Source organism: Rhinichthys klamathensis, unplaced genomic scaffold, assembly GCF_029890125.1.
Source record: "Rhinichthys klamathensis goyatoka isolate OS25496 unplaced genomic scaffold, OSU_Roscu_1.1 h1tg000738l_1, whole genome shotgun sequence".
In the NCBI taxonomy this organism is placed as follows: domain Eukaryota; kingdom Metazoa; phylum Chordata; class Actinopteri; order Cypriniformes; family Leuciscidae; genus Rhinichthys; species Rhinichthys klamathensis.
The window spans coordinates 1-144,179 of NW_026607150.1; the positions used below are offsets into that span (position 1 = coordinate 1).

Consider the following 144,179-nt stretch of genomic DNA (forward strand, 5'->3'; position numbering starts at 1 on the left):
ACACAAAATCAAACTATACATATAACAAATATCAGTTTTTTTTTTTTTTTTTTTTTTTTTTTTATCTGTTCCACTTCTCAAAACAGTTTATCTAAATCTACTCCTAAACTACTCCTAAACGATCTACACTATTCAAACTACTCTCAAAATCTACTCAAACTAGCAATAATATCTCTCTCTATATATATAACGTATATATGTCTCTCTTTATCTACTCCGTAAATCTCCTGCCTTTCAATTTCGCGTCTTTGCTCAGTTGGCTCCTCCTCCATTCCGTAAAATGTGCAGCCTGAAGAGCAGAGTCAGCAGATTCACACGCTTTTCTCCGTTTTGTTTTATGACAAAAATCGACAAAGTTATTAGAATAAATGCAACGTCTGTCACATCCCATCTTGCGTTCTTTTACGAACGCGTCAATATACACGTCAATTTTTTTATATAAAGTTTAAATGATCATATCTCCGTTTTTACGTGGTCTATCAACACAAAACAAAAAGTAAAATAGAATTTCAAGCCAGCACTTTCGACAGAAGTGGACGGCAGCGCTCAACGTGACTTTGTTTTTATGCTTCGACGTCTTAAACTGGGCATGTGATTTGATCACGCCGGCGTGATCAGCGACCCCGAAGAGTTAACCTATCTTTGTAAGGCGATCTTGGGTGTTATAAAAGTACAAATTATTATTATAATGAATACCTGAGTGTGTGTCCCTGATCCTCCAGAAAGACTCCATAGTCCTTGGATATCTGGTGGCTGAGGTCAGAAAGGAGAGGGATTTTCATTGGTCCGAGACCTCCTTGCTTCCTGGGTGTGTTGATCCTGAAAAAGAAGAGCTGCAATGAGTCCTCACATATATAACATGTCATATATACACAATTCTATCCCTTTAAAGGTGGGGTATGTGATTTTCTTTTTTGACCATTTTTTCAAAATCACTTGAAATCCTATTCCTCCTAACCCACTTACAGCCACTGAGTTAGAAGCACTGAAATAAAAATTAAGGAATTTAATCATCTGTGGAACGGGCAGGACTCGAAAAACTCCAGCCAATCATTTCCAAGACCACCTAGAATCATTGGACAGTCAGTGCATCAATCAAACGGTCGTACCATACCCCTCCCCCATCCCCCTTCGTGCGCATACTCAAAGCTCGTGACCCAGTCACAGTAAGTGCAAGTCACCCCGGTACAGAGACAGAAAGTAAGTGCAATCTCGCGCATCTGAGTTTTGCAGATGCATGATTGCACGTCCATGTTCTTCGAATGGGTGGAGTCAGGGCCAGTGTTGGAGGAAAGAAGGTAGGAGCTTTTGAGTTGTGCATTTTCAAAATCTGCCGGCCGTTTTTTCAATCCCATACCCTACCTTTAAAGTCCATGTTAAAACACATATGTAGACCCAGAGAGTGTGTGTGTGGTCTAACCAAGCCAGGTGAGTAAACTGCGAGTCCACCGAACAAGCGACCACCTCTGCGTTGATGTCCCGAAACTCGTGCACGCGATCACTGAAGGCGATGATCTCAGTAGGACACACAAACGTGCTGTGGATCAATAATACAACAATCAGATTCATGAGAAATCCACCAGGAGTTTGAAAGTCTCTTCTGCTCACCAAGGCTGCATTTATTTAGTAAAAAATACAGTAAAACAGTTATATTGCAAAACATTATTACGCTTTCAAAAACTACAATTTATTTCTGTGATCAAAGCTGAATTTTCAGCATCATTACTCCAGTCTTCAGTGTCACATGATCCTTCAGATATCACTCTAATGATGATTTGATGCTCAAAAAAATTTCTTTTATTATCAATGTTGGAAAACAGTTTTGTGGAAACCGTGATACAAAACAATTTTAAATTTTGGGGGGTAAGAAGGTTTTTAACAAAAAAAGATAAATCAATGCTTTTATTCAGCAAGAATTCGTTAAATTGACCAAAAGAGACAAAGACATGTGCACATTTACAATATTGCAAAAGATTTCTAGTTTAAATTAAATGCTGTTCTTTCGAACTTTTTATTTTTCCGGATCAAAGAATCCCGAAAGAAAATTAATTTTGGCTTCCACAAAATTATTAGGCAGCAAATCATCATATTAGAGTGATTTCTGAAGGATCATGTGACACTGAAGACTGGAGTAATGATGCTGAAAATACAGCTTAGATCACAGGAACAAATTATATTTTAACAGATATTCACATTGAAAATATTCATTTTAAATTGTAATAATATTTCACAAAATAACAGTTTTAATTGTAATTTTGATCAAAATAATGCAGCCTTGGTGAGCAGCAAAGACTTGTTTTAAATGCATAAAAAAATCTTAATGATTCCCAGTTTTTGACAGTGTACATTGTGTAGTCAAAGCATGCTCACAAGTCCAGCGGGTAGAAGAAGAAAACCAGGTATTTTCCTCTGTAATCTGACAGTTTCAGCTCCTTAAACTCTCCATTGATCACAGCTGTTCCCTCCCAGTGTGGAGCTGGTTTAGAGACTAAAAAGAAAGCAAAACAGAAAGTTTAGTACATTATTAATGCAGATCTTTCAGCTTGTGTAGATGCATGCATGAGTTACTGTGTCTTTAAGAGATTCAACAGTCTTCTTAATGCATGCTGAAAAAATTGTCTTGGATCCAAGTCTTAAACCATGACGTGTCGTTAAAAGATTAATCAAAACACACAAACCGAGTTAGAAAGAGCCGATCTGCACAAACAAACAGCGCATATATTAATACCTCAAACGCTGATGTGAACTGGGCATGCAGACAAAATATTGAATTTATGCAACTTTTGTTCTCTCAAAATAAGTTCTATAGCAATTAAACAGACGTTCATTTGAAATCACTCCACCTATGTATCAAATACAAGAAAATGCTAACAGGCTAATTATTAGTAAATGTTGACAGCTGTTAGAGACACATGTAAAATAACATTGGTTTCAGTTAATAGATTCGTAATAAAAAAATTCGTAAGCACAATTTTTCATGTAAACTTATACATTGAGAATGCATGTGGTTTTAAAACGCATAAATGCTCGAAACACACTTTTGGCTTTGCTCAGGTGTAAGGAATGATCAGAGACGGGAGCGCGGAAAGTCTCTCCGGGATAAACGTGTCCACCGGCATAATTATAACACTCCTGCTCCTTCCTCCCGTTTGCACCGTCACACACAACCGATTCGGTGATTAAAAGCAGTGTGCACGCCACGCCGAGCCATTCTGTAGGCGTTTTAACGTAGCGACGGACATCCATTGCTGCGTCTTGCAGGAAGCACGTCTCTCCTAGTTTGATTATTATTCCTCTATCTGGCGCCGCGCACGGAGACGTCACCAATCTGTATGATAAACGGATTGACTACATCCGCATTCAATTGAGCGGGTCTCACGTGATAATTTGATGTAGAGATCTCCATCAGTCATGCACAAATGAAGAATTATTTTGTTATTTATTAATAAATGACTATTTAATAATACCCGTTTTTAAAAATATTTTTAATTAGTTTTATCGAACTGAACAATGAACATGAGTTTTAAAATGTCTTAGTATTTGGTTCGTCTGTGCTTTAATAAAGATCGATTTCACAAATTTAGTGCTTTTTAATGTTTATTTTTAATTTGATAGCATAACTTGCATTTTTTTTACTCTGATTAATGATTATACGATTTGACAAAAAAGCTTTATTTGTGTGTACTCAAAATTTACTACAAGTTTTTACATTATCTGTTGACTTGGTAGATTTTTTAAAACTGACCAATTTTGCTAACAGCCCCGGTTTTATCGGCAAGATATTAATAATTTAAAGATTATCGGTCTCACCAATACATCTATTTTGAATTTCCTTGTAAAATGTACATTTTTCAAGGAAAAAAAAAGTGTCTATTTTGTCCAAAACTATATTCACGTTAATGAAGAAAGAAATACACCTTTCCAAGGCCATTGTTCAGTAGTGCTGCGGTCATCCAGTCACACCGTGGCGCTGTAGTTCCGTTGTATATGATCGTCACTTCCGCTGCTGTAGTTCAGGACGGTCGTGCGCTGGCGGGAGTTCACCTATGAGTTCACCAGATTAAAGCCTTTTAAACCTAGTTATTGGTTAGTATTGGACATAAAACTATTATTGTGTGTCTTTCCACCAATTTTTTAACAGTGACTTAAAGTTATACGTAACACTTTTGTCCAAGTTTGTCTGAACGTGTCCCTCTTTGTTGCGGTTAGCGACTTTTTCCTTAGCAGCTACGTTAACTCGACGGAGCCGGTATGAATACGTGCCATTTGTTCTTAATCCGTGATTATACTGTGTATAATCGCGTTACATGTTCTTTGCGTATCTAAAATGTTCGATAATTCACTATACACTGGTTTTTCTGGTTAAGTTGATGGTTGGTTTATCGGGACACGAGCTGGACGCGCGCGCATGGCGCTGGCTATTGTGTGCGTAGTCTGTGTATTAACGTACTGATATGGCTGTGTATTCATAGTTATATCTTTAATTTTATACACGGTGCTCTCTGTATCTGCACACAAGCTATTACAAAAAAAGAATAGGATGTGTCAAGTCAGTGTTTTAAAACGATAGTTCACAAAAATGAAATTGTCATTTTCTCTTCCTCAAGTTCCAAACCTGTATGAGTTTCTTTCTTCTCCTGAACACAAAATGTATTTTAAAAAATGTGGTAAACCAAACAGTTGACTTGAATAGTTGGACCCCATTGACTTGAATAGTATGGGAGGAAAATACTATGTTAGTAAATTATGACATTTTTCAAAAATCTTTCGTGTTCTGCAGAATCAAGAAATTCATATAGATTTGAAACAACTTGAGGGTGAGTAGATGACAATTAATTTTTGGTTGAACTATCCCTTTAAGAGAAATGTAGGATTTGGAATTTTGATGACACATTGTGATTTATGCATTGTGAAGTCGAGTAGATACAATCTGTCAATAATAAACATTCATCTCCTCTCTGTTGTGTATCACAGCAAACCTCTGATACTCGTCCTTATTTAAACACCATGGGCGACAGCGATGACGAGTACGACCGCAGACGCAGAGACAAATTCCGCAGAGAGAGGAGCGACTATGACCGTTCCCGGGAGAGAGAGGACCGGCGGAGAGATGACTGGAATGACAGGTGAGGAAGAGGGAATTAACCTGCATAAGGGAATTACATTCACATTTATGTATTTGGCGGACGCTTTTATCCAAAGCGACTTGCATTGCATTTCAAGGCACACATTTACATTCTAATCAGTTCTGAATTAAATGGCAACAGTATATAGAACTAAATATATAGACACGCATTTAGACTTTAATTTGTCAAAACTGTGCAACACCACATTTTACACACTTTAAACTCAGAATTAATACATTCTTACTTTTTCAACCAGTCGGTTGCAAAGTATTACTGTATGCACAACTAACTGTGATTTGTAACATGCTGGTATTTATAATTCAGGTCTTCCATTTGAATTTCTTGGGGTATGATATTAGTCAAAAGGCTTGTATGTTTGCACATTTTTATATGTATTTCTTGTGGTTGTCGTTTACTGGCGGCCCTCGGCTAGAGAGTGGGACCGGGGCCGTGAGCGGCGCAGTCGAGGAGAGTACCGGGACTACGAGCGAGGCAGACGAGAGAGATTCTCACCTCCGCGTCATGACATGAGCCCCCAGCAGAAGCGCATGAGGAGAGACTGGTAAGAAGAAGAGTAACTTTCAGTGCTGCGTTGATGTATTTTTGTTGCCTGGTCCCACCAGACTCTCATGCATTTGATTTGTACAGAGAGTCTGGCCTCGCTCCATTGACAAGCGCTAACTTCCTTGTAGGCGGGTCCTCTGTTGAAGTCTAAAACTATTGGATCTGCCCAGAGTCACTCTGGATCTGCAATTACCAATCGCTAACGTTTGGTCGTGACGCATGACGACTCAAACTAGCGCACGACATCAACGACATCGTTCTCAGCCACTCCCTCTGTTCGCAGATTGGACCGGTACAAAATTTACTGGAGAAAACCAAAGAATATACAGCAAACCAGGAAAATGAAAATTGAGCCGAAGTACGTAGGAGGGCGGAGCCAAGCTAGTATTTTTGTAGGCCAGCCTGGAAATTAGCATCACCCTCGTTTCCTTGGTTAAAATCAATATGATTGTTCTATTGGCTTTTGAATTATAGTAGATATAAGCTCCGTGACCATCAAAAGGTTATATTTCTTAAATGTTTTGTTAATGGTAATCTTCACAAATGAAAACAACTTTAATGAATTTGGAATCTTAAGCAGAAGTGAAACAAATAAACATAGGCTATAAACTTAATACACCACGCTCGCATTACATGGTAAGTAACACTTTACAATAAGGTTCATTAGTTAATGTATTAACTAACAATGAGCAACACATTTGTTCCAGTATTTTTAAATCTTTGGTCATAAAAATCCAGCTGTTCATGTTAGTTCACAGTGCATTAACTAATGTTAACAAATACAACCTTTGATTTTAATAACGTATTAGTAAATATTGAAATTAATATGAACTAAGATTAATAAATGCTGAAGAAGTATTGTTCATTCTTAGTTCGCTAACTAAGGTAGTGAACTAATGTTAGCTAATGAACCTTACTGTAAAGCGTTTCCCACTACATCAATGACTACGTTTACAAGCAGCCAATAACCCGTTCAAAACCGGAATATTAGCAATAACCCGGTCGCGCACGGCCATGTAAACACCGGCAAAAACCCGAATATGACCCCTGGGTTACCCCTTTTCTAACCCGAATATTTGGTCATGTAAACGCGTATCGCCATATCCCCATCAAAAGGAACATTGATTTGTGTTCTGCGCATGTTTTATTCGCAAGGAATCTTGGTCTTGAGTAAAGGAACTTCTTTTGATACTTTTGATACTTCTTGTATGCGCCGTCTGGCAAAATAGTTGGCAAGAGTGTGATTTATAAATGCAACAAGGCTGTGAAAGTGAACTAGTGAGTAGATGAGTTCGGCATGATGACGTTAAATGTCCCTGACAACCTCTGTAGTCCCATTTAAACACTTATACCATATACTGTTTTCAAGACAAGTAAAAGCTTTACACTTGTGTATTTATACCCTTAATGTATTCCATGTCTTAGAATAAAAGGTGAAAATATCTTGAGCTTGTTCACCACAGACTTGTTTCAAGCATTTAACCAACAAAGAATCCCAGTTGACTTCAGGATGGTGGAAGGCAGGTTTTGAAAATGTGTAATCCCTGCATACCCTCTATTGTAGACTGATTATTTGCTTGGGGAAAACAATTAGAGCACCTTAGACTAAAACCTCATTCTGCATTTCTTCCTCTCTCTCATTTGTTTTCTCAGGGATGACCATGGAGGCGACCCGTACCATGGTGGCTATGATCTTGGTTATGGAGGCGGTGGAGGACCCAGCTATGCCCCCCCGCAGCCCTGGGGTCACCCTGACATGCACCTCATGCAGCCTCACCATGGGATCCCCATTCAGGCCAGGTGAGAGAGACGATAACGAGCAGCTGGAAAGTCCATCTCTAGGGCTGCCCTCGACTAAAAAAAAATGTTTTGGTTGACTAGTAGTCGTTTATTTAAGCCATTAGTCGACTTATCACGCGTTTATATTAATAAGCCATAAATCATAAGTAATGCGCCTTTAATTCTATATAAAATTGATAGCCTAATCAGCGCTCAAATGCACACATAAAGCTTGCCACAGCGCACCGGCAAATGTAATGATTATGAATGATAATTTTTTCCAAACAAAATTATTACATTTATCTTGCCTAAATGTTTGCGCTCATTGCATTTTTACAATGGGGTAATATTGTTAAGCATTTACACATCACAAGGAAGCTTGATTTAAATTGTTTAATTAAATTGAAAAAAGTAGCACAAATAAATACAATAGAATAAAAATACAAACAAAAGACAAAGAGAAAAGTTTTTGAATAGGTCTAACACTAGCATTCATATACAGAAACTGAATAAAGTAATCAAATGGAAAATAACACTGGGTAGTATTTTAGTCCTGAATAAATTAAATACATATGCTATTAATCCTGATTCCTTTAAACCCTCTGGGGTCCTTCATTTCAGAGTCACACTCAGGACCTTCGGGTCCAAATGGGCCGGAAGGGTGGGATTAATATTTATAAAAAAATCATCTTTTTTTTTTTTACTTGTTTTTTATAATATTTTTTCTTTTCTTTTTTGGTGTTTTGAGATAATTTCAATAAATAAAATGATTTATAATTTATATTAATGCAATAATTATGACCCATTTTTTTCCCCATTGAATATAATAGAATTTTTTTTATATTTTTTTTCTTTAAATTTTTTTAAAGCTGTATTTCATTTTAGAGTCAAGCCTAGCCCTCATGAAAGCAATTTTTGAAATGAGATGGATGCCATCTGGTGGACAAACTGAGCATTTTAAAAATTCAAAACCCATATGTAATCTGAATTTATTAGTGTGTATGTGTATAAAAGTGTTTTTGTGTGTGTGTGTGTGGATGTGTCTGTTTTGTACTCTTGATGTTTTATAGATTCACCCCTTCACTGTTGTGTGCTTTTTTTTCTGGATCGTGGCTGATTTGTAGATTGTACGCACAAAAAAACTCTATTTTCACATTTTTGCCAATTTCCCATTCATTTCCTATGCGGGTCCATTTGGACCCAAAGGTCCTGAGTGTGACTATTTTTTTTTACAACCACTTAGACTATTCAAATCCTGTCCCCAATTTTTTTGGTTGGGTGTTAATATACCAAGTACCAACAAAGTCACCAAATTTCGGACCATTCCGATAAAGCTATGATTTAAAAAAAAAAATTTATTTAAATGCTTCGGGTCCATTTGGGCCGAAGGACCCCAGAGGGTTAACTTGAAGCTATATTTTGTTGTTTTGACAACAAAATTAATGCCAGACACATATGGCTGCCATCACTTTAAGAGCTAGTGCACAGATCCTGTGTTTATTATACTGGCATGCGTTTTATGCTTATTAAAGACCAAACCGACTATGTTTAGAGTATACTCACGAAGACCGAAATTGACAATTTTGCGTGTTAAAGCAATATAATCCGCAAAAAATAACTTTTGTTACTGGCCAGCTGTATTTGAGGTGGATTCTCCATGAATGCGAATAGAAAATCATCCCAGAGAGCGCGCGAGCACTGATTAGTTTAAAATCGCTTGAATGTTTAAACTGGGAAGACTTAAAAAGACGTGCAAATGGTAAACTTCAGTCACGATGCACTGCTGGCCCGATTGTGCAAGTGAATATTGCGTCATGTCCTGACTCCTAAACGCGGGTGTGTATTATCGCCGCAGCGCTTGATGCTTGCCTTACACAACACATTATGAGAGAAGAGATGGAAGACGCGGCACCGCTGAACACTCACGCTGTTTGTGAAATTGCGTCTGGTAGAGAGTTGTTAAAAGAATGATTTGATTTTATAATCTGTGTGGATTACGATTGCGGGAAGTTCCCGCATTATAAATGGGAGACCTGCGGGAATGATTAGAATTATGCGCAATGCCCGCAATCCCGCGCCGAAATTCGAGCCCTGCAATCAGTAAAATATCATCTAATTCTTATGAACAAAACTTTGAAAATATCAAGATATAGTCAATATTGCGCACCCCAATGTACGGTATTAATTTTGATTTCTTCAGGTCTTAAAACGCCTTAAATTTGACGGTGCAGCACCCTGTTATGTTAACAATGCTGACTCTACATCTCCGCAGTAGTGGACGCCTATATGCATGTTTCATAATGTAGACATTTCAACCTTTCTATAGATATATTTCTCATGTCTGTGAGGCAAGTATACGCTGAGTTTCGGTTCATTAATGTGATGCGCTCAAGTTCACTGAGACCGAATAGACGGAAAGCACCATTATTTTTCAAAAGCACAACATTTTGTTGTTATTGTGAGTTTAAGAAAATTAAAGTAGACCTTTCCTTTCGTTAACGATCTGTCCGTTACAGCCTGCCTAATTTCGCTACTACTTGTTGAGTTTTTTTTTTTCTGCGACTAACCGACTAATAAATCTTAGTCGACTAACGGTTACTCGACTATTGGGGGCAGCTCTAATAATTTGCTTGTATTTAATCTGTGTTAAACATTTGTTCTTCTCTCTGGTCTTTCTCCAGGCTGGGAAACATCCACGACATGGATCTTGGTCCTCCCCCTCCTGTGATGAAGACGTTTAAGGAGTTCCTGCTGTCTCTGGATGACTCTGTGGATGAGACGGAGTCGGTCAAACGCTACAATGAGTACAAGATCGATTTTAGGCGTCAGCAGATGCAGGACTTCTTCCTGGCCCATAAAGATGAAGAGTGGTACGACAACAGTTGCTGTTTTTGCCCTAGTGTTTTGTTTAGGTGATGTTTGTGCATTAAGCTAGTGATCGCAAGAGAGTGGCGAAACAAGTCCTGCATCTCAACAAAGAAGAGGCTGATTTCTGCATCCTCCTGCATCTCTGAACATTTGACTGATCCGTTTATAACTACATTGACCTCTAGTTAGAATAGTTTTATTGTTAAACAGGCTTTTGCCTAGACAGTTTAGTCTTTTTGTACTAACGAGTACGACTTTGTACTAGTCAAATATACAAGTGATGCACCAAATTTACTGAAATTGATTTTTTTGTTGCTAAAAACAAATTGTATTTATACATACCTTCTGATGTTCATGTTTGTTTTGTGCTATAACTATTAGTAAAGAAGAGATTATCAGTTCACCTGCGCTACACACTGGCGCTTGAACTGATACAGCTACAGCTTTAATAGTCACTGACAGTCAAAACGCACCATCAGAGGAGCGCTAATTAAACAATAATTCATTTTTAACCAAATATTTTTGGTTGCTGAAACTTTGGTGCATCATATAGTTATACACTTTAATGCATAGTTAACTTATTACCACAGTCAATTGTGTTTTGAGTCTTGTTAACATTGAAATTTTCATCATTTGCCATAAGAATGATAGTCTATTTTGACATCAGTTTGTCTCTACAGAAACTGAATTGGTCTCGTCATTGATTTGATGCAGATGTTTTAAACATTCATTTCTTTTCAGGTTTTTGGATATTGTTTTTTTGGTTTACAAATTAACAAACCCTTCCTCCCTCCATCATCACAAGGTATTGGAAGATGAGAAAAGCGCTTGGACCCGTCGCAGGAGTCGCTGTTAGTTAGTCAGGGTTTGCACTGCGCACAATGCAGCTGCCATTAGAATCAAAGTACCAGGGCTCTTAGTTAGACAGTCGAACACTCACAATCCAAACCTGCCGCCGCGTTCACGGAAAGATTTTTTTTCTTTTCTGTAGTGTGTGATGCCTTTCTTCCCCTTTCTTTTTCATTTTTGATATTTGGATCAATCAAAACCCCCCCAAATGTACACACTCCTCTGAGAAGACCGCTCTCAGTGTAAATGTGTTGTAATGCGGGGAGTACATCAGGTAAATTTAGTGCACACAATGGAAAATGTTTCACCCAACTGTTTGACTTTCATTTCTTGATAATGCATCAGTTTTTATTGTTTTTCATTTTTCTTCTTTGGTGGTGAGTGTTACTGTATTACACACACACACTTAAACACACAAGTTCTTTTTATAGTATATTAACACTGACAAGTGCACTTAACTTTAGCCAACAAATTGTCATATGCTCTATTCAGAAACTAGTGTGCTGTCTACTGACTAATTATACAGCTACCTTCAAAGACAGCATTTTAACTAGAATAAAACGTCAGAAATGGGATGGTTTGCAATGCTCTACATATACAGTTTGGCAATAACATGTTGCTAAATATCTATATTCATAATTTCTTGTCTTATTTTGGAAGGAGACACGCAATGCTGTCTTTGAATCTAGCCAAAAGAACAAATCTTATAAGGCAACAGCTCAGTAGTTTTGGAATAGAGCTACTATATCATATGACAAAGTGGGACAGCTATGTGGCATACTAAGGTTGTTAGATATAATTGTTTAGTTTAATAATTGGTGGTTTACATTTAAATTTATCAAAGCATTTATAGATGTATTTAGAAGGCAGGTTAGGACTAGGTTAAAGATTGCATGACTAGGAAAATAGTTACTAACGTATTGATTTCTTCCCCAAACACCCCATTTGTCCCTCTTTCTCCTCTGTCCGCCTGTCAGGTTTCGTTCAAAGTACCACCCGGATGAGGCTGGGAGGCGCAAAGCAGAATCCCACAGTGCCCTACAGAACCGGCTGAACGTCTACATGTATCTCATGGACACTAGCTGGTTCGAATCCGTCACTTTGGACATAGAGCGTGCTCCCCAAATCACCAAGATTTTAGATGCAGGTTTGGAGAAGTGCTTTTCTTTTGCGTGCTAATTTTAATCATCTGAAAATTTGTTGATGCACCAAAATTCAATTAATTTGACTATTTTGAACGGAACAGTAACATTTTGATTAGTGTTTCTCCAATGGCATGGAGAACTCTAGAATTCAACTCTAGAGGACCATTTTTCTAAATATACACTAGCCTATATTACATCTTTATTGTTTAATGCGTGTTTGAATAAATCTGTTGTGAAAACAAGTTTTTATTGCATACACCATTTAAATGTTTATTTAAACAAGGAATAACTGCCTTATTAAAATGTAGCAACTGTTATTATTTGTTGATTATTTGTCATTTGATTACATTTTCTCGGTTTTGTTTTTTGGCTAAACGAAAGCTTGAATTGTGGTGCATCACTGATGTGATTTTTGCGAGTTACTATGATTGTTGTTGACCAGCGTGCCATTAAGGACAGATGTCTGCAAGTAAAAACATGAATGCACTGAAGAGTTTCTTTATAGTAGAAACTGAAGTTGTAATTCTAATTGAAAGAGACACTGACACTGTTTTTTCATGTTTAAAGCTGTTTGCTTTTAAACAATCTTATTGTATAAAGTGCTCTATAAATAAATTGCGTAACTTTACCGGCGTGCCGAATTGAACAGCTTGTGCAGACATTCATATCGCTAGGATCAGATGCTTTAACTACTGTTTTCTCACTGCCGTCATTTTTTTATTTTGCATTTGAAAGAAAAGCACACAGCACATATTTAAATTTTAATGTACATATAAATGCTCTCTCAGCAGTGTGTGTGGCGTTGGGATGTTCGCTAAAAGTATACTGCTGGTGACATATTTCAAACTACTTTTGACCCCAAGTTGAAGAACAAAAAAGTTTGCCGTGAGTTTGAGTAGAAATGTGCCTGAAGCCTAAATCCGAATTTGGAAAAGCACTGAAAATGAGTAACGCATTCTATGGAGTCTGATCATGTTTATTTTGGGCTACTAGTAGTAAAGAGGAAGAGATGACCAATTCACAAAGGGGACATGGTTAAGCTTGCTGTGGTAGTCGGTTACATTACAGTACATCAGATTTCACTTATGTGAAGATTGTAAGGGGAGATGACTGACAGGACGATGTCGGAGGATTTTGTGTGCAACAGATCCTGAGCGCCATTGACAAATATCTTGTAAAATGTGTGGTCAGTAACGGCTCTCCCTATAAACACACACCGAGTGAGCGTGAATTTGAAAGTGAAAAGCGATCTCTTTAGGGGCTGTGTAGAGTGTTTCATTTCCTTTCCAAAGATTATATTCGGCTTCGCACATCCCTAATATCGAGGTCTTTACTGTATATGGTCAAACCAAAATTTATTCAGACACCTTCAACATTTAAGCTGTTGCTATAGTTTAGAAAATGGTAGTAAAATGTGACAAGAACTGTTATCAAATCAGTTGATATTTCACTGGTTTTATCCATCGTTCAGTTAGACTGTCTCTCAAATTAATTAGGTTGAATATCTGTCAGCTGTTAAAGTACACAATTAGATGATACCAATTTAGGTCAATAAATTACCAAGCAATGCTTAATTTTGTTCAGTCTGTGGTGTAAAAAGGTGCATTAGCAATTAAAGAAAAAACACTTAAAGGTGCTGTATGTAACTTTTTCACTCTACTAAAGCATAAAAATACCATAATATATTTGCATATATTGAGGAAACATGCTAATACCCGTTTCTCTGAAAAACACTTCTACAGCCAGTTATTTTACTTTGAAACTGACTCAAACTGGCAACCCGCCTGAGCGTCATCCAGGAGCAGGTGGCGGGAGAAACAACGATCTCCGATATTTTGAATTCGACTGCGGTACCCATTTCGACCACTAGTTGTCATTCTTACAGATTGCACCTTTAAGCAAAACATGGTCAGGTCAAAGTGTCTGAATAATTTTTGATCCCAATTTTTAAAAAAAATCAATTTTACTTTTACTAGAATTTGTGTATAATGTCACAGTTTACTTTTTTTCTCTCCTCACTTACATAAATTACTTAGTGTCCTGTACCCACTAGTAAAAAAATATCTAATTAAATCTGATGTCTGAATAATTTTTGTTTTGACTGTTTCCTCAAAGCAAGTGTTTTGTTTGTTTTCGTTAGCTGTGATAAAGATGGAAGGAGGAGGGGAAAATGACCTGCGTATCCTGGAACAGCCCAACGAGGAAGAAGAGGAGCGAGAGAGACTCTCATCTGGTGGACCTGGTTCTGATCCTCCCAAACGGGACGAGCCCCGGCCTGTGGATGTTGAGCGCAAACCCTCTATTGAAAAAGACAAGATTGTGAGTGAATGTTGCATAATGGAGCAAAGCATCATGCAGTATTGTGAGGAACGATGATGTTTAATGTTGTACGTCAATAGGGAGAGGGTGATGAGGAGACTGAGAAAGAGGCAGCCGCTTCTGCAGGAGGGAGTGAAGGAGAGAAGACTGAGAAAGAAGCTCCTGCCGAACCAATCCCAGAACCCAAGAAGGTTAGTTAGCCAAGTTCTGCTGCTTTGGGTAGTTGACGTGGCATTTATAGGGCCAGACTGTTTTGTAAATGTGTATTATCTTTATTAGATCTTAGTAGGGCTGGGCGATATGGGCAAAAAAAATTATCACGATAATGTTTTTATATCAGTCGATATCGATAATTATCACGATAAATGTCAAATCTTTATTTCTTTTAAGTTAAAAGGCAGATTTTTGCTCCTAAGTGAAATTTGTAGAAACCAGAGCGTTAATTGTGGTTTTAAACTACTTTGTCAGAACATATCATGACAAACACTTGCCAAACACAAGAACATTTGCCAAATCTGAGTTAGAACATTCAAACATGTGTCATTTTTCCTTAACAAAATAAATATCTTGATAGAAAAAAATATTTCTTAGTTTCTGCATGTGCTAATGTTTATTTGGTAAAAATGTAATATTCTGACTGTTTGAGTTTTATTAAAATTAACCATTGGTCATCCAGCATCATGCATTTAGATCATGATAACCACAGATAAAACCAGGCATAGCAGTGTTTCCAGGCCCATTTCGCCAGGGGGAGGGGGGCGTGGCCAATTAGTGATATTCCCATTGGCCACGCCCCCTTATCCCAGGTGTTTAAACCTCCCCTAAGCATCATAACATGAAAGGCGCCAATAAGAGCGGCAAAGCGATTATGCGCATACCGTGCGCAGAATGATGCGCTTGAAGCAACGCGAAGTCACAGCGTGCAGCGCTTCGCATTGAAAAGTTCAAAGCACAAAGCGAAGAGATTATATCTATCTATGCTTAATGTATTATATCTATGCAACAGTTTATTGAGCCTTTTCTTTTAACAGTTTTAAATTTCAGTTTCATGGTTCATGGTGCCCTCTACTCTAGTGCTGTAGTAACAGACACCCGGGAGAAAGGAATATGATTTAGAAAGCGCTATAAACTCCAGCAAGATAAAGTAATTTTATGCAAACTATACACCTTTATCTACGAATCATCTAGAATAACAATGGGAACATTGATCTTGAAGAGAGTGTCATCGTGTTACTGTCGTAACCGAACGCGACGTGCTGTTTGAATGCTGAATGGAGAATGACTAAGGAGAGATGAGTTTCCATTAACTTTAACTTAACGACTTAAATATACATTTTTACCTCACATTATGCTATTGAATGACTTAAGAAGTCTTGGAATATAGTGCGAAAACTTTATGGTGCTTTACAATGTTTTGTATGCCTTTAGTGGGGCTTAACAATAACACATACAATATCGGACCGAGAAGCTGCAGCCGTGGCGGGATGATTTTAGGTGTGGCGGCCCGCCACGGCAGAATAAATGTAGCGGAAACACTGCATAGCCTATAACTTAGCACCTCACTATCATGGCAAAATGTTATTTTATGGTTTCTATGGTATTTGTATGAAAAATTGTAGCCTAAATATATTAAGTAATGTTATTATATTCCATTAGTCCTTACATTGTCTACATTAATAATGTAATACAATTCGATATGTATATCCCACATTTCATAGTGCAGTTAATATTAGTAGGCTAACGTTACAGTAAATCCGTGGTAAATGATGGGAATTTGTAGACGGAAAATCTTTCTGACTGTATCACAGTGTTTCTCCTGTTTGTCAGCGCTGTTTCCTCTGCCTTTACTGGTTTAAATCACAGAGACATTAGTGTTCTGCGCTGAACTCAAGCGCTTCTCACTGGATCTCGTGAGCGAGGACGATCAGAGTAAACACGTCTGCTCCAGTGAGCTCGCGCTGCGCTGCCGTTTGGACTTTGAGCCGAGCGGATAAACAGTCGTGAGGCGCGCGCGGTTCAAATGAGTTTCGTTCCGCTTTTGGCACATAAACATTATCCAACATTTATCGAACTCTTGATATCGTTTTAGCGAGAAATTATATCGCGATAATTATCGTTATCCTTTTATCACCCAGCCCTAGATCTTAGCATGTCTACTTGCATTCAATGCAATCCAGTGTATTGGCATTCCAGTATTTCCTATTAATTACCTACACTGTGGCGGCCCGACAATAGTCTAATCTGTCCTGCCACAGTTTCATAATGAATCGAAAATATAAAATATCTCTATCATTGTGTTTTGAGCCATCTAACAATCCGGGACATGTTCACTAGAGAACCTCTAATGATTTTTGTAGCATCTCAGTTCACAAACTCAATTTTTGAGTGCTTTTGGGAATGCAATATGCATCAGTCACATTATTTTTATTCGCATTATTTCCCAAATTTTTGCGGACAGATGTAATAAAGCATTTGTATACACGTTTGTCATAGAAATGTAAAGGTCTCCCAGCAATTTGATGCCAAAATAAAAGCTCAAGGCTTTAACTTCTTGCAAGTAAAGGAATTAAGACATAAGTATTGTCAATTTACTACTGTCGTGTAAATAAAATAAAGCAGACTTTCCCTCCACATTAGACCTTCCTCTTCCGTTTCCATGTTTAAATCCTCTTTGTATTCTTTGTTTTAACCGAGGGTGTAAATTCTTCATTTGTCCCTTTTTTTTATTCTGAATTTAATTCTGATTTATATTTCTTGTACAGCATTTTGGTTTCAACATGTTTTAAAATGTGCTTCATAAATCAAACTAAACTGAAATGATAGGCTATACTTATATTATTTTTTTTGTTTTACATACTATCACAACTAAGAGGTTTGAGTCCCAGTACAAGTCAACGCAAATACTTTTTTTTTCTTTTCTCTGTTCAATTTGGAGCTCTTAATTTAGCTCTCAAAGTGAACCAGAATGATGCATTTAACGTTTAAAATGTAAACTCCTATGGAAAACACTGCATTCTCTGTCTCTCGCTAGCTGACTAAGAAGAGGAAGAGGAAGCACAGTGGAGACAGTGAAGATGAAGCCAGTGCATCTGAGAGCGAATCCGATTCTGACTCCGACTCGAACTCTCACTGCTCTGAGAAACCCTCAGAGAAAGAGAGAGAACCGGACGAGGGAGAGGATAAGGAGGAAGAGGAAGAAGAGGAGGGGGAAGGTCAGTGTCAAGGTTTCTGGCAATGAATCAGCAGTGTTAAAGGATTAGTCCACCCAAAAATGAAAATTACCCCATGATTTACTCCCCCTCAAGCCATCCTAGGTGTATATGACTTCCTTCTTTCAGACGAATTCAATCGGAGTTATTAAAAAATGTCCTGGCTCTTCCAAGCTTTATAATGGCAGTGAATGGCCATCAAAGAGCATCATATCCATGATAAAAGTGCTCCACACGGCTCTGGGTTAATAAAGGCCTTCTGAAGTGAAGCAATGTTTGTGTAAGAAAAATATCCATATTTAAAACTTTATCGACTAAAATAACTAGCTTCCGGCAGACGGCCGTACGCATCGATTTACAGTGAAAGAGTAACCTTAGACATGACGCATTGATGAACGCGGAAGCGCAGAGAATAGAGTAAAACACAACACCAGTCATGAATTAGAAGTCTAAAATGACAATATTTAAAGAGAAATGTGGGAGAAACTTGAGTTTGTTGCCTAGCCCTGTTTGTTTGAACCGTGAGAGACGTCAAAGCTTACGCTACTCCTACATCCTACGTCATACATGCGTCACGGGTTACTCTTGTGGCGTCAGTCGGCTTGCATAGCATGCGTACGGTCATATACCGGAAGCTAGTTATTTTAGTCGATAAAGTTTTAAATATGAATATTTTTCTTACTCGTTCGCTTCACACGGCCTTTATTAACCCCCGCAGAGCCGTTTCGAGCACTTTTATCATGGATGGATGCACTTTTATCATGGATGGATGCACTTTTATCATGGATGGAAGCACTTTTATCATGGATGGAAGCACTTTTATCATGGATGGAAGCACTTTTATGGACTTCAAAACAGAAACTGCCGTTATAAAGCTTGGAAGAGCCAGGACTTTTTTTATGTAACTCTGATTGTATTCGTCTGAACGAAAGTCATATACACCTAGGATGGCTTGAGGGTGAGTACATAATGGGGTAATTTTAATTTTTGGGTGAACTATCTCTTTAAAGTTTCATGGTTGTGACAAACATGTTTCTGGTCTTTTAAAGCCACTGATGTAAAGGAGCGGACGGAGGAGCAGAAGGAAAGAGAGAAAGAAAAGGAGAAGAAGCCGAAGGACGATCAGCCTCCACGACCTCGACCTCTTCACAGGACCTGCTCTCTCTTCATGAGGAGCATCGCTCCAACCATATCTAAAGCGGAGATCGTCGCTGTGAGTGTTTACACAAAACACTGCTGAGTTTCGCTGTTATTGCCCATGTTGTTGTTGAATGCTGATGACTAAAGACTTGGCACTTTCTCGGCAGCTGTGTCGACGTTATCCAGGATTTATGCGCGTTTGTTTGTCAGAACCGCAGCCAGAGCGCAGGTAAGTTTAATTCAATTTCAACACACTTTAGGTCAAGCGGTATAGCTGAAATTGAGGATATTTTACTGGGATTTGCATTGCATTTTCTGTTAATCTGCTTTGAAGTATGTATTCAAATCCCTGCAGGTCCTTCATATCATAAATTCAGTTTTATCAAATTTAAGGATCATAGCTCTAATCTTTATTTTTCCCCCAAACTTTTTACTAAATTAATATTTATATGTGCCTCTCTCTCTCTCTCTATATATATATATATATATATATATATATATATATATATAATTAAAAAAAATGTAGTGAAGCATTTTATACTCTATTTTAAAGTTCCCACATCTCCTTTCACGTATTAACCCTTTACAACCTGGAGCTAAAATAGGTGTTTTTCCCATTTTTTTTTTTTTTTTTTTTTTTTTTTTTACTAAAATTCTAAAACAATGTGCTATCTTCATGTGCAAGGTGTCATCTTTTTTAGAAAAAGATTAACTTTCAACAAATTAGTTATTGACCATTATTATGTGTGGTGAGTTTGTAAATAGAATTTAAATAGACAAAAATAAAAGTAAACGAGAATACATTTTCTGATTTTTATTTAGAAAAAAAAAAAGAAAAATCTCAAACGAAAGAAACTAACACTTTAAAGTTGAAAAATGAAGTATAATACATCTATACAAGTCTTTTTTGTGACATTGGGTTGCACAGTTTTCATTTAGGACACTTTTTTCATACACGCACACATACAAATGCGTCCATTCATAGGCACATACACATGCATATACCACATGCTAAGATAAGTGAAAGAGTAACGGCCATCCGCCTCGACAAGTTTCATTAAAAATCATCCCAATCCCCTCTTCTGCTGTCTACCACTTCTTTCGCCATGTATTTGTTAGTTTCTTTTATTATTTTATGCAATCCAAAACACTCTAACCTGCCGCGCTTCGTATCTCTCTGTTCAAATCGTTCCTTCCCGCTCTCAGAAAGCTGCTGTCATTTGCTGACGGAAAGCATGGAATTACCGTAATAAGCCGTATAACGCCGAAAATGGTTTTGATAGTGCAAACGGTTGAAGAGTTACAGTACAATGAATACAGCTTGCTGGTCTGTGTCGGCAACGACACAGCCGGTTCTAAAGGGTTAAAATGAAGTACATTTCTCATCTCTGTGTGGCCCAGGTTTTTTAGGCGTTGCTGGGTGACCTTCGACAGAGGTGTGAACATCAAAGAAATCTGCTGGAACCTGCAGAACATCCGGGTGAGTTCTAGAACCATCAGCCTGACGAACCATCATGCATTGCAAACGTCTCGCTCATCCTCTCCTCCTGTTCCTCTTTGTCCAGCTGCGGGACTGTGAGTTGGCTCCCGGAGTCAACCGAGATTTGGCGCGTCGTGTGCGTAACGTGAACGGAATGACTCAGCACAAGCAGGTTCTCCGTAATGACATCAAGATGGCTGCTAAACTGATCCATGCACTGGATGACCGAGAGAGACTCTGGAGCCACAAACCCAGAGAAGAGACGGCCCCTCTAGAGGTAATCTCACTTGCACAACCTCGGACTCGAATTTCGGTTGAAACTGCAATTTTCGCTTTTGGCTGAAATTGTTTTGCAGGGCTGAATCAGTGATGTTTGAATTATGTGTTTTGACTGTCAGCTTGTATTTCATGCACACAATGTGGATTAGGGCTGTCAAAATGGCTGAAAAGCTCAATTTGAATTTCTTTCTGCAATATTAGCAAATTCGAATTCTAAAGGCAATACTCCACCGTTTTTCCATATTAAACTGTTATTCCCTTAACTAAGACGAGTTGATGCATACCTCTCTCGTCTCAGTGCGTGCACTAAATCGCTCTGTCTTGCGGCGACACTTTGTTAGCACTGAGCTTAGCCAGTGGTGGAATGTAACGAAGTACAAATACTTCGTTACTTTACTTAAGTAAATTTTTCACGTATCTGTACTTTACTTAAGTAGAATCAATAGTGCATACTTTTTACTTTTACTTCGTTACATTTTGCAGCAATTATTATACTTTCTACTCCACTACATTTCTACAATGTTCTGTTACATTTTCGTTAAATTTTCTGATCAGTTTTTCCCCTGCCAAAACGTCATCCTGACCGTCCGTTCATCGCACGTTTCTGTCTCACCAGTGAAGGTTGGTTGCCTAGATATAATAACCCGGTCACACTAAATGCGTCTCTATAGCACGCAGTGTGTTTATCGTGCAATTTATACGCGAAAATTAGTTTTTACATGCATAGGAAACGCATTGGTAGGTTTAGTAGTGATGTGGGGTGCGTGTGTATTATACGTTTGGTTAGGATTAGTATGGCAAGCCAAGAGGTTCAGAATTACGCCATAAATGAATCGCGTTTACAGCCAAACGCCGTCATATACGGCGTTTTAACATATGTGTGTTTATATATATATATATATATATATATATATATATATATACCGTATATAGTAAGGGTATATAGTAAGCTTGATGTGTATATTGCCTAATTGCAAGCTTGTTCAGAAATGGTGACAAAAACTTAAAATATAACTGCTTTTCCATCATATTGAACATCATTATATGAGTATTAGGTTGAATGAGTTAGAATTAACTGTTTTATTAATCATTAGAATATAGACATTAAGAGAATAAATTGTTATGCAAGTACTTTTACTTTTAATACTTAAAGTACATTTAAAATCAGGTACTTTTTACTTAAGTAGGGTTGTCATTGTGGTACTTCTACTTTCACTAAAGTAAATATGTCTCTGGTTATTTGTACTTTTACTTAAGTACTGAGATTCAGTACTTCCTCCACCACTGAGCTTAGCCCAGTTCATTCATTAGGATCCAAGCAGAGAAGCGACAAAACACCTCCACGTTTTTCCTTTTTAAATACAGTTACACGAGTATTAATTCAATTAGTGTTTCAACTGCGGAAAGATGTCAGTAAAATAGCTTGTAAACAATGTCAAGTAACGTTACGTTTACCTCAGGAATTAACTCTCTGTAGCTTGTCAAATAAAAACATTGGAGTTGGAATTATATTAGAATTAATATAAAAAATGCTTTATGTGAAGTTTAAATGTTTGTCCAGTCAAACCAAAAAATATTCAGACACCAGATAAATATTTTTATATTTTCTTACTATTGGGTGCAGGAAACTATAGTTAATTTATGTAAGTGAGGATAGCATGGTGTCTGAATACATTTTGGTTTGACTGTAAATGTATAGTTTTGATTATTAAATCAATTTGATTGATGATTGAACTAATTTTGGTTTGAGTTTTCAAGTAAATTACGAATTTAATGTTGGTTTTGGTAGTCATTTTTGGTAACATCTTGACTGAGCTTTTATCTAAAACATTTTTTTAAATGTTTTCCCTCCACTTTTCTGAAGATCCCTGCTCAGAACCCCATCCTGAAAAACATCACTGATTACCTCATAGAGGAAGTGAGCGCAGAGGAGGAAGAGCTTCTGGGAAGTGCCGGAGGAGCCGACTCCGAGGAGGGATCCAAAGAGGGAAACCCCACCGAGATTACTGTGGAGAGAGATGAGAAACTTGTCAAGGTCTGAAAGATGCTTTAAATGTCACACTAATTTCACACTAATAATAAGAAAACTAAGCCTATTTTTTAGGACCATTCCAGGTTTATAAATGATTCTCATTATTGTCATAAGCGGAATTCTTGTGCTAAAATTTCATCCTGTAATATGTTTTGGTTTTCTCCCAGGTGTTGGATCGTCTCCTCTTCTATCTGCGTATCGTACACTCTATTGATTATTACAACACCTGTGAGTACCCGAGTGAGGATGAGATGCCGAACCGCTGTGGCATTATCCACGTGCGAGGGCCGATTCCCCCCAACCGCATTACTCACAGAGAAGGTGAGCGCTGCTTTCTCTAAGAAATGACTAGTGTAGAAGTGTGTCGTTTATTCAGCTTTAAAATACTTTCTCTTAGAGCTGGGTATGATGATGATGATGAGGGTATCGTTACACCCCTACATATCATCATGTCACGATTTGATGCATATCACGATAATGAACTCGCGATACTCCCAAGACATTTGGTAAACGGTTAACAAAAAATGTACTGTTGATTTAAAAATGCTAAATTTGGTATTTCATTGGGGGTGGAAGTGAATAAGCTTGTAACCTAATACACCGGACAATGGTGACACCAGAATAATAATTGAGAAAAATCATGATTCTGAAGCTGAAAATTCAGAATTATTTTAGAAAAATATTTGCTTGTACTGACTAGATCAGTGGTTCTCAACTCCAGTCCTCGGGACCCACTGCTCTGCATATTGTGTATGTCTCCCTTATTTAACACACCTGATTCAGATCCTCAGCTCGTTAGGATAGACTCTATGAACTGAACTGAGTGTGTCAGATAAGAGAGACATACTAGCCCAGATCTGATTTTTTCAAATCAGATTTAGACCACATACATATGTGGTCCTGAATCAGACCCAGATCTGATTTTTTTCAATGCGGCCGCAGTGTGAACAATCAAGGCGGATTTGATGCCATTTGTCGCCATTTGTCACAATTATGCGCCGGCGAAGCCCTAGACACAACAGACACAGACAGTAGCCTAACATTAAAAACTTGACTAGATATGGAGAACAGCGATGAAGCGAGTCAATGAGAGTGAGGTGTTAGATCTAAGTAGTATATGGGGAGATACTTCAATTCAAGCTAGAAGGACCTACCGTAACCGCTCCGTTTTTGAAAAAATTGCTCACGAAATGGAAGAACGGGGACACAGGAGAACAGCGTCTCAGTGAAACTATTCACGTCATATTTCCACCACTCCTGGCTTCGTCTACGCATCCACACAGATCTCTGTAGTGAATTTGCAACTATAAACCCGCAAAAGTTTCCATTACACAAACATTATGAAATAAATGCGAATATGCTTACTTCCTCCATAACCTCCCGAACTTTAGTGCAACCGTGTGGTGCGTCTGATGTCATTGTAATTGTTCTTTTGCGCATGCCGGTTAGTTTGAAACCTCAAACAGTTCACACTGCAATCAGATATAGGTCACATTTTAAAAGGTTATGTGAACAGCCAATCAAAAAATCGGATCTGAGCAAAAAATCAGAATTGAGCATTAGGACTTGCGGTGTGAACGGGGCCGATTTGAGTGTTCACATTACCTCTGAAGAAATCTGACCCGGTCACTTGACCCCAAAAAAAATCAGATTTGGGCCACTTTTGCCTGCAGTGTGAACGGGGCCTATATGCAGAGCAGTGGGTCCCGAGGACTGGAGTTGAGAACCACTGGACTAGATACAGTATATTTTAAATTATGTTGGCCACTTTTTACTGGTAACATCAGACATTTGGCATTATCAGAACCCACAAATATTCCCCATTACATTATATTAAACATGATATATAGTAGTTTAATGTAGTGCTGACACTAAAATTAAACTTACTTTTTTTTCCCTCACAGGAATTTTCATTGTGGGTGAACTATACACAATATATATTGCCACTATACACACGATATACATATAATTGCATTTTTGTATTGCGATATATTGTTACACCTCTAATGATATGTATTGTGGTGATTATTGTGGTATTAATTGTCTAAAGAGATTTTGCTGTGTTGTGGGTATGTTTAGTTGTAAAGTGCATGTCTGCTTAAATTTGTTGAAGCGGATGATTGAGAAAATAAAGCACATGATGTGCTTGACATTTAAAAAGAATTAAGCAACTTCTGACGCAACCAATTCCCAAAAGTTTAGGACAGGATGAGCTGTTTGTTTGACGCAACAAATTTCAAAGAAATGTAACTGAAAAAAATCTCACTGCTTTTTCGACCATCTTGTAGTGTCTGACTGGCAAAAGACATTTGAAGAGAAGCTGGGACACTTGTTCAGCGTGAAGGAAAGCCTGTCTGAAGATGAGGCGGCGAAGATGGGCCGCAAAGATCCAGAACAGGAAGTTGAAAAGTTTGTGTTGGCCAACACACAGGAACTGGGCAAAGACAAGTGGCTTTGTCCTCTAAGTGGCAAAAAGTTTAAGGTGTGTGTGATTTAAAAAATCGTGATCCTTTGTTCATTTAGTAGTTCATCTGGTAGCCGTGAGGAGGATGTTTGTTTTTTACTAAATCAATCAAAAATCAATCAATCTCTCTCAAGGGCCCAGAGTTTGTGAGGAAGCACATCCTAAACAAACATGGTGACAAGATTGAGGAGGTAAAGAAAGAGGTGGTGTTTTTCAACAACTTCCTGATGGATGCGAAAAGACCCTCCATCCCAGAAATGAAGCCGCCACCTCCTCCAGGTCCAGGACAAGGTACAGCAAGCTGAGAAAAAAAAAAGTTTTTTGAAGTTGTAAATGAAGATTATTGGAGTAAGTTTTACAAGAAAATACCATTTCAGTTTTTCTACTTCAATTTCACATTTAATTTAAATGTTACCTGCTGTTTCTTTGTAATTTTACTAGAAATTTTAAAAGTTTCTGCTCCAATTTTTATCAGTGCGTCTGTCGATCTTGTTGATTTGGTACTGAAATAAATTGTGTTATCAGAAGTTGGAGATGATATGAACGTTTTCTTTCTCTCTTTAGGAGTGCTTTCCCCCGGAGGTCTTCCATTCCCACCTCAGGCTCCTCAAGGTCTCATGGGCTTCGGCCAGCCCAGACCTCCAGTTATGGGTTATGGAGGTGTGTGTTCTGTTTATTAAAGAAGTATAGCTACAGTGAGTGGTTGTTAGCAAGGGTGGGAATCATTTGGCATCTTCTGGGAGGCGTGATGCAATTGCAAATCAATTTTTAATGCCATCTCAGTTTTTTATCTCTGGTCAACAATTATGGTACAACTAGCTTTTCCTTTTAAAAGTATGTGGAAGCTTTAATGCTTGCTCAGGTTCTCTGTACAGAATTTACTAGAGATATTAATTAACTAGAGAATTTATGAAATGAAAATTTTGGTCTATACGATAATTCTTTAAATGTGAAAGAAGATATCCGATATATTGGCCGATAAATCTAAATCCAAATTTTTTTTATAATTTGAGAGCCTGATTGCAAAAACAAGTCTCACCATTAAAGTCATGTCCCAAGCACACCATTATAATGTTCTCGTTATAATGTTATGTAGACTATATGACAGACTTGTGTTGCACGTAACTGTATTTTCCTTTTTGAAGTGATTCCAATCATATTTCAAGCAATTCAAAACCATCATGTTGAATAGTCTCATCTGAAGTGGCTCAGCTGAAGGAAATTATACATTTATCAGCTTATATATATATATTAGTGCTGTCAAACGATTAAAATATTTAATCGCGATTAATCGCATTAATGTCATAGTTAACTCGCGATTAATCGCACATTTTTATCTATTCTAAATGTCTCTTGATTTCTTTTTGTCCCATTATTTTTTTCTCATTTTAATGCTCTTATCAACATGGAAAAGTGGATCGCGTTGCTTTGTGCAAATGTTTTTAATTGAAAACAACATCAGCATATACTGTTCAATTTCACACTAACATTCTCACTTGGAGCAAATAATCTCTCACACAATGTAACACTGTCCATCAATAAAAGGGTGAAAGAAATACTGACGAGGTCCTGATATTGACGAGGGGGTGGAGAATTCGCATCAGCTGTGTGTGTGTGTGTGTGTGTGTGTGCGTGCTTGGCCATCATCAAGTGGTGTTTTATTGGCGTCCATTTCGGCGTCTCGCGCTCGTCATCCACTCAAAACTTAACGTTAACCTACTATTTTGTGCGCGTCGTGCCTGTTGTTTTGTTTCCGGTCTAGCTAGATCCGCTTGCACTTTAGTCGACGAAGCAACAAAACGTCCTCGCGCGGCGCAAGCCATTGAAATGAATGGGGTTCATAGCGCAGGGCCGCGCATGCCGTTCTGTTGCAAAAGCATGTGAAAAAAAACGACAAAGTTTGCTAGGCCAAAAAGACCGTTAATCGTGCGATTAAAAAATGTACGCCGTTAAAATAGGTTTGCGTTAACGCCGTTAATAACGCGTTTAACTGACAGCCCTAATATATATATATATATATATATATATATATATATATATATATATATATATATATATATATATATATATATATATATATATATATATATATATATATAGGCCAACTTTTCTTATCGGGCCGATAAAGATAACATTAAAAAATTTATATATATCTGCTGATATATCGCGCATCCCGAGAATTTACAACATGGCAGGGTTTTTAAAATTATGTTTTCCATAATCAATATGCAGTGTTAATTAATTTGTGCATTTAACAGGCCATTTCAATCCAGTGCATCAGTAAATCTAAAAAAAATTTTTTATCTAAACCCGGTCACCTTTTTCAATGTTGAATTATGCCATATTGAGGTGTTTCTCCAATCTTTAACAGGCGGTCCTCCTTACCCACCGAACCAGTATGGAGGCGGCGGCAGGGGCAACTACGACAACTTCCGCGGGCAAGGCGGGTACCCCGGAAAACCTAGAAACAATCGGTGAGTTGATTTGTATTTCAGTTTTGATTTGAGTGCAGTGAGGACACAGGAGTGATATTGAATTAAGCTCTTAATAGATGAGCTTTAATAAAATGTCCTTTTCGTCTGTCTTTTCCAGAATGATGCGTGGGGATCCTCGCAATATCATTGAATATCGTGATTTAGACGCTCCAGATGATGTGGACTTCTTTTAGAGCTCCAGTTTTATTCTCTCCATTTTAATCCTTTTTTTTTTTTTTTTTTTTTTTTTTTTTTTTTATACAGTTGTCTCTGCTTTTTTCTTGTTTTTGCATTCATTCCAGAAGCAGAAGTCTCTTTCTGTTCACTCGCATGAATTACAGAAGCGCTCCACCTGAAATGAACGCACGTCCTTTACGTACTCAGTGTTATAGAATGAGCTTGTGCTTGTGGCCTTTTCTTCCAATAAAACTTTGGTTTGGATTCTTTTTGTGTACTGTATTGGTTTTTAATTAAAATTTATTGTAATTAAATCATGTATAATTTACATTTTATATCAAATTACAATATTTCACATCTTTTTTTTTAAAGGTACACACAATTCAAGAAAAGGCTGCAGGAAAAAAATGGGACGCTTGTATTTTTTGTGAATTTAAAAAGCAATTATTTGATCTGTAATATTTTAAGTCTTTTTTGAGGTGAGACTCCTTTTCTGTGTGGATGGTAAACCATTCCTCTCTGGTTCACACATTTGTATTGCATGCATTATGAAAGTATTTTCCACAGTGTTTTGTGGTCATGACATGGAAGTCGAACGACTTGATGTACAACGAAGGTCATTAAACAAATTAGTGTCACTATCTCCTGAGAGCATGTATAATGGATACGTTTTTAGCTGTACTTTTGAGTGTATTTGAATGGTTTATTTCATGGCCCTGTACACTTCCAGTTTTTCTAACTCTAGGAATGAGGTCAAATACCCACAAATGTGGCGTTAAACTTATATTTACTTTACATAATTCCTTATCAGTAAAAGGAGTGATTGTATGATTGATGATTAGTATTTTCATGTATCTGTATTAAAAGTAAGATACAGGATTATTCAGGGCAGACTGAAACGTTATGCTCCTAATAGCATCTTATTGCTTCTGTTTATTTGTACATTCTGTCTTTATTTGCCCAGCAGCTCGATATTAAATTATCCTTAGAACAGTTACAGATCAAGTTTTACGTATGAATTGCTCTCGCTTCCCTAATTCAGGATATTTTTACGTTTGAAAGTCCAAGCTCAGCACAAATGCAGTGTTTTGCTCCCTCAGCTAAATGATTTCAATAGAAGAGCTATTTTAAATGCTAGAAAGAAAAATTCCCCACAGCCTTCAGAAAGAATTAAGACGTTTGCAGAGGCGCACAAGTAAAAAGACCAAATAGCAAGTTAAAAGAGACGAATGCTGCTGCGTCCCAATTCGCGTACTATCCGTCCTATATAGTATTCGAAAATAGATTTAGCACGTCCCAAATCGTAGTATGTTGAAATGAGTGTTTCGATACCCGGATGGTCTATTATTCCCGGTCAGAATCCGAAGTAGATCGATGCACAGATTGCACACTCTAACGGCTAATATGGGCTCTATGCACGGCGGTATTTCCGGTAAAGGTCTAAGGATGCTGGATTACTTCCGCCGATCGTAGAGTCCAATGCTATACCGAGAATTTATATTGGTTTTTATACTCTTGCTATACTAAAGAAACGTTAGTCACAAAAACAGACACCCCTCATTTTGTTTATGCTTCTTTGTTTATTATATTAAATAAGCATAACTATATATAAAATTACATCTAAAGGTATTAAAGTTTCGTTTCAAAGACGAGAGGACTGTAAATTTTGAAGACTCTGCCATAATCCCGTTTTCCTCGGTTTTCCTCCGCTTTAAATCTCCCCAACCGGAAACGCAAGAGCATCCTTGCATCAAACGCGGAAGTTATGCGTGCATATAGCCCATTGCCCACAACCCATCGCGCGTTGGACGAGGATTCGGTTAGAACTACAAACACGAATGAAAAGTGTTCAAAAACTACAGACATGGAGGACGCGCGAGTCCGACTGTTATGTAGAGAGGTGTAGATAAAGGGGTTTGAGTGATTAATTTAATTATCAGTATCTAACCTGACGAAAAAGTATTTATTCAATGTTGTCCACATTATATTGCATCTGTAGCAGCATTGTGAACTTTTGCAAAGATACGTTTAGCCATTAACTTTTAAATGCATTGTCAAATTCCAAACACATGAGGAGAGTCTCGGCATGAAAGACCCACGACTGGCAGATGAACGTGCTACAACATTTCTTTCCGAAATGGTAAGAAATTATATTAGATTGAATGGAGGATTTTCATTGTGGTGATGATTGACAGGGCAGTTTACGGTGACAGATCTGTCCGTTTAAGATGACGAAGTAGGATGTCCCAAAGCTTGCCTACTCCTTTACTACACACTCAAAAGTATGTACTTTTCTTCACAAAAAGAGTACATACTTTTAGGGCGTAGTATAAGTAGGCGAATTGGAACGCAGCAGAAATGAAAAACTAGATCCATGGAATGGGACACTTTCTTTTGGGTGGGGAGAAAGGGGAAGTCTTGTAAAACTACAGTCTTATTAAAAAAATACCAATAAATTGCATGTTGGCAAATCAACTAATTGCATGATTTAAAGTAGACATGACAAGAAGAAAATGTACATGCAATTTTAAAAAAAAAAATCTTAAGCATTAAATGTTTTCCTGTGTGTGTCTGGGTAACAGAATAAAGAGAATCTTCCTAGCCTGAATACCCTAAATATCAGTTCCTCAGAATGTGGAAGTGACTCTTTTTTTTTAAGGGACATGATAAATTATTCATATATAGGAGGTGGTGTTTTTAATTTCAACTATAAGAAGCAAGTGACTGTTAAATTTGCTCACATTTTTTGGTCCCTTTTTATAGAAAATGGATTGTTCTGAACAATACGTTAGAATGGACATGGACTGTGAACCAAAGAAATCATTTTGGAGAGGTTTGGAAGATTTACAATATCACAATCAGTTGGAGAAATCTTAAAGCATTAATTTAGGCTTTTACAGCATTAGTGAAATGGAAAATGTTTCGCAATTACATTTATTTTAATGACAGACTTTTTTAATCATTATTTCAAAAGCAACTTTTATATTTAAAATGTAATTGGAATTGTGAATGTTTCTTCCTCAGGGGAAGTTGGTACATACTGGATTTCATCTCTTTTAACCAGTGAGCTTCAACAATTAATCATGTTCATGCTAATTATGGATATATATATATATATTTTTTTATTTATTTATTTTTTTTACAGAGTTGCACAAGTAGAAAGACCAAATAGCAAGTTAAATAAGACAAATTGAAAAACTTTTTTCTTTTTTTTTTATTGCTGGTTATATGATGATTGAAACAAACTTCTAAGTATAAACTTGGGTATGTCACTTGTTCCGGCACCATTTTGCTACAGTCATGAATGATGTCTTAAAATGTGAGGACAAATGAATTAAAACATGGCATTGCAAAATTAAATTATTACATGTCGACATTGTATATGTGATATTACCAATATAAATGAATCAAGGATTGTGTCTGTTTTCTGCAGGTCGCTCATGTAACAGACAAACTGGCATCATTGTGCTTCTAGGAACAGTTTGCATGATTATTTTCCTCATCATGACTTCTGTCATCTGTGAGTGGATTAAAGGAAAGACTCTTTAGTGTATTGCTACTAAACTGCTTTAATTGTGATATGAACTGAACTGCTTTGCTCTGAGCTTTAATACACTATTTGAATTAGCATATGAATATTAAAAATAGTTTGTTTGTTTGTTTGTTTATTTTGGTTTGAAGTTTCACATCAAGAAAGAAAGTTCTCAATGCTGGAGAGTTGGATGAGCAGCCACACTTCTGATCTCACCTCAGTCAAATCTGATTTCCAGATCACAGGTGAGAACTTCATCATCATCATCATCATCATCATCATCACAGATCAGTTTCGGTAATGGACTTTTAATAACAACTGTTTTTTTTGTTTGTTTGTTTTTGGCAGGTGACTTAGAAAAGAAGGTTTCTGAGCTGCAGAACTTAGTGTCCAGTCTGAGTTCATCTGTGAACACGTCTGGATCAAGTAACACAATGGCCAACGGTTAGTGTCTTGACTACTTTAACACTGATGTTTTATTTTGTTTTATTAGGCCATTTATGGATACATTTTTTTAAAAAACTGAAGTATCAGGAGGATGATAATTCATGATCTTTTGTAATCTTTTTAGGACAAAGTTTAAACATAAATGTCCTCCATGAAAAATGTGACAACTAATGTCTGTTTGGGGTCAAATCATTAATGCAATGAATGTTTGCATGATTTAAAGGGTTAGTTCACCCAAAAATGAAAATGATGTCATTAATAACTCTCCCTCATGTCGCTCCAAGCCCGTAAGACCTCCGTTCATCTTCAGAACACAGTTTAAGATATTTTAGATTTAGTCCGAGAGCTTTCTGTCCCTCCATTGTAAATGTATGTACGGTATACTGTCCTTGTCCAGAAAGGAGATAAAGACATCATCAAAGTAGTCCATGTGACATCAGTGGGTTAGTTAGAGTGTGTTGAAGCATCGAAAATACAGTTTGGTCCAAAAATAACAAAAATTAGGCCTTTATTCAGCATTGTATTGTCTTCCGGTTCTGTTGTGGATCCGCGTTCAGTGCCGCCGCTGACGTAAGACGCTGCTGACGTGTGTCTGGTGTGTGTGTGTGTGTGTGTGTGTATTCTGGTTCTGTTGTGGATCCGCGTTCAGTGACGCTGCTGACGTAAGACGCTGCTGACGTGTGTCTGGTGTGTGTGTGTGTGTGTGTGTGTGTATTCTGGTTCTGTTGTGGATCCGCGTTCAGTGCCGCCGCTGACGTAAGACGCTGCTGACGTGTGTCTGGTGTGTGTGTGTGTGTGTGTGTGTATTCTGGTTCTGTTGTGGATCCGCGTTCAGTGACGCTGCTGACGTAAGACGCTGCTGACGTGTGTCTGGTGTGTGTGTGTGTGTGTGTGTGTGTATTCTGGTTCTGTTGTGGATCCGCGTTCAGTGACGCCGCTGACGTAAGACGCTGCTGACGTGTGTCTGGTGTGTGTGTGTGTGTGTGTGTGTATTCTGGTTCTGTTGTGGATCCGCGTTCAGTGCCGCTGCTGACGTAAGACGCTGCTGACGTGTGTCTGGTGTGTGTGTGTGTGTGTATTCTGGTTCTGTTGTGGAACATGCGTTCAGTGCCGCTGCTGACGTGTGTCTGGTGTGTGTGTGTGTGTGTGTGTGTGTATTCTGGTTCTGTTGTGGATCCGCGTTCAGTGCCGCTGCTGACGTAAGACGCTGCTGACGTGTGTCTGGTGTGTGTGTGTGTGTGTATTCTGGTTCTGTTGTGGAACATGCGTTCAGTGCCGCTGCTGACGTAAGACGCTGCTGACGTGTCATTAATGACATCATTTTCATTTTTGGGTGAACTAACCCTTTAAGTTTCTCAGCAGGGCATGATTGTTAAAAATCTCTTCTCTTTGAAACTGCAAATACTCTAAGATTTGATAAGTGCATAAGAATATTGATTATTTACTTATCATTTGTCCCTCTTACTCTCCATAAGAAATGCATAAAAAGAAGTTGTCTAATATTGAGACCTTGATGACTGATCTCGGCTCTTCACTGAGTTCACTCGCATCAAAACAAGAGGACAACCAACAGATGCTGGGTGAGTGCTGGACGTACATTCAGCTTTGAATAATCCTCATATTTAAGAAGCTGTATATTTCTATTTCTTTCTCCTACAGAGCACCAAAAGGATCTGATGGACAAGTTGGACACTGCGGTAATATCTCTTAGGTTTCAACTACTCAACCGGGACAGGGTTAGGTCTCCTCTGATTTTTCAACATACACAAAGTAATTAAAAAAATTCTAACTGTATTCATGCAATATCATGTTCTTCAGAATTGTGCTTTTCTTATATTGGAGGTAATCAGGCTGATATATTGTTCTGTTTGGCTTTTGTCTCCGGCTGAAGTGGACATGTCAAGCTCACTGAAGGACGTGAAGAATACAGTGGAGGAACTGAGATCATTAGTTCAATCTTTGTCTTATAAACTATCATTAACCAGTGAGTAAACTCTAAATTAAAGGTGCAATATTGTGCAGTTTCTGTTTTAATGCTTTTATTTTGTTGGCAACAAACTCTAAATCTGTAATGGTCCAAAGAAATAATATACAATAATCACAGACATTCTGAGCAGGATTAAATTACGTTAATTTGCATAAAATGAAAAACAGTAAGTGATTTGCTGTGAGGTTGGGTGAGGAAAAACTCGGATGTGTTTGATTCAGACGGTATTAAAATCATAGAACATTAATACAGCGAAATATTAATTAAACTTCCCTACAGAGATCACTTGTCATGCCCAGGGTTTATATGGAGATTTAAAATGAAAATTTGCAATGCAAATGGTGTTGTGTCGTAAAACCCTTGATTGAGTCACAAGAGGAGTTGACTAACTAGTGTCTCAGAGAGAGGTGGAGTAAATGATGACAGAATGTTTTGTCTGGGAAATAAAGTGTTAATTTAGTCTTGTCCTCTTATAGACGCACTTACATCCGGCTGTACTGGAACTGAGTGGATCCAGTTCAGCAACAGCTGTTACCTGTTCTCTAGTCACTCCATGAACTGGACCCAAGCAAAAGATTACTGCGAAGAGCAGGGCGCGTTACTCTTAAAAATAGAAGAAGGCTCTAAGAAGGAGTGGGTGAGTAACAGAAACACACACACACACACACACACACTTTTCCTTAACCCTTTCAGGCGTAGTCACTGTGAGAAACCACCTATTTTTTTATTACCTCTCATATTGCTTTATAATTTAAAGTAGGAATGTTTCCATTTTTAGGGTGTTTTAAGTAGCGGATAGGAGGTAATGTTTTCGCTGTGAGTGTTATGGAAGGAAACTGGTATGTTGCAAAATGCTGATTTATATATATATATTTTTTAAAGATTAGCTACTACAACTAGGGATGTTTATTGGGGGTTTTCCCTAACCGACAATCGAAGCTCATTAACTGATCATTAACCGACAAGATTTTTAAATCTGAATTACATTTTAAATAAAATGGATTAGTGTCTGTGACCCATTAAAATTACTAACATTTGTTTTTTAGGGCTTTAGTTTTGCATGTGCAAATAACAGCACGTCACATCATGCAGTAGCGCTTCAATCAACAAAAAACTGAATAAAATTATATATAAATACGTGAAATATATTTCACTGTAGGTGCATTGTGTAAAATAGGATCTGTTGACAGAAATGCAATATCATATACACTACCGTTCAAAAGTTTGGGGTCGGTACGATTTTAAATACTTTTAAAAGAATTCTCTTCTGCTAACCATGGCTGCGCTTATTTGATTAAAAATACAACAAAAATCAGTTATAGTATTAAATATTATTCCAGTGTAAATCAGCTGTTTTCTGTGTGAATATATAGTAAAGTGTAATTTATTCCTGTGATCAAAGCTGAATTTTCAGCATCACCAGTGTCAGTGTCTTCAGTGTCAAATGATCCTTCACAAATCAGTATAATAAGAGGATTTGATGCTCAAGAAACATTTATTATTATTATCAATGTTGAAACAGTTGTTGGTCTGTCAGTTGTACAGTTTTTTTTTTTTTTTTTGGATTCTTTGATGAATAGGAAGTTCAAAAGAACAGCATTTGTTTGAAATAGAATCTTTTGTAACATTATAAATGTCTTTACTGTCCTTGATAAATAAAAGTATTGATTTCTTTCCTCCAAAAAATAAAAATAAAATTCTCACTGACCACAAACTTTTGAACGGTAGTGTGCTTAACTATGTTTTCAGTGGTGTAAAGACCTTAAAGACCAACCATTCATTGCGACGACATAATTTCCTGTCGGCCACCTTAACTTCTGTTGGTTGTAATTCGCAAACTGACCACTTGAAGCCGCTAAAGATTACAAACTGCACATTTAATGCACTGTCTATGCTTCAATGTCCTAAAATTTACAACCTGTCCCACTGTGGTGTTATTATGCCACGCACATTTCTGAGCATGTGAAGGATGATGTTTTGCGTGGATATTTGAACGCGTGTGAAGTACAAAGCCTAGTTTATAAAATAAGTTCAGCATCCAAATACATCGCAAATATGGAAACATCGTGCCAAATGAGAGAGTCAGGCTACGTTGGCCCAACGCAGGTTTCTGTTTTCGCTTTAAATGCTTTTGTTTTGTCTTGACGTTTATAAAGCTACTTTTATTTTTCATTCTTGTTCCGTTCTGAATATTGTAACATTTAAAGGATTTGTTGTGGCGTTAGGGGAACTAAAATAGCCTATAGCTATGTCAGGGTATATGCAGGAATCTTGAAGTAATTTTAATACCTTTTCAAGACCTTCTCAATATTTTTTAATACCTCACCGCCACTTCAAGCTGTAACCATTTACATCAGTGATACTTTTAACTTAACAGTTTTAGTTTGTGATAAAGACTATAGACCACTCTAATACAAAAAAAAAACAAATAGGCTGGGATAGTAAATCAAAGCAAAGTTTATTAAAAAACTTCCCCATTCTTTTTTTTGCGTTCATCAACCTTCTCTTAACGGCACACTATGCAGGAATTCCGTTTTTTGTCAAGCAGCGACCCCTAGAGTCGCTGTGGAGTACTTGTATTTAACGTTACTGTCTAAATACCACTCACCAGAGCGTCTCTGCACTCACGGCCTGACACCCCTTTGAAGCTGTTATATTAAGGTACAAATCTTGCATAGTGTGCCTTTAAATATGAGATCTAGGGGTTGTTTATGGGTAGGCCTACTATGATATTAGACTACATAGCCTATAATAAAAGATAATGAATTTCAAACCTGAACCCAAATTTTTTTTTTCAAAGATCAACAGTCTGTCATTAGTCTTTAGTCTGCCACTAAAAAACGGCGTGTTGTGGTTCCGGTACACCAGCCATGTCAACGAAACGAATGAATGAAAATTTGCTTATCAATGTATATCTAAATTCACGCCTACATCTTTGTAGAACTTAAAAAAAAAAGAAACAGAAAAGATTCTGCAGCCAATGAGCCGCCGGCGGGGGCCGACTCAACCTCCACGGACAGTTTTTAATATTTTATCAGACAATAACTACTCAAGATTTTGCTTTAGTATAATTTTCGGGACAATTAGGGCCGGATTCGGGACAACAGCTTAGATTTCGGGACTGTCACGAATTTTTCGGGACGTCTGGTCCCCCTATGTGGCGGCGCGCGCGCAGTCTTCACTCGGACGCGCTCTTCAATCTATCGCCGTTGCGGACTCTCTCTATTCATTCCGGTGAAATCACAAAATAAAATGCACACAAACTTAGAAATATTTACTTACTATTCCATCAACAAGATCGCCAGGTCAGCATCACTGTTGTATCCAGTGCTGCTTTTTAGCTCGCGCCAACGAGTGAAAAGCCCCATCTATGGAAAAGCCTGACCGAGTGGGACTCTTGTCTGGTTCCTCACGCGGTCAAGTGTCTCCATGTTTCATATGTTGTTGTTGATGTGTGTGGCGTCGTAGCCGTAAACCATGTCGTGATTCTCGCGGGATTTGTCGGGGGCGCTCCTCTCAAACTTGCATTGCTGGTTTTTCCAGCGGCGTCTCCCCCAAGCTTTACTACCAGGATGATTCGCCCTACTATGAGTTTGTTTACCACCGAAATTACTTTGAAGCTGTTATATTAAGGTACAATTCTTGCATAGTGTGCCTTTAAAACATTTCGGTGCGTTGTAATACGCACTGGGAACGGCAGAGCTTACATTGTGCTTTTGAACTTCCGCCCGCTCTGGTTTTCTCAGAGGGAATTTACGAACGCCCCCACAACAGCCTAGTTTTTTATGTACCTGTTCGTTTTTTTAATAAAAATGACTAAATTTACACACTTTTACGATGTTTTTGGGACTCAAACTGTTGGACAACTAATTCAGAAAAAATACTTTCAGAATTTAAGACTTTATAAAGCCGTGATAAGACTTTTTTTAATACTTTTTAAGGGTCTTAATTTTCCCAAAATTGATTTATCACCTTTTAATCCTTTTCAAGACCCCGCGGATACCCTGCATGTTTATAGTGTTTCTTTTTGAGATTTCGCTTTATTTACCGGTATTTTACTTTAATGTTACAATAAAATGTAACTTATACGCAACCTGTTTTTCTCTTAAAAGCAAAATTTTATATGTTTAACGTTTTCAAAATGTCTTGAAAAATTACTTTTAAAATTACTTGCATTACCTACTTTTTAAACCGTTTAACTGATGTATTAACCGTCAAAATTCTTGCTCTTGGTTAACCAGTTAATTATGAGCATCCCTATAGCTACAACTATAATATAACAATTTTATAAGGAAAACTTAGGAGGTTTTCACTGTAACCACTATGCCTACAGGAAAACGAGGTTGTTACGTAAACCATTGTGTGTATACAGGAAATACCACTGGGTATCTGTGCATGAAAAGGGTTAATACCTTTTATTCTGCCTTTCAGTATTTTTTTATCCCTCCTCCTAGGAATTTGTTACCCATTTGGCCAAACCATTTGAATACTGGATCGGTCTAACAGATCAGATCACAGGCCAGTGGAGATGGGCGGATGACACTAATTGCACCATGGACAAAGTGTGAGTTGAATTATGCAGTCACAGTTTTCCATATCAAATTCATTTTCCATTATTTCCTTTGTAAACGAAAGTAGGATAGGAAGCAATCAATTCAAGATAATGATTGTTAAGTACATGCAACTTGATTAAACAACCTTTCAGCCATTTAAATAGTTGTTGTTGGTCATGGACATGGGATACATTACAAAAATAAGTTTTCTATAAGCATTTTTTGGCTTTGGTTACAGACACTGGGGACCTGGGCAGCCGGATGACTGGCAAGGACATCCGCACGAGGGAGGAGAGGACTGTGCACATATAACAAAATTTGCAAATATTAATGACAACCACTGCTCCACCAAAATGAAATTTATATGTAAAGGACCTAAGGATTCTTAATAGCAACCTGTGTGTGTGTTCTTCAAGAGATCTACCATACATTTGTTGTGTTTTATTTTTTCTTTATTCATTTATAATCCTTTAATCATAATCGTTTAATCATTCCATTTAATCTTATAATCGTTTATTAATTTTCTTCACATTACTTATTTTCCTTGCTCTCGGAATGCTTGCTGTTGTTGTTTAATCTTATGATTGTGTGGTTTCAAGAGATATTTGTGTTCACAAGTTAAGAGATTTTTAGTGTCACAGGACAATGCTGTGAAGCAGTAATCTTCCATTGCTCTTGCTTCGGGATAATGACACTTGTTGCATGTGTGCTGATCAAACGGAGTACAGGACGAAGACCAAAGTAGGGATGAAGTTCAGAAGAAGTTTTTAAAATCCATCCTACAAGATTAAAATCCACCCCCAAGTTCTTTAATGAGTTTCTCAACTAAAATATATGGCTGAATGGTGTTGAAAGCAGATGAAAAATCAATAAAAAGTAATTTAACAAATGTTTTCGGCTTATCTAATAGCTAAGTAAATGTAATAGAGTTGCTATCCTCTACACCTCGTTTAGCCCTGTTCGCAAATTGAAGAGGATCCCGAGATCTCTGAGTCCTTCGCATAATTTCTCTCTTAAAGGTTCTCTAAGCAATGTCGGGTGACGTCACTTCTTGTTGACGTTAAAGTATTGTCAAACAAAACGGAGGCTAGCTCGACCTTCCCTCCTCCTCATCCGCGCACTAACCCCCCAAACCCCGCCCCCAAGTCCTTCTTGGCGGTGATTGGCTGGAACAGTTTGTCATGTTTCGTGGAGCGGGTTAGCCCAGTTTGTTTTTGTTGCTGTTTGTGGAGCCTGGGCTGTCTACAGAGATCGCGTTTCTTTACAGTGTGTTCAGGGGACAGGCAGCCAGCGGATAGTGAGGAGATGTTTGCTGTATGTGACAAAAAATGTTTTGGCCTAAAAAACGCGTGACATCGCTTAGAGCACCTTTAACTAATTTTTCAAAACATTTCATAACTAAGGATGTGAGCACCACAGGTCTAAAGTCATCTAATATCTGTACATTCTGCTTTTATGGCACTGGAATCACTATAGACTGCTTCCTATAGACTATAGACTGCTTTAGACAGAGCAAAAATTTCATAAAATATTGGTCCTACAGACAGTGGCGGAGCCAGGATTTTTTCATAGGGGTGGCCAGCCAGGGGCCAGCAAACAGTCTGGGGTGGCACATAAATCTTATTTTTTTTTAACATAATAATTAGTTTAAATAATGTATTGGACTATAATAATGTATTCCTACACAACTGAATACAGTTCAGTTGTATTCAATTGTAATTGAGAGAGTAGTGAATTAGAAATCATGGAATACTGAGTGAATTTGATTTTTTTATTTTTTTTTTATTATTAGCTACTTACCACCTCCAGGCATACTAATAAAGGGGACACACACTATAGCTGAAGTTCTTTAGTCATATAGTAAACTTGCTCAGTTAGCATGGTTCTGGTTCTCAAAACCCCCAACATTGTTGCACCTTCATGGATGAGACATGCAGATAACTACTGTAGTTCAAAGATTATACCCTTCATTGAATTTTATATAATCAATTAACTCTTCAACTTTCTATATTAGTAGTCAAAATAAAGAATCTAAACCACTTCTATCATACCTTATTATAAAGGGGGGAAACATCTCTTTTGAATCGCTATGTGCAAGAATGTGAACAAGGCGGAAGTCAACATGCACATACATGGCAGAATGTAAAATGAGTTATTTTATGGATTTAAAAATTATGCATTGTATTTTGTCCTTTACAAATTAACGCAAAATTAACGCCTATCTTCTAGTACAAATGCACAGTGCTCACATTTATTTGTACATTAAAAAACCACATAGCCTATCAGTTTGTGCCTTAAACATGGCAGAATATTGAAGTGATGCCTGTAAGCTGGTGAGCATGGCGTCCCCGGATAACTCCCCGTACAACCTCTTAAAAATTTTGTAATACAGCCTGAAATGACAGTTATACACAGGATTTAGTACGTTATATCAAGTACATTATCAACATTATCACATAATCTTTAACTTGATAATAGTGATCACATTCTTAAAATGTTCTAATTGTATGTTTTTCTTTTACTTACCTAAAACAGAAACTTAGATCTGGACAAATCGAGTGATCAGCAGCTGCAAAGACGTATGAGTCGCCCATTTCCTCCTGAAGGTCGTATTTCTGTGTATTTAAAGCAGAGGAGGGAGAGTGGCCACTTTGAAAAAGAGTCTGTAGTTTGTTGATTGTCTCTGGTGCAACATCTCGGTACCTCATAGCCTCAGCACACATAAGCAGGTGATTATGTTGATGTTTCAGGTGGATGTAAAGACATAATCCTTCTTCTATGTGTAAATCAGCAGATCTGAGGACAATAAAATGATTATTACATATATTAGGCAAGGCAAGGCAAGTTTATTTATATAGCACATTTCATACACAATGGTAATTCAAAGTGCTTTACATAGGAGAAAATAAAATAATAAAAAAAATAAGAATAATTAAAAAAGTTTGGAATAAAAAATAAAATACAGTAAAAACAGTTGGACGAACAGTGGCACAGTGCTCATTCAGTGAATGCACAGCTAAACAGAAGTGTTTTGAGTCTGGATTTGAATGTGAGTACTGTAGGAGCACATCTGATCTCTTCTGGAAGCTGGTTCCAGCTGCGGCTGGCATAATAGCTAAAAGCAGACTCTCCTTGCTTAGAGTGAACCCTTGGTATTCCTAGCTGATGTGATCCTAATGATCTGAGTGATCTGTTGGGTTTATATTCAGTGAGCATATCTGCAATATATTGAGGTCCTAGCCCATTGAATGATTTATATACCAGTAATAACACTTTAAAATCAATCCTAAATGTAAGGGAGCCAGTGTAAAGACTTGAGGACTGGTGTGATATGTTCATATTTTCTGGTTCTGCTCAGGATCCTGGCAGCAGCGTTCTGTATGAGCTGCAACTGTCTTATGGTCTTTTTGGGAAGGCCAGTGAGGAGTCCATTACAATAATCCACCCTGCTGGTGATAAAAGCATGCACAAGTTTCTCTAAGTCTTGATTGGAAACAAAGCATCTAATTCTTGCAATATTTTTCAGATGATAGTATGCTGATTTAGTTATTGATTTGACATGACTACTGAAACTAAGGTCTGACTCTAGAGACACACCAAGATTCCTGACTTGATTTTTAGTTGCTAGACCCCTAGCGTCAAGGTATGCATTCACCTTGAGAATCTGAAGGTATGCATTCACTCATCGTGTCGTCTGCATAGCTGTGGTAAGAGATTTGGTTCTTTCTCATTATTTGGCTAATTGGGAGCATGTACAGGTTGAATAGGAGTGATGCAAGAATTGAGCCTTGAGGGACTCCACATGTCATGGATGTCCACTCAGACTTATGGTCTCCTATACTCACATAACCTCTCCCTCCTAAGTATGACCTGAACCATTTTAGGACTATCCCAGAAAGCCCCACCCAGTTTTCCAGCCTGTTATTACATTATTTAGAAAACTGAGACAGAGAGTGACTTTATTTACAAAACAGCAAGCCTGTTTTTTAGGGTAGCAAATCTATTTTAATCTAAATTCTAACCTGGACTTTCTGTTCTGCGAAAAGCTTTTCCTCTTGAGAACAACATACATCACAGCAGGACAGGATGTATTTTTTTTCGAGGAAGAATGCCGTGTGTTGTGTTAGCATCTTAGGTCCACCTTCAAACACATTCAATTAAGGTTTTGGCTCAACCCTTGCAACAATAAATGAATGCACCTGCTATGGAATCACTTACTCTGTACATGTTCTTCCTTTGTCGTTCCCCAGGGTAGCTTTTGTTCACCCGCCATGTCGTTTGTGATGACTTTTGAAAGGCTTGAAGCCATCTGTGAACCTCCTCCTCAGTTTGAAGTCTTACTTTTAGAGAAATGTTGCAGTTCTTACCCTCAAGAGGCTCCAATAAACAGATATAGTGTTCATAGTCCTCAGGGAGGAGTTTCTGTCGAAGCACCAAAAACATTTAAAGAGTAGGCAAATGCATGGTGTCACCCAAATATCATTTAACATTAACACATATCCTACATTCTGTAAACTATCTCTGCCTTAAAGTTAGTGCTCCATGCATGGTAGAAGTTGCTTTCCTTTTAAATGTCAATGTTGTTTGTTTAAATTGTTTAGGTAATGCTTTTGCCTAATAGCCTCCAACTAAACTTTGCCAATGGGACCTATACATTTAAAATCCGCACAGAAGAGGTTGTTTGTCTACCCTCTGTACTACTTGAGGGGAAAAAAGGGGTTGGAACGCCAATAGAACACAATAAGATGTTGACTTAATGTCAAAGTAGTATTATTTGTTTGCTAACAGCCTAGCAATACATGGAGCCCCATTAAGATAAGGAGTTTGACATTATCCTCGCTTCAACAACACTTTTTTTGTTTTGTTTTATTTTTATCCATCTACACCTAACCTCAAGCAGCTCCATCTCCTCAAAGTTGCCAAGTGTCTGGCAAATGTTGCAAGCTTTAATAAATCCTGCCATTATGCTCACCACTTCTAGAAACAGAACAGAATGAACTCTTGAATGGAACTATCAAGACACGAATTCGCGGCGATGTGTTACGGCGAGCCAATCAGGGATGAGTTCCCCAATGAATATTAATGAGTCTTCCCCTACCGCCCTGCAAAAAAAAAATTCGCGGGGGGGAGTGCCTCCTCATCTGCGCACCAGAGCCATATAGAGATCTATATGGCTCTGCTGCGCACTAACCCCCCAAACCCCGCCCCCAAGTCCTTCTTGTCGGTGATTGGCTGGAACTGTTTGTCATGTTTCGGGGAGCAGGTTGCGGCAGTTTGTTTTTGTTGCTGTTTGTGGAGCCTGGGCCCAGTGGGCTGTCCACAGAGATCGCGTTTCTTTACAGTGTGTTCAGGGGACAGGCAGCCAGCGGATAGTGAGGAGATGTTTGCTGTATGTGACAAAAAATGTTTTGGCCTAAAAAACGCGTGACATCACTTACAGCACCTTTAAAATGAAAAAGTTCACTTTTGGTAAATGTATTGTTTAGTTCACTGTTTTGAGAGGCTTGTGGACATAGTGGCGGGTTGTTTTTACAAGTACATTTTTTGGATCATCAAAGTTAGGGGGGCAGCTGGGGGGGCAAGGCTCTAGAGTGGGGGGGGCACCTGCACCTGGTTGTTGGTGTCAGACGGGCCGGTCTGAGTATTTCACAATCTGCTCAGTTACTGGGATTTTCACGCACAACCATTTCTAGGGTTTACAAAGAATGGTGTGAAAAGGGAAAAACATCCAGTATGCGGCAGTCCTGTGGGCGAAAATGCCTTGTTGATGCTAGAGGTCAGAGGAGAATGGGCCGACTGATTCAAGCTGATAGAAGAGCAACTTTGACTGAAATAACCTCTCGTTACAACCGAGGTATGCAGCAAAGCATTTGTGAAGCCACAACACCCACAACCTTGAGGTGGATGGGCTACAACAGCAGAAGACCCCACCGGGTACCACTCATCTCCACTACAAATAGGAAAAAGAGGCTACAATTTGCAAGAGCTCACCAAAATTGGACAGTTGAAGACTGGAAAAATGTTGCCTGGTCTGATGAGTCTCGATTTCTGTTGAGACATTCAGATGGTAGAGTCAGAATTTGGCGTAAACAGAATGAGAACATGGATCCATCATGCCTTGTTACCACTGTGCAGGCTGGTGGTGGTGGTGTAATGGTGTGGGGGATGTTTTCTTGGCACTCTTTAGGCCCCTTAGTGCCAATTGGGCATCGTTTAAATGCCACGGCCTACCTGAGCATTGTTTCTGACCATGTCCATCCCTTTATGGCCACCATGTACCCATCCTCTGATGGCTACTTCCAGCAGGATAATGCACCATGTCACAAAGCTCGAATCATTTCAAATTGGTTTCTTGAACATGACAATGAGTTCACTGTACTAAAATGGCCCCCACAGTCACCAGATCTCAACCCAATAGAGCATCTTTGGGATGTGGTGGAACGGGAGCTTCGTGCCCTGGATGTGCATCCCACAAATCTCCATCAACTGCAAGATGCTATCCTATCAATATGGGCCAACATTTCTAAAGAATGCTTTCAGCACCTTGTTGAATCAATGCCACGTAGAATTAAGGCAGTTCTGAAGGCGAAAGGGGGTCAAACACAGTATTAGTATGGTGTTCCTAATAATCCTTTAGGTGAGTGTATATTTTTTATTTATATTTTTATTAAAGGAGCCGTATGTAAGATTGTGGCCAAAACTGGTACTGCAATCACTTTCAAATGACTGTAGAGCGGTGTATCCCCTCCCCCTCCCCCCTGACTCGAGGTTGCCAGATAGACTGCAGGATCCAGCAGGAACGTAGGCTGCTACAAGAAGTGGTACCTAGAGCAGAGCTGGCAACCCGGATGCAGCAACACTACTGACTTCGTGATTGGTAGATAGGTGGAGGGTGGGGCTTCAGACCATAACACAACATGACAACATCAACATCAGTTGAGGGCTGCAACTTCACTTTTTAAATGACAATATCCTGGCCGGACTACTATTGTCAGTGATATAAGTATTTGTAGTGAACATGATTTCTTAATGTCTAGTGACATATCAGGGCCATTTTATGATTAATTGAAATACATTTCTTACATACAGCTCCTTTAAGTTTTATATTTTTTCATCCGTTTTAATTTAAGCTTGTGTTATTAATTTTGTTGTATTTTTTAAATATTTTTAATTCGATTTTTTTTTTTTTTGATACTTTCAATTTTTGTACATTTATTTATAAATTATATATAAATTATAAATTTTAGTACTTAAACTTGAAATGTTGTCTTGGCTACTAACTGAAATATTTATTTCACAAAGGCTTTTTTTATATTTTATTTCATTAACGTAAATGATTTTAACAGTTTTAGTTGGTCAGATTCATGATTCAAATACTTAGTAATTGGCCATCATCCGACAAATGTGGCGTTAAACTTGTATTTACTTTACAACATTCCTTAAACTTTGAAAGAAATCATACAGCTCACAATATTAGATGCATTAAGTTAATAGCCACGCAGTACGCTTAAAAATAGTTCTGATGATCAGTATTTTAATGCATCTGTATTAAAAACATGATACAGGATTATTCAGGGCAGACTTTATGCTCCTAATAGCATCATATTGTTTCTGTTCATTTGTACATTCTGTCTTGCCAGCAGCTCGATATTAAATTATCCTTAGAACAGTTACAGATCAAGTTTTACGAATTGCTCTCTCTTCCCTAATTCAGTATATTTTTACGTTTGAAAGTCCAAGCTCAGCACAAATGCAGTGTTTTGCTCATTCAGCAAATTGATTTTATTAGAAGTGCTATTTTAAATGCTAAAAAGGAAAATTCCCCACAGCTTTCAGAAAGAATGAAGACGTGTACAGAGTCACACAAGTAGAAAGACCAAAGAGCAAGTTAAATGAGACCAATTGAAAAACTAGATCCATGGAATGGGTCACTTTTTTGGGGGGTGGGGAGAGAAGGAAGTCTTGTAAAACCATATTTACATTTTTTTTTTTTACATTTTAAATACAAAACCGTATTTAAAAATTACCAACAAATTGCATGTTGGCAAATCAACTAATTGCATGATGTAAAGTAGACATGACATGAGTGTCATTAAACCTGTCATGAAGAATATGTACATAAAAAAAAAAAAAAAAAATCTTTAGCATTAAATGTTTTCCTGTGTGTGTCTGGGTAACAGAATAAAGAGAATATTTCCAGACTGAATTTCCTAAATATCAGTTCCTCAGAATGTGGAAGTGAAATTTTTTTGAAGGAACATGATTACATAAATTATTAATATATAGGAGGTGGTGTTTTTAATTTCAACTATAAGAAGCAAGTGACTGTTAAATTTGCTCACATTTTTTGGTCCCTTTTTATAGAAAATGGATTGTTCTGAAGAATACGTTCAGATGGAGATGGAAAGTGAACCAAAGAAATCATTTCTGAGAGGTTTGGAAGATTTACAATATCACATTCAGTTGGAGAAATTTCAAAGCATTAATTTTGGCTTTTACAGCATGAGTGAAATGGAAAATGTTTCGCAATTACATTTATTTTAATGTCTTGACAGACTTTTTTAACCGTTATTTCAAAAGCAACTTTTATATTTGAAATGTAATTGGACTCGAGAATGCTGTGAATGTTTCTTCCTCAGGGGTAGTTGGTACATACTGGATATATAACCAGTGAGCTTCAACAATTAATTATGTTCATGCTAATTATGGATATATATATATATATATATATATATATATATATATATTTATTTATTTTTATTTTTATTATTATTATTTTTTTTTTTTTTTTTTACTGCTCGTATGATGATTTAAACTTCTAAGTATAAACTTGGGTATGTCACTTGTTCCGGCACCATTTTGCTACAGTCATGAATGATATCTCAAAATGTGTGGACAAATGCAAAAATAATTAAAACATGGCATTGCAAAATTAAATTATTACATGTCGACATTGTATATGTGATATTACCAATATAAATGAATCAAGGATTGTGTCTGTTTTCTGCAGGTCGCTCATGTAACAGACAAACTGGCATCATTGTGCTTCTAGGAACAGTTTGCATGATTATTTTCCTCATCATGACTTCTGTCATCTGTGAGTGGATTAAAGGAAAGACTCTTTAGTGTATTGCTACTAAACTGCTTTAATTGTGCAGTGGCTGCAATGTGTTTAAGATCAAAATGTACTAAACTGCTAATTGTGACATGAACTGAACTGCTTTGCTCTGAGCTTTAATAAACTATTTGAATTAGCATATGAATAGCCTATATCAAATATTTGCAGAGAAGCTGAAGAAGTTTGTCTGTTTATTTTGGTTTGAAGTTTCGCATCAAGAAAGAAAGTTCTCAATGCTGGAGAGTTGGATGAGCAGCCACACTTCTGATCTCACCTCAGTCAAATCTGACTTTCAAATCACAGGTGGGAACTTCTTCATCATCATCATCACAGATCAGTTTCGGTAATGGACTTTTAATAACAACTGGTGTTTTTTTTTGACAGGTAGTGACTTAGAAAAGAAGGTTTCTGAGCTGCAGAACTTAGTGTCCAGTCTGAGTTCATATTTGAACACGTCTGGATCAATAAGTAACCCAATGACCAACGCCAACGGTTAGTGTCTGACTGCCGTAACTCTGATGTTTTATTTTGTTTTATTAGTATCAGGATGACAATTTTTGTAATCTTTTTAGAACAAAGTTTAAACATAAATGTCCTCCATGAAAAATGTGACATTACTAATGTCTGTTTGGGGTCGAATCTTTAATGCAATGAATTTTTTCATGATTTACGTTTCTCAGCAGAGCATGATTGTTAACCATCTCTTCTCTTTGACACTGTAAATAAATAGCCTAAGATTTGATGTGTGCATAAAAACATTGATTATTACTTATCATTTGTCCCTCTTACTCTCCAAAAGAAGTGCATGAAAAGAAGTTGTCTAATATTGAGACCTTGATGACTGATCTCGGCTCGTCACTGACTTCACTCGCATCCATACAAGAGGAAAACCAAAAAAAATTGGGTGAGTGCTGGACGTACTTTCAGCTTTGAATAGCATATTTAAGACAAGCTGTATATTTCTATTTCTTTCTCCTACAGAGCACCAAAAGGACTTGATGGACGATTTGGACACTGCGGTAACAGCTATTAGGTTTAAACTAACCCGGGACAGTTTGATGTCATCTCTGTTTTTTCAACATAGACAAAGTACACAAAGTAATTAATTTTTTTTTAACTGTATTCATGAAATATCATGTTCTTCAGAATTGTGCTTTTCTTATATTAGAGGTAATCAGGCTGATATATTGTTCTGTTTGGCTTTTGTCTCCGGCTGAAGTGGACATGTCAAGCTCACTGAAGGACGTGAAGAATACAGTGGAGGAACTGAGATCATTAGTTCAAGCTTTGTCTTATAAACTATCATTAACCAGTGAGTAAACTCTAAATTAAAGGTGCAATATTATGCTTATGTAGTTTCTGTTTTAATTATGTTATTTTGTTGGCAACAAACTCAGTGGGCACTATCTTGCACCCAGCGCAATTGACTTTGTACACCGACACATGTATTATTCCTATTTTGCACCCGCGCAAAGCGGGCTTTTCCCTCCACAGACGCACGTAGGTAAATTAGTAAAAACTATTTTGCAGTTTGAGAAAACAATTCCGCCACTGACCAGGAAAAACCTAGTCTAAAGTCAGCGGCGCGTTGCACATTAGTCAATGCAATTTTAAGGGCGCATGCTTGGCCATTATGTAGCGTGTGAACAATGCGCATACACTTTGATTCTCTAATCTAAACAGATGCAGCAGTTTTCATTTTTGCAAATCATACATTATTACAAGGAAAAATATTAACACACGAGGGAAATCATTGTTGTGTCCATGAAGATGTGAAAAAATAGGCATAAATATAGCTTACACATTTTCCCAAATTATTATACGCCTGTTTAACCGAAGCTAATTTGGGTGGGTTTCTCCATCCCCACACAATGTCACTTCTCTGTCTTTTACGGCCCTGACGAGAACGCCGGTCTTCTCGGCTGTGAACCGCTCCTGGCGCGCGCCTGGCAAATCCGCCGTTATAATATCAATCCGCCATGGAAGAAGCGCGCCTGCTCTTAAAGGGAATGTGAGATGACGCTCTGATTGGTTTATTTCACGTTACGCCCAAACCACACCTATGAATAATGAAGCTAATTCCGACCAACCCATTTTGGATTTGCGTCGGGCGCAAGAGTCATTTATCCCGCCGGTATAATAGCAACAGTGCCCGGGATACGCCCACAAAGTTACTTGCGCTTTGCGCTTGATACTTGCGTTTCAGATCGTTAAAATAGGGCCATAAATCTGTAAATGGTGCAAAGAAATAATATACAATAATCACAGACATTAGCAGGATTAAATTACGTTAATCTGCATAAAATGAAAAACAGTAAGTGATTTGCTGGGTGAGGTTGGGTGAGGAAAAACTTGGATGTGTTTGATTCAGACGGTATTTAAATCATAGAACATTAATACAGCGAAATATTAATTAAACCTCCCTACAGAGAACACTTGAACACTCAAAATGAAAATTTGCAATGCAAATGTTGTGTCGTATAACCCTTAAAATCCCTGTAAAGTCAAAATTAAGTATGTGTTCTGAGTTTGTCACACCACAGAAAAATGTGTTATTAGCCAACCAGCCAAATTTGAATGATAAAAAAAGCTGGCAAGTACATAAAATAAGCTATCAAAATGCTGGGGACGTGTCCGCTGGGGGACGTGTCCGCTGGCTGCGCTGAAACCACGCCCACTCGCAGGAAAGCTGCCGACGGTGATATTAGTGATGCTGCTTTCGGGACGGGAGGATGCAGGCCGAGGCGGGAGATTGTCGGTTCGGCCCCATTCACCCGTAACAGCGGATTATCAGTGAATCCCAGTTGTCTCCGACGAAAGTTTATAAAACTATCCCGTGTAAAATGATCACTACAGAGGCAGGTGTTGGCGGTGATCCTCAGCTCTTTATCAAGGTTGGCCCTTCACAAAATTAATCCACCTCTTCTTTATGTGATCGTTTTTAGGAAATTTAAATAAGGACACCGATCTGTTTTGTATGTGATCGCATCCAGGTAGTAGCCTACGCATTTCCGTGTGGAAGGCATAGCAAACTGTAGGCTGTAGCAACTACTGACAGTAACTCGCGATTGAGTGGCGAACTCTGATGCGAATGAGCTCTATTGTTAGGGGAGGGGCCAGCCTCAGGGGCTCCAGTGCGTCATCAAGTAGGGGCGTGTCCACGAACTCAGAGGCTCCAGTGCATCATCGACGAGAACCCTTTTAGTCCCGCCTAAAAAATCCGTAAAATAGCAATAAAAAACTGTTTAACGGTCTAACTCCACAATTCAGTACTTCACAGTTCACAGTCTTTGTAATATGTTTTAGGAATACATTTCTAACATTTATAATGTGTTTAGAATTTTTTTTTTAATTGCCTTTATAGGGACTTTAATGACTTTCTTGATTGAGTCACAAGGGGAGTTGACTAACTAGTGTCTCAGAGAGAGGTGGAGTAAATGATGACAGAATGTTTTGTCTGGGAAATAAAGTGTTAATTTAGTCTTGTCCTCTTATAGACGCACTTACATCCGGCTGTACTGGAACTGAGTGGATCCAGTTCAGCAACAGCTGTTACCTGTTCTCTAGTCACTCCATGAACTGGACCCAAGCAAAAGATTACTGCGAAGAGCAGGGCGCGTTACTCTTAAAAATAGAAGAAGGCTCTAAGAAGGAGTGGGTGAGTAACAGAAACACACACACACACACACACACACTCACACTTTTCCTTAACCCTTTCAGGCGTAGTCACTGTGAGAAACCACCTAGTTTTTTATTACCTCTCATATTGCTTTATAATTTAAAGCAGGAATGTTTCCATTTTTTAGGGTGTTTTAAGTAGCGGATAGGAGGTAATGTTTTCGCTGTGAGTGTTATGGAAGGAAACTGGTATGTTGCAAAATGCTGATTTATATATATATATTTTTTAAAGATTAGGTACTACGACTAGGGATGTTTATTGGGGGTTTTCCCTAACCGACAACCGAAGCTCATTAACTGATCATTAACCGACAAGATTTTTAAATCAGAATTACATTTTAAATAGAATGGATTAGTGTCTGTGACCCATGTGACAGCATGAGAGGTTCAGGATCTTTAGTGTGTGCAAGTTCCCAGTAAACACCACTTCAACATTCTCTTCAGTGTGTAGGTGTGTTTAATAATTAAACAAAAGGGTTTACAACTTAAATCCCTTCAGCTCAAAAGTAACTTAATCTTCTTTGTTTCACAGAGGTATGTGTCCTTTCTCCAGCCACACACACACACACACACCCACCAATCAACAGTTTCTTCCACCCACTATTAGAGCCTGCTGCTGGTCTCATTAGCTGCAGCTGTACTCTCAGGCAGCTTGGGTTTTGTAGTCCTTAACAGACGGCCATCTTGCTCCAGCCATCTGAGGGCAATGTATCTGCCCTCTAGAACACGCCCTCTCATGATGCCACATACCCCCCTCCTCTGCTCTGAGGCTCTTGGTTGGCAGGCCACTGTGAAGAGGACATCTTTGCGAGAGAGGGCATCAGCATTTCCATGGCATCGTCCAGGCCTGTGGACAACAGAGAAGTTGAAGGCTTGCAGACTTAAAAACCATCTAGTTATTCTGCCATTGCTCTCCTTATTCCGGGCCATCCATTGCAGTGGTGCATGGTCGGTCATTAATACAAATTTCCTCCCCAATAGGTAGTACTTGAGTGCCTCTAGTGCCCATTTAATAGCAAGGCACTCTTTCTCAATTGTGGCATAATTTTTCTCGTGCTTTGCCAGTTTCCTACTGATGTAGAGCACAGGATGTTCCTCGCCTTTATGTGTTTGAGAAAGGACTGCTCCTAGACTCCTCTTTAACTGGGAGAAGGCGTCCTCTGCCTCTTCGCTCCACCTTACCATTCTGGAGTGTCTGTTAGTGGTTAGCTCTGTGATGGGTGCAACCAGACTTGAAAAGTTAGGCACAAATCTCCTATAATCATTGGCTAGGCCAAGGAAGGACTTTACCTGTCTTTTGGTTTGTGGCCTAGGCCAGTTCTGAATGGCCGCAACTTTGGCTTCTTGAGGTTGTACCACACCCCTGCCTATTGTATAGCCCAGATACTCAGTTTCGCCGTAGGCAATTTTACATTTTTTGGGGTTTGCAGTCAAGCCCGCCTCTCTGAGGGAATCCAGTACCTTCTGCACCATTCCAAGATGGCTTTCCCAGTCTGAGCTGTGGATTACCACATCATCTAAATAAGCAGCAGCATACTGCTGGTGGGGTTGAAGAACACGGTTCATGAGCCTTTGGAAAGTGGCTGGAGCCCCATGAAGGCCAAAGGGTAAGTGAGTATAATGGTATAGCCCTTCTGGTGTTGCAAAAGCAGTCTTCTCTTTGGAATCTGAAGATAAGGGAACTTGCCAGTAGCCTTTTGTTAGATCTAGTGTTGAAATGAAGCGTGCTTTACCTAGCCTGTCAATCAATTCATCAATGTGGGGCATAGGGTATGCATCAAACTTTGAGATCTCATTTAACTTCCTAAAGTCATTGCAGAACCTTACTGTGCCATCGGGCTTGGGGACCATCACTATAGGGCTCGACCATGCACTCTGCGACTCCTCTATGACTCCTAACTTAAGCATTTCCCTCACCTCTTCCTTGACGGCTTCTCGTCTGGCCTCTGGGATTCTGTAAGGCCGCTGCTGTACAATTTTCCCTGGGACAGTATGGATCTCATGCTGGATCATTTGAGTATGGCCTGGGACTGGGGAAAAATGTCTTTGTTACGATCCACTAGCTCCATCACTTCCTGTCTTTGTTGTGGGTTCAGATCTGGGCTCACATGGACTTCTTCTCGTGGTGGATCACTGGGTTTCCTTGGGGAAAGAGAGCACACCATCACGTCTCTAGGGTGCCAACGTTTTAAGAGGTTGACGTGGTATATTTGGTCAGGCTTTCTCTTGCCTGTTTGCTTAACCCTGTAATTGACCTCCCCTATCCTCTCTATGACCTCAAAGGGTCCCTGCCAGGTGGCTAGGAATTTGCACTCTACTGTTGGCAACAGCACTAACACTCGGTCTCCTGGCTGAAATTCTCTAGGCTGAGCTGGGCGGTTTTATATAGCTTGTTGTTCCTGTTGCGCTTTCCCCATATGTTCTCTTACCATAGGGTAAATGGCTGCCATTCTGTCTCTCATTTCCCCCACATGATCAATGAACGACCTATGGGGGCAAGGCTGCTCCTCCCATGCTTCCTTTGCTATATCCAGCAGACCCCTTGGCTTGTATGGGTACAAAAGTTCAAAAGGGGCGAACCCTGTAGAGGCTTGTGGTACTTCTCTAATTGAGAACAACAGATAGGGTAGGAGTTGATCCCAGTTTCTGCCATCCGTGTCAATGGTCTTACGAAGCATTTGCTTGAGGGTCTTATTAAAACGCTCCACAAGGCCGTCTGTCTGTGGATGGTACACTGATGTTCTTATTTGCTTTATCTTTAGGAGGGTGCAGAGCTCTTTCATTACACGAGACATGAATGGGGTCCCCTGGTCTGTAAGAATTTCTTTTGGGATACCCACTCTAGTACTAATCAGGAATAATTCTTTGGCAATTTGTTTTGATGTAGCTTTCCTTAACGGCACCGCTTCAGGGTAGCGGGTTGCATAGTCTACCATCACCAAAATATATTGGTGACCCCTGCCGCTCCTCGGGAGAGGCCCCACAATGTCCATCCCAATCCTCTCAAAGGGGGTTTCGATGATGGGTAAAGGAATCAAGGGACTACGAAAATGAGGTTTTGGAGCTGACTGCTAACACTCCGGGCAACTACGGCAGTAGTTCTCTACTTCCTTATGCACACCAGGCCAAAAGAACCGTTTTAACACTCTGTCTTTGGTTTTTTCCACCCCTAAATGTGCCCCAAGCAGATGAGTGTGGGCTAGTTGCAGTACTGTGGCCCTATGGGTTTGAGGCCCAAGCAACTGCTCTATAGTCTCCTCCCCCTCTTTTTTTATTTGGTAGAGCAACCCATTCTTAATTGCAAAATATGGGTACACTATTGGAAGATTACTGGGAACTATTCCATCCACAACTTTCACATTTCTGGACCGCTATCACTCCCTTGGGTTGACCCCAGCTCCTCGGGTTCCGTCTGTAACTGTACCCTGTTTTGAGTGATGGGCTGTGGTGGTGGCTCATCTGCTTGTTCTGAGGCCGACTCCGTCTCTTCCAGGTTGTCTCCTCTATACATCCGTGTCTGCACTGGAAGGCAATGGTGTGTTAGAGTTTGGACATTTTGACTTGCATGATTTATTATATTTTGTCTGATTTTACCCCTGGGCCGCTGTGGTTCTCTTGTTCTCCTTGCTTGTACGTCTTGCCACAACATGTGAAACACAGGACAATCTCGTCCAATTAATACCTGTACCGGCAGGGATCCCACCACCCCAGCTCGAATTTCATACTTCCCTCTAGTCGTGACTAGTGTTACTGCAGATGTGGGGTATGTACAGGTGTCACCATGCACACACGAAACTGGAACTGGGTTTTCTAGTGAGATTTGCTGTGGGTTGACCAAGGACTGGTGCACCAGGGTAATCATGCTTCCAGAGTCCAGTAATGCCTCTACATCTTGACTATTTACTGAAACAGGGCATGTCATAGCTTGGAACACAGAGTTGCCCAACAAGGCAGCAAAAAGGTTATTTTTCAAGCCACTTGAAGACTCAGCCGTCGGCATAGGCTCATCTGTTTGGTTGCATTGCTATAAAATGTGTCCTACTTCCCCACACTTGTAACAAGTTCTCAGTTTATACAATGTGCTTTCGACTGCCGAATCTTGCTGGCTGGACCTTTTCCCCTGTGGACTAGCCCATCTGGGAGTAGGGGCTCTAGGGACAAACTTTTGTTGGGGCTGCACACTGGTTGAGAACCGTGAGTTCAGCATTTCTGCACTGGCTTGGCATCTTTCAACTTCTTCTATCAATTCTTGGGGTGAACTTGGGTTATTCAGACAGACAAATCGTTTATCTTCAGCGGGTAGGGCTCTTACAAATCTGTCCATCACCAAGGAATCAACCACTTCTGTTGCTGAGTGCCTATCAGGCTCTAACCATTTCTTAGCCAGACGCATTAATTCGTGCATCTGTGTACGTGGTGGCTGTTCTTTCTTGAAGCACCATGCATGGAACCTCTGGGCCCTCCCGAATTCTGTAAGACCACTGCGACTTAATATTTCTTTCTTTAAGGAGTCATAACTATTGGCCAAGGTTGGGTCTAGATCTAGGAAGGCTTTCTGTGATTCTCCAGATAAAAATGGTGCCAATATTTTGGCAAATTGATCTCTTGGCCATTTTTCTCTGAAAGCAGTTGTCTCAAAGGCATGCAAGTAAGCTTCGACATCATCATTCTCTCCCATTTTAGGAATAAAGTCACTAGCCTGTATCCTGCTAACATCTTGGGCTTGTTTCATTTCCAATTCTTTAACTTTAAGGTTATTAGCCCTCTTTTGTTCCTCCAGCAAGGCAACTTGGATCTGCTGCTGCACTTTATTACTCTCTATCATTGTTTTCAGTAACTCTTCCATTTTACAATCAGTTGATTGTGTACTTAGCTTAGAAAACAGGCTTGTGAGGTCCTCCACGTCACTCTGGAACATCAGCAGTCATCCACTCGCCAGCATTCTCCACCGTATATGACAGCATGAGAGGTTCAGGATCTTTAGTGTGTGCAAGTTCCCAGTAAACACCACTTCAACAGTCTCTTCAGTGTGTAGGTGTGTTTAATAATTAAACAAAAGGGTTTACAACTTAAATCTCTTCAGCTCAAAAGTAACTTAATCTTCTTTGTTTCACAGAGGTATGTGTCCTTTCTCCAGCCACACACACACACACACCCACCAATCAACAGTTTCTTCCACCCACTATTAGAGCCTGCTGCTGGTCTCATTAGCTGCAGCTGTACTCTCAGACAGCCTGGGTTTTGTAGTCCTTAACAGACGGCCATCTTGCTCCAGCCATCTGAGGGCAATGTATCTGCCCTCTAGAACACGCCCTCTCATGATGCCACACCCATTAAAAATACCAACATTTGTTTTTTAGGGCTTTAGTTTTGCATGTGCAAATAACAGCACGTCACATCATGCAGTAGCGCTTCAATCAACAAAAAACTGAATAAAATTATATATATATATATATAAATACGTTAAATATATTTCACTGTAGGTGCATTGTGTAAAATTTTGGAGGATCTGTTGACAGAAATGCAATATCATATATGTAACCCTCTTTCTCTCTCTCCGCGCGCTCACTGGCCTCTAGCACCGCCGCTGCTGCTCTGCGTTGTGTTTATGAATGTTCGTGGGTGGTGGTAGAAAGCTGGGACTCAAACACAGAGAGGTTCAGGATCGTGGCTTGACCGTTTATTCCACTGCACGGTGTCTATAACGTTGACAACATGAACTCAGTTTAAGTTTTAAACTAGCAAAGTACATTTCAATGCACATGCAATTCAACTGCAGGCTTGTGCTGCTTATATTATCATACATAGCTTTGCATTAGCCACCATGCATTAATCACATTTAAAAGGAAAACAAAACATTTTAACTCTCTTCATTACTCTAAATTTAGGTCTTTAGCAGTTTAAAACACAAAATATCCCAGTACACTGAACTTTAGTGTAATAATAACAAATATATTTTCGTAGCTTTTTCCCACTACCATTAACATGGCTTACCTATACCGTTGACAACATGAACTGAGGAAAAAATGAAGCACTACTCACGTATCAACGCTACGGCATCTCAAGAGGCACAAACAGCGCTAAAGGCACCTGAATCGGTTTTAATATAATAGCCTTATGGGGACATCTTGTGGACAAGGCAAAACACTGCCTTACATCCGCCCCTTCTGTAATTGATGGCGTCCCAGCCATCTAATTAACCAAAACTCAAGGTGGTCTAATCCAGTGGTTTTCAAACTTTTTCAAGAGGGACCCTTTTTTTTTTTTTTTTTTTTTTTACGCGACCCATAGGCTTGTGCGCAGAATTTTTTTCTTTAACCTTTCTTTAAGCACTTTTTTTAACCACTTTACTTTTGATGATGCACGTGCACTTGCTGATTCTTGACGCGATTGCAACGCAAAGTCGATTCTGAAATAATTTGATCAAGCTATAGGCCTACATACAGGACTTTTAACCAATAAATAGCTTCTCGTTTGCTGAATGCTTAAAAAATACAAATACACAAAACATATTCCACAACAAACTCTTTAAATGTAATATTCATTATATACAGAACAGAACAAGAATAAAAAAATAATAACTAAACAAGCCAAAACGAAATCATTTAAAGGGAAAGTAAAAGGGGCATTATGCTCACGTAGCCTAACTCTCTCATTAGAATCAAAATATTTTAACATTCGCGATGTATTTGATGGTAAACTATTCTTTATTATAGGCGTTGTAGCAACTTCACTCACGTTGCAATATCGACAGGGAAAAAAAAATCATCCTTTTCACATGCGCAAAAATGTGCTTGGAAACATCACAGTTGAGCGGTGCTTACGCTGAATGGTACGAATTGACTATTTAAACAGAGCAGTGTGATTTTTATATTAGGTTGACTATTTTATTGTCATATTTTTATTTCGGCTATAATGAACAGGCTGCGATGTCAAGCCTGGAATGGTGTATTTGTGTGTGTGTGCGCGCGTGTGTTTGTGTGTGTGTGTGTGTGAGGCGCGGCACTGGAAACAAAAAATATACTCCGTCGTTCATACAGGACATCATTCAAACTGCAAAGTGTTTATTTATACTTGTGTACACTCGACACAACATTGTTAAAACACAACATTGTGGTTTTGTCAAACTGTAAACTCTTGTCAAACTTAATGTAACCCAACCAAAATCACACACAGTTTAAAAGCAAACGTATTTATAATTCAAATGAGAATAGGGCTGTCAACGAATATTCTAAATTCGAATAGGCCTATATATTCGAATAGTTTAAAAAAAACAGAATTTCGAATGTGAAAATTAATATTTGAATGTGGAAAAACACGCCCGCGGTATCAGAGGCGCGGCTGTCTGCTTTGCGCGCTGCCTGAGGGATCAGGGACAGGTCACAAGAGTCGCACTGGCACAGCTGAAAGTTTTTTCTTATTTATTGCATGAATAAGGTAGGTTAGATACAGCAGTTCCATGCATCGCAGGCTTCACTGGTTTGATTATTTACCGTTTCATGTCAAGGAAAAGTTCCATGTTTACCACAGCACAGCTCGCTCGGGGCGTTCAATGTCGGTTCTTTAAAACTTCAATTAATGTTAATATTTGTTTCAATCACTGAATGAAGCCTGCTATATTTGGGACAGGAGTCGCGACCTTAAATTGCTTGCACAAAACTCTTGATCAGCACTCAACATTTCTTTATTGTTGTTGTTGTTCATTTAAACCGTTATGCGCAGAGAGCGTGATGTGAGGGAGAGAGAGAGAGAGAAAGAGCGAGAGTGAGGTCTGCGGTCTTGGCCATTAGTTGATTTAGGCTACTTGTTTTTGTGTAGGTAATACGTTGTCAAATATGTTTAAACTTAAATAAACTACCTAAACAAGTAGTTATGTCTCTTTGTATTAATTTGACCTGTTATTGACGTAATGCGCGTCATTGACAAAATGCACAACCAGATGTTCGAATAGTTCGAATATAGCATGTGTTTTTTTAGAGGGATTTTTTAGAACGTAATTTTTGAGTAGCCTAATTTTGACAGCGCTAGGAAGGAACTACGAGTGTTAGTGTGTTGTTGCCGATGGAGCGAACGTGTGTGTGTTGCGGGTGGAGCGAACGAGTGCGTGTTTTGTGTATATTAATGAGAAGGGCCTGCTTATTCTGCATAATCTGGTCCCAAGCCGGTTCGCAGGACGAGAGGGCAACACGCATGTCAGGAGAAGCATTCAGTTTGTTTCGTTGTTTCAAAGCTATTATTATTAATATTAATTTAATTAGAAAACGGATTTTTTTTTTTTTTTTTATCACTGGCGACCCATATTTTAATTCTCGCGACCCACCCGAGGGTCGCGACCCAGGGTTTGAAAACCACTGGTCTAATCTATGACAATCAAAACAATAAATGTGTTGTAAGTGAATGTATAGCACATGATGTGTGTAATAAGCGTGGGTAGCTAACTATTGTCAGGGTACATGCAGTATGGCTCCACGTGTGCCCTGTTACTCCTCTTATTTCTGGACTTTAGCCACAACTTTCTCCCTCTTTCTATCTTTTGGTGGTCACTCTCTGGATTCACCACTTGGGTCTCGAGTGAGAGCTTATTTGGGGGATGCTGGCTCCTTCTCGGGTTTCTTCTTGGGGGGTTGGGCCCTTGAGTGGGGGTGGCATCACTACCAGTCACAAGCACTCCCTCTCCGCTACTTGTTTCTTCTGTCCACATGTCAGCCTCCTCTGTGCTCGTTTGCTCCTCCTCTTTATCTGGTGTTCCAACTAGGACTCTGTCCAGCATCTCCTCTGAACCGTCACCCCTTGTTCCCTCTTCTGCCTCTGATTCAATGCCTGTCCCACATATCTCACCATCTGACTCGCTTCCTTCTACGATCACTCCTTCGTCTCGCTCCACTGGGAGAAACATACACTGCGTCAAAAGGTTCCTATGAACCACTCTCTCCGCTCCCCCATTCTCTCGTCGCACCACGTGCACAGGCAAACCAGGTTGCTTCTTTACCACAACATATGGCCATCTCTCCCATCGATCTCCCAACTTCTGCCTCCCCTCTACATGACAGGTCTTGACTAAGACCCTATCCCCTGAACTAAAGTCTTCACCCTTAGCTGTCTTGTCATAATACTTTTTCTGCTGTCCTTTTGCCAGCTGAGATGTCCGATTAGCCAGGGTATAGGCCTGCGACAGGGAGTCATGCAGGGTCTGGACATATTCGTTGTATTCACAAGGCTGGTTTGTTGTGGGGGACCCAAAGATGAGGTCCACTGGGAGCCTGGGGTGTCTACCAAACATAAGGTAGTATGGGCTATATCCAGTGGAATCATGTTGCGAGCAGTTATATGCGTGTGTCATGGAATCCACATGCTCATGCCACCGGGTCTTCAGGTGCAGCTCTAGTGTTCCCAGCATGTTCATCAGGGTACGGTTGAATCTTTCGGTAGTCCCGTTGCCCTGGGGATGGTAGTGTGTGGTGTGGGTTTTAGTGGTGCCAATACACTTGCATAGCTCCTTCACTATTGCACTTTCAAAGTTACGCCCTTGATCTGTGTGTAATTTAGCAGGGAAACCAAAACGGCAGAAGAAATTCCTCCACAAGACCCTGGCCACTGTGCCTGCCTTTTGGTCCCTGGTGGGGTAGGCTTGTGCGAAACGAGAAAAGTTATCTGTAACAATGAGTACATTCTCCATACCACCCTTGGACTTCTCCAGCTTTAAAAAGTCCACACAAACCAGTTCCATGGGTGCACTGGTATGGATACTGACAAGGGGGGCCCTGACGTTGACCGTGGGAGTTTTTCTAAGGCAGCATCTCTCACACTGTTCGCACCACGCCTTGATCTCCTGAAACATTCTTGGCCAGTAAAATCTTTCCCTTATCATCTGTAGTGTCCTCTCAAATCCCAGATGCCCTGAGTCATTGTGAATGGCTGTTTTGACGGTTTCACGCAGCCTCTCTGGCAGTATTAGTTGATCCACCACCCCTTTATGGGAGTCTCTGAAGCTGCAATACAGGATCCCTTTTCTTACCACTAACCTCCTCCACTCTTTTAAGAGGAGACTCCCAGTGGTGCCCACTTTCATCCTCTCGCTGTGGCTCGGCTTGTGATTCCTGCTCTTAAAGTGGAGGATATGACCGATAACTGTGTCCTCCTTCTGTCCCGCTCGAAGCTCCTGTGTGGTCATAGCAGGCAGGGCCTCCATCCCCACATCCACATACGCCTCACTGGGCTCCAGGAACTGACCGCTTGTAGGCTCCTCTGTGACCGCTGTGTCCTTGCCTGAGACCTCCCCAGGCTCGTGGATGGTTTGTGCCTCCTCATGTCTCGGTGCTCCCGTCCTCACCTGCTGCGGGCATGACTGCAGGGTCTCCGCCACTTCCTGATTGGACATACGCGAGAGGGCATCCGCATTGGTGTTGTCCTGTCCCCTCCGATACTGGATGTCAAAGTCAAATATGGACAGATGAGAAACCCATAGCTGACCTGTGGCGTCGAGTTTGGCTGAGGTCATTACATATTTCAGAGGGTTGTTGTCTGTTAGAACAGCGAACTTGCGCCCATAGAGGTGGTCATGGAACTTATCCGTCACGGCCCACTTGAGAGCGAGGAACTCAAGCTTATGTGCGGGATACCTCGTTTCAGGTGGGCTCAGGCCTCTGCTCGCATACGCAATGACCCTTTCCACCCCATCTTGTACCTGCACTAGCACAGCACCAAGCCCCATCCCTGAAGCATCGGTCTGCAGCAGAAAGGGTTGACTGTAGTCTGGATAGCCAAGCACTGGCGCACTTATCAGCTTATCTTTTAAAGACTGAAAGGCCTCCTCACAGTCGGCAGTCCACAGAAATGGCAGTTCAGGGCCTAGGCATTTCTGGATCCCTCTTTTCTTTTTTCTAGGGTCACCAGAGGTAAGGCGGTATAACGGAGCAGCCAAGTTAGCATAGCCCTTAACATACCTCCTATAGTAACCCGCAAACCCCAAAAACCGTAGCACTTCCATACGATTAGTAGGCCTCTCCCAATCCTTAACCTTACTGATCTTCTCTGGGTCTGTCCTGATGCCCTCTGCAGACACCCAGTGACCTAAGTACTGCACTTCCTTCCTGACAAGCTGGCACTTGGAGGGTTTCAGTTTTAAACCATGCTTCCTAAGCCTATCAAAAGCCAGTTGAAGCCTCTCCAGATGTTCATTAAAGGACTTAGAGAAAATAATAATATCGTCAAGGTAAATAAGTAGGTGGGTGAAATTTAAGTCCCCAAAACAGGAGGTCATCAGCCTTTGAAAGGTTGAGGGTGCGTTTTGCAGCCCAAAAGGCATTCTATTGGCCTCAAACAGACCCATGGGAGTGCTGAATGCTGTCTTGTACTTGTCATGTTCTGCAACCTCTACCTGCCAGTATCCCGATGTAAGGTCAAGGGTGGAAAAGTATTTTGCCTGCCCTAACGCCTCTAGAGCCTCCTCTATCCTTGGCAGAGGGAATGCGTCCCGGGTGCTGCAGGCGTTGAGCTTCCGGTAGTCGATACACAATCGAAGTGAACCATCCTTCTTGGTCACAACCACCACGGGGGATGCATACGGACTTTTCCTGGGGCGAACAACTCCTGCTGCCCCCATCTCCATTAATAACCGCCTCACATATTGCCACTGGGAGGGAGGTATTTTGCGTTATGGCAGTCGGAAAGGCCTCGGGTCAACCAGGGGAATCTCATGCTGTACAGTTGTGGTGTGACCATAGTCCAGGGGATGCTGGGAGAACACATCTGCATTTTTGTCCAGCAGATCCTTAAGTAGAGCACGTTGGTCCTCACTTTCCACCGCGGCTTCACTTAGGTCAACCCCGCAGCTAGTCACCACTTGGTCCAGGCTGAGACATGCACCTCTGTTCCCAGCTTCACCATGCTTTTTGTCTGGGAACTCCACCACCTTGTCCACCAGAACTGCGCTGGCCAGATTTGTGTGTCGTTTGATTGTAATGACTTGCTGGGAAAGATTCATCACTCTAACTGGAGCACAACCTCTTTTCACATTTGCAAGCACTTTAGCCACCAGGATGTCCCGGGGGAGCTGTAAGGAAGGATGGCCTTCTATCAGGGCTGTATAAACCTTCCTTTGGGGGCCCTCTTTAATCCTACACATTAAATCCATCTCTTTTCTACCAGGGATGTTTATTGTGCGACCATTGTAAACCGCCGGACCTACAACGACATGCATTTTACTTTGCTCGGCACTCCCCACCTCCAGTAAAGCTGTGTACCACCCTGGATGCTTCTCTTTGACCTGGCACAGAAACTGCGGGCCATAGGCTGTTCGGAGATGGTCTCGGGAGGCTCGAATGACATTGGTTCCCACCAACAAAGGGACTGAAGAGCGATAGTTGGAATCAGGAACAACAAAGGCAGGTACGGCCTTGAGCTCTTTCTCCAGTACTTTCAGGTCGATGTGTAGAACACCATGGTAGGGCACGGTCTGACCAGCTGCACCCTCTATTGGTATTTTAGAAGGCCGTAGCTTTTTCTTCTGTAGAGCTGGGTGGCTCTGCCAGTAGCTGTGCGTAATACTGGTTATCTGTGAGCCAGAGTCAATTAGAGCCCTGCATGCCTTTCCGTTGACTTCTACATCTCCTTCGTTCCTGGGTCCGACTAGGGGTGTTTCCCCTCCTTCAGTGCAACTCCTCTCGACCGGTGGGTGGGGCCCTTGCTGTGTACCCATGGACGCCCCAGCTGCCATGGGTACTAAGCGTTTAAATGTTGAGCAGAGTGCATGTGTCCGTCAGCAGGAACCTTAGGCTGCTGGGCTCCAGCTAGGCTTGGATCCGGAAGCACTGCTCGGCATACTCTGGCCGTGTGGCCTGGCTCCCCACACCGGTAACAGACAAAGCTTGGATTCTGTCCGGTTCTTCCCTTTGCTGGTTGGACAGCTACTGGGGAGGAAAGGGGAGGAGAGGTCATTCTCAACTCTAGTTGTGACAGCTTAGCCACTTGTTCTTCCTGAACGAGGGCTAATTTCTTAACCATTTCCGTCAGCTCGGATAATTCAGATGTGTGTTTTGGCCTATCTATCTTGGTGTTTCCACTACCTGCCGATGTTACATGTACCTGAGCATACGTTTTCTTTGCTGTACTTCGCGTCTGGAACTTCTTAGTTTCTCTAGTTAGACTTCGGAGCTCTGCCTGCAGCTCTCGGAAGCTCAAGAGCCTGGGTGCCATTGGTGCGACATTTTTCACTTGATGCGTTTGCATGAAACCCCCATAGGCTGTCATAGGAAGGATCTGGTTGGCTACTGCCCGATCAGGAGGCCTGAATTGTGTCATGTGTGGGTGGGCGGCCTGGGTAGCAGATGCAGGCGGAGGGGGGACTGGAAAACGAGCATCAGCATGCATGTTGATATGGGAAGCTGGGATCAGCGTCTGTTGAGGAGACAGCTCCGTAGGAGCATCAGCGGCTGCCTGGTCTAACGCTACCTGAGGGCTGTGTAGAGTTATGTTGGGAGCCCATGCATAAGCAGATGGGGGTGACGGAGTGGCTCCACTATAGCCTGGACCTGGAGCGGGGAGAAATGTGCCCTCGGGGGAACGCACTTGAAAGGCCTGCTCAGCAGCTGCGTGCTTAACTGTAGTATTCATCACTGGTGGGCTCCGAAGACTCGACGCGGGAACAGGAGGAGGATACGGATAACTAGGGTAAACCTGGGGGCCAGGCCTAATAGGCTGGGCTGGATGGGGCGCGGCAACTGGATAGGGTTTGAGCGACTGCTGCATAACTGGCATCTCAACAAAGACATGATGTGAAGAATTTTGCCAAGTCATAGCTTCTGAGGGCCCATGTCTACTACGTTTGCGAACAGAGGCATCAACCGTCCTATCTATCTGGCCACCTGGTCTTGCATCGGGGCTGTTGTCGAAGCAAAGTGCCGGTACCTGCCCCGAGGCCCCAGGGCCTGGCAGCCTTCGTGCATGGGCTGGCGTCACATACTGGTCAGCATAGGGCAAGTTCGTAGGGGCTGGCGGGGCAATGGTGACATGCCCCACTGGCGTTAGGAGACTAGATGCACTGGTGGAGGAGCACTGTATGTCTTGTGGTGAGTTTGCATAGGTCTGTGACATCTTAAAATCCAACTGTATTTACTGTGTGCAATCAGGTCAAATGGCAGTGTAATTAGATTATGTGGAGGTGCTGAATATATGTAAAATGATACAGTCCTAGACAAATAAAAGTGTCCAAAAGTAAGCTATGCGTTTCAGTGAAATCAGCCAAATGAAAAATTTAACCCACTTATCCCAAAAACTTAACTCATTGACTCATCAACTAAAATGGCTTGTCAGTTAAAACTTAAATCTCACTGAGTATCAAGCAGATGCACAGTAATCCTAGATGAATTTCACAAATCTCAAATATATATATATATATATATATATATATATATATATATATTAGGGCTGTCAAATGATTAATCACGATTAATCACATCCAAAATAAAAGTTTTTTTTACATAATATATGTGGGTGCACTGTGTATAATTATTTTGTATATATATAAATACGCACACATGCATGTATATTTAAGAAAAAAATAGAATTTATATATAAAATATTTATATTTATATATAATATAAATTATATATAAATCTATATACAGTATATACATGAAAATATTTCTTAAATATATACAAGCATGTGTGTGTATTTATATATATAAAATAATTATACACAATGCACCCACATATATTATGTAAAAAAAACTTTTATTTTGGATGTGATTAATCACGATTAATCATTTGACAGCCCTAATATATATATATATATATATATATATATATATATATATATATATATATATATAAATATATTACAAATGTTCCATTAACCTATCAAATATGTTTTACATCACAGCTAGTTACTGAAATTAAAACAGTTCAATAACAGTTAAGATTCCCAGCAGACTGTAAAGGATATAACTGTGATGGCAGATAAAAATCCCCAAAAGCACCAGTTAGGTAAAGAATTCCAGTTTGTTCATAAAATATAGTTCAGCATTCAAACCACTGGCTGTAGAATTATCTTCCTCTTCGGTCTAGCAGTGCCACAATCCGGGTCACGGCACCAAAGATGTAACCCTCTTTCTCTCTCTCCGCGCACTCACTGGCCTCTAGCACCGCCGCTGCTGCTGTGCGTTGTGTTTATGAATGTTCGTGGGTGGTGGTAGAAAGCTGGGACTCAGACACAGAGAGGTTCGGGACCGTGGCTTGACCGTTTATTCCACAGCACGGTGTCTATAACGTTGACAACATGAACTCAGTTTAAGTTTTAAACTAGCAAAGTACATTTCAATGCACATGCAATTCAACTGCAGGCTTGTGCTGCTTATATTATCATACATAGCTTTGCATTAGCCACCATGCATTAATCACATTTAAAAGGAAAACAAAACATTTTAACTCTCTTCATTACTCTGAATTTAGGTCTTTAGCAGTTTAAAACACAAAATATCCCAGTACACTGAACTTTAGTGTGATAATAACAAATATATTTTACATAGCTTTTTCCCACTACCATTAACATGGCGTTGACAACATGAACTGAGGAAAAAATGACGCACTACTCACGTATCAACGCTACAGCATCTCAAGAGGCACAAACAGCGCTAAAGGCACCTGAATCGGTTTTAATATAATAGCGTTATGGGGACATCTTGTGGACAAGGCAATACACTGCCTTACATCTACATAACTATGTTTTCAGTGGTGTAAAGACCTTAAAGACCAACCATTCATTGCGACGACATCATTTCCTGTCGGCCACCTTAACTTCTGTTGGTTGCAATTCGCAAACTCACCACTTGATGCCGCTAAAGATTACAAACTGCACATTTAATGCACTGTCTATGCTTTAATGTCCTAAAATTTACAACCTGTCCCACTGTGGTGTTATTATGCCACGCACATTTCTGAGCATGTGAAGGATGATGTTTTATGTGGATATTTGAACGCGTGTGAAGTACAAAGCCTAGTTTATAAAATAAGTTATAGGTCAGCATCCAAATACATAGCAAATATGGAAACATCGTGCCAAATGAGAGAGTTAGGCTACGTTGGCACAACGCTTTAAATGATTTTGTTTTGTCTTGACGTTTATAAAGCTACTTTTATTTTTCATTCTTGTTCCGTTCTGAATATTGTAACATTTAAAGGATTTGTTGTGGCGTTAGGGGAACTAAAATAGCCTATAGCTATGTTTATAGTGTTTCTTTTTGAGATTTTGCTTTATTTACCGGTATTTTACTTTAATGTTACAATAAAATGTTACTTATACGCAACCTGTTTTTCTCTTAAAAGCAAAATTTTATATGTTTAACATTTTCAAAATGTCTTGGAAAAATTACTTTTAAAATTACTTGCATTACTTTTTAAACCGTTTAACTGATGTATTAACCGTCAAAATTATTGCTCTTGGTTAACCAGTTAATTATGAGCATCCCTATAGCGACAACTATAATATTACAATTTTATAAGGAAAACTTAGGAGGTTTTCACTGTTACCACTATGCCTACAGGAAAACGAGGTTGTTACGTAAACCATTGTGTGTATACAGGAAATACCACATGGGTATCTGTGCATGAAAAGGGTTAATACCTTTATTCTGCCTTTCAGTATTTTTTTATCCCTCCTCCTAGGAATTTGTTACCCATTTGGCCAAACCATTTGAATACTGGATCGGTCTAACGGATCAGATCACAGGCCAGTGGAGATGGGCGGATGACACTAATTGCACCATGGACAAAGTGTGAGTTGAATTATGCAGTCACAGGTTTCCATATCGAATTCATTTTCCATTATTTTCTTTGTAAACGAAAGTAGGATAGGAAGCAATCAATTCAAGATAATGATTGTTAAGTAACTTGATTAAACAACCTTTCAGCCATTTAAAAAGTTGTTGTTGGTCATGGACATGGGATTACATTATAAAAAAAAGTTTTCTATATGCATTTTTTGGCTTTGGTTACAGACACTGGGGACCTGGGCAGCCGGATGACTGGCAAGGACATCAGCTAGGGGGAGGAGAGGACTGTGCACATATAACAAGAAATGCGAATATTAATGACAACCACTGCTCCGTCAAAATGAAATTTATATGTAAAGGACCTAAGGATTCTTAACAGCAACCTGTGTGTATGTTGCTTCAAGAGAGCGACTATACATCTGTTGTGTTTTCTTTTTTCTTTATTCATTTATAATCCTTTAATCATAATCATTTAAGTGTTCCATTCAATCATATAATCGTTTATTAATTTTTATTACATTACTTATTTTTTTCCTGTAACCCTTATCAAACGGGTTACAGGACGAAGACCAAAGTAGGGATGAAGTTCAGATGAAGTTTGAAACTAAGATATTATCATAACTTTTCAGGGTGCTCAGTTCTGGATTTTTGGGGCCGATCACTGAAAGCAATATCAGCCCGATACCGATCACCAAAATAAATACATGATAAATAGAAGGCTTCAAATAGACCTATGGGGGTTATTTATATTCTTTACAAGAATTGATGTTAAAATTAAGAGAATATTATGAATTGAAAACCTTTTATTTATTGGCAAGCAAAATGTGCAACATATTCCTTTCCTTCTCTTAGAGGTGATTAGGAACAGCTTAACTTAAACTTAACTTAAATATAGCTTTCCTGTGAAATAAATAATATAAATGTTAAGTATAAATATAATATACATTTTATCAACAGAAAGTAGGCTAATCACATGTAAAACTACACTGTATAGTTTTCACTATATAAATTAAATATAGAATAATCCCATTAAATCTACTGAAGAGCAGTGATTAATTTGTCCTTTTGTCTTTTGATTAAGTTCAGTTCAAGTTCTTTATTCAGTCATGATGTCATTACAAACACAATAATAATCACATCAACAACAAAATAATAATCGTTCAATACTGAATAGGAGCCTAAAGAAGACCTTGGGCCCTATTTTAACGATCTGAAACGCAAGTGTCAAAGCGTAAAGCGCAAGTAACTTTGTGGGCGGATCCCGGCGCTGTTGCTATTTTCCCGGCGGGATAAATGCCTCTTGCGCCTGGCGCAAATCTAAAAGGGGTTGGTCTAAAGTAGCTTCATTATTCATAGGTGTGGTTTGGGCGTAACGTGAAATAAACCAATCAGAGCGTCATCTCACATTCCCTTTAAGAGCAGGCGCGCTTGTTCTAAAGCGGATTCCTATTATAACGGCGGATTTGCCAGGCGCGCGCCAGGAGCGGTTCACTACGGAGCCCGGGAAGTCACCTGTGGGGGAAAAAAAAAACAATCCGAGGCGACGGTTTTGCAATCCGTCCCCTCAGTTTATAAACTGTACTCACGAATTCTTAAACTGTTCCCTCGGTTTAACAATTCGTGCCCACGGATTAATAAACCGTACCCACGAGTTCCTAATCCGTGCTCTCAGATTTGTAAACCGTGCCCCCAGTTTTTGCAATCTGTACCCACAAATTCATAAACCGTGCCCACGCTTTCGCAATCCGTACTCACGGGTTTGTAATCCGTACTCACGGGTTTGTGGCTCGTCCCCCAGAGTGTGCCGCGTGATTCAACCAGGCCTCCTGTTTAGATGCGGGATGCATTGCATTGTTTTTAAAACCCTTTTTTTTAAATGGATAATTTATTGCATTTTCTAAAGAAAACTGCATTTATAAATGAGTTTAGCCTATAGGCTACTTTTATCTTTAAAGTCCATTTTTTAGAGGAAAAAGCTCAGTATAATAAGCGAAAAAAAAAAATAATAATAATAACACACTGTTCAAAAACTGTAAAAGATTTGGTTATAAGTTATAAATTATTTTATGTTAGGCTAAACATATTACTGTCTTCGGTGAACTCATTCATAGTAATAAACGCAAATAATAATTAGCTATCAAATCCATTTAGGCTACATAGGCCAATTTAGAAGACGCTTTTATCCACAAAAAAAAAAAAGAACAAAGCAATTCGTCAAATGTCAGTCTTAGACAATAATAATGGGCTAAGATTATAACAAACAAACACAGGTTTTTAACGCATATCCAAGTGTTTGTGTGGAGCGCGCACTGCATGTCACTGAGCCGCGGCCGCAAACGCTTGCATGTTCCTATCAACAGTGGAACAACTTAAAATAATCTAGCATTTCTGGTCATACAGAAAAAATACATTATACATAATACATTATTTGCAACTAGTTTTATTTGTGTAAACTCACAATAACATGACAAAATAAAACAATCAGGCGCGCTTTCATGATCTCCGGAGCGCGTCTCATATGAACTAAAACAAAAGCCTATATAAAGCTTGAAATGTCCACTTTTAAACGAACAAATTCGAATCGAAAGCAAATACCGTCTGATTATAGCCTACAATCCGAAAGCTGCATTTCTCTAAAGGTGCATCCTTTACAGCGGAGATGGAGATAGGCCTATGTTTAGCCCGTCACTAGAAAACTGTTCATTTAAACAATAAAAATACATCGTTATTTTTCATAAACATTTATTATGATTAGCCTATAAATCACCTATAAATCATCTCTCTTTATGGTTCCAGAGATGTTCTTCTCATTTAGCACTGCGGGCAAAATATAGTTTTTAGAAAGTAAAATCTATTTTTTTTCCATATTAATTTGCGAAAATTTTAAATGTTTAATAGGCTAAAGGCAAAAAGTCAATGGTATTTATTTTTTGTGCACAAACACTTGGATATGCGTCAAAATCTTGTGTTTATTTATGATAATCTCAGCCCTGTATTATTGTCTAACCTGTATTATGACTGACATTTGACGAATTGCTTTGTTTCTTTTTTTGATAAAAGCGTCTTATATCTAAATATGTAGCCTAAATGTAATAATAATAGCCTAATTATTATTATTAGGCCTATTATTTGCGTTTATAACTTTAAATGAGTTCACTTAAGACAGGAATATGTTAATCATAAAACAATTTATGAATGTTTTATTTTTATAGGCCTATAACTTTGTGTTATATATATATATATATATATATATATATATATATATATATATATATATATATATATATATATATTGTATCTGAAGTCCTTTTAAAAACAATGCATCCCGCATCTAAACAGGAGGCCTGGTTGAATCACGCGGCACACTCTGGGGGACGAGCCACAAACCCGTGAGTACGGATTACAAACCCGTGAGTACGGATTGCGAAAGCGTGGGCACGGTTTATGAATTTGTGGGTATAGATTGCAAAAACTGAGGGCACGGTTTACAAATCTGAGAGCACGGATTAGGAACTCGTGGGTACGGTTTATTAATCCGTGGGCACGAATTGTTAAACCGAGGGAACAGTTTAAGAATTCGTGAGAACAGTTTATAAACTGAGGGGACGGATTGCAAAACCGTCGCCTCGGATTGTTTTTTTTTTCCCCACAGGTGACTTCCCGGGCTCCGTAGTTCACAGCCGAGGAGAGCAACGTTCTCGTCAGGGCCGTAAAACACAGAGAAGTGACATTGGGGATGGAGAAACCCACCCAAATTAACTCCTCTTAAACAGGCGTATGATAATTTGGGTAAATGTGTAAGCTACATGCTTTTATAATAAATGGTCTATCTATCTATCTATCTATCTATCTATCTATCTATCTATCTATCTATCTATCTATCTATCTATCTATCTATCTATCTATCTATCTATCTATCGTAATAATGTATGATTTGCAAAAATGAAAACTGCTGCTTAGATGAGAGAATCAACGTGTATGCGCGTTGTGCACACGCTACATTGATTATGGCCAAGCATGCGCGCTTAAAATAGCATTATGAACAACGCGCAACGCGCCACTGACTTTAGACTAGTTTTTTTCTGGTCAGTGGCGCAATTGTTTTATAGAACAGCAAAATAGCATGAGGGAAAGTTTGCGCCGGAACACGCCTCCTCTTTGCGCTGAACCGCCCCGGGGAGCGCAAGTGTATTTCTTAGTTAACCGACGTGCGTCTGTGGAGGGAAAAGTCCGCTTTGCGCGGGTGCAAAATAGGAATGATACATGCGTCAGTGTACAAAGTCATTTGCGCCGAGTGCAAGATAGGGCCCATAGTCTTGTAATGTAATGCCCCTTTTTTCAATAATCTGAGCTAGCACAAAACAGATGGCTTGCCGCTTTTTTATCCCTATGTCGAGATACAATATTACTTCACATCTCAATAATTGACCGTTTCCAGTTTATCAAACATTGGTTCTTATGCTTCACTTCCTTCGTATTTTTCAAATAATTTTTTTAATACATTTTATTGAATTGAACAATCGTGTTACATGATTTTTGAACCATATCCAAAGAGTTACATAAACTAATCCCAATTACAAGAAACCCCTTTTGTTTTTGTGAGGTGCGTGAATAAGGTACCCAAAAATGGCCTTTTCTTCTGTTGTTACTGTCTGTGATTAACATGAATTTGTGATTAACATGTACAGGCACCAAATTATTTTTCACTTTCCACATAATTTGTAGTATTTTGAATTTGACCAACTCTTTCAATTTCACGGTCTGAAGTTTTATAAACACTTTATTTGTATGGTCTCGTAAACCTTGGTTGGTAAACCTCTTCTATGATGACGAGGGCGGGGCAACCTGTCACTCACATGAGATCCACCAATAGCAAACAACAACCATCAAATCAATTCCCATTGGACAAAATCAATTCCCGCCTATTGTTGTCAAAAATACCGACTTCGGTAGCAAGGTTTTAAAAGTGTGTCGATACCAGCATTTCCCCCTAGCATTTTGAGCACTGTTGAGTGGATTCTTAAACACCTCTGATTGGCCATTGTGTTCACGTGCTCAAAAGATATCTCTGTGATTGGCTACAATGATTAACGCTTCAAAAACATGTTGTAAATAGACATATCTTCCCAGATAGCAAAAATCATCTGGCCCAGATCTGGCCCAGACACTTCGTAAGTTCTGGGCCAGATCCGCGCAACGGACCCGGGCCGGTGTCTTTTGGCACAACGGGCCAATACCGGCACGGATCCGTTTTTTCCTCATCTGGACCAGAACTGGGCCAGCTCCGGATTCCTTTATGGCGATTTGGCCCAGATGTGGGCCAGATCTGGTCCAGCTCTGTTTTGAATCTGGTCCAGAACTATGCCGGATCAGGGCCAGCTCATTTTGTAGACCGTACACACACACGCTAGTAATATACATATCTAGAATTTTCAAGAATCCACTAGCACTAATTCACTAATCCACTACTTTACAATAATCATGCATTCGGAAAAAAACAAATTTGACATTCAAGGGCTTTTATTTTGATCCATCGTCCATTTATTTGAATAAACAAAATGCAAAAACAGTGCCACTGTGTGCATCTTTTCTTTTGCTATTTTTTTCACAAGAGCTAAAATCAAAGTTCATACTCAGGAAAATAGGTGGTTTATTAGTGGCTTGTTGGTTTATGAAAGCAAGACATTCCTTGCAATTAGTGTAGTAGAAGTAGTTTCACATGAAAAATATAATAATTTACATTTGATGCAGTAAGTTTTCTAATTTAACAAGACAAAACAGACTGTAACTTATTCTCTGATTCTTCAGATAAGTTACAAAAACAAGCTTTAGATGTTATTTCATAAACCACTTAAGTACTTGCTGGGCTTACAAAGTTTCAAACAGTGGTACAAAAATAGTTAATCTCAGAACTTCTCAATTTACATTATAAAGAATACATTACAGTCGGCATGAAATCAAATTTGACAAATCTTTTTATGTGTAATATTGTAGTGTTTATTATAAATGATTTATCTGTGCACTTCATTATTTTTTTTAAATTCATGTACCGTTATAATCTTTAATCAAATACATTACCCTTCCCTCCCCCCTCGAAACGACCTCTCTTCTATTTCGGTCACGTGCAATGGCGAAAGGGTGCGGCCAGAGCTGATGAGGGTGTGGGTATCGGTGCAACGCCTCTCAGAGAAGATACATTCAAATCTGCCTCCATTTTGTTTGCAACGCCCAACCTCCAACGATCCAATCGATTCCCGAAGAACAAAATCAAGCCCCGCCCTACATTTTTTTCTAATTTCAGAAGCCGTTTCACTCGGATATACGTCACAACAAGGAAAAAATGACAATCTCAACTTCCGTTTCATGCCGACTTTAACATGCTTGTGCTGTGTACTAACACACTTTATTTGTCCCAAAAACACAAGGTGATCTTGAGTAGCAAAGAGGCCGCAAAAAGCTGAATCCCAAAAATGTTCATCATACAACAAGAACCAAACAGAACGGGTAGGAAAGCCATAGGAAAACCCCTTCAGAACTGCCGTTTAATTCCCATGAGGCATCTGCAAACAAAAGACAAAGAAAAAAGCCGTTAGTTTTGTTGAGATCTATTGAAGCAGAGTTCAGAGACAGACTATTGATTGACTATAAATGGACCTATTTTAAGTTGACTTGTATTGTCTGTATTTGGGCTAATAATATAATATTATGACACTGCTGTTTTTTTATTTGTAAACTAGTCTTTAAAGTCCCTGTAAAGTCAAAATTAAGTATGTGTTCTGAGTTTGTCATACCACAGAAAAATGTGTTATTAGCCACCCAGCCAAATTTTAATGATTAAAAAAGCCACCAAGTAAATAAAATAAGCTATCAAAATCTCGAAAGAATGAGCAGTAGTCTGCTGTCAAACACTGGGGGCATGTCCGCTGGCTGCGCTGAAACCACGGCCACTCGCGGGAAAGATGACTCGCGCAGTCTCGCAGGCACGCGCTGCCAATGATGGCACCAGTTGAAGGCGCGATGGGAGGATGAAGGCCGAGGCGGGAGATAGTCGGTTCGGCCCCATTCACCACCAGTAACAACGGATCATCATTGAATTCCAGTTGTCTCCGACGAAAGTTTATAAACTATCCTGGGGTGCGTTTCCAAAACCATCGTTGCTAACTAAGTTGACTAACTCCTGATCTCTACATAGGCGGGTGTTGTTGGTGATCATCAGCTCTCCATCAAGGTAACGTTAGCTCTTCACAAGATTAATCCACCTCTTCTTGATACGATAATTTTTCGGAAATTTAAATAAGGACAGCGATCTGTTTTGGAAGTGATTGCATTCTGGTTATATGTATTTATGTGACGAAGGCATAGCCAGAGCCGTGGGCATAGTAGCTAGTAAACTGTAGGCTGATAGTAACTCGCGATTGAGCTGCGATAGGCTCAGTGACTCTAGTGCGTCATCAGGTAGGGGCGTGTCCAAGACCTTGGTGGCTTCAGTGCATCATCGAGCCCCCGTTTTAGCCCTGCCCAAAAAATCCAGATCACAGCAATGGTGAAAAACTGTTTAAATTAATAAACTCCACAATTCAGTACTTCACAGTTCTCAGTCTTTGTAATATGTTTTAGCAATACATTTCTAGCATTTATAATACGTTTAGAATTTTTTTATAGAATTGCCTTTACAGGGACTTTAACGAAAACAGTAGATGTAATTACCATTAAATGAGAAATCTGACTGCTGAGGGGCTCAACATGTCTCTGATTGGCCATTGTGTCCATGTGCTCAACATATATAATGTCTGTGATTGGCTACAATGATCAACGTTTCAAAAACATGTTGTCTTCACCGACCGCTTACCACCGATAGATGGATCCGCTGATAGACGCCTGCTTTCAAAGGCTGTGTAAGCGCTGGATGAAGACATGTTTTTGAAACGTTCTGAATTAGACTGAGAAATCTTTCCATTAGTTCTTGGGAACCACCCTGATGGCTTGTAAAATGTGAAACCCCCCCTTATGCTGCTTCTATCTGAAATTTACCTCAGTTAATGCCTCTTTGGCTCTTGCCGCCGCCACGGTCAGAGGCAAGATTAATATCAGTGTCTGCTGCAGCAGTAGAGGACTGGTTACTCCTTACAGCTCCTGTTGAAAACAAAACAAAAAAGTGCAATAAACATCTCCAACTTCCCCAGACTAATAACTTATAAGCTCCTAATTGATAGTTCTTCAGTAATGTAGATCATTTAAGGGATAAACAGGTATTTCAATGATTTAAATATTAATTTAAAGGGAAACATACACCAGCAAAATAAACTCAATACCTGTGGGTGAACTGTGGGTGAAAAATTGGGTGAACTATCCCTTTAAATTTATCATATTCAGATATCACAAAAGTAGTTTGATGGGACTGAATTACTAAAGTAAGAAATTAATTTTAAGAAATAGTTATATCTTAGCCATAAATATTATTTGTGGAGATGGTTTACTATAGCCATGTCACCCTGTAGCCCAAGACTGGTTGCCAATTGAAGCTAAGCAGGGCTGAGCCTGGTTAGTACCTGGATGGTAGACCTCCTGAGAAAACCAGGTTGCTGCTGGAAGAGGTGTTAGTGAGGCCAGCAGGGGGCGCTCACCCTGTGGTCTGTGTGGGTCCTAATGCCCCAGTATAGTAAAGGGGACACTATACTGTCAAAGAGCACTGTCCTTCGGATGAGACGTTAAACCGAGGTCCTGACTCACTTGTCGTCATTAAAAATCCCAGGATGTCCTTCAAAAAAAAAAAAAAAAAAGAGTAAGGGTGTAACCCGGCATCTAGGCCAAATCAGCCTGTGCAGTATGTTCCATGTGATGTTTTTGACGTTTTGTCCTCCCACAGCAGATATCTGAAAAGACAAAAATACATGATATAAAACTGTATAATTCTATTTTCTGTTTTGATTAATGATCTGAAAATATAGATGAGAGCAGTGAATACTATTATAGGCACAGAGTAAATTTGCACAGCAATCGTGAAGTAACTTTATGTAACTAGGGTCCATTGTAACATAGAGATTCAGGGTAAGACAAAAACACGATTTGGAAAATGTATTCATGATGTATTCACTCATTATGCAAATGTTGTACATTTTGAACACAAAAAAATTGTTACGGAAAAAAAAAATGACGGACTGCACAGTCACTGCAGTTTGTAATCAAATGCAGTCTTGGAGAGCAGACTATACTTATTTCAAAAACGTTTTCAAACTTTTGACAGGTAACGTTAATATAAAATCTCTTTTAAAATGAGGGTCTGCGGGAGACCTTAGCTAAGTTAGCTTAAGGGTTGACGATAACGTAACGCAAGCTATCACTGACATAACCACGCAGCACATAAAAAAAAAACAGAAATTTATAATAGTTCATAATAATAAATAGAAGCAGTTAAATTCGTCAATTATATTCGTTAATTACAGTCTTCTGGACCATCTTCGTGTTAGCATGCTCTCCCTTTGATAACATTAGAGTCAGCTAACGTTAATACGTATTCAAAACCGATCAAAGGAGCAAAAAAAACAAAAAAAAACATTTTAAGTTAACGAATACAAAACATAATCAAGAAATTAATTCATTAATAGCAGTTTGAGCACACTATGGGACTTACCTTGGTGAAGGTTTTGAGGTAGCAGCTACCGAGTTACCGATCTGGCTGCCTCCTTCGTTCTGCTGCAGAAAGGAAAATCGCGCGCTCGTGTCACGGATGCGGCCCGAATCTGTTTCGCGACTGTTGTTCCCGCGCACTAAAACTAGGGCCCGGGCTGGATCCGTATTACAGCGGTGAAACGGACGTGACTGTAACGCGGATTTGCCGGTTTAGAGACGGATCCGGCTCGGAGTCGTCTGCTGTCTGGGTTCACTAAGCGCATATACGCGGAACTATGAATAGGCAAATTAGCCCCGCCTCCACTCACTCACACCAGCTCAGAGATCCACTCGCTCAACTTGACTGACTTTTAATAACTTTTTTACAACAAAAATGAACCCTCACTGAACGTATTTAAGCTGGACGGTGACGCCATTTTCTTCTAGAAACAAACTTTGTTGTATTATTTTCTTGTTTTCTCTGTAAAGCTGCTTCGAAACCATCTGTGTTGTAAAAAGCGCTATATAAATAAAGCTGACTTGACTACTGTAGTAAACACTGATTAATGTCAAGTGGAAATACTGGTTTAATTCAGCCATATATGTTTGAACCAGAAACTGATTCAGAGCAAGAGTGAATTATACAGGCTCGTCTACAAGTCAATGTATCAAAATGGTGATGCGCTTTATGTATCGCTGTCTACAACGTCAGACACATAACGGTAATTAATATGATTAGCCTTTTGCTTGACTATGCTATCAAAAACAGCTATGTTACACAAACCATATTTCCATTCTCCATCTCAGTCAGACAACTGCCTTTGAAAAATCTGTATCATACTGTACGTTCACACCGCCGCCGACTTGAGCATCAAAGAAGCTCTGGTCGCTCTATCAAGGACGCTTGTCAAAAAGTACGGGGAAGCTTGTTGACGCTTTGAACGCTCTGACGTTGCAGGGAGAAGAGAAGTGTCACAACATGAAATGTAATAAACAGAAAAACCAAGCAATACATTGAAGAAACCTTTTATAATGACAGCATTTTTATAACCGATTTGGTCGGGGGAAAAAAGAAGAATTAGCTATTATTATTATTATTATTATTATTTGCATCAGTGCAATTGGTCAAATCGGTGTCACCGTGAGCAAATGAATTGCATTCCCGCTTAAAAAGAGCGTTCGTAAATATTTCAAATAAAAGTTGCGCCCATTCTCAAATGTGTATCACTGGATCATTATGGATAATCGCGAAGTTGTTGTGTTTGGTGCTGCTTTATTGTATTTGAGGAGAAGATGTCGGACTCTGAGATTTTGGGTTCATGACACCCTCCAGGACTGTTATCTATATGCAAACAACGTCATTATAAATGATAGGAAACCCAGCAACGGCGATGATTAGCTTCTCCTCTGTAGTTGACCACTAGCAGTGTTTTATTATGATTATCCAGTTTTTTATATTTTTATTTTATGTGACTTTTATTTTGACATGCTATCTGCAGGGGGGACTATTTTTTCTCTGTGTTCATCCGCTCACGCGCTCACTCATGAAGGGGGTAAAACGCGGGAAGGCACGATATGAGACAATGCTGAGGTCGGAAAATATTACTGTAACCTTAAACTAAAATGTTAAGTGTTATTCATCTGTACTTATTTGTTTGGCAGTAAAGGTAATTCACGAAATTTGTCCAAGTTAAGTTAATGGTGGCAGAAACCCCCTGGATCTCTACTTTTAGCACCCTTTGATATGCGGAGCGAGGTATGTGGTTCATTGTAATGTACTTTTTCATACTAATTAATTTCCTATGTTCATGTAAATGGAAATGAGATTCATTTTGTGATGGCTGTTGCCTGCTATGCTGTTGTCAATCTGATGCTAGCTTTCTAGCATTTGTGCATTTGTCAAAGGATCATTTTGCATCTAGCTAAACTGTCTTTGTTATTTTCCTTTTAAGTTTTCACGGTGTTGATGCTATGCACAGTCATCGGAATAAAGGTACACCCGTATGGAAACACTCCCAAGCCTGTTTATTCCAAGTTGAAGGGTTGCTACAGTGAAAACTCGACGCTCGATGTGGAGTGAAACTCAACTCGACGTTATAAGGACTGCCACCCGCCATTCTATGGACAAGACTGCCACCTTCTGTTCAAACGCCGTCACGTCAACCGGTACCCAGGCAAGATCGGTCTATTTCGTTTGCTGATTGCTGCATAAAATCACAGGGACTCTTTGACTGCGAACAGTGATGTTTATTTAATGGACTGAAGTCACCTTTATAGACCATATACTGTAAATGGTTGATGCTCTGAATTAATCATACATTTGAAAGGTGAATTTAAAGATACAGAAGGGTAATTTAAAAAAAAAAAAAAAAAAAGAAATAAAAAAGGGAGAACTATTGAACTAACTGAACCTGTTAAAAGTTTAATTCATTCATGGGTAAATCTTTATGATAGCATTCATTGCTAAGCTGTTCGTGTGTTAGCCTTCACATTTTGTTGATGATAATCGTCCAGTGCATGTTTGATCTTAATTATTGGTTGAGTTATTAAGCTATATTTCAGTAATTAAAACTATAATTCAGTAGTTCAATATAACCAAACAGCATCACAACTTCAACAAGATGTCACTTAATGAAGAAGAAGTAGCTAGCACACATGACCTACCCATGAAAACAGATAACCCACAGCCAGTCAGGTCTAGTTCACGTGAGAGAACATTTACAGAAAAGGGATTAGAGATGCACAAACAGGAAGCCATTAAACACAAGAAAGAATTCATGAGAGCTTATGGCTCCTGGAAAGAGGTGGCAGGAAAGGTTAGGACCACACTAAAATCATTCTGTTCTCAAGATGAACTAAATAAAATGAGAGAAGAAATCCAAATTCGACACAGTGCAGTAAGTGAATGTTATGAGCCCATTCAACGCAACCACAATGCCACCCCGGACATTGTACCGAAAATGGATGCTTGTATAGCACTCACTGTAGAGATCAGCGAAATAATAGAGATGCGGCTACAAACTGTAGATGAGGTCTTCAATCCAGAACTTGAGAAACTACGAGTGAGGATGGCACTTAAGAAGGATGAGTATGGATCCGTCTTCGGACACACAAAAACAGATACTGTACTCTCTCCCGCAGAAAATTCAATCCACTCACAGGGCTCAAGCAAACATGTAGATGCGGGAGCAGAACTCGCAGCTCAACAAGAGAAGGTTAAAGCAGTATACCAAATACAAGCTCAAGAAGAAGTTCTTAGCAAGTTAGAAGAAGAGAAGCAGCTGGTTCTTAAAAGGTTGGAAGAAGAAAAGCAAGTAGCTCTTAAAAGAATAGAGACAAACATGCGTCAGGAGAAAAAGAGACTACAGCAAATTCAAGCAGAGTCAGAAGTAAGAATAGCAGAGGCTAGAGTAAACGCATACGAGAGCCTTGAACATGACTCCAGAGACTGGCCAAAGGAGACAGATCTCACAGTTGGATTCAAAAGCCAGCTTAATCCAAAGGCCATCGCATACCAGCCTCCTCAAGCACACGCTAATGTGCTAGCATCTCCTGAGAAAGATGACCTTACCCGAGCACTCATTAACTCACTCAGTATGAATCGCCTGCCTGCTCCTGAGCCACCCAAGTTCTCTGGCGAAGCCCTAAAGTATGTAGACTGGAAGATGTCCTTCATGGCCCTCATAGACCACCAGCCTCTCCCAGCTCATGAAAAAATGTTCTATTTAAAAAACTATCTGAGTGGAGAAGCACGTAAGGCTGTAGAGGGATTCTTCTTTAGAAACTCAGAAGAAGCATATCAGGGGGCCTTAAGGGTCCTGGAAGAAAGGTACGGAAACCACTTCATTGTGCAGAAGGCTTTTAGAGACAAGCTCATGAAATGGCCCAAGGTTGGTCCCAGTGATCCTGCTGCACTTCGAGAGTTTGCTGACTTCCTGCAAGGATGCGTTGAAGCGATGCCTCATGTGAAAGGATTATCCATCTTGGACGACTGTGAAGAGAACCACAAATTGCTGAAGAAATTACCAGACTGGATTACACGAAGATGGAGCAGAGTCGTCACGGAAAGGCTGGATGAATCCGGTGATTACCCGAGCTTTTCCTGTTTCACAAGGTTCATCCAGAAGGAGGCTCGGATAGCCTGTAACCCTGTCGCCTCTCCACTTCTGATCAAGGCCACAGATGACAGGCAGCCTAAGAGAGCTAGAGCACTTCACACAAACATTAAAGGGAGCTATCCCACGGAAAAGGTTGAGAAAGTGTTCAGCACCAAGTCAAGGCCACCTTGTCCTATCTGCAAAGATGAGATGCACGGCATCGTAAAGTGCCCTACCTTTGCAGCAAAATCTCTGGAAGATAAGAAGACTTTCATACGGGAAAACAATTTGTGCTACGGATGTTTGAAAAAGGGACATAACAGTAAGGATTGCAAAACGCGACACTCTTGTGGCATATGCAGCAGACGTCACCCCACCTGTCTACATGAAGAGAGAGAGAACCGATCTGTGGAAGCAAAGGAGAAACAGTACATTTCCACAGATAAAGGCACTAGTCAGGAGGAGATCAAGGTGACGTCCCATGCAGTGACGCAGCGCATCTTTGCCACATCAAGCATCGTCCCTGTGTTCATGTCATCTGCAAATGAACCACAAAAGGAAGTTATAACGTATGCTCTTCTGGATACGCAGAGTGATTCGACATTCGTCTTGGAAGACCTATTAGAAGAACTGAACGTGGAGACTAAACCAGTACAGCTCAAACTGAGCACCATGACAGCTGTTGACACACCCATCGCAAGTAAAAGTGTGTACGGTCTACAAGTTCGAGGATTACAGTCAGGAAAACAGATTCAGCTACGCCAAGCCTACACTCGTGGCTTCATTCCGGTCGACAAGTCCTACATCCCAACTTCCGAAACAGCGCTGCTGTGGCCTCATCTAAAGCATTTAGCAAACAAACTCCCGCTGTTGAAGGACTGTGAGGTAGGACTGTTAATTGGAAGTGATTGCCCTTTGGCGTTAGCCCCCCAGGAAGTCGTCATAGGAGGCGAAAACGATCCATTTGCTCAGAGAACGGAACTCGGCTGGAGCATCATAGGCTCATCCAATCCACATCTGGATCGCCAGGGAAACCAGAGGTTCGTCCATCGAGTGACAGTGAAGGAAATACCAGCGCCATCAACCACTGACCTGCTGAAGGTCTTGGAATCAGACTTCAATGAAGGGAAGTATGCAGATAAAGACAAGTATGTGTCACAAGACGACGTTCGCTTCATTCAGCTCCTGAGTAACAACATAACTCAAAGGAAAGATGGACACTATGAAATGCCCCTCCCTTTCAAGAGCACAGAGCCTCCTCTGCTACCAGACAATAAGAAGCTTGCAACAGTTCGACTGCAGCATCTAAAGAAAAGATTGAAAAATAACGAGCGATATAAAGAACAGTACAAGGCCTTCATGAAAGATATGATAAAGAAAGGCGACGCAGAGCCAGCCTCTCCTGCAACAGGACAGAAGATTACGTGGTACATACCACACCATGGGGTGTTCCACCCCAAGAAGCCAGAGAAGCTAAGGGTCGTCTTTGATTGTTCAGCGAAGTTCCGTGGTGTCTCACTAAATGATACACTGCTAACAGGTCCTGACCTGATCAACTCTCTCCTTGGAGTGCTCTGTCGTTTCAGGAAAGAGGCTGTAGCCATCATATGCGACATAGAGAAAATGTTCCATCAGTTTTACGTTTCTCCCGAACTACGGAACTACTTACGGTTTCTCTGGTGGGAGGATGGAGACCTCGAAGCAGAGCCTCAAGAGTATCAAATGGCTGTGCACCTATTTGGCGCCGCTTCGTCACCCGGATGTGCCAACTTTGGCCTGAAGTACCTGGCACGCCAACACAGGGAAGAGTATCCATCAGCATCAGCCTTCATTGAAAAGAACTTCTACGTCGATGATGGGCTTATCAGCGTCCCCTCCGTAGAAGAAGCGAAGAAGTTGATCGCTGAAGCAAGAGAGCTGTGCAAGAGAGGAGGTTTGCGTCTACATAAGTTCAATTCAAACGAAAGGTCAGTTCTGGACTCTGTGGACCCAACTGAGAGAGCAGTCACATCTGAACCCCTCAATCTGGACCTAAATGCAGCTCCAGCAGAACGTGCTCTTGGTATCCAGTGGTCCCTTGAACATGACACCTTCAGCTTCAATGTAAATCCACAGACCAGGCCCCCCACACGTCGCGGCATCTTATCTGTCATTGCTTCTTTGTACGATCCAGTCGGATTCGTGGCTCCGTTTATCTTAACTGGAAAGTGCATCCTCCAGGAGCTGTGCCGTCGAGGCATTGGGTGGGATGACCCACTTCCCGAAGACTTAAGTCCACGGTGGGAGAGATGGAAGAGCGACCTACAAAGGCTTAATGAAGTCTCAATACCAAGATGCTACCAACCGCGAGGTTTCTGCAAAACTGTCATGAGGGAACTACACCACTTCTCGGATGCCAGCAATATAGGATATGGCTCGTGTTCCTATCTGAGGAGCAAGAATGAAGTTGGTGAAGTTCACTGCAGCCTTGTGATGGCAAAAGCTAGAGTTGCGCCTACAAAACTCACAAGCATTCCAAGATTGGAACTTTCAGCAGCAGTGGTCGCTGCAAGATCAAGTGTCATGCTGAGAAATGAGCTTGAAATGCCAATCAATGCAGAATTTTTCTGGACTGACTCGCAAGTTGTCCTGGCTTATATTAACAATGAAGCCAGAAGGTTCCATGTCTTCGTTGCCAATCGTGTGCAAATGATCAGAGAACACACCAGCCCCAGCCAGTGGCATTACATAGACACAACAGAAAACCCTGCTGACCATGCATCAAGGGGTCTCAATGCAGTAGACATCTCCACAACAAACTGGCTACCAGGACCCAAATTCCTGTGGGAACAAGAAATACATCCACAGTCTCAGCTCACTCCTGAGTTGCTTGTTGGTGATCCTGAGGTCAGGTCAATGCAGGCGTTTACAACTAAAGTAGAACCTTCCAAGTCTGACTTTCTTAGCCGTCTAAATCGATTCTCCTCCTGGTCAAAACTCCTGAAAGTCATTGCAAGAATCAAGAGGCTGAATTCAAAGCAAACCCGTCCTGGCAAACCTGTAAGTGTGGAAGAGCGCGAGAGAGCTGCCGAATCAGTAATGAGGCTTGTACAAGAAGAAGCATTCTCCCAAGAGATGAAGATACTTCAAAAGGGAAAGAGTCTTCAAAATTCCAGCCCTCTGTTTCGCTTGGATCCCGTCTTAGAAGGCGGAGCACTTCGTGTCGGTGGGAGACTAGGTCAGTCATCCTTAAGCCTTGAAGTCAAACACCCTTTGATTCTACCCAAAGGAGGACATATTACCAAGCTGATCTTGACTTACTGCCACGAGAGGATCTGTCACCAAGGACGGAATCAAACTCTAACAGAACTTCGAGCCAATGGGTTTTGGGTCATCGGTGGAAGTAAGTCAGTTGCTAAGCTGATACACAGATGTGTGAAATGCAGAAGACTCAGACGGCCTGTAGAAGAACAACGCATGGCAGAGCTTCCTAAGGAGCGGGTAGATGTCTCTGCTCCCTTCACATACTGTGGCATCGATTGCTTCGGCCCATTCATCACTAAGAAAGCCCGCAAGGAGCAAAAGCGCTATGGCTTAATCTTCACTTGCCTTGCCTCTCGATCTGTTCACATTGAGATGCTTGAGGACTTATCCACAGATGCATTTATCAATGCCTTAAGATGCTTCATCAGTCTCAGAGGAGCCGTTCGTCAACTCCATTGCGATCATGGAACTAATTTTGTGGGAGCTAAAAATGAATTCAAAGAAGCACTGAAGCAATGTGACACCAAAACTATTGAGAGCTTCCTCGCAGAAAGGCAATGTGAGTTCATCTTCAATGCTCCCTCAGCAAGTCACGCTGGCGGCGTCTGGGAGCGCCAGATTCGGACTGTCCGTAATGTCCTAAATGTCACACTCTGTCAATACTCAGGCAGACTCGACGACTCTTCCCTTCGAACTCTGTTTTATGAAGCAATGGCCATTGTGAACAGCCGTCCATTAACCGTAAACGGGGTAAATGATCCTACCTCGCTCGAGCCATTAACTCCAAACCATCTCATACTGATGAAGTCCAAGATTGCCCTTCCACCACCTGGCAAATTTGAGAAGGAGGATGTCTATGCAGCTAAAAGGTGGCGAAGAGTCCAGTACCTCGTCGAACAGTTCTGGAGCCGGTGGAAAAGAGAATATCTCATGAACATCTCCACACGCCAAAAGTGGCATACGACTCGACGCAACCTTAAGGTAGATGACTTAGTCATTATAAAGGAAGATACCCCTAGAAATCAGTGGCACCTGGGACGAGTGGTTGAAGCCACAAAGGAGAATGATGGACTAGTGCGTCGTGTCAAGGTGTTAGTAGGAGAAAGGACGTCAGTGAAACAAGATCGCCCTACCAAACCTTTGATTATAGAAAGGCCCATTCAGAAACTAGTTCTCCTCCTCGAGAGTGATTGATCAGTCTTACTGTCTACACCTTTATCCCCTTATGACATAGGTTACTCTCAGTTATTAAGTAGTACTCACCTGCACATATCTAGAAACACTGATACAGACTTAGTACTCAAGTATGAGCCGTTTCAGCCAGGTTGATCCTTGTCTTCACTCTTCATAACATGAGTGGTGGGAGTGTAGTTGACCACTAGCAGTGTTTTATTATGATTATCCAGTTTTTTATATTTTTATTTTATGTGACTTTTATTTTGACATGCTATCTGCAGGGGGGACTATTTTTTCTCTGTGTTCATCCGCTCACGCGCTCACTCATGAAGGGGGTAAAACGCGGGAAGGCACGATATGAGACAATGCTGAGGTCGGAAAATATTACTGTAACCTTAAACTAAAATGTTAAGTGTTATTCATCTGTACTTATTTGTTTGGCAGTAAAGGTAATTCACGAAATTTGTCCAAGTTAAGTTAATGGTGGCAGAAACCCCCTGGATCTCTACTTTTAGCACCCTTTGATATGCGGAGCGAGGTATGTGGTTCATTGTAATGTACTTTTTCATACTAATTAATTTCCTATGTTCATGTAAATGGAAATGAGATTCATTTTGTGATGGCTGTTGCCTGCTATGCTGTTGTCAATCTGATGCTAGCTTTCTAGCATTTGTGCATTTGTCAAAGGATCATTTTGCATCTAGCTAAACTGTCTTTGTTATTTTCCTTTTAAGTTTTCACGGTGTTGATGCTATGCACAGTCATCGGAATAAAGGTACACCCGTATGGAAACACTCCCAAGCCTGTTTATTCCAAGTTGAAGGGTTGCTACATCCTCCGTTTTCTCGGAACTAATGTTTTGGTAGAAACGAAAGTTTACATCGCATGTTTCTCCGGAATCAGCCGGCGCGAAGGACGTCTATATTCCGATTGGTTGCCGCTGAACCGCGTCATAGCTCATTACCATAAAGTTGAGCTTCTTTCAACTTTCTGATTGACGCTCAAAACGCCCAAAACGCGACGCCGATGGATTTGACGCTCCTTGCAGCGGAGAGAAGCCAGCTTCCATTGAAAATGAATGACTTCCGGCCGCGTTGGAAGCTCAAGTCGGCGGCGGTGTGAACGTAGGCTACAGTTAGAAACGCTTTGAACACATCAGTGGACAAAGGCATATATAACTCATCATAACATCATAATATATCATATTCATAATTCACCCACTATATTGCTAAACGTACCAGATTTTTCATATCAACAGAAAAATATACCGGGATATCCTGGCTTCTCTTCAGACTCCCCTGCTTCGCAGAATAGTATTTTTGAGACTGTCTTTGGTTCACTGCAGTTTTAAGGAGAAAATACTCAGCAATGCTGTTGACTTATGAACTTACACATGGTTTGTCTTAAAGCACATTAAAAACACCACAAGGAACCAAAATGACAAACTAGAGCCGTGAAAAGTGTCCGTTCTAATTTAGACTTTAATCTTTAGCTAAAAAATGGCTAGTAGTTTTACATGTTGGCAAATCAATAAAATTAATGATGTAAAGTAGACATGACACAACTGTCATGGATGGGAGATCCAGAAAGAGCACATTTGAATTTGCTGCAGTACTAATATGACATTAAGAAAATGTCTTTAAGATGTTAAAGATTTAAAATGGTTGCCTGGAGGCCGTGAACAGACTTCCCTTGTAAGGGATTTTGGATAAACTCACTGAAATACTTCCATTGTGGATGACGAAGACAGATCCTCAGCGAATGCGCGTATCCATGGCAAATATGTCTTTCTGTTTCGCCGTTTCTTAAAGCAGTGCTTCTGTCGGGCAGTTATACAGCTATTGTTGTGTATCTGAGTTTTAAAGCAGGATTTTTACAGACCACTTGATTCAAATGTGCATGAATGGATACACATAGATGTGTACTTTTGTGGCAGGAGTGTTCAATAAAATAATGAAGATGATTATGGCTGTCTTTTTTTGTCAATAAGTTTGTTTAATTTCTATAGGTTTTGCAACATAAAAGCTCTTAATTCCACAGATACTACAAACTGTAGGTGTATTCAGGTTGCAATGTATATGTAATGAATGAGTGATTATAATCAAGGTATTAATCAATATTTTTCCTTCTAAATATCAAATGAGTTGAATGACTTCTCTAGACTTGTGAGATTTTACTTTGTTATAGAAGTTACCAGTGTGATTACTGAAATGTTCTTCTCATGTATTCTCTAATGTCTGTATTTGATATCTGAATGCAGTAACAGTGCTCGCTCATTTAGCTCGGCTTCCAGAAATGAAATAGGGACTTGTTTTGTTCTTCAACGTGTTAAAACATATAGGGGTCATTGAAGACAATAGTTTAAGGCACCATTTCTTTGTGAAAGCCTTACTTTCCAGTTAGACTGAAGTGTAGTTCTCCTTGAGAGAAAGAACGTGTTATCTTGATGTTTTGAGACGACTCTCCTGTTTATAGTCAGAGCCTGGCCAAATCCAACCTTGGAAAAGCTGTGTGTCGGTGTGTGTGTTAGTCTTTTTGGTTGCAGGTTAAGGAACCACTGGCATTATTGGAGATTGACTGAGTTGTTGTTCTGGACCAGCAACCCAAATCTGCGAGCTGGAAGATCACGACGAGCCTAACTTCAGGGTCCGAGTGTCCCCTGCATAATCGATGGAGATATGATCAGTCAATATGTGAGGAAAATTACTATGTATATCTATTTCTTAGCCAATGAGAAACATTCAACCTGTAAGCAATGACGTAGCTTAGACCTTGGAAATGGTATAACTGCTGTGTGTGTGTGTGTGTGTGTGTGTGTGTGTGTGTGTGTGTGTGTGTGTGTGTGTGTGTGTGTGTGTGTGTGTGTGTGTGTGTGTGTGTGGTGAAGGGTATAACTGCTGCGTGTGTGTGTGTGTGTGTGGTGAAGGGTATAACTGCTGTGATCTTTGTAACTGTAAGCGGGGCGTCCTACGAACTCCTGTGAGAGTCTTGAAGCTGAACTTCTGCTGATGAAACTGCAAACTATCTTCAGTAAATCTTTTTTCTTTAATTTATTATAATTCTGACTCCGGGGCTTCATTCAACATCTGGTTCTGGGTCTTTAAATGTTTACCCCTAACACAACAATAATAAAACAATACATTGACTTTTCTTTTGTTACTTAAGTACTTTTAAAAATGAGTACTTCTGTACTTTTACTTAAGTAAAAATCGGTCTTTTTACTTGTAACAGTAATATTTGACCAGTAGTATCTGTCCTTTCACTCAAGTAGGGAAGTTGTGCTTTGTCCACCTCTGTGTTTAGCTAAAGTGTTTCTGCAGAATAATATTCTTTGGAAAGAGGAACGGAAAGTGCTGTGTTATTATACTGTCATTGCAGGAGCTGTTTTGAACGGGACTATTAATAAGGGAGCTGTTTTGAATGTGTTTGGATTCTCTAGGAAGCAAGTAGCTGCAGTTATGATGGTCTTTAAGAGAACTGATAGTTCTGAAGAAATCCTGAAAATGGACATGGAATATGAACAGAAGACGACATTTAGCAAAGGTTTGCTATGATACTAAATTGTATTTGATACAGAAAGATATGTTTGTGTTTTATTATTAATTTCTGATTATTATTAATGTTTTTTTTTAAGTCAGGATTCTTTGATGAATAGAAAGTTCAAAGTAGATTTATCCGAAATAAAAAAAGCTTTTGCAACATTATAAATGTCTTTACTGTCACTTCTCATTACTTTAATGCGTCCTTGCTGAATAAAAGTAGGCTATTACTTTCTATAAAATGTAGTGTATAATGTTACAAAAGCTTTCTATTTCTGATAAATGCTATTATTCTGAACTATTTTTTTTCACAGGGTTTGTGTGTAATGTGACTTTTTTGTGTGACCTTAAAATTCGTTTTAGAATTAAATTGTACATAAATAGGTTAAGCAAAACAAATGTGTTTATGTCGGAGAACCTTTTAAACACATACGAACCTGAAATGACATATACTGTGTGATACAGTACAAATATTTTGAGTGTCCCTTATTTTCCCGTAAAGAACCACGATTGTCCCGCATTTTTCTTTTCTGAAGTTGGCAACCCTAGATAAAAACATATCAGCTACATAAATTCATCAGCTAACCCTTCAGAAATGTCCTGTTGCTTCTACATGTTGTCACTTCTGCTTGGGTCTCTCCATCTTTGTCTGACTCTGGTTTGAGCATAAAAGGCTAAAAGTTTTTGAAATGTTCAAGTGTGTGTCAGTGTGAGGTAATCGGAGCTGCTAACACATGAGCTCATTTGCATTTAAAGGGACACACACAAAAATGGACTCACCCTCAAAAAGTGGTAAATTTTAACGTGCTATAAAAAAAATCTGTGGGGTATTTTGAGCTAAAACTTCACATACACACTCTGGGGACATCAAAGATTTATTTTACGTCTTGTGAAAATGGCATTATACCACCCCTTTAAGCCTTGTCTGTGAAAGTGGAGGATAATGTGTTATTTTTTAAGGTAATGATTAATTGTAAAACTACTAATTCAATTTTAAGCTTTGGAGTTCATCCTACAACAACCGAATGGATGCAGGCGTGAAGTGTTTCGTAAATACCTGATATTTCCTGATCATGTTGCACATCACATTCACATTTATGCATTTGGCAGATGCTTTTATCCACATTGCATTCAAGAGAGACATTGATGTTGCTAGGGCTGTGCGCTACTGTTCGAGCTACAGGAAGGCTGTATTGCTTTAAAGAAATAAAAGAAAGTAAAATATTTCTTATGGTGTGTTTGTTTTCTGCAGGTCGTCCTTGTAGCAGAAAAACTGGCATCTTTGTGCTTCTAGGAACAGTCTGCATGATTATTTTCCTCATCATGACTTCTGTCATCTGTGAGTGGTTAACATCATACTTTGAAAGTGTTGCGTTGTAAAATATTTGCATTTTAAAAAGCGAGTAATGCAAAATATGCATGCATGTAATTATGCTGATTACAAAAAAAAAATTGTTCACAGTTTTTCATCAACAAAGAACATTCTCAGTGCTGGAGAGTTGGATGAACATTCATAGTTCGAATCAAACTTCAGTCAAACCTCAAGAAAAGAATATTGAGACCTTGATGACCAATCTTGCCTCTTCATTGAGTTCAATCACATCCAAACAAGAGGAAAACCAACAAAAGCTGGGTGAGATTTAAATTTTTTATTATGTACTGTACATTTAAATACTCCGAAACCAACACACGTGTCAGGATTATGTTGTGTTTTGTGTTAGTTTCATTCCTGTGTTTGTTTCATGTGATTCAGTTCAGTTTAGTCTTAAGGTCCTTGCACACTGATTTCGAAAATCTCCTCCGAAACTTTCGTCCGTCATAAAATATTTAGATCTTGTTTGATTTTTGTTTTTCGCATCCGTAGCAAGCAATTTGAGAGGTGTTTTGACAATTCAGAGCCACCGAATTAAGAATATGCAAAAAAGGCATATGAAAATTTCGGACTCAGGACCTTAGGGTAGGCCTACGTTTACACGACAACAATATAATTAAAAAAGGAGAAGCCCTTTGAGTTTTCTGAGACGACACCATTGTCGAAACGATCCCCATTCACAGTGATCCGTGAAAATGACTAAAAACGCTGTATTCTGCTGCCAGGCCATTAGATGGTCATCATTTTCAGTTTAACGTTTTTGTTGTTTACACGGAAACCATTTTCAAAAACTTCCACTTTGATCCCAATTTTCAAAAGTTTGCGTTATCAGGCACCCAAAATGCCGTTGTCATTTTAACGAAACGCATCCAAAACGCCAAAACGCATCAAAAGTTTTTAGTTTTTAGTTCAAAACGGTGTCATGTAAACAGCCCCTCAATTATATCCCAGTTCGTCTCCTTGGTTACTGATTATGTTCAGCTGTCTGTCATTAACTTTCCTTGTGTATTATACTATGTATTTATACTCCCTGTCTCATTCAGTTCATTGTCGGTTCTCGTCTGTAGTGTGAGTAGTTTATGTGATCATTCTCTGTGTCATCTATTATCATCATCATCATGTTTATTAATGAAAGTTTGCATTGATCTTCATTCTGTGAACTACGTCATCTGTTGCTGACAACATGAATATGATCATCTAAATATAGAGATTATTCTTTTACTACCAGGACACAACTGTGTATTTCTGACTGTAATAGCAGGACTATTTTTACTTATTTTTCACAGAGCGCCAGCAGGGTCTGTCACACACTGAAGTGAAGAGTTTGATGAACAGTTTGAGTTCTGCTGTATCAGCGCTGACATCCAAACTGAATGACGCAGGTCTGAAAATCTGATCATTTAATCAAATACTTTTAAGAGCAAACTTTCATATTCTTGATCGTTTATCAATCATATATATATATATATATATATATTCCTTCACAGTTGGGAACCAGGTGCAGAAACAGAATGAAACACAAAAAATATTAGACTATTTGAAATCAGCTGTTACTTCTCTACAGTCTGATCTACAAAACAAGCAAAGTGACTTTGGTAAGACAGAGGCAAAATTTATATGAATTTTAAATTTAATAAAGTTATTTCATGAATTAATAAGACCTTATAGTGAACATGTAATTGTCTTGTTATGCTCTCTTTTAAAATATCTCATATAACATAACTGTATCTGGTTATGATACTTTGGGCCACATTCAAATCTCAGCATGTTTTCTTACTGGAGACATTAACCCTGAATATATTTAAAAGAATTTCAATTGCAAGGAATAATATAGGGGAAAATATGAATATTTAAAGTTCGATGAAGTGCATAAAGTACAAAGAGAAGTTCGCATGAACTATCAATGAACAATACGTCTAAAGCATTTATTAATCTTAGTTAATATTAATCATTGTTAACATTGGTTAACTAATGTTAACATTAGTTAATTCACTGTGAACTAACATGAATATTAATATTTTTATTAAGAAACATTAAAGGTGAAGTAAGCGATTTCTGAGAAACACTGCTAAAAGTAGATCATACAGAGCACCACAACACACTTGTAGGGGGCGTGTCCACTCATAATGGAGTAGGAGAGAGAGTTAGCCAATCAGCAGTAGGGGGTGTGTCCACTCATAATGGAGTAGGAGAGAGAGTTAGCCAATCAGCAGTAGTGGGCGTGTCCACTCATAATGGAGTAGGAGAGAGTGAGCAAATCAGCAGTAGTGGGCGTGTCCACTCATAATGGGGTAGGAGAGAGTTAGCCAATCAGCAGTAGTGGGCGTGTCCACTCATAATGGGGTAGGAGAGAGTTAGCCAATCAGCAGTAGTGGGCGTGTCCACTCATAATGGGGTAGGAGAGAGAGTTAGCCAATCAGCAGTAGGGGCGTGTCCACTCATAATGGGGTAGGAGAGAGCGAGCCAATCAGCAGTAGCGGGCGTGTCCACTCATAATTGGGGAGGAGAGAGAGTTAGCCAATCAGCAGGAGGGGGCGTGTCCACTCATAATGGGGGAGGAGAGAGAGTGAGCCAATCAGCAGGAGGGGGTGTGTCCACACATAATGGGGAGGAGAGAGTGAGCCAATCAGCAATAGGGGGCGTGTCCACAAATAATGGGGAAGGAGAGAGAGTGAGTCAATTAGCAGTAGGGGGTGTGTCCACTCATAATGGGGGAGGAGAGAGACAATCAGCAATAGGGGGCGTGTCCACTCATAATGGGGGAGGAGAAAGAGAGGGAGCCAATCAGCAGTAGGGGGCGTGTTCAGTCATGATGGAGGAGGAGAGAGAGAGAGAGCAAGAGGTGGATTTGAAGAAAGACTGTAGACAGAGAGATAGCTGAGAGACATTAAAATAGAGAAAAACTGGAATATCACTGGAAAAAGAAGGGTTATGATCAGGCAAGAGCTTTAGGTCCTGCGTTAATATTAGAGACGTTAGAGAGCAGGAAGGCCTGAAAATGGATGGCGAGGCTGCGTTGTTTCTGCTCCATCTGCAATAATGCTTCGCTTCAGCTATGATAAAGAGACATTCACTCTTGCAGTGCGTGCTGCTCGTGCATTTTGGGGGCGGAGCAATGAATGGAAGGGTGTGTTTGTTTGGGTTGATTTCAAATATCAACAGTTTCTGCTATGGAAGCTTGTTTCCGCCACAGAATAAAACATTTTAAAGATAATTGCGACTTTTTATCTCACAATTCTGACCTTATAACATGTAGCTGTGAGATATAAACTCACAATTGCGAGAAATAAAATCGCAATTATCTTTTAAAATGTTTTATTCTGTGGCAGAAACAAGCTTCCATAAGTTATTGTCTAAGACAAAACTGATATGAGCAGATGTTGATTATGTATTTTTATACTTTCTCATTCACCAAGCCATTATTGCTATGCAGTGATCTTGCTGATCCAGTATATTGTATTTATGGCTTTTGTCTCATGTTTAAGAGTCACTGTCGAGCTCAATGAGTGTCCTGAAGAGTTCAGTGTCAGATCTCATTTCATCTGTCGCATCGCTTTCTTCTCAACTATCAGTCAGTGAGTAGACACTACATTACATGTGCAATACGGCACTCCATTACACTACAAACAGGGCGTGAATTATGGAGTGGGGTGTTTGAAACCCCCAAAGGACACCAAAACAAAAGTATTTAGCAGTAAGTCAGCAGGTTACCTGCTACTATTATTACATAAGTCTACTATATTCAACATCTAAATGCAACATCTACTTCTTTCCCACAGTGCGGCAGCAGGATATGAAGAGCTTGACTGACAGTTTGAATTCTGCAGTATCAACGTTGACATCCAAACTGAATGATGCAGGTGTTGAAATCATTTAATAATCTTAAATATGCATCTGTGTATTGAGGAAGATAATTATATTAACTGCAACTTTTTTCTCCCAGTTAAAACGCAGGACCAGAAACAGACTGAAACCGAACGATCGCTGGACAGTTTGAAGTCCTCCATACAGTCTGATCAACAGAGCAAACAGCGGGACTTCGGTGAGTCAGAAACATTAAAAAAAAAGTTTGTATGAAGTTATAGGCTTGCATAATATAATTCAAGCCTGTCTCAATATAAACATCACTGAAGCGACATAGTAATCTTGCTAATATATCATATTTATGTCTTTCATCTCGTGCTAAAGAGTCTCTGTCGAGCTCATTGAGTGTCCTGAAGAGTTCAGTGTCAGATCTCACTTCATCTGTCGCATCTCTGTCCTCTAAACAACAGATCTCTGGTGAGTCGAGTACAATATTGCAATAACTGCATTATGGATGTATAACTGAATCTATTGAATTGATCTCTTTTGTTAGGCATGATTTCAGAAATAATCATAATTGTTGATTTCATGGACCTGCATGCTGATACTGACATTATTCTTTACATTGGAAATAATTGGATTGAAATGAAATTCACAGGACACTGACTGCAGAAAGTCTAACAAGGTCTGGTGTGTTTTCTTGTGTTCTAGAGGACAGAGTCATGAACGCTCTGAAGGAGCTGAAATCTAACATGAGAAACAGAACAGCAGGTACTGCATCCACACTCTTAATGCCCCCTTTCACAAGATGAAATATAAATCTATGGTGTCCCCAGAATGTGTCTGTGAATTTAAGCTCAAAATACGCCCAGATCATTTATTATAGCTTGTCAAATATGCACCTTTGTAGTAGTGAGCAAAAACACCCTCCCTTTAAATGCAATTGAGCTGCTACTCCCCGCCTCCGTTCAGAAGAGGCCGATCCTTTACACGAGCTTTGGATACTCCGGAAATAACAAAACACGCAAATCTCACTCATCCAAAATCTCAGAAATAACTCAGAAGTGCAGCCTTACGGAGAGACTCAGGAAGAGGTTGCAACTTTTAGACGCACATGGACGTTTCTGAATGGTTACGAGTGGATACATGTACTGTAGTTGTTGTGGAGTTACATTGATTCATCTCATCATCATGTTTAACTTTTACACAAGTTAACACAGTTCCCTGAGGTCTTTTTAAGACAGCTGTGACATTTTTTTGGTCAAATAGTGTTCAGTGCTCATCTGTGCAACGACAGAACAGTTTTCATGCTTTGCTTGAACTTTTGCCATTGCGTTAGAACTGGTTACACGGTTGTCGCTTGTGAAACTAATGCGTGAATGTGTTGGAGATAAATATTTTGTTAATAAAGCGGTAAACAGTTTTTGAGCAAACAAAGCACTCGTGTCGCGTCATCAAATTGAGGTTAAAAATATTTCTTTATATTTGAAAGCCGATAACCGATACATTGGCAGATAAATCTAAATCCAAATTTTTTTACACATTTTGAGAGCCTGAACACAAAAAAGTCTCACCATTAAAATCCATGTCCCAAGCGCACAATTATAAGGATGTTCCCATTGTAATTTTATATAGCCTATATCACAGACTTGTTGCATTTAACTGTATTTTCCTTTTTTGAAGGGATTTCAATCATATTTCAAGCAATTCAAACCCATTATGTTAAACAGTGAACAGCTGAAGGAAAAAATCCATTATTTATCGTCTTTCATCGTCTGCACCAGTCTGTCTTCGTGTCTGCACTACACTACCCAGAATCCTCCTTGTCTCCACACCTGAACTTACTCCCTCACTTACCAGCCTGTTCATCGTTATCTTCATCAGTGTCACCTGTCTTCACCTTGTTATGTTTGATTCATGCTTGTATTTAGTTTGCTTCTGTTCAGCCTGTCCTTGTCGGTTATTGTCTTTGTTACCTGAATGTATTCCCTGCCTGCATCTGTTTATTGTTTTGTTTAGAAGTAAAAGTGATTGTTTCTGGAAATCCCCGTCTCCTCGTGTTTCCTGCCATACACAACCCGTAACAGAATAACCGACCAAAAAGAAAAGAAAAAAAGAGGAAGATGGAGATCTGGGAGCTCGCGGGACAGATCACGGCTTTGGCGCTGGATAGCCGTGATCTGTTCCACTTTACTTGGGGCTTTGTTCCACTCGCTGCCTCCTGCTCGCTGGGCGATGAGATGATCAAGGCGTGTTACCGGCGGGGGGCCAAGGTGGTCGACCCAAGGGAGCTTCCAGATCTCTCTAGTCTGGACTGGAGAGAGGCACTCTCCAGATGTCTGGAGAGCTTTCTCCCATGGCACTCCATGTCTTCACCGCTGGTTCCGTCCAGCCCAGCCGATCCCGCACCGCTGGTTCTGTCCAGCCCAGCCGAGCCTCCACCGCAGTTTCTCGTCAGCCACGTCCAGCCAGAGCTTCACGTCATGCCTGCCGAGCCAGAGCTTCATGTCACGCCTGCCGAGCCAGAGCTTCACGTCACGCCTGCCGAGCCAGAGCTTCACGTCACGCCTGCCGAGCCAGAGCTTCACGTCACGCCTGCCGAGCCAGAGCTTCACGTCACGCCTGCCGAGCCAGAGCTTCACGTCACGCCTGCCGAGCCAGAGCTTCACGTCAGCCCTACAGAGCCTTCTCTGCTGGTCCCATCCAGTCCTTCCAAGCCTGTCCTGGAGCACGTCCCTGAGCCTGGCAATCCCCCCAAGAAAATTTTGGGGGGGGGGGGATATAGGCCACCTGAAGGTGCGTCTCCGCCATGGCCGCCCGAAGGTGCGTCTCCGCCATGGCCGCCCGAAGGTGCGTCTCCGCCATGGCCGCCCGAAGGTGCGTCTCCGCCATGGCCGCCCGAAGGTGCGTCTCCGCCATGGCCGCCCGAAGGTGCGTCTCCGCCATGGCCGCCCGAAGGTGCGTCTCTGCCATGGCCGCCCGAAGGTGCGTCTCCACCATGGCCGCCCGAAGGTGCGTCTCCGCCATGGCCGCCCGAAGGGGATTCTCCGCCATGGCCGCCCGAAGGGGATTCTCCGCCCTGGCCAGGCCCACATCCTGCTCCGCCCTGGTCACGCCCACAGCCTGCTCCGCCCTGGATGCCCGAGGGTCCAACAGCTCCGCCCTGGATGCCCGGGGGTTCGTCTGCTCCGCCGTGGTCACGGCCACGTCCTGCTCCACCCTGGACGCCCCCTCGTCCTGCACCGCCATTGCCGCCTGGACCATCCTGGAGTCCGACCTGCTGCACCCGGTCCGCCTTCCCGTCACGGACTCCAGGATGCCCACCGGGAGGGGGGCGTAATGTCACATTCATCGTCTGCACCAGTCTGTCTTCGTGTCTGCACTACACTACCCAGAATCCTCCTTGTCTCCACACCTGAACTTACTCCCTCACTTGCCAGCCTGTTCATCGTTATCTTCATCAGTGTCACCTGTCTTCACCTTGTTATGTTTGATTCATGCTTGTATTTAGTTTGCTTCTGTTCAGCCTGTCCTTGTCGGTTATTGTCTATGTTACCTGAGTGTATTCCCTGCCTGCATCTGTTTATTGTTTTGTTTAGAAGTAAAAGTGATTGTTTCTGGAAATCCTCGTCTCCTCGTGTTTCCTGCCATACACAACCCGTATCATTAATATATCGGCCAATTTTTCTTATCGGGGCGATAACGATAGCATTATAAATTATCATATATTGGCCGATACCGATATGGTGGCCGATATATCGTGCATCCCTAATTAATTTAATGATGTCTTTACTACCTTTCTGGGCCTTGAAAGTTGTAGTTGCATAGACTGTCAATGGAGGAACAGAAAGTTTCAGATTTCATTAAAAAGATCTTCATTTGTGTTCCGAAGATGAACGAAAGTCTTTAGGGTTTGGAATGACATGTGTGTGATTTATTTTCTTTTTTTTTAATGACTGGACTTTCAGGTGAACTGACCCTTTAAATTTGCTCTTATTTTGCATGTTTTCTCTCTCTCTCACGCAGACATCCCTGTAACCTGTAAATCTGGCTGGATATTGTACAAAAGCAGCTGTTTCTTGTTCTCCAGTTATGAACTCAGCTGGACTGAGGCACGAGATTACTGCAAAGCACAGGGCGCGTTACTCCTCAAAATAGAAGAGGACGACGAGGAGTGGGTGTGTAACGTTCATGCGCATAACATAGCATTTTGATTTTACTTTCTTTTTTTTTTTTTATTAGTTTCTATCTTCCCCTAGGCATTTCTAAACAAACATACCACACCCATCTACTACTGGGTCGGTCTAACGGATCAGAACACAGGCCAGTGGAGATGGGCGGATGACACTCCTTACACTATGAACAAAGAGTGAGCCGATTCATGCATTATTCACTTTGATTCACAAATACATTCCTTAGCAAATAGCATGCATTAAAATGTACATTTGAATCATACAGTCAAACACAAATTTATTCAGACACCTTCAACATTTCTCATTGTCACAGTTTATTCGCTATAGTTTAGAAAATGGTAATAAAATATGACAAGAACTCAGAGTTATCAGATCAGTTGATATTTCACTGGTTTTGTCCGTCCTTCTGTTAGACTCTCACAAATGAATTATGTTGAATATCTGTCAGCTGTTAAATTTAACTACACAATTAGATAATACCAATTTAGCTCAACCAATTACCAAGCAATGCTTCATGTTGTTCAGTCTGTGGTGCAAAAAGGTGCATTAGTTATTAAAGAAAAAACACTGTGTGTCTGAATCATTTTTGGTCCCAAATTTTTTATAAATTTTACTGGTAGCCAACTGTATGAATAATTTTTGGGTATAATATGTCACCGTTTACTTTATTTTGATATCCTTACTTGCATAAATGGACTATTCGCAGACCTGCCAACCTGTACGCATTTTGACCTCAAAGTACGCTGTACGGCTGCGATTTGTCACTCTAAACTACGCAAAAACCTGGTGATGCGCCTCTCTGTTCACGCGCAGTCCTCAAATCAAGCAAAAAAAGGAGGGGTTGGACCAATCATAGCGCTGGGTTCATTCCCCAAATAGCAAGCGGGGATGATTGACAGATACATAAGGCCCAGGGGCGTAATTTGTGGGGGGGATGGGGGGGATATAACCCCCCCAATATTTAAATCTATGCATTACAACCCCCCCATTATTTATACCATGATCACAATATCAGGAGGCACACCCAAACTTCAACCCCCCCAATGTTCAAACCAAATCTACGCCCTTGATAAGGCCTATAGTTAAAATTGAATGAAAATCGTCAGCATTAAAGAATCCCGCTCGATCCCCCTTCCGCCGTCTGACTGATTTTATAAGCGAGGACAGTAGGCTAGTCTACTTTCTAAGGTAAACGGGCTGGGTGGATGTGGAAAGTTGAAATATTGTATTGAGTTAACTTAATCCTCTGGATTCGATTATCACACGGAAGTGATCGCATGGATTATTTCAAAAATACTCTGAATATAGTCATTCATGGTCACTCAGATAAGAGTAATAAGATAAGATAATAAAATATCTTCCAGCCTTGCAAATTATAAAGTGCTTAAGTAATGCTGAACAATAAATCTAAATAAAAATCGCTATGGATTAGTGATTATGAAAGTTCTGTGATTTGTGGATTAGGCCTACTGATAAACGCGAGTCTGGAGAAACAGGCGTTTATTTATTCATTCTCAGTGTTGAGAAACGTAGCCTTCCACATATGCGTTACGTTATTGTGTTAATAATAACTGAAGTACTTAACATATTTATTTTGTATGAAAACTAGCGCGTTAGTTACTTATGGTTATGGATTAAAAAGTATCATTGTATCAGTGATGCGTGAGCTCTCTCTCACAAACACAGGGAGAGAAGATCATTGTAAAATGAAATTTGTTAAAGGGGCTATGTGTAGCTTTTTACTTAAAAAAATCTTTAAGATAGAGTTTTCAATTGTACATTTATGAGCCAACCATAATGTAATAGAAAGAATGACACCTTGACTGTCCACCACGGTTGCCTCTATCAGCCTGTAGGCTCAAGTGTGTGTGGAGGAGTCGGGTCCGAATTGGCGCGAAAATTCACAAAATGTGACGTCATGCGCGTTCTCGTCTACTTGGGCTTACATCCGTACGGCAGCCATTAGTAAGCAGCGGCAATCGCTAGCAGTAGTGTTTCAAATGGACTCTGCGGACGGAAAGAAGCGACCAGCCTCCAGCACAATCCAGACACCCACGGAAACTCCTTGTAACTTAATAAAAAAAAAGAAAGCCTAATCTAGTGCGGCCAACGAGCGTGCGCACCGAGAACGAGCATGAGACTGGCTGAAGTTTCTCTAACGGCCACTGGTGTCAGTAACGGTTAGAAATTTCAGAACTTCCGCAATGCTCCTTCAATTTTAAAGTTAATTTTGTTCTTGGTGTTTTTTTTCTGTCAAAATGTCAGAAAGCATTTTGTATTATCCATCCGTGTGGACAAAAAAAGCCCTTTTTTCTGTGAGATTTAGTATCATATTTGGATATTGGAATAATAAATGAAGTAGCCTTAAATGTTTAATGTAAAAATCTTAAATGTACACACTCGAATTCAAAAAACTTTAGAAGTCAAAACTAGAATTATGAAGATAGGCATGTGTTTGTGTGTCTCGCATCCTTAAAAAAATAAATGACAAAACACCATTGGGATTAAATGCGTAGTATAAAATGAACTTTAGATGGGATGGGATGCCAGAAAGTTGTTATATATGCAGATGCAATGGTGTGACATTTGTTGGTTGTCATTATCCACAGACACTGGAACCCTGGGCAGCCGGATGACTGGAAAGAACACGGTCTGGGAGAGGAAGGAGAGGATTGTGCGAGTATTACAAACACTGGGAAATTAAATGACAGCCACTGCTCTAACAAAGTGAGATTCATTTGCAGAGTGTAATTCTGAATCTGAAAAGAGTGGTTGTGTAGGGCCCATGGAGTTTTTCCCCCAAATTCTGTTTGTTCCGTTTTAATTTTTCTGGATTTCATTTTTTTTTTTACCCGTAATTTTTTTTTTTACTCCATTTTAATGGTTTAATTCAATTTTAATAAAGCATGTCTAATTAATCAAACTCATAAAAACAAATTAATAAAAAAAAAAATCATTTCTATGTTTTTTTCAGAAATTTCCTGGCAATCAAAAGAAGGCATAAAACATTAATTTAATGTATCTTTTAATAATATGAAATAAAAAAAATGTATCAAACAAAGTGCTGAACAACATGAAAGAGAATTTTTTGATTATTCCTTAAAAATTGTTTTACTAATAATTTATTGTATTATTAGTGTTATTATTATTAATACATTGAGACGTATAATTCTACTGTACTGTTGGACAGGTTGCTATGAAGACTTGAGTTTCTGTGTGTTTATGATATGATGATAGTTTTTCTCAAATGAAGTGGTAAAATGCTGATGAAGTGACTCAGAGTGGCTCTGGAGCTGAAGTTCATGCATTCATTTCCTCATATGAGGCGGCAGAGGGTGAAAACACCAAGAGAATCACGACAAACTCCATGAAATACAGCATTATTGTAACGGTCACGAGCTGGAGTGCCCTTGAGAGACACCAGAGGGCACTCCACACCAGACAATCATGTTTCACTCACAAACTACATTTCCCATAACTCACTGCCCGGACTCATCAGCACTCATCTCATTCACCTGTTTCTCATCATCTTGTTTAGTTCACACCATAAATACCTGGTTTTCACATTCACTTATTGCGAAGTCTTGTTTTACTGTTAGTTGCAATTCTGAGCGTTATCCTCCTGTGTTTGCTTCCTGTATTTTGACCTGTGGATTGTTTATCGTTGCTGACCCTTTTCTGCCTGCCCTGACCCTGGACTGTTTCACTGGACTCTGATTCTCGCTGCCTGCCTCGACCCTCTGCCTGTATCTGGTTTGTCTCTGCCTTGTCTCCATTGCCCTGTTTGCTGTTATTTGATCCCTGCATGTTTGACTTCTAATAAATACTGCGTATGGATCCCCTGGTGTCTGCTGCATCATAACAATTATACAGTAAATTATGTTTTTATGGGTTCCGCGATTCCCTCAGCGTTTTCCACATTGTGGAAATCATCGGGCCCTACAACAGGTGCCATAAAAATGACAACATTTGAAATTCTTTCTAGTTCAGTACTTTGAATAGTTGGATTAAACTGTGTAAAGACAGCGAAAGCAAACCCTTTAAAATCCTCTATTGCTTTTTTGTGTTGATTTACCATTTAAATTCAAATAATAAAAATATATTAGTTATCTGCTTTTCTGTTGTCCTGTTCTTGAGGGCCCGATCTCAGGAAACCTAAATCTCTGTTGGAGGGATACTATGATATTTCTCCAGTATTCAGATTAGAGGTTTAGAAATATGAGTATTACGGCCCAGACTCAGATTTATTGTTTTAGGGAAACTATGATTGCAGCAAGGTATGTAGGTTACATATTAAATGATCAAATATTACATATAGAATCATACATTATAAACAATAAAATTGTCCAAAACACACATTAAACTACCAGACTCTATTCTTAATTCATAGTAAATGTACATTCCTGTAGAGATATTAGGACATTAATGCCACTAGTTTCTGATAAATGCCTAGTGGGAAAGAGTTAATTTATCATTACCATACATATAGTTTTTATTAATATTTTTTATTAAGTTTTATATTTTTTTCATCCGTTTTAATTTTAGCTTGTGTTATTAATTTTGTTGAATTTCTGTCCGTTTTTTTATATTTTTATTTTATTTTCTATTTTAGATCAATTTTACATTTTTGTACATTTATTTATAAATTAATTTATTTATAAATTAATTTATTTATAAATTATAAATTTTAGTACTTCAACTTGAAATGTTGTCTTGGCTACTAACTGAAATATTTATTTCACAAAGGCTTTTTTATATTTTATTTCATTAACGTAAATGATTAACAGTTTTAGTTGGTCAGATTCATGATTCAAATACTTAGTAATTGACCATCATCCCACACATGTGGCGTTAAACTTGTATTTACTTTACAACATTCCTTAAACTTTGAAAGAAATATACAGCTCACAATATTAGATGCATTAAGTTGATAGCCACTCATCAGTACGCTTAAAAAGAGTTCTGATGATTAGTATTTTCATGCATTTGTATTAAAAGTAAGAGACAGGATTATTCAGGGCAGACTCAAACGTTATGCTCCTAATAACATCTTATTGCTTCTGTTCATTTGTACTGTGATGATGAACCTGTAGGTTATCACCATGTGGAAATCAGTTCACAGTGTTGTTGTGTAAATTGCTTTATTGCTTAATGTTATGATTGTTTTCATATTGTTTATCTTTGATTAATGATATTATTTGTGATTATGTATCTGTTTAGATGTATATGCAAGAACACTGACATTGAATGTTTCCATAGTCAGGAGAGTTAACCGACCCCTACGGTTGATATGATCCACTAGTGTTTGGCGGGAAAATAGCATATATAAAGGAGTGAGGCTAATTGAGCCAGGGAGAGACGGGCCATGTGCCAGAGCTAGTACAGTCCAATGCTGTAAGATCAGGGATGTAGTGGAGGCTAAACGCACGTAAACGCCGTTTACGCACCTCCCAATTTTCAAATAGCGTTTACCCACCTCCAAAGTGCGTTTATCCACCTCTAAATAGCTATAAATTAAGCTTATGTCGTTTTAGTTTCATATTGTTAATTATTAGTTTCATAGGTTGTTAAACCTAAGACGAACTCTTTCATATTGCGCTGCTGTCAGTGTTGTTGACTATTACTGACGGTTGCGCTGTTGACGCTCGCGCAGCCTCTCGAGGAGAAATCTACACAAATGAGCGCGCACACACACTCAGTTAACAACATACTGCCTATAAAAAATCTTAATGTGGAGTTTTTATATTTTTAACATATGTTAAGCAACCTCAATTATTTTCCCCCACCCCATCACGATTGAAAATGTGACATTGATTTCCTACAACAGTTCAATAAACAGTTAAAATTAAGTCACTTACATTTTAGATGCAATATTGGCTGTTTTTGTTCTGTTTCAGCAGCGAAAATAGTTCCAAACAAAAATCACAGCAGAACCACGGCGCATCTCACAGGAACACTCAACCTGTTTTCATTACTGAATGATTCAGCATTTTGAACGAATCGATTGAGTCAAAGATTCAATGACCCATTCATAAACATCTGTCTCATTCTTGAATGAATCAGCCGTTTGAACAAATCGTTTGAATCATCAATGACTCACTCATTAAGACGGTCGCCTGCCGCCACCTACTGGCGGTTTCGTGTTATGTTTAAAAGTAGATCATTCTTTCCAACGTTTCTTATTTGTAAATTTAAATCAATTTCATAACATTATTTTAGGCAATTGTAATTTTTCAGTGTAAATGATTTAATTTGATCAGCCCTATAGTGTCTTATTATTCGAAATAATTGAATTTATTGATCAAATTTAGGAATTTAAAATGAAAGATGAAGCATGCATGTAATAATATTGGGGAGGGGATGCCCTTTAAAGGTGCAAATATTACAATATGCCGATTTAAATATCAAAGCTAATTGAACACTGATGAGAATATTGTTTCAGAATAAATTAACAAAAAAAAAAAAAAAAAAAAAAAAATCCTGACGAGAAACTTTTTTACTCGGACAAGTGAATGACAGATTTACTTGTCCTAAGGTCAGGACAAGCGTATGAAAAGGCTTAATGTCGAGCCCTGCCTAATAGCAATGTCATCAGGACATCAGGATACACATACGCAGTGGCCCACCTTGACCACGTCGTGGTCCACCAGAATTTATAGTTTACCCACCTCTTTTTTTTACCACTACACCTCTGTGTAAGATGTGTCTTCATTGTCAGAGGTTTGTTCCTCAAGGCTGGATTTGATGCTGTGTTTTGCTGCTTTCAGCTAGTGATGGGCAGATCGAGGCTTCGTGAAGCAATGAAACAGTTGAACCAAATGGTCCATATTGTTTCGAGGCTTCGAATCAATCCGACACCCGTCTCCGTCCACGGTGACACCTAGTGGTCACTTGCAGGTGTTGATCTGAAACAACCTTGACGAGCCATGAAAATGTATTGTTTTTTTATTATTGTACTTTTTAATATGTGAATCTTGCAACCTATAGGCTCCTCGCTGTGCATAATGTTATTTTGGTCCTGCAAAATGAATATTAATAAAATAAATCAAGCCACAATGTCTAACTTTTTTACATATTTTTATTCAAAAATATTAATTTCTCTGCTGTGGAAGGACTTAGCCTACTTCTTTTTTTACAGATAATTTCTCCAGCCTTTGAAAAAATCCTCTCACAAGGGACACTTGTTGCTGGCATGCAAAGATATTTTTTAGCTAGGACATACAAATGAGGAAAGATTACTGCTCTCTCTTTCCAGAAAATTAGTGGATCATGAGTTCTGGGCAAATACGCATCGTTGATGTATTTTTTCACTTCCACTGTGGCATCAGCTGTAGCATTGTGTATCATCTGGGTTTGATGGATACGAGTATCAAAAAGTTCCTATACTGGTGTTGATGTTGATGGTGATGGTGATGGTGATGATGTTGATGGTGATGGGTCTGATGTTGACATTTCTGGCTCTGAATAAAAATGAAAACAGCAATTAGTAACAAATGCTAAACTGACGGCATATATGAAGTATATATTACATTAATCAGATTACATAACATAACACAGACTGAAACTGCTCACCAGGATTTGTGTTTGAACGCATCAGTGAAGCACACTGCAGTGTCATGTGCTTTTCAGCGTCCTGGGCTTTGGCCATATTTTTTAACCTTGGGCCCAGCAGTGTCAGTAGCAGGCCTATAGTACAGGGGGAATGCCATCCTCTGCACCCTTGCAAAATGGCAGGATGAGTGCTCCTCAAATGGCGCATCATGGATGATGTATTGTTGCAGTAGGCGAGCTGCCGATCACAGTACACACATCTCACTTTGTTTGGGGTTTCTAAATGGAAATGCTCCCACACCACAGATGTACGGCATCTCTTCTGGGGAGCCTCCATTTTATCTATCTATAATCCAAATCTATCTAGATATGTATCTATAATCTATCTATGTATTTAAATGTATCTATAATCTATCTATGTATTTAGATATGTATCTATAATCTATCTATGTATTTATATATGTAGCCTATCTTTAATCTATCTATATAAATATCTATCTATCTATTAATCTAGCTGTCTATAAATATTTATATCTATGTATCTATTAATGTGTCACTATATGTATACTCTGTGTCTCTAGCCTATCAGTCAATGTGTTGTGTAAATTTAAATGTAAGCCTAAATATAACTAAACAAATCGCACTATAAATGTCACTATATCCCCAAAAATCCGCTATCTCAATCAAACTCCTCTCACAAAAACCCACGAGGTCAATATGCGTTGATTTCACTTTTATACAGATGTGCGATTGTGTGGTCTGTTTCCGACCGTGTCAATCAAACGCTGATTCGGCGGATCACACCTGATGGATGAAACACTTAGTGAAACACTTCGAGGCTTCGTTTGGCCATAGTCACGTGACATGGGTGTTTTGAATCACGCTTCGAATCAGTGTTTCGAAACATCTGCGTTTCGGGATCTCGCAAAGCTTCGGAACGACTGTTTCGCGTCAGCCATCCCTAGTAATATCCAACCTGGTCTCACAGAATTCCGTGAAATGAACACGAACCCTTAAAGGAGAACTCCGGTGCAAAATGAACCTCGGGTGTAATAACACATTGGTACAGACTAAATCATTCCCTGAGATTTGTTTTCATGATAATCGAATGTAAAGAGTTTTATCTCTAAAAACAGTTTAGCTTATAACGCTAGTATATTGGGCATCGAGTAAGCAAAAAGAGATCGCTAGTTAATACCATTAACAAGGCTCAAATTAGCCCCACACTAACACGGCAGCATAATGAGTGTCCTTACATGCAAACCGAAGCATTGAGAACTTTGTAAGTGTACAGACAGTTTAATAAGAAGATACTTTACACAGACAGTACAGTTAGCGCATACAGACAGCAGCCATCTTGGAAAACAGTCTCGATTAGTCAAACCACGAACACGGTGATACGTGAGCTGAACTGTGACTTGGAATCTCATATGGTCCGTTGTTTCCGGAAGAAAGCACTGAGCGCATAAGAGAAGCACTGAACGCAACAGAGAAAATAAAAAAATAAATATAATTTATCTTATCTTCAATATCTACACGTACTGATCGCTCACCTTCGTGGTTCTATTGATCGAGACTGTTTTCCAAGATGGCTGCTGTCTGTATGCGCTAACTGTACTGTCTGTGTAAAGTATCTTCTTATTAAACTGTCTATACACTTACAAAGTTCTCAATGCTTCGATTTGCATGTAAGGACACTCATTATGCTGCCGTGTTAGTGTGGGGCGAATTTGAGCCTTGTTAATGGTATTAACTAGCGATCTCTTTTTGCTTACTCGATGCCCAATATACTAGCGTTATAAGCTAAACTGTTTTTAGAGATTAAACTCTTTATATTCGATTATCATGAAAACAAATCTCAGGGAACGATTTAGTCTGTACCAATGTGTTATTACACCCGAGGTTCATTTTGCGCCCGAGTTGTCCTTTAACTCAAAATCTGTGGCAGTTTCACGGAATCGCCGAAAATTCCGTGATGGGCCCACGGAAATGATGCCTATGTAAGTCAATGACAGGCAGCATCCGTGGTCCACACACGGATTCCCTGTTCGGACCTGCGCTCCCCCAATTGACGTCGTTTTATAATTTGGAAACGTATCGCTTCATTCTGGGTTTACTTTAAAAAGTACTTCACTTTAAATATTTATTTTTAAAGTGATTTTAACTTGATATTGCATTGTTCTGTCGTCGTTTGATCGCTATGATAACTTCTGGTCAGTGGTCTGTTCCGTGACGGTACCACGTAATATTCATTCTCACTGCAGTTTGTGATATGGTCACGTAATTTAATATATTGATTCTTGACACGGACATGCTCATTTCGTTATTTTCGTGATATCAGCACGTTTTTTAAACTAATGTATTTCAAGAGGAAGCCTTTCGTGATCATTGCACGATTCTTTCTGCCTGTCGTGCTGCAGCAGAGAAACTGTTTAATCATGGTTTATTTCTTTTAATATTATTTCGGTCTTATATCCGAGGACGTGCACTTTGATATTGACCACCTTTCTTTATGGCCATTTTTTCCTGGAATGTGTGACTGCATTCAAAACGTAATTTTGTATTGACTGAAGCATGATCAAACAAATATTCTTAATGATGTGGTTATTGTGTTATTGAGTTGCTAGCTGCTGTTCTCCATATTGTGTGATTGTGGATGCTGCTTATAGTATAGGTAGTTTATATTATTATTATTATTTTCTAATTTTTTTTCTCCCTTATTGACTGTTTGTTTTCCTCTAGCCTGTTGGCTGTAGCTGTTATTGTATGTGAATGTATGAATTGTACCTCACAGGCTAGAGTGGGTTTATATATTTATTTTGGTTATTCTTTCCTTTACGCCTTATTCCCTTCTCTGTTTGTAACCAGCCTCGGTGTTAGTGGAGCCAGGGTAACTCCTGTATAAGAGACTTCACTAGAAAGCGAGTTTCCTTTTTTTGATTTTCTTTCTTTTGTTTAACGAAGTTTGCAGTGCCGTGTAGTGTGAACCTTAATGCCTTTTACTCATATTTATTGGAGTGCTGTGAGTGTAGACATTGAACGCTAGGGTGTATTAGTTCAAATGGGGTTTGTGTCTTTGTTCACCGGTGGTAGTGCAAACTTAGCCTTCCCTTAGTGTTCTCTCTATTGCTTTACTGGCTCCCGTGCAGATGGCTTGGTATTCCCTAATTATATGTAAAAAAAAAAAAAAAAAAAAAAAAAAGTTTTTATTACCAACCAACACCTTCAATCATTTCTTAAATAAAGATTGTATTTTTATACTTTTCTAAGAACCTGTGTCTGTACATTTTATTGGGGTAGAGTTCCCCTTGCTCTGACACTAGCCCTAACTAGTTTAACCCAAGGGGTGGCGTAGTCAGTTGTACAATTTGGGGCGCTACATATATAAGAATACACAATTATTTCTTGTATGAGTTTCCTCTAATAGGACTCTGTCTAGGTGACTTTGAAAGCTGCAAGACCTTCTGTAAAAATACCCTGAATGTCAATTATATTCTGAGAAGTCACATGGTATGAGATATTTAGCCAAAACTATCAATAGGGTTGTGTTACCTTCTTTGGAAGATGTATGTATATAACTCTGAACCAAAATATACTTGAGAGCGCGCTAGAAGGCCGAAGGGCCAGTGGGCCGGAGGGCCCGAGCGTTAGAGCGCCGTTCTATGGAACGGAACGGCATTCGAAAATAAAGTCTAATTGTTTCCGGCATCAAAGATCTCTGCGAAGTTATTTTTCAGAACAATTAAAACCACTTCACTGCCTGCCGTCATCGGCGGATTCGGTCTCATCTCTTCACTTCACGGATTATCGGGTGGCTCTCTTCACTTCACGGATTATCAGGTGGCTCTCTTCACTTCACGGATTATCGGGTGGCTCTCTTCACTTCACGGATCATCGGGTGTCATCGCATCACAGACTGTCGGGTTGCTCACCTGCCCCTGCGCTACCATTGTGCTTTGGACTGTGTCTTCTCACCACCATCATTTCTGTGTTCAATAAATCTGGTTTTCTGCACTTGCATCTTCTGTCATCATTCCCCACGTTACAAAAGGTTACAGTAAAGGTTTAAAAAATAAGATGCTATTTTAGGGATCAATGGGAAGATCTGTGTTCTAATTGTGTTTTACTATTTAATGTGACCATGGAAGAAATTGGGGAAGTAGTTATAACCCATCGAAAGGGAAGAATGGACATTAATGGACCCTGTGTGTCCACTAGCTTCCTCAAATGGTGTCGACATATGGAATTGAGGGAATGTGAGGCCAGTGAGATACAGGCGGGCTCTAAGAATAGTTACACAGCCAAAACATATCACCTCGAGCCGGAAGTGTACCTAAAGAAAACTGGCACTGGAACTCCCGAGTTGATAATAGGGATAATTTTTAGAAGAAAGTTCTGGGATCACATGATGGATGATTTCCAGTACGAATATAGATGTGTTTATGTTCCCGCAGAAAGTCATCATACAAGAGGCTCCTGGACAATGGACGATGGTACCTTTAAACCAGGAAGTTGCGGACCATGGCACAATTTTTGCAATCAACCAGCACAATTTGGAGAAACTAAAGAAGACCTGGCGATTCAAACACGAGTTCCGATGGTGGCCAGTGAACAGTCAATGGTACCGGCTAGAGGTAACACAGGGATTGATGAGATGGTGTTTCCTCTCGGGGATGACCCATGGTCAATTTTAATCCCTTAAAATTATGACGTGTAAACCAGATGGAATTGGCCATCGCCTGTATGAAGTAGAATTTGACTGCATCACACCCAGTCAAGTCAAGTGTATTTATATAGCGCTTTTCACAATACAAATTGCATCAAAGCAGCTTCACAGTATCAATCAAATAACATAACAATGTTTGTTTCTTAGTGGAAAAAAATATATATATATACAGTGTATACTGTACAGATTTTGTTGACACAATGGATAAACTTAATATAAATTTTCAATATGACAGTAGTCCAAGATCGAGCAAACCAAAGGTCAAACCGAATAAAAAGAGAAACCCTAAAGCTAGGTCGATGCCAAGAGGGGGTGTGGTAATAGGCCCATCTGAGAATGTCATTGGCCTTGCTTTATCTGAATCTTTAGCAGGACCTCTGTCTTCATCCAAATGCAGAGGTCGAAAAGGACACAATAAAAAACATGTGCTGCCGCATAATGCCACTTGTTTGAGGGAAGTGTCTGAACTAATGAAAGCTATGAACATTTAAAATGTATTACTGTGTCTCGAGCCTTTTTCCCTCAGCTATATGAGCCCTGTACACGAGAGACCCATATCTTCTAATCACTTGCAAGCATAGCTCCTTTCTGCAACAGCGGTCTTGTGCAAGTATGTTACTTATTATAGGTAACTAGATGCTTACAGTGCTTAGAGGAAACAAAAAAGCCAGCTGCATGAAAAGACTATATAAGAGGAAGAAAAGAGAAGCTGCTCGCTCTTCCTTGCAACCACCAACCTGACACACCAACAGTTGTCAGGGGCAAGAAGCTTCAAGCCTAGCTAGTATCTATCTGTTCTTATGATCTATCTTATGATCTGTAACAAGTATTCCTTTTTCATTTGATTATTTTTAATAAATTCTGTAACATTTATTATAATCATCTGACTGGACCTTGGATCATTGAGTCCGAGTCACATTCTTCTAACCGGGCCAGAAGGACCCTTCCTGAACAGAACGAAATCAGAGGGTGAGCATTCTTTTGAGATAAGAATAATCACTATGATATTTGATTGATCAAACAGCCTAGCCAAAGAGGCTGCAGCTGCTGCTACGGAAGAGGGGGGAAGTCTTGTAAAACTACCGTCTATTATTTAAAAATGACCAATAAATTGCATGTTGGCAAATCAACCAATTGCATGATGTAAAGTAGATGTCACATAAGCGTCATTAAACCTGTCATGAAGAAAATGTACATGCAAAAAACAGAATACATAGAATCTTCAAACTGAATATCCTAAATATCACTTCCTCAGAATGTGGAAGTGACTTTTTTTTTTAAGGAACATGATTACATAAATTATTAATATATAGGAAGTGGTGTTTTAAATTTCAACTGTAAGAACCAAGTGACTGTTAAATTTGCTCACATTTTATGGTCCTTTTTTATAGAAAATGGATTGTTCTCAAGAATACGTTAGAATGGACATGGACTGTGAACCAAAGAAATCATTTTGGAGAGGTTTGGAAGATTTACAATATCACATTCAGTTGGAGAAATCTTAAAGCATTAAACTCATTTTGGCTTTTACAGCATGAGTGAAATGGAAAATGTTTAGCAATTACATTTATTTCAATGTCTTGACAGACTTTTTTAATCATTATTTCAAAAGCAACTTTTATATTTGAAATGTAATTGGAATCGGGAATACTGTGAATGTTTCTTCCTCAGGGGAAGTTTCTACATACTGGATATCATCTCTTTTAGCCAGTGATCTTCAACAATTAATCATGTTCATGCTAATTATGGTTAGAAATATTTTGTACTGCTCGTAAGTAAACTTGGGTATGTCACTTGTTCCGGCACCATTTTGCTACAGACATGAATGATATCTCAAAATGTGTGGCATTGCAAAATTAAATTATATTGTGATATTACCAATATAAATGAATCAAGGATTTTGTCTGTTTTCTGCAGGTCACTCATGTAACAGACACACTGGCATCATTGTGCTTCTAGGAACAGTTTGCATGATTATTTTCCTCATCATGACTTCTGTCATCTGTGAGTGGATTCAACGAAATACTGTCTAATTTTGCAGTGTTATGGATATGGATAGTGTGACAAATAATGTGAACATGAACTGAACTGCTTTGCTCTTATCACTGAACTGAGCTTTAATAAACTATTTGAATGAGCATATGAATATTAAAAATTTGCAGAGAAGCTGAAGAAGTTTGTCCGTTTATTTTGGTTTGAAGTTTCGCATCAAGAAAGAAAGTTCTCAATGCTGGAGAGTTGGATGAGCGGCCACACTTCTGATCTCACCTCAGTCAAATCTGATTTCCAGATCACAGGTGGAACTTCATCATCATCATCATCATCATTATCATCATCACCACAGATCAGTTTTGGTAATGGACTTTTAATTAACAACTTTTTGTAAATTTATTTTTTGACAGGTAGTGACTTAGAAAAGAAGATTTCTGAGCTGCAGAACTTAGTGTCCAGTCTGAGTTCATCTGTGAACATGTATGAATCAAGTAACACAATGACCAACGGTTAGTGTCTTGACTTTGCCATAACTGATTATTTATTTTGTTTTGTTATAAGACATTTATGGATTTTGATAATTCATGATCTTTTGTAATCTTTTTTGAACAAAGTTTAAACACAAATGTCCTTCAAATGTCCTCCATGAAAAATGTGACATTACTAATGTCTGTTTGGGGTCAAATCTTTAATGCAATAAATTTTTGCATGATTTAAGTTTCTCGGCAGAGCATGATTATTAAACATCTCTTCTCTTTGACACTGTAAATAGTCTAATATTTGATATGTGCATAAAAACACTGATTAATTACTTATTATTTGTCCCTCTTACTCTCCATAAGAAATGCATGAAGATAAGTTGTCTAATATTGAGACCTTGATGACCGATCTCGGCTCATCACTGAGTTCACTCGCATCCCAACAAGAGGAAAACCAACAAAAGTTGGGTGAGTGCTGGACGTACTTTCAGCTTTGAATAATCCTCATATTTAAGACAAGCTGTATATTTTTCTGTCTTTCTCCTACAGAACACCAAAAGGATTTGATGGACAAGTTGCGCTCTGCAGTGTCCGCTCTGAGTTCTAAAACACGGAACAGTTTGATGATGTCTCTGATTGTACACAATACACAAAGTAAAATGTGCAAGATGGCAATCTAAAATTATATGAATAAAAAGAAAAACAAGTATTAATTTAAATATACTGTAAATGTTCATAGATATTTCATTTTAGAAATTCTGACTGTATTCATGAAATATCATGTTCTTCAGAATTGTGATTTTCTTCTATTAGAGGTAATCAGGCTGATATATTGTTCTGTTTGGCTTTTGTTTCTGACTTAAGTGGACATGTCAAGCTCACTGAAGGACGTGAAGAATGCAGTGGAGTATCTGATAACATTTGTTCATGCATTGTCTTATAAACTATCATTAACCAGTGAGTAAACTCTAAATTCAAGGTGTAATATTGTGCTTATGTGGTTCCTGTTTTAAATAACTGTTATTCTGTTGGCAAAAACCTCTAAATCCGTAATGGTGCACCAGCCAGTACAATGATGAAGGTCAAAATAAATTAAACTCACTGTGAAAAAAAGAATATACAATGATCTCAATGATATGATCTCAGATTCTGAGCAAGATTAAACTACTTAAAACTGCATGAAAAAGAAAGTGTAAGTGATTTGCGGTGTAATTTTGACTGAGGTTGGATGAGGAAACGCTTGATTAAAATAATACAACATTAGAAGAGCAAAATATTAACTTAATTTCCTCACAGAGAAAACCAACCTTGCCCAGGGTTTAATTTGGTAATTAATTAATCACCAAAATGAAAATTCATGAAAATAAATCAAATTAAACGTACTTTTGTATCGTCAAACTAATAATGACTTAGTCTACTTTCTTGCATGAATCACAAGAGGAGTTGACTAACCAAATGTAACAGAGAGAGGTGGAGTAAATGATGACAGAAAAATAATTTTTTGTTGTCTGGGAACTAAAGTGTTAATTTAGTCTTATCTTCTTACATAGTCTCAGATACACCAGGCTGTGGAAATGAGTGGATCCAGTTCAGCAACAGCTGTTACCTGTTCTCTGGTCACTCAATGAACTGGACCCAAGCAAAAGATTACTGCGAAGAGCAGGGCGCGTTACTCTTAAAAATAGAAGACGGCTCTAAGGAGGAGTGGGTGAGTAACACACACACACACACACACACACACACACACACACTTTTCCTCAACCCTTTCAGGTGTATGTTTCCATTTTTTAGGGTGGTTTAAATAGTGGACAGGAGGTAATGTTTTCACTGTAAGTGTTATTGAAGGAAACAATAACATGTATCATAGTATCAAATTATGGATCATAGCAATTACTTGGCTTTGTTTAACTCTGAAACATGAAATGTGGAGTTATCCGCTTTCAGCACACAAACACAAACACACACACACACACACACACACACACACACACACACACACACACACACACACACACACACACACACACACACACACACACACACAAATATATATATATATATACATAAATACTTTCAATGAACTTTAATTTTATGTTACCTGTATTTTTTTTAGTTATTATTACTTAATCAAAACAACCCAGCTGCAGTTTGATTGATATTCAAATGCACAATAATAAAATAGAAAAAACACGATATATGAAAATGAACAAGAATGGAGTTATCTGTTTTTGCAAATGAACTCTTCTCTTTATAGAGTTAATTTGCAAAAACAGATAACTCTGTTCTTGTTCATATTCATATATCATGTTTGTTTTTTCTTGTAACTTGTAACAAACAACTTGTAAATGTCCCTTTTGGAGAGGGTGTGCAATTTTCAAAGATTTTAATTAGACTTTCATGTTATATATTTTTGGATGCATTTGTGAGTTAATAAACGTAACTGGTTGTGTACACTTGGCACATAATATCTAAATATCGATAAATCGATTGATATAGCCCTGAATCTAATCGAATCGTATCGCAGAATTTTTTGAGGTATCGGCAAATATTGTATCACTGGCTGAGAGAATCGATATCGTATCGTATTGTGATGAACTGTCCAGTTTACACCCCTAGTAATAAGCGCAAATAACAGCATAAACATGAGGATTCATTGTCCGGCGCACATCTGCAACGCTTCGGTGAACGTAAAAAAAAAAAAAAATTATATATAAAAGGAATAAATACGCAAAATATATTTCACTTAAAGGTGCTATATGTAACTTTTCTACTAAAACGAATCCCTTTTTTATTGCCTGTGTGTGAAGGGGTTGTAATCACACATTACAATGATCCACTTGTCGAGTTTTGCTATTACCTCTGAAGGCCAGTATTCCTATTTCTATGTGAAGTCTCCGGGTCGGATACCGCGCGAAATCCATCGGATGTGACGTGCATGCGCGCTCCCGAGCCTCTCTCCTTCTTGTAGATGGTCAGGGAGTTACGTCCAGTCAAAGGCACACGTTTTTCGGCTTATATCTCGGTCAATCTTTGATGAATATTCCCAAGACTCCTCCTCCCCCGAATTTGAGCTCTCTGGGTCTTCGCGTTCCAGAGATACGAGAGATTTTCTTCTGAGATCGTGACGTCATCGGCGTCCGCAATTTTGCAGCGCGCCCGATGGTTTTCGGCTAATATCTCCGCGAAAACACCACCAATTATGAAACTTATATGGTTCTTTTCAGCTCGACTAGACGATTCCAACAAGCTCGGTGCTCGCCGAATCCGTCGAGTATTCGCCGAGATATTTGCGTAATAGACGGTATTGCCTATGAGTTCGAGCACGAGTGCTCTTGTAAAAATTGGTTGCAATCTGAAACATCACCGCTAGAGGCCGCTAAAAACTACATATAGCCCCTTTAAATAATTTACATTCACGAAACGAAAAAAAAAAAAAATTAGCACGTTTTTGGTTCATTTTTGTGACGCGCTCCACAAACAAGTTCACGGAAAGGAAACCGGGCGGCAGAAAACATTTCCTTTATTTTACAAAAGCATAATATTTTATTTTTATTTTTATTGTGAGCATTCACAATTTAAATCAAACCCAGTTTCTAATGATATTTAACAATTTAATTACTTTACCTTTTTAACAGATAGTATTAATCGGTCAAAATTCTTACTGTCAGCTAAAAGGTTAATCATGAGCATCCCTATAGCTACTATAAAACTATTAAAAAATTTAAAAATTTCATATGGAAAACGTAGGTTGTTTTCACTGTTACCAATATGCCTACAGATAAAATGGGGTTGTTACAAACAGTAAACATTGTGCATATACAGGAAATACTAAATCACTGAGTGTCTGTGCATGAAAGGGTTAATACCTTTTATTCTGCCTTTCAATATTTTTTTATCTCTCCTCCTAGAAATTTGTTACCCATTTGGCCAAACCATTTGAATACTGGATCGGTCTAACGGATCAGAACACAGGCCAGTGGAGATGGGCGGATGACACTAATTGCACCATGGACAAAGTGTGAGTTGAATTATGCATCCATATTTTATGCATAATTATGCAGTCAGTTTTCTATTATTCCCTTATAAACAGCTGTATCCACAGTTTCCACTGGATATCTTAACATTTTCCTCTCAATTATTGCCCATTGTAAACGAAAGTAGAAAAGGAAGCAATTAATTCGGGATAATGTACTTTAATGGTTTGATTGTTACAGTTTTTTACAATCGCTATGACAATTTTTTCACTACTTTCAACAAATTTCCTAAACTCTTAACGCACCAACACACCTACAACACACAATTGGCAAAACAGTTATTTCATGCTCAAAATCACGTGTTGTAAACTAAACTCCAACACTAATTTTCAAAATACAATAATACACAAGCAACAATACACTATGTCTACCAAAACACTGCAAACATGTCTCAAAATCAAATAATTTTTCAAAACACTAACATATATTCTCGTCCAACAGGAAGATTTAGTCAATCATAGCACAATGTCATAAAAACACGAACATCAGATGGAATTACAGAAACTGCATTATTTTATATGTGTTTTCGTTTTTCTTTTCGTGACCTCGACTACAGTGGTACACATTGAATTTGTCATTAAACAGTTATAATGGCTTCATGACAGCCAATGTCAAAACCAACCACCTGACAGTTTAATGTAATGTTAACCAATAAAGCAAAGTGGTTTCTTAAGTTTGATAATTAATCTGCTATGTCATGTTTATGTAGGTTGTCTTAGTAATGTCAAGTTGTCATGACAAAGACACTGACAGGTTATGATGTATTTGTTTATGTCAAGGTGTCATAACAAAGACATTTCAAACAATGTCATATTTGCATTAAAAATGTCATAATTGAGCGAATGACACTTAATGACAGTTGTCATAAACATGCATACAACTTCCTTCATATTCATAACATGCGTCATGTCATGATTATGAAGGTGTCATGTCAGTCTTATGCACACCCCTTCAAGTAAAGTGTTACCGAGCCGTGTTCTGGCCTCCTTAACCACCATATTAGAGTGGATGGACCAGGTCAGGTCATCACTTATGTTAACCCCAAGGAACTTTATGTTAATGACTCTCTCAACTACAGACTCATTGATGAAAATGGGAGCATATTCTCCTCGCCGCTTCCTCCTGAAGTCCACAATTCTCTCCTTTGTCTTACTGATGTTGAGTTGTAGATTGTTCTCCTGACACCAGAGAGACAATGATCGTATCTCGTCTCTATAGGCCGACTCGTCATCATCAGAGATCAGGCCTATAATAGTGGTATCATCTGCATACTTAACAATGGTGTTGGAGGAGTGTGTAGCTACACAGTCATGGGTAAAAAGAGAGTACAGGAGGGGACTCAGCACGGAGCCCTGGGGGGAGCCAGTGCTGAGGATATGTGAGGTAGAGGTTATGTTGCCCATCCGCACCACCTGAGATCTGCCCCTCAGAAAGTCCAAGATCCATCCGCACAAGGCGGTGTCAAGACCCAGTTCCCTGAGCTTCACCGCAAGCGTAAACGCGTTCGCGCGCGATCATTGGTAACTAAGCAACAGTGGAGACTCAGACTGTCAGCTGTCAGCCGATGACGGTGCTGTGTGGTGTTCTGATATTCTATGACATTATGATATGATGTTGCTTAATTACCAATGATCGCGTGCGCGAACTCGACAATCGACTACTGTGGACTTCGACCGAAAACAGAAAGTAAATACAGGTATGTGAGCTGGCTGAATTAACATCATTTTTTATTAATATCTTGCACATCTACTGCAGTCAGATTCACCGTGGTCACTCTTAATAACACCACTCACATGGCTGTGCACTTGTAATGACAAATCAAGGATGTTAAGAGGCCAAAAGCAGGTTTAGAACTTGCCCCATTGAAGTCAACAGGGTGCGAATTTTAAAAAGAGGATAACACGGTGTAGGCAACACCGATTTTTGTCGTTTTTGTCTGTACTGACAGCACTCCAAATGTACAAAAAAATGGGCTCAATGTTAAAATTGACCGGAGTTCTCCTTTAAGAGGCACAATGGTATTGAATGCTGCGCTGTAATCTATGAACAGCATTCTCAAATACGTGTTCTTTTTGTCTAGGTGAGAGAGAGCAGAGTGAAGTGACAGAGAGATGGCATCCTCTGATTAAATCTGAGAGCTGGATCACTCCTCCATAGGCTTCTAAGGGATTGAAACTTATTTAAAGTTATTAAAGACATCGTTAAAATAGTCCGAGTGACTACAGTGGCTCAATCTTAAGTTTATCAAGCGACTAGAATACTTAAAATAACAACTTTATTCAACTATTCATTTTCTTCCGAGTGGGCCTCTGACGTGAGAGCACGAGATCCGCGACGCATGCGTGAGAACTGAGAAGATGACGCAGATGGGTCTCGATGTAGTGTTTAAAAGTGTGCATTTCCTGGATGTCCGAATCATGAGAAACCAATGAGAAAACGTAAAAGTGCCTTACCAATGGCACAAAATGAATGGCTTACCTTTCACACTTTCCCATCAAATGATCGTGAGCATCATCTTCTCAGTTCTCGCGCATGCGTCGTGTAAGTACATGCAACTTGATTAAACCTTTCAGCCATTTAAACAGCTGTTGTAGGTCATGGACATGGGATTGAATGACCTTTAGTTTGGATGGAATGTCAGAAAAGTTTTCTATATGCATTTTTTGGCTTTGGTTTCAGACACTGGGCACCTGGGGAGCCGAATGACTGGAAAGGACATGGGCAAGGGGGAGGAGAGGACTGTGCACATATAACACACAATATGGATATTAATGACAACCACTGCTCTTTCAAACTGAAATTTATATGTAAAGGACCTAAGGATGTTTAATAGCAACCTGTTTGTATGTTGCTTCTAGAGAGCGCCCATACATTTGTTGTGTTTTATTTTTACTTTATTCATTTATAATCCTTTAATTATTGAATTTAATAATCATTTATTCATTTTTATTATATTACTTATTTTCCTTGTTCTCTTGCTGTTGTTGTTTAATCTTATGATTGTGTGGTTTCAAGAGATATTTGTGTTCACAAGTTTTTTGTGTCACAGGACAATGCTTTGAAGCAGTAATTTTCCATTGCTTTTGCTTTGCTATAATGACACTTGTTGCATGTGTGCTGATCAAACGGGTTACAGGGACGAAGTCCAACAGGGACGAAGACCAAAATAGGGATGAAGTTCAGAAGAAGTTTGCTACTAAGATATTATTGTAACTTTTCAGCGTGCTCCGTTCTGGATTTTTTTGGCCGATCACTGAAAGCAGTATCGACCCGATACCGATTACCAAAATAAATAATACTACATGATGAATAGAAGACTTCAAATAGACCTATGGGGGTTATTTATATTCTTAACAAGAATTGATGTTAAAATGAAGAGAATATTATGAATTGACAATCTTTTATTTATTGGCAAGCAACGTTCAATATATTCCTTTCCTTCTCTTAGGAATGGAATATGTTGGAACAGCTTAATTTAAACTTAACTGAAATATAGCTTTCCTGTCAAAAATAAATAATATAAATATAAATTATTAATATAATAGGCTATACATTTTATCAACGGAAAGTAGGCTAATCACATGTTAAACAACACTGTATAGTTTTCACTTTATAAATTAAATATAGAATAATCCCATTAAATCTACTGAAGAGCAGTGATTACTTTTTCCCTTTGTCTTTTGATTGACTTTAGGGACACAGACAGCAGAGAGTATATTAGGCTACTGTCACTTTAAGACCAAGTGCAATACTGAACCTGAAAATAGCTGTGATATAGTGAAGGAAATTGTCCTGTCCTATAGTGTTTAGTCCTTTGTACACTAGTTGTATTACCCTCTGTAAGAAAGCAAAAGCAAACCCCTCAAAACTTCTGTTAACTTTGACAAATAAAATAATTTCACAAAGAATTGTCTGATTGTCTCTGCTTTTTGTTTTCTAGAGCAGTGGTTACCAGCAAGGGTATGTTAAAAGACTAAGAAAATAGGGCCTTATAAAATCAGTTTTATTTTTTCTTATCTCTTCTCTGATGATGAGGACGGGGCAACCTGTCACTCACATGAGATCCACCAATAGCAAACAACAACCATCCAATCAATTCCCATTGGACAAAATCAATTCCCACCAAGGGTTGTCAGAAATACAGACTTCGGTAGCAAGATTTTAAAAGTGTGACGATACCAGCATTTCTCCCTAGCATTTTGAGCACTGTTGAGTGGATTCTTAGGGTGCTTTCACATCTCTGATTAGTTTTATACATTTTTAGACGTTTTAATTAGACATTAGTATAATTAAAATAAATAATTATAGTTAATAGTCTCTTATTGGCCTGTTTAGCTGAGCCATTCACAGAACAAACAAAACAAACCCTGACAATTGATAAAGGACATAGGCACTTGATAATCTTATTAGATGATTAGATAATTGCATTTGAAAGATTTTACATTCAATACAAAATTTGTAATCATTTGTAATAGGCATTTTTATGCATATTTGCCCTGGGGTTTTGTTGCATTTACAATGTTCTGACCACTAGGAGTCACTGTGGAGACGGGTGTCGGATTGTTTCGAAGGCCATGTCCCAAATGGCACACTCCAGACTTGTGGACTTCCTCAGAGTCCACACTTTGGTGACGTCATGTAGTGCAGACCAATAGGGCCCTTGGCGCGAGTCCACGAGGGCGCATTGAGAGGTATTTTTGGGACAGACTCGATCGTCACGCCGGAAATAGGAAGATGGTCTTGTTGTTGTTATGGATAGGAGCTGCAGGTTCGGGGAAATATGCTGCCAATTGTTGTTGTTGTTCAGTAAAGCCCTGACATTCGGTTCTATTTATTTAATGAATCAAAATGTGATCGTATTATTTAGCGCGCTATTATTAGCCTATGTTTGAGACATCAACCACTGGTGGTCGATGACCATAATGTTTGTATAAAACCATCAAAAAAGGTCATAAAAACCGTAATGATACTTACACTTAAATATTTTCTTTTCAGCCATGTTAACAATTGTCCGTAAGCAAAATCTCCTCCCATTCGTTGTCTGATTGGCCTTTCGCAAGGATTATTGGGTAGTTAAAGTGTGTGAACCTGCATTCATGCGGGCTTCGTGGAAGACGGCTTCAAGGGTACAAAGGGGGCGCTACCGAGCACACTTCAGAGCGTTAACATGATGAATGGCACGGCCTACGGACTCGTAGACTCAGCGAGCACGCGCAATTTAAGTCCACGAGACCGAAAGTCCACATGAAGTGTGCCATTTGGGACAGGGCCGAAGCCTCGACACACTACGGTATATTTGCTTCAACTGACAGTGTTCTACGAAGCCTCGATCTGCCCACCACTACTTTTATTGTCTCATGGACATAAAGTAAAAAAAAAAAACTTTCCTACGTGTTTCGGCACAGGCCTTCTTCAGGGAGAGTAACACAACAGACAAACTTTATATACACTCACAGCCACTTTATTAGGTACACCTGATCAATTGCTCGTTTTTGAAAATATCTATTTTGCCAATCACATGGCAGCAAATCAATACATTTAGGAATGTAGAGATAGGCTGTGCCCGAAATCGCCCCCTATACGTTGTATTACAAATTTATTAAATGTTTAATTTAGGTACCAATACAATATAAACTGAGAAAGTTTAGTAGACTGAATTTAGCATTTGAGGTATAAATGATGATATCAGAGTTATCAGCAAGATATTCCTTGCCAGTCCTGTTTCTCTCTATTGTAAGTTTAGGCTGATTGGATTAGCACCGATGCACCAATGACACTGTTCTGCTGATGAGATCAGGGCTGGGGAATTTCCGGTAACAGGCTGACTCCTGTACTTCATTTACATGCTTTGTTCAGATTGTCTGTGAAGAATGTGAATAAAGACTTGTTACGATCCGTTTCAAGTCTAGGGGCAGAAAAGGAAGGTAACAAAGATTGCGGGGAGAGAGTGAAAGAACTCCCGTCTCCAGGTCCCAGGACAAGCACAAATTTCAATGACACCAGTTTAAAGTAAAAAGTTTTCACAAGTTTTATTTTACATAATCAGTGGGATATAAAAAAAAAGGTAGATCTTCAGGAGAGGAAAAGGCCAAAAGAACAAACAAAAAGTATTCTTTCTAAATGTTTTTAGAAATAACTTAACTAGCTTGAAAATAAAATAAACCAAAAGACAAACACTTCCCTTACTTCCTCTCTATATAACACAGGAGAAAACAAACTGAATCTCAAATAAAATGAAGAACATCCCTACAAATTATCCCAATAAAATAAATCAAACAGCATTTTAACTTAGAAGAAAACTCCAGTTACATGTTAACTACAAACTCAAGGTTACCACCAAGTCACATAGAAGTTAGCACACAGCATACCTTCTTTTCATTCACTAAACACTATAACTGACACCACAAACATTAAATGAAATTAAATCAACAAGTGCTGGGACCAGAAGATGACAGTCTCTCAGAGGAAAGCCTCAGTCTCTCTCTTGGGGTGGAACTCCCTGGGTTCTTATATACACTGCTCCACTCACACCTTAATGAGCTGGAACACTGATCAGGTGGCTTTCCCAAACCTGTGAAGTGGATAGTGGGAGGAGCAACAAGGAAAGAGAATACAGAGAGACAAGCACAACAACAGCAAATAAAACACATACGTGCCTTGGGACGTAACAACCTCTATGTAATCCCTCCCCCTTGAAAGGTATAAACTCTACTGTGCTGAGCTATTGAGTTTAGACTTGGATGACTACAGCCACACACAGCGAGTTCTCAATAAAGAGTAACTTTTGCTTGAAAAATATCCCAAAGTCTCCTGGTCTCTGAAGAAAAAGTTTCCAACCGTTTTGGTGCCGTGACCCGGATATAGCTCCTCACCTGAATCCAGATTGAAACTTCAAGCTCAACAAAGATCTGCCTGCCTGTTTTAATTATTTCCTCCTATGTAAAGCACTTTGAATTACCATTGTGTATGAAATGTGCTATATAAATAAACTTGCCTTGCCTTGCATTCCAGACTGAATCTTTCTGTACACCCAAGGGTTGGTGAGTGCTACTCTATCCAAAAGGACCATTAAGACCAATACAAATTTGTCCCCTGCACCGTCAGAGAAGAGTTAACAGACAGCTGTAAAGTTTGGTTAACCAAGTTATCCTCTAAAGTTTTCTTTTAGAGATGAAAGTTATCCTCTGTTCAGGCAGGCAAGATTAGCATTGCGTGTTAATATTGATTATCCTCTGTTTCGGCAGGGAAGAAAGCTAACCTCTGTTCAGGCAGGGAAGATTAGCATTACATGCTAATATTGGTTATCCTCTGTTTCAGCGAATTCAAATCACTGTTAGGAGTACAAACGAACCTAATAGTTACTGAGAAAGTTAGACAAGAACTAACGCAGAAATATGAGATTCATCCAGACAAGACTTGGTCGGTAGATGAGTGTAAAAAGGTACTAGGATAAAGTGTTCGCAAGAACAATGTCAAAGGCATTATCTGCTGCCACAGAAAATTTGGTTTAGCACTAGCTACACAACAGTGTTACGGTCCCTGGTCTAGGTCAGGGTGTAACATAAACAACAAAACCAATTCCTCTAGTTAACTTGAGTTTATTGCTATTTTCTTGCCCTCTGAGTTGTTCTCAGGGTCGCATTGTGTTGACATTCATAAAACAATATCTTGAAAATACAGAATCAAAGAATCAAACAAGCAGGGGAAAAGATTAGAAGCAAGATCTTCAGGGGTGAGCTAATGCCAAAACAATAAACCAAACAGAGCTAACTTTCCCACGAAAACTACCTTTCCTGTGAATCAAATAAAAGAAACAAAACATACAAAATGAAATACCCTATCTGCTTAACTAGCACAATAACCAGGAGAAAAATAACGGCCTTTCGGCCTACAAAGGAAACAAGGCACTCACCCCCAACGGCTTCTCAAATTAATCATAAACATACAAATAAGATCACGGGCACTGGTGTGCTGGGTACAGATCACACAGTATCAAAGTAGTTACACAATACTCTGCTAACACCAGCTAAGAGCACATAAATCACACAATTGGGCTACATTTTCACCGGCTGACAAACACACAGTACGACACCGGGGCAATCAAAGAGGCAGAGAGCACCCTCTACAGGAATTCCGGGGAATTTATAGTCCAGGCCTCTTCTCTGATCCAACCACCCATAGAGTTGCATTAGATCCAGGACCAATCCTAAAGGAGAAGGAGACAGCAGCAACAACAGCAGAAACAACATAGTTGCATTACGTCACAACAGCCCAGTCTCATCCCAAGACGTCATCTGTTTGACGCTTTTGACCATACGTCAACATCCAACGTTTTAGGGTACACTTTAACGTCAGTTAGATGACGCTATCTAATCCTAACCCTACCCCAGACCTAAACCTACCCGCGTCATCTAACTGACGCTAAAGGTAAAGCGTCAGTTAGATGACGCCCTAGGATTGTCATCTAACTGACGTTAAAGGGTACCCTAAAACGTCGGATGTTGACGTATGGTCAAAAGCGTCAGACAGATGACGTCTTGGGATGAGACTGTGTTAGTCACAACCGTAACACCCCCACCCTTAAAATTACAAATTATTATTTGTAACCACCAAAACAATTCTTAATCCCCAAATTAACATGGCGCACGTGACAAGGCAATGGCTCAGCGTAACTCAGAGCTAGAGAAACAGATCAAAGAGCTCCGTGCTAGAGTATCCTCTTTGACTCAGAAATTAAACCGCAACAAAGCTGCAGAAAAACCTGATGTGGAAGTTAGTCAGAGACTTCAGGATTCAAATTGTACTTTAAAAGATGTTTATTCTTTTAAAGGAGGTTGTTAAAAAAACCACAAACCGTAGCAGCTGTCTACGATGGAACAAGACCTGCATCGCACAGAAAACAAGCAGCTTTTATACCCTCTTTTGACAAAGTCTCTTCTTCTGTAGTTTTCCGCTTACCCCAGTAAAACCAGATCTAGCAGGTTTTAGAAATACAATGGTCCTTCCTAACCCCCCTTCCTGGGCTTTTACTGTCCCCACACCTGTGAGGTCAAAAGGCTTTATAATACAGTGGTCCCTCTGACCCCCCTACTGTCTTCACATCTGTGAGGTCAAAAGGCTGAATACCCCTTAGTCTTTCTGAAGAAGGTGAGCCTCCCACCCCCCTGGGCTTTACTGTCTAAGAAAATGAAAAAGAAAAGTAAAATATAAAATTTCCACAACAACTGTATCAAAAGCCGAGGTTAGGTCTAACATTATTAGGATCACAGAGTCAGTCACTAACAGTATATCATTAGAAACCCTTAATAAAGCAGACTCTGTGCTGTGCAGAGGCTTAAAGCCAGACTGGAAAGATTCAAAAATTAGATTTGAGCTAAGAAAAGACTGGAGTTGAATGAGAACCATTTTCTCCAGTGCTTTTGCAATAAAAGGAAATGTTGAGATAGGTCGAAAACTATTAAAATCCCTATCATCAAGTGAAAGGTTCTTGAGAAGAGGTGTAACAGTAGCTTGTTTTAGGCTATCAGGGATAGTCCCTGTGCTCAAGCATTTATTCAGAAAAGACACCAAACATGTTCCAACCGAATCAAAAATTTATTTCAAAATATGGGGAGAAAGACGAATGAAGGTTTCAAATGGTCAATAATTTCTCTGAGAGACAGAAGAGAAACTGGGTCAAACACAACCAATATGGCTGAAGAACAACACAACATTAGTAGATGATTATTTTTCATCTTTAAAACGTGAATGTTTTTTTTTGCAGAGGACAGACAGCCTTTCAGTAATCCCTCTAGGGTCACGTGTCGTGAAGTTCAGCAATTTCCCATCATTTTCTTTGAACACTAATCAACTGGCAAAATGGATGAAGACAGATCCTCAGCACATGCGCGCATCCATGGCAAATATGTCTTTCTGTTTCGCTGTTTGTTAAAGCAGTGCTTCTGTCGGGCAGTTATACAGCTATGGTTGTGTATGGTAAATGGTAAATGGACTGCATTTATATAGCCATGCAAGGCGCTATCCAGCTCGTCGGGAGCAGCTGGGGTTAGGTGTCTTGCTCATGGACACCTCGACACTTGGTCAGGTGGAACCGAGGATTGAACCACCAACCTTCCGGTTTGTAGACAACCCACATGAACCACTGAGCCACTGCCGCCCACAGTGTATCTGAGTTTTAAGGCAGGTTGGATTTTTACAGACCACTTGATTCAAATGTGCATGAATGGATACACATGTGTACTTTTGTTGGGGTGGTAGGAGTGTTGAAGAAAAAAAATGAAGATGATTATGGATGTCTTTTTTTGTCAATTCGGTTGTTTAATTTACGGGTTTTGTAACAAAAGTTGACTTAATTCCACATATACTACAAACTGGTACAGTAGGTGTATTCACTAGGTTGCTTCAGAGGAATAAGGTACTGTAAGTATTACATACAACAATGCAACAATAATAAAACAATGCATTGACTTTTTCTTTTGTTACTTTAGTACTTTTAAAAACAAGTACTTCTGTACTTTTACTTAAAGGTGCTCTACGTAACTTTTAGCGGCCTCTAGTGGTAATGTTTCAGATTGCAACCAAATTTTACAAGAGCGCTCGAACTCATAGACAATACAGTCTATTACGCAAATATCTCGGCGAATACTTGACGGATTCGGCGAGCACCGAGCTTGTTTGGACCATCTAGTCGAGCTGAAAAGAACCATATAAGTTCCATAGTTTTTGGTGGTGTTTTCGCGGAGATATTAGCAGAAAACCATCAGGCGCGCTGCAAAATTGCGGACGCCGGTGACGTCACGATCTCAGAAGAAAATCGCTCGTATCTCTGGAACGCAAAGACCCAGAGAGCTCAAATTCGGGGGAGGAGGTCCCAGGGGAACCCTTGCCCGAACGCTAGAGTGGCGGGCCTCGGGGATGCCCCCTGCCGGATCGCCGTTCGCTGGGACCCCCGATTTCGAACGGCTATAACTCGGGGAGCCGGGCGAGTTGGACCTCGGGGGTGGGCTCGTTCGAAAGGCCCCGTCCAGCACTACGAACGATTAGAGTCTTGGAAATATTGATCCAAAATTGACTGAGATATAAGCCGAAAAACGTGCGCCTTTAACCGGACGTAACTCCCTGACCGTCTACAATAGACTGTATTTAAGGAGAGAGGCTCGGGAGCGCGCATGCACATCACATCCGTTGGATTTCGCGGTAAATCCGACCCGGAGCCTTCACATAGAAATAGGAATACTGGCCTTCAGAGGTAATAGCAAAACTCGACAAGTGGATCATTTTAATGTGTGATTACAACCCCTTCACACACAGGCAATAAAAAAAGGATTCATTTTAGTAGAAAAGTTACATAGAGCACCTTTAAGTAAAAATCGATCTTTTTGCGTTTCTGTATTTGGTTGTGTTGTGAGCTTTTGCAGCGCGTTTCTGTATTTGTTGTGTTGTGAGTATTTGGAGTACACGTGTGTTGTGAAACTGATGAAGATGTTTTCTTAAAGGAGCTGTATGTAAGAAATTTATTTCAATTGATCATAAAATGGCCCTGATATGTCACTAGACATTAAGAAATCATGTTAATTTCAAATACTTATATCACTGACAACAGTAGTCCGGCCAGGATATTGTCATTTAAAAAGTGCAGTTGCAGCCCTCAACTGATGTTGATGTTGTCATGTTGTGTTTTCGTCTGATGCTCCACCCTCCACCTATCTACTAATCACAAAGTCAGTAGTGTTTCGGCATCCGGGTTGCCAGCTCTGCTCTAGTTACCACTTCTTGGAGCAGACTACGTTCCTGCTGGATCCTGCAGCCTATCTGGCAACCTCGAGTCAGGGGGGAGGGGGAGGGGATACACCACTCTACAGTCATTTGAAAGTGATTGCAGTACCAGTTTTGGCCACAATCTTACATACAGCTCCTTTAATTTGCGGGTGTTTTTTTCTATTTGCATGCGTTTTTTTCTACTTGCATGCGTTTTTTTCTATTTGCACGCGTCTTCTTTAGCTTGCAGCACGTTGAGCTTTCTCGGCCACCGTAGTTATCAGCATTCAAATGTAAAGAATTATTGGTTATCGGTATCGGGCAAAATGTTCATATCTGTGCATCCCTATTACTATTGCATAAGTCTACTATATTCAACATCTAAATGCAACATCTACTTCTTTTCCACAGTGCGGCAGCAGGATATGAAGAGTTTGAATGACAGTTTGAATTCTGCAGTATCAACGTTGACATCCAAACTGAATGATGCAGGTGTTTAAATCATTTAATAATCTTGCATATTTCTTATTATCTGTGTATTGAGGAAGATAATTCTTTTAACTGCAACCTTTTTTCTCCCAGTTAAAACGCAGGATCAGAAACAGACTGAAACCGAACGATCGCTGGACAGTTTGAAGTCCTCCATACAGTCTGACCAACAGAGCAAACAACGGGACTTCATATGTCTTTCATCTCGTGTTTAAGAGTCTCTGTCGAGCTCAATGAGTGTCCTGAAGAGTTCAGTGTCAGATCTCACTTCATCTGTCGCATCGCTGTCCTCTAAACAACAGATCTCTGGTGAGTTGAGTGCAATATTGCCATAACTGCATTATGAATGATAACTGAATCTATTGAATTTATCTTTTTTGTTAGGCATGATTTCAGAAATAATCATAATTGTTGATTTCATGGACCTGCATGCTGATGCTGACATTATTCTTTACATTGGAAATAATTGGATTGAAATGAAATTCACAGGACACTGACTGCAGGTCTAAGTTTGGTGTGTTTTCTTGTGTTTTAGAGGACAGAGTCATGAACGCTCTGAAGGACCTGAAATCTAACATGAGAAACAGAACAGCAGGTACTGCATCCACACTCTTAGAAATAAAGCTTCCAAAAGAAGGTTTTCGCAGCGATTCCATAGAAGAAACATTTTTAGTTCCTCAAAGAACCTTTCAGTGAATATTCTTAAAAGGATCATTTGTAAAACATTGTAAAAATCTATGAAGAACCTTTTGTGGAATGGAAAGATTCCATGCATGTTAAAGGTTCTTCATGGAACCTTAGATGCCTATAAAGAGCCTTTATATTTAAGAGTGTAGCCCTACTTTAATATATCAGCCAAATTTTCTTATCGAGCCGAGAACGCTAACATTATAAATGGTCATATATCCCTATCCCTAATTAATTTAATGATGTCTTTACTACCTTTCTGGGCCTTGAAAGTGGTAGTTGCATAGACTGTCAATGTAGATCTCAGATTTCATTAAAAAGATATTTATTTGTGTTCTGAAGATGAATGAAAGTCTTTTGGGTTTGGAATTACATGAGTGTGAGTTTTTAATGACCGACGTGTCTTTAATTTTCGGGGAACTGACCAGTAGAGGAGTGGCAATCGGGAGAGTCGGGACTTTTCCCGGTGGGCCGGTAGTGTTTTGAGGCCGCAAGGGCCTGTCTGATAATAGTTATAGGCTACATTGCGAGTTATATTAGCAACACCATCTTGCGGCCTGTTGTGCGGCCGCTGCCCGCTGGTCAAACTGTGCAGCCCTCTGCTCAACACAGTAGGCTATATAAAAGCAGGGTTGCCAGATGCCAGCAAGGTTTTCCAGCCCAAATCCTCGTCAAAAACCACGAGAATGCACAAAAAACCACCCAAATTTGTTTTGGCTTGTTTCTCATTTAAACACATTGAAATCATTAACAAGCTTTAAAATTACCCATTGGTCCGTGTACTTTTGCGTCCATTCGTTTGTAATTTTTTAACCCGTAATTGAAACGAAAAATGATCGGTTGTTGTAGGCCTTTTTTTACTGGTTTTCTAAGGCCAAACCCAGAAATGATATTTTTCCCGCAGTGCTGAATGAGAAAGCCATATTCTCGAATACTCTCAAACCATACAGAGAGTTGATTTAGGCTGTAGGTGATTTATAATCTGAAAAATATAACGAGGCATTTTAATTGTTTATTAATAAACTAGTGTTTTCTAAATCAGTGTCGGCTGGAAACATACCCTGCTGTAAAGCGGATGCGCCTTTAATTCATATGGATTACATAATGAGACTGTATTTGCTTTCGATTCGAATTTGTTAGTTTAAAAGTGGACATTTCAAGCTTTAGCCTACATAGGCTATATTTTGTTTCAGTTCATTTTTGAGACTCGATCCAGTTCACGGAGATCATGAAAGCGCGCATTGTTTTCTTTTATTTTACAAAAGCACAACGTTTTCTTGTTATTGTGAGTTTACACAAATAAAAGTATTTGCGAATGATGTATTATTATTTTCTGTATGACCAGAAATGATAGAGTATTTTAAGTTGTTTCCACTGTTATAGGAAAACGTCTCGGGTTACGACTGTAACCCTTGTTCCCTTTCGAGGGAACTTCCGCTGCGTCGAAAATCGACACTATGGGGAACGCCTTCAGCGTGACGCGTTTGAAGCCTGTATGGAACTAGTCCAATCTTGATTGGTGCTGCGTGATGACGTCACTCGTGACGCCGCATGTGACGGTGAACCGGAACTATAAAAGGACACCGGCAGCATAACAGCGCCAGCTTTCAATTGGTAGAAGCAAGTCGTTCTCAGGAGCGTGAAGGAGTGGCTGAGGGACGCAGCGTTTCCTTCCCTTCTCAGGGAACGAGGGTTACAGTCGTAACCCGAGACGTTCCCTTTCGAGGGAACTTCCGCTGCGTCGAAAATCGACACTATGGGGAACGAATGCCCACTGCGCCACTCTGAGAGAAACGCCCTGGTATGAAATCTGGCATACTCAAGACGAGAGAACTTGTGATCCCGGTGTAGAGGGCAGATCCAAACTGTAATGTTTTATGAAGGTGTGAGGGGAGGCCCAGCCTGCGGCATCACAGACCTCTTGAAGAGAAACTCCTGACAGTAGAGCCTTAGAGGAAGCCACTCCTCTAGTCGAGTGGGCTTTCACTAGAAGAGGCGAAGGCAAACTGCGCGCCTCGTAAGCTGAAGATATTGCCTCTACTATCCATCTACTGATAGTCTGTTTAGAAACAGGAGAGCCCTTTTTAATTGACCCAAAACACACAAGAAGTTGGTCTGACTTTCTCCAGCCCAAGGTCCTCTGAGTATAGACCTCCAGGGCTCGGACCGGGCACAATAAATGTTGCTTAGCTTGCTCATCCGACACATGCGGTGGAGGATGAAACGCCTGAAGAATTATAGACCGTGCCACATTTGACGGCACTTTAGGCACATAGCCAGGTCTAGGGTGGAGAATGGCCTTTACCCGGCCAGGAGCGAACTCGAGACAAGAGGGAGCAACCGATAAAGCCTGCAGGTCCCCAACTCTCTTGAGGGACGTAATTGCAAGCAGGAAGGCTACCTTAAAGGACATAAATTTCTCAGACACCTCATCCAAGGGCTCGAAGGGGGCCAGGGATAACCCTTTGAGTCTCCCCCAAGGTGCCCACCCCTAGAGGCGTGTGGAAGGCAGCTATGGCCGCCACATAGACCTTAAGCGTGGACGGGGAGAGCCCGTCAGAGAAGCGACTCTGGAGGAACTCCAGCACTGAAGCCACCGGGCAGTTAACTGGGTCCAACTGAAGTTCTCTGCACCATAGGTTAAAAACATTCCATTTTAGTGAATAAAGTTTCCTCGTGGAGGGGGCTCTAGAGTTTAAAATGGTCTCCACAACCTCAGTTGAGAGACCAGTATTTATGAGCTGGTGAAATATCGTGCCCTCGGCCTGAGAAAGAAGGTCCCTCCTGATCGGGATTTGCCAAGGAGGGCCTGCTAGAAGAACCATGATGTCCGAAAACCATACTCGGGCCGGCCAGTACGGGGCTACTAGGAGTAAGCTGATCCCGTACCGCCGGACTCTCTCTAGAACCCCTGGGAGCAGAGCGATAGGGGGAAATACATACAGACGTAGCCTCGGCCACGTCTGTACCATGGGGAGCTGGATGCGATAGGGAGAACCAGAGTGGACAGTGAGAATTTTCGTGAGTGGCAAACAGATCCACTTCGGCCTGTCCAAACTCCTTCCATATTAGCTCCACCGATTCTGGGTGGAGTCTCCAATCCCCGGGCACCAGCCCCTGCCTCGACAGAATATCTGCTCCCACATTGCTGCTTCCAGGGATAAACATAGCCTTGACTGAAAGAACTTTGCCCTGGGCCCACAGGAGGACCTGGTGTGCCAGTCTGCATAGAGGGCGCGATCTCAGGCCCCCCTGTCGATTTAAGTAGGAGACCACTGACGTATTGTCTGTTCGCACCAGAACATGATGGCCTCTGAGGTCCGGAAGAAAGTGCTTGAGAGCCAGAATTACCGCCAACATCTCCAGGCAGTTGATGTGCCAAGATAGATGGTGGTCTTTCCAAGGACCCCTGGTGTAGCGGCCTTCCATAACCGCACCCCAGCCTGTTAGGGAAGCATCCGTGGTCACAATCTTTTACTGACACGGTGCCCCCAACACAGGACCTAGGGAGAGGAACCAAGGTTTCTTCCACATTATCAAGGAATGAAGGCATCTGCGCTTTACCTTGATAATGCGAAAAGGGTTCCCCCTCGGGGAAAACCCCTTGGTCTTGAGCCACCACAGTAAGGCTCTCATGTGCAGCAGGCCAAAAGGAATTACATTGGACGCTGCCGCCAGGAGACCCAGCACTCTCTGAAAGTGCTTGACAGTGATGGTTTGGCCCAGCCTGAAACTCCTTATTGTGGTCAAGATGGTATTTACACGAGCAGGAGACAACTGTGCCCGCATCGTAAGTGAGTCCCAATCTACTCCCAGGAAAATAGTCCTTTGCAGAGGAGTCAATGAACTCTTCTTGACATTGAGTCTCAGTCCCAAGCACCTTAGATGGTGCAGAACAACATCTCGATGTTGAACTGCCAATACCTCCGACTCTGCTAGAATTAGCCAGTCGTCGATGTAATTGAGGATGCAAATGCCTTGAAGTCTGAGAGGAGCAAGAGCAGCATCCATACATTTGGTGAAGGTGCGTGGTGACAGTGCTAGACCGAACGGAAGAACCTTGTATTGGTAAGCTTTTCCCCCGAAAGCGAACCTTAGAAACTTCCTGTGCTGCGGAAGGATGGAAATATGGAAGTACGCATCTTTTAGATCTATCGTTACAAAGAAGTCCTCGGACCTGATTTGACTTACCATAATAGGTATGGTCAACATTTTGAACCTGTATCTCCTCAGAGACCGGTTCAATACCCTGAGATCTAACATGGGACGTAAACCCCCATCCTTCTTGGGAACTATGAAGTACCAGCTGTAGAACCCGGTTTCCTGCTCTTGAGGAGGAACATACTCTATGGCCTCCTTTGCTAAGAGGGACTGGACTTCCTGTTCCATGACCTGACCCTGCTCGGAGCTGACCAGTGTGTGCACGACCCTGTTGAATCTTGGCGGGCGATATACGAACTGGATTCTGTAGCCCTTCTCTATTATATGCAGGACCCACTGAGATATATTTTGAAGACCCTTCCAGGTGTCTAAATATTCTACTAGGGGGATCAGTCTCTCGAGACCGACCTCTGGTGTTATATTTAAAACCTCGGTGACCTGAAGCAGATGAAGCAGGTCTTAACCGAAATAATTTTTCTGCAGGCCTCATGAGAGGAAGCGAACTCGACCGGGCCACCAATATTACGGGTGGACACTGCGATCTGCGTTCGCTGGAAACCGATGCGTCCCGAAGCGGCTTTGGCAGCGGGAAGCGAACATCGATTTCCTGAGGGCTCCGCGAAGGAGCGAGTTGTTGACACTCGATCGCGGGGGGGAACGCCCTCAGAGGGCTGCGCAACACGTCAGGACCTCTTCGTCGAAGCCTTCCCTGCCTGAATAACGGTCCTCAGATCCGTTTTCGGGCAGGGAAGACTTCGGTTGAGAGTGTTGCCTCTGGCTCCAAGCCTTATTCGGGGGAGCACGAGAAGCAACACTCTCTCTTTGTAGTTGTATGTGGGAGGAGCTGGCGACCGCCCCGTGGGACTGCCCCCTGGCAGCAGACCCACGAGACTTGGGACGACGGCGGGGGATTAGCTGTTTTAATGCAGCTGATTGTCGTTTCGTCTCCTGAAACCTCTCGACGACAGTGTCGACTGCGTCGCCGAAGAGGCCAGAAGACGAAATCGGGGCGTCGAGGAGGAAGGCCCTGTCCCTGTCCCCGACGCCCGACAAATTCAGCCACAAATGCCTCTCCGTCGCTACCAAGGCTGCCATAGAACGGCCGATTGCGTGGGCCGTCTCCTTGGTAGCACGGAGAGACAAGTCAACCGCTCGACGCATCTCTTGAATATCGTCGAGGGCGACCTCCCCGCTGTCGTCCACTTCTTTTAACAGGTCGGCCTGGTATGCCTGCAGGAGCCCCATTGTGTGCAGGCATGCACCACCCTGACCTGCCGCCATATATGCCTTCCCAACCAAGGCCGATGTTGTACGACAGGGCTTGGAGGGAAGCGCCGGAGCCCTTAGGGACGATGCAGCTTCGGGCGAGAGATGAGATGCAAATGTCTCTTCAACCGAGGCATCGTCCCATAGCCCATCTCTCTCGACCCCATTATGGTGGAATATATATATACATTGGGGCTGGAAAGTCCAGAAGAGAAGGGCTTATCCCACGATCTCGACACCTCGGTGTGGAGATAGTGGAAAAATGGAAGACTCCGGCGTGAAGGCTGTGACTGGGTTTGCAGGAAGCGCTCATCGAGTTTACTTTTTACTGTCGCTTCCTGCACTTCCGGTGGCCAACTGATGTTTAATTTGGCCACAGCCCTAGTCACAACCTCCAGCACCTCCTCAGATGCGGGAGAATGGGGTGGCAGATCCCCACATTCCCCTGCACCGATGCTCAAATCATCCACCTCCTCAGAGGCAGACAATTCGAGCATCTGGTCCTCATCACGGGCGGAAGAAGCCGCAGGGCGGGCTCCCGAACCGCGAACGGGACCATGGGAACTGGTTGATGAATGTTGAGAAAGGGCCTCAGCCGTCTCAACATCCCCAACCAGATCCCTTTGCGATCCCCAGGAATGCAGGCGCCGCGCTGCCTCGACAGACGCAGGACCCGATCCCCGGGGAGCGCGTGCCTGTCCTGTTTTATCACTGAACAGGGCCAGGCGGGAACGGAGCGTTCTCATAGGCATGAAATCACAGTTTGCACAGACAGCACCCTCGAGTGCTGCCTGTGCATGCTCCATTCCCAAACAAACAACACAGAGCGACTGTGTGTCACCCTTTCTCAAAAAGCGTGGACAAGGGGACGCACACTGTCTGAACTGCTTCTTTGCTGCCATAATACAATATATATATATCACAAACAACACCAAATAAGACACACAGTCACATAGAACGCTTGCTGAAGATCAGAAAGCTTGCGCTGTTATGCTGCGGTGTCCTTTTATAGTTCCGGTTCACCGTCACATGCGGCGCCACGAGTGACGTCATCACGCAGCACCAATCAAGACTGGACTAGTTCCATAAAGGCTTCAGATGCGTCACGCTGAAGGCGTTCCCCATAGTGTCGATTTTCGACGCAGCGGAAGTTCCCTCGAAAGGGAACGCAAGTGTTCGCGCCCCCATGCCATGCAGTGCGCGCGCTCCACACTCCGCACAAACACTTTTTTTTGCTTATTCATCCCAAAAAAATTGACTTTAAAGATACAAGTAGCCTAAATGTCGTTTTTTTTTTTTAGAAAATTCAAGAAATGATCCATTTTGAAAAATAAAGTTTAAACACAGTCCCGTGCATCCCGCACCTAAACAGCTGGCCTGGTTGAATCACCCGGCACAGACAAATGAGGAGTAGGCTACAGTACAGCCTAGGGTTTATAAACTGAGGAGACAGATTGCAAAACCGTGTTTTTGTTTTTACAGTGACTTCCCGGGCTCAGTAGGCTATTATCTAAATGTTCCGGGTCAACGCAAATAAAATGCAGAAATCAAATTTCGTAAAACAGAAAAAAAGTTTGTCAATTATTTGATTTTCAATTAAACCTAAAACATGACATGGCGTTGTCAAGGTAGCAATTTCACTGGATCTAAACAAACCAATCTAACCATAGACCATGTGACCATGTGACCAGTAGCGGTGCTTTCTTAATACATTTAAAATAATTTTGCAAGAGTTCTATGCCGTTAGTAGTATATTTTTGGCCCGAGGGCCGGTGGTCTACGAAATTTCCCGGTAGATTTTTTGGTCCCACTCCGCCCCTGGAACTGACCCTTTAAATCTGCTCTTATTTTGCATCTTTTCTCTGTCTCTCACGCAGACGTCCCTGTAACCTGTAAATCTGGCTGGATATTGTTCAAAAGCAGCTGTTTCTTGTTCTCCGATAATAAACTCAACTGGACTGAGGCACAAGATTACTGCAAAGCACAGGGCGCGTTACTCCTCAAAATAGAAGAGGACGACGAGGAGTGGGTGTGTAACGTTCATGGATGCGCATAACATAGCATTTTCATTTTACTTTCTTTTCTTTTTTTTAAATCTGTTTCTATCTTCCCCCTATAGGCATTTCTAAACAACCATACCATACCCGAGCTCTACTGGGTCGGTCTAACGGATCAGGACACAGGCCAGTGGAGATGGGCGGATGACACTCCTTACACTATGAACAAAGAGTGAGCTGATTCATGCATTATTCTAGCCTGGCTAACGTCAGACCACGTCTCATTGACATTGAGACGTGGTCTGGGAACCACATGTTCATTTTCTCGTATTTGAGGTGTGGTTTACGAATGCCCAGAGCCGTTTATTGGGTGCTACGAATGTCTATCAAATGCGCCTGTACGTAGCTCATAGCCAATCGTTTCCATTATACCAGATGACGTTGAGGAAGTGGACGATGGTCAGAGATTTATTTGCGTTCTAAACTACTTAGAACAATATCCAAGGCTGCATGGAAAGGTAACTTCGCGTCTGCTGCCATTGTTTGATCCATAGGTATAAACAAACTGCTTCGGTGTGTCAGACGTCGTCATCGTCTTGCTGCTCCCTCCCCGTTCTGTGATTGGTCCCCTCGCTGAGGAGAAAATTTGGTCCATGGTGTCCAGACTGCCTAGCAGCGTGAATAAAATCGCGCTACGCAAAGGCAGTATGGGGAAACCCAGGCTAGCATTATTCACTTTGATTCACCAAAACATTCCCTGGAGCCATCCCAGTGACATTCCATATGTTGTACTGCCCAGTCATCCGCCCAGTTCATATGTGTATTCTCCACATGTTACCTCCTTCGAGAAGGATGTGGCGTTCCCAGTGAGCCTGTAGGAACAGCAGTGACTTCCCTGGCCTAAAGCCCTATCCCTTCTCCACCTTAAATTGTGGGGGGATCTGGAGGCTTTTGTCTAGGCACTAAAAGGTGGCAGCTTTAGTGTCGTGTTCAATGGTTGATCCCCATTCAGTCGACGTTCTCGACTGAAAGTGAACGTCCAGGTTGTGTATGTAACCCTCGTTCCCTGAAGGACGTAGTCCCCTTGCCACTACCGCTGGACCACCGCTGACTCCGAGTTACGCTCGGCTCCTCAGCGAAAAAGCAACTAGTGCGTGCATCCACTTCTGTATTTATACCCACGCCGCGGGGGCGGAGTGTGTGATGCAAGTCACGCACGCCAATTCCATTGGCTCGTTCAATTATACTCGAAGACGATTGGCTCCCTGGTGTGATCCCCATTCAGTCGACGTCGACTACGTTCCCTCCTTCAGGGTTGCATACGCAACCAGGACGTTATATGTTCTCAAGAAAAAAGAATAACAAAGTGCAGTACATGGTAAAACAATTTGAACTAGAAACCAATGTGTTTATAATTATGATAATTAAAATAATGTGAGAACAAATACTAATTTGCAATATCAAGCAGCATAACAGACCGTGTTTGTAAAGGTAAAACCGGACACCGGAAGCCTCAAACATTCAAGTCAAAAATGGCCGCGCTATAGGCTATGTTTTCCAATTATTGCCTATTATAACCATGAGTAGGAAAGGAAGCAGCTCTACTTCAAGATAATGTATTTCAAGCTTTTGCTTGTCAAGAAAATGCTTCTTGCATTAAACAAAGATTTCATGTGTTAAAATATTTGTTGTTGGTAGTGGTGTTGGGATTAAATGCATATATAAAATAAACTTTAGATCGGATGGGATCCCAGAAAGTTGTTATATATGCAGATGCAATGGTGTGACATTTGTTGGTTGTCATTATTCACAGACGTTGGGATCCCGGGCAGCCGGATAACTGGAAAGAACACGGACTGGGAGAGGAAGGAGAGGATTGTGGGCATTTTGCATTTACTGGGAAACTAAATGACAGCCACTGCTCCAACAAAATGAGATTTGTTTGCAGAGTGTAATTCTGAATCTGAAAAGATCTGAACATTTTTCTGGATTCCATTTTTTCCCCGTTAACATTAACATTAACACCGAAATTTTAGTAATCAAAAAGCATGTCTAATGAATTATATTCATAAAAACAAATTATTAATTAAAAAAAACAAATCATTTCTATGTTTTTTCAGAAATTTCCTGGCAATCAAAAGAAGGCATAAAACATTAATTTAATGTATCTTTTAATCATATAATAAATAAAAAATTGTCAAACAAAGTGCTACACAACATGGAAGAGATTTTTATTATTATTCCTTAAAACATTTTTTAATAATTTTTTATTATTATTATTAGTGTTAGTATTATTATTAATACATTGAGACGTAGCTAAATTCTACTGTACTGTTGGACAGGTTGCTATGAAAACGTTGGAGTTTCTGTGTGTTTATGATATGCCGATAGTTTTTCTCAAATGAACGATAGTTTTTCTCTCTAAAATGCTCATGAAGTGACTCTGGAGCTGAAGTTCATGCATTCATGTCCTCATATGAGGTGGCAGAGGATGAAAACAACGCGAGAATCACAACAAATTCCGTGAAATACAACATAATACAGTAAATTATGTTTTTGTGTCTGAGTTCCACGATTCTGTCAGCGTTTTTCGCATTGTGGAAATCATAGAGCCCTACAACAGGTGCCATCAAAAGACAACATTTGAAATACTTTCTAGTTCAGTACTTTGAACAGTATTATATTTATTGAAGTTAGCGAAAGCAAACCCTTTATATGCTCTCTTGCTTTTTTGTGTTTAATTACCATTTAAATTAAAATAAAAAATATAGTAGTTGTCTGCTTTTCTGTTGTCCTGTTCTTAAGGGTCCAATCTCAGGAAACCTAAAGCTCTGTTGGAGGGATACTATGATATTTCTCCATATTCAGATTAGATGTTAAGAAATATGAGTATTATGGCCCAGACTCAGACTTAATGTCCCATTTAGGGAAACTATGATTGCAGAAAGATGCCAGAGCACTAACCACATATACAGTATGTAGGCTACATATCAAATCAACTATTATATCCATCATACATTATAAACAATAAAATTGTCCAAAACACACATTAAACTACCAGACTTTATTCTTAATTCATACAGTAAATGTACATTCCTGTAGAGATATAAAGACATTAATGCCACCCGTTTCTGATAACTTCCTAGTGGGAAAAAGTTTATTTTTAGTTGAGTTGTAATTTTAGTTTGTGTTATTCATTTTGTTGTATTTTTGTCAATTTTAAATATATTTTTATTTTGAATTTTGAATTATTTTTATTTAAGATACTTTACATTTTTGTACATTTATTTATAAATTAGATATAAATTATACATTTTAGTACTTAAACTTGAAATGTTGTCTTTCCTACAAACTGAAATATTTATTTTACAAAGGCTTTTTTAAAAATATTTTATTTCATTAACGTAAATTATTTTAACAGTTTTAGTTGGTCAAATTCAACATTGTCAAACCTTTAAAACTTTTATTAAACCTTTATACTGTTCAAAGATTAAATATCTTGCAAAACTAGGCCAAGTTGTCATTAAGTTTAAGTTCATTGGTGTTTTGTCATACTGCTATATACCCTATGAAAGCTGAAGATTAATGTGCATTAATGTAAATTTCCAATTCATTTCTGACATACACTAAACAGAGTTAAATATTATTGAGTAGAGATTAGAAAATACAGTCATGAACATTATGAATACAGGACATTATGAGATTCGACAGCAAATGATGGAAGCCGTTCAGGTGTAGGAGGCAGTTTAATGTTTCATTCATAAGCATAAGCTAAAACGTTTTGTGTAAATGGTATGCCTATTAATATTTCTAATCATGTCTATGGACAGTGATCGCAGGGTTTGGCTTCAAAAGATATTTTTTAATTAATCCATCAATAGCAATACGCTAGAAATCAGATTAAAAGGAGATAGAACCTGTAACATGAACTGTAACATCTTTATTTCTGACCATTTATCTCTCACATGAGCGATGCATTTTTTAGTTGCTGTGTAAATTGTTTTATTTTCGTTTTTGTGTTTAAAACTCCTGAAACGGAGGATGAAGAAGATTTTTACCTTCAATCGTGACACACCGCTTACATTAGCTACTATTCCCCACCAATTCACAAGCACAAGAGAAAAAGTATTTTGTACTTACATTTAATACCCCTGGAACTCAATGGAAGTTGATTGAAGATGGCATAGTTGGTAGTGTTGTTAAAACCAGTCAACTGAACGTCTCAGGTTACAAATGTAACCTTTGTTCCCTGAGAACAGGGAACGAGACAATACGTCATCGACGTTATGGGGAACGCCTCAGGCGTGACAGGTGTCTGAAATCACTATCAAATCACGTCAATCACATTGACCGGCGACAGCCCGTGAATCATTAGCGTGAATGATTAACGTGCGACCTGGAAGTATATAAGGGCGCCTTGCAAGCATGACAAATCACCTTATCGTCTGAAGGGACTGTACGGCAGGCAAGCCCCGAGGCATGGCAGGGAGACGTATTGTCTCGTTCCCTGTTCTCAGGGAACAAAGGTTACATTTGTAACCTGAGACGTTCCCTTTCGAAGGGAACTCAACAATACGTCATCGACGTTATGGGGAACGATATACCCACGCCGCCATGCTGAGGGGAGTGCATGCCCTCAGGCAGTGACAACTGTCCGAACCAGCAAATTCAAATGAAATGCTAGAACCACTCACCCTCAGGTCACACTGGGCTGTCAGTGACAGCATTCCCTACGGTCATAGCCCAAGCTATAAGCCTAACAGGAAAACCTCCATAAACATAGTTAAATGAAAGCCTACCTGGGCCTGCTCAAAGGCCTAGGACCACAACTTAAATTAGAAGGGGCCCCTTCTAGGGAATGTGGCTAGGGAATCCGAAGGAACCCCAGCCAGTCACTATTCAGGGGAACGTACTCACCCCGATATGCCACCAGGACGGCCTGACCTGGCGTCAGATACATAGACACTTAGTCTGGCCACTTCCTGTCTGTCCGAAGACAGAGCCTCTGGAAAAAAGCCTTAAGTAAGGCATCCAACCCGAGGGACTGCGACGCTGGCAGTGAACCACTCGGCCCGGATCTCAGAGACGGGATATCCCGGAGAGTATGACTCAACATAGTGCTTTATGACCCTTGCTAGCAAGGGGAGTTTCTCTACTCGATCCATGGATCAACCCAGTGTTTGCAAACACTGAGGAGGCCTGTGAAGGCCTAATGGCTGATCTAACCGGGAGGCCTCACGAGAGGCCTACGACCGTCTGACCAGACTCAGGAAGCCGCATGCTCATAGAGACCCTCAGTGAGGGGAGCACAAGGTCTGCCTGGTAGGCAAACCAGGCTGTAGGCAGGAAAGGTTCCAGGAGGGAACAAATAGCAGAGAATAAACACTTTAGCGAGCCAGGGCGCAAGCTCGCCCTCAGCAGCTGCCTATTAAGGCTAGCTGAAACTGATAGCAAGAGGCCACTAGCTTCATAAACCCAGCACCATTAGAGAAACATTACAGGGAGGCCCGGAGAGGCCTACTACCTGATAACCCCAGTATGTGGGGTGCTCCACCTTCAGGGAGGCCCAGAGTGGCCTACTACCTGATAACCACAGTATGTGGGGAGCTCACCTTCAGGGAGGCCTGGTGAGGCCTGCTACCTTACAACCACAGTATGTGGGGAGCTCACCTTCAGGGAGGCCTGGTGAGGCCTGCTACCTTACAACCACAGTATGTGGGGAGCTCACCTTCAGGGAGGCCTGGTGAGGCCTACTACCTGATTGCTACAGTCTGTGGGAACTCACCTTCAGGGAGGCCTGGTAAGGCCTACTACCTGATAGCAACAGTATGTGGTCACCTACAGGGAGGCCTAGAGAGGCCTACTACCTGATAGCGATAGTACGTGGGGAACTCACCCTCAGGGAGGCCTGGTGTGCCCTGCTACCTGATAATCACAGCATGTGGGAACTCGTTTTCAGGGAGGCCTAGTGAGGCCTACTACCTGACAGCCATAATATCTGGGAGCTTTTTTCTGCTACCCG

At 40.1% G+C, this 144,179-nt stretch overlaps 5 protein-coding genes and 1 long non-coding RNA gene across 7 annotated transcripts; 5 read left to right on the forward strand and 1 right to left on the reverse strand.

Annotated features, from left to right (window-relative positions):
• Positions 1 to 682: 682 nt before the first annotated feature.
• Positions 683 to 3,296, reverse strand: prdx4 (peroxiredoxin 4). The gene is made up of 4 exons (XM_056242655.1): positions 3,039 to 3,296; positions 2,371 to 2,488; positions 1,421 to 1,537; positions 683 to 819 (listed from the first exon to the last, which is right to left on the reverse strand). The coding sequence occupies exons 1-4, from the start codon at positions 3,244 to 3,246 to the stop codon at positions 684 to 686; spliced, it is 579 nt and encodes a 192-aa protein (XP_056098630.1). The 5' UTR covers positions 3,247 to 3,296; the 3' UTR covers position 683.
• Positions 3,297 to 3,998: 702 nt separating this feature from the next.
• srrt (serrate RNA effector molecule homolog (Arabidopsis)) lies at positions 3,999 to 28,169 on the forward strand. The gene is made up of 20 exons (XM_056242648.1): positions 3,999 to 4,086; positions 4,975 to 5,125; positions 5,544 to 5,688; positions 7,344 to 7,490; positions 10,151 to 10,339; positions 12,164 to 12,333; positions 14,472 to 14,650; positions 14,731 to 14,841; positions 17,682 to 17,862; positions 18,909 to 19,072; positions 19,167 to 19,228; positions 20,401 to 20,479; positions 20,565 to 20,756; positions 22,623 to 22,793; positions 22,958 to 23,111; positions 25,079 to 25,272; positions 25,389 to 25,545; positions 25,819 to 25,914; positions 27,626 to 27,728; positions 27,847 to 28,169. Exons 2-20 carry the CDS (start codon positions 5,008 to 5,010, stop codon positions 27,920 to 27,922), a joined length of 2,688 nt encoding a protein of 895 aa, XP_056098623.1. The 5' UTR covers positions 3,999 to 4,086; positions 4,975 to 5,007; the 3' UTR covers positions 27,923 to 28,169.
• A 3,622-nt stretch (positions 28,170 to 31,791) lies between these two features.
• On the forward strand, positions 31,792 to 33,566 carry LOC130077423 (uncharacterized). The gene is made up of 3 exons (XR_008805743.1): positions 31,792 to 31,881; positions 33,360 to 33,464; positions 33,544 to 33,566. It is a non-coding gene; the product is annotated as an uncharacterized LOC130077423 (long non-coding RNA).
• Positions 33,567 to 33,741: 175 nt separating this feature from the next.
• LOC130077422 (asialoglycoprotein receptor 1-like) lies at positions 33,742 to 38,827 on the forward strand. The gene is made up of 4 exons (XM_056242660.1): positions 33,742 to 33,868; positions 34,348 to 34,508; positions 38,326 to 38,435; positions 38,663 to 38,827. The coding sequence occupies exons 1-4, from the start codon at positions 33,781 to 33,783 to the stop codon at positions 38,811 to 38,813; spliced, it is 510 nt and encodes a 169-aa protein (XP_056098635.1). The 5' UTR covers positions 33,742 to 33,780; the 3' UTR covers positions 38,814 to 38,827.
• A 9,903-nt stretch (positions 38,828 to 48,730) lies between these two features.
• On the forward strand, positions 48,731 to 68,362 carry LOC130077424 (asialoglycoprotein receptor 1-like). Its single transcript, XM_056242662.1, has 4 exons — positions 48,731 to 48,854; positions 51,040 to 51,200; positions 67,879 to 67,988; positions 68,211 to 68,362. Exons 1-4 carry the CDS (start codon positions 48,767 to 48,769, stop codon positions 68,359 to 68,361), a joined length of 510 nt encoding a protein of 169 aa, XP_056098637.1. The 5' UTR covers positions 48,731 to 48,766; the 3' UTR covers position 68,362.
• Positions 68,363 to 89,509: 21,147 nt separating this feature from the next.
• On the forward strand, positions 89,510 to 140,123 carry asgr1c.1 (asialoglycoprotein receptor 1c, tandem duplicate 1). Of its 2 annotated transcripts, XM_056242646.1 has the most exons (14): positions 89,510 to 89,653; positions 90,902 to 90,988; positions 91,112 to 91,282; positions 92,308 to 92,403; positions 94,507 to 94,596; positions 94,801 to 94,881; positions 94,965 to 95,063; positions 95,210 to 95,302; positions 129,969 to 130,049; positions 130,263 to 130,355; positions 130,582 to 130,641; positions 138,038 to 138,189; positions 138,280 to 138,389; positions 139,971 to 140,123. In XM_056242646.1, the coding sequence occupies exons 1-14, from the start codon at positions 89,569 to 89,571 to the stop codon at positions 140,110 to 140,112; spliced, it is 1,440 nt and encodes a 479-aa protein (XP_056098621.1). In that variant the 5' UTR covers positions 89,510 to 89,568; the 3' UTR covers positions 140,113 to 140,123. The 2 variants fall into 2 exon arrangements, with proteins under 2 accessions (XP_056098621.1, XP_056098620.1); XM_056242645.1 differs by lacking the exons at positions 94,801 to 94,881; positions 94,965 to 95,063; positions 95,210 to 95,302.
• The last annotated feature ends 4,056 nt before the right edge of the window (positions 140,124 to 144,179 follow it).

Coding starts and splice junctions, on each gene's coding strand:
- prdx4 (XM_056242655.1), bottom strand. CDS start 3,246: ATGGATGTCCGTCGCTACGTTAAAACGCCTACAGAATGGCTCGGCGTG. Junction 1,538..2,370: donor TTCTTCTACCCGCTGGACTT/GTGAGCATGCTT, acceptor ATTGATCCACAG/CACGTTTGTGTGTCCTACTG. Junction 820..1,420: donor CAGTTTACTCACCTGGCTTG/GTTAGACCACAC, acceptor CTTCTTTTTCAG/GATCAACACACCCAGGAAGC.
- asgr1c.1 (XM_056242646.1), top strand. CDS start 89,569: ATGATGGTCTTTAAGAGAACTGATAGTTCTGAAGAAATCCTGAAAATG. Junction 89,654..90,901: donor GAAGACGACATTTAGCAAAG/GTTTGCTATGAT, acceptor TGTTTTCTGCAG/GTCGTCCTTGTAGCAGAAAA. Junction 138,190..138,279: donor AAGAGGACGACGAGGAGTGG/GTGTGTAACGTT, acceptor TTCCCCCTATAG/GCATTTCTAAACAACCATAC.
- srrt (XM_056242648.1), top strand. CDS start 5,008: ATGGGCGACAGCGATGACGAGTACGACCGCAGACGCAGAGACAAATTC. Junction 5,126..5,543: donor GAGAGATGACTGGAATGACA/GGTGAGGAAGAG, acceptor TTGTCGTTTACT/GGCGGCCCTCGGCTAGAGAG. Junction 7,491..10,150: donor GGGATCCCCATTCAGGCCAG/GTGAGAGAGACG, acceptor GTCTTTCTCCAG/GCTGGGAAACATCCACGACA.
- LOC130077422 (XM_056242660.1), top strand. CDS start 33,781: ATGTCAAGCTCACTGAAGGACGTGAAGAATACAGTGGAGGAACTGAGA. Junction 33,869..34,347: donor TTATAAACTATCATTAACCA/GTGAGTAAACTC, acceptor GTCCTCTTATAG/ACGCACTTACATCCGGCTGT. Junction 34,509..38,325: donor AAGGCTCTAAGAAGGAGTGG/GTGAGTAACAGA, acceptor CCCTCCTCCTAG/GAATTTGTTACCCATTTGGC.
- LOC130077424 (XM_056242662.1), top strand. CDS start 48,767: ATGTCAAGCTCACTGAAGGACGTGAAGAATACAGTGGAGGAACTGAGA. Junction 51,201..67,878: donor AAGGCTCTAAGAAGGAGTGG/GTGAGTAACAGA, acceptor CCCTCCTCCTAG/GAATTTGTTACCCATTTGGC. Junction 67,989..68,210: donor AATTGCACCATGGACAAAGT/GTGAGTTGAATT, acceptor CTTTGGTTACAG/ACACTGGGGACCTGGGCAGC.